This window comes from Amphiura filiformis, chromosome 1 (assembly GCF_039555335.1).
Source record: "Amphiura filiformis chromosome 1, Afil_fr2py, whole genome shotgun sequence".
In the NCBI taxonomy this organism is placed as follows: Eukaryota; Metazoa; Echinodermata; class Ophiuroidea; order Amphilepidida; family Amphiuridae; genus Amphiura; species Amphiura filiformis.
In genome coordinates, this window is record NC_092628.1 from 22,458,099 (window position 1) to 22,600,790 (window position 142,692).

Consider the following 142,692-nt stretch of genomic DNA (forward strand, 5'->3'; position numbering starts at 1 on the left):
GCTCTGGTGCTTCACGGTGATAGAAATTTTGATTGTCCTGAGCTTAGTATGACTGGCATCGAAAATGCTCTTAATCATGTGTAAGTTTTTGTTGTTGTTTTCAACAGAAATGTACGATCATTTCTATATGCATTGAATGAATTCAGAAGTCGCACCCTCGTTTCCATGCACTAAGCATGCTAAGTCTGCAAATTATATTCTGAGTTACAGTGTAAAATGTGCATGAAGGTCGTATTCGTAGGTACCGCAAGTTGGTGCTACATGTATCTCATTTTGCTGGTGCCAGTCAAATACCTTTTAAACCAATCAATAAATCTATTGTTGAAGAGGATAATAAGCTTCTACCTATGTCTATAGAATTCTTAAATAGCTCTATAGTCTTTGTTTGCTTTGGCTAAATCCTGTTCAAGTTGTGGGTTACAAAGCATTGTATTTTGTCTAGGTATGAAAAACCAACAAGTAACATTGAGAGGACATTCCTAAACATCGTTAACTTGGGGGTTATTTGAAATGGCCGCAAATTATGACTGCAATATGTTTGATATTTATTACCAGCAATGTGGAAAAAGAGACACGCGTAGAACCGAAATAAGGTACCATTTTGCTGAAGGAGCAAAGTTCAACAAACCATAATTCTGGATATCGTTTTAAGTCAAATGATATATCATTTTAAATACTTGTGATATATATTTTCTAAGCACGAAATAAAACAAAATTGACCGGGCTGGACGGCCGTTTTGTGGTGGACGGTCACATTTATGTATTGCCATTAACCGGAATACTTTAACCTGAGTTCAAACACAAACAAGACACAAAAAATGATTATGAACAACAAGTGCCAGTTCTTTACTCTTAAGGTAGCAAATGACTGCAACTATTTATACAGAGCCTTTTCAATTCGGGTGTTTGTTTTTATTTTCAACTAGCGCTTTACCATGTTACCCTGTTTACATCTATTCCGCTGCCATTTATATATCACACCAGAGAAGATATATTACCCTTCCCAGAATCTTTTGCAACATGACACGTCAACTCATATGACACTTCCATTACTTTGTACAGGCTCCCATTGTTTCAATTTGAGAATAGACTGGCTAAACATGGGTCGATAGTCCAGAAATAAACATAATTATGTTGCAAGATCTAGATGTGTTCTGTTCATCACTATCGACCACGTTGCACTTAGTAGCAAATCAGTGCAGAAAATTGATATTGAAGAAATGCATTGCGGGAAGTGTAAGATATCTTCTCTGATATCACACCATGTGGCTGCCAACAACAACAGCGCCGGTATGACTACCCCCACCCCCACTAACAGACCTACCCTCATTTAAACAATATAGAACTAATTATGAAACAACCGAGATAAAGTATCTGGGTTCGAACATAACCTTACGATAATGAATTGAACGCTCTTAGCACATACCTTTTTCATGTTTTAGTACTTATCCTTCAACTCTGTGTGTTTGGACTGATGCGGATGCCAAAGATTCGGATAAGCTACCTAAGGTTATAGCTCTTGCTATGCAAAATTCAGCAACGATTGAGTTTGTATTAACAGGCACGTGTGATGGTTTTCGCAGGAGGAAGAAGAGGGCAGTTTGTGAGTATATCCCCAAAATTTATAACCCCCACCAAAATGTTTTCTTGAAAATCAATTACTCCATACGTATGTGCTATGTGTACACTCAGAACGCTACTGACCATCCTCTATTGTTAAGTATAGTCGTGATAAAAGGCGATCGATACATGTTGAAATCCACAGAATTCAGAGATACACCTTTTTTTTTGAAATTGATTTTCTAGGTCAAATAGAAAAAATAATCTAATTTATTCAAGTAAAGAAATCCTGCTTTTAAAATTAGGCATGAAATGGGCATTTCTAGTTGAACTGTTACTCCAAAACATTGTTACTCATGATACTTCACAATTATCATCATCTTACATCATCTTAAGGTTGCCATAATATAATGACACTCATCATTGATTATGACGACTTAGCTGAGAGAAAACTGGGAGGGTGCGAAATCGTGCGGATACACTGGTCAATGGGAGATTATTCTATTCCATGTAGGTATAAGCACCCATTCCACATTCGATGATGGTGTGGTCCATTCAATCACCTCACATTAATAGTTATAGAAAGAGTTCCACAGTCCACAATCGAATAGATTAGGTATGTCTTAGTCGCGTTAGTGTTGGTAAGATCAAGAAGCTCACGTGACCATGGTGACTAGCATAACTTAAATTGTTTTTCAGCCTCCTCCTACACGAGTCTTGCGGAGGCAACAGGAGGCACAATTTACGAAACTGATGACGCAGAAGTTGGAATAGTCAGTGACATAATATTAGCCAACGCTAAATCAGAAGTGTCCGTTCTTCAGTGGAATAACTTGGACACCAGTACATCTATATTGGTTCCTGTGGACAACACTATGCAGGGGTTGTCTGTGACTGTAACGGGACCTGCATCTCCGAAGGATATAGTTTCTGTCCGTGACCCTTCAGGTAAAGTCCGGGGTAAAGTTTGCTACTATGCCCTAAGGATGTTTAACCTATCTGGAAGCCATACTAAAACCGGAGTAAAAACAACTCTATGGAAGATAGAGATAAAAAGACCAGTTCGCGTCTAAAATTCTGACAACTAGACAGAAAATGCCGGCAACCAATCATGGCGCGCCTTTGCCCTGACGTCAGACGCGAATTAGTCTTTTTTTATCTCTGTCTTTCACTATAATCATTTCACTATAACGGTGCTTTCGTTATTAATTTAAATGAAAAGCGATAACACTATGCAAATATAAATGATTGATATAATCAAGGTATGATAGAAAGAGTCGTCGGTTCCTTACCCGACATCGATAGCGCTACAGGACCAAATTAGACGTGCCTTTGGAATGTGCTTTCTATATCTAAATATCGTCATCAAACTCCGCATAAAGATCATAGTCTTTGGTTCACCTCAATTTTGGTACTGACGCCAATGCTTTTTTGTGGTTGCGCTGCACGCGTGCCGACAGACCGCCCTTGTTAGTGTGAGTGTACGCTCTGCGCGATTATCTTTACACGCGCGATTCGAAACTGCGTTTCCACTACCGAACCTGAGGCGAACCAATGTATGATATTCTCTACTTTACTTACAATTATCTTTACACGCGCGATTCGAAAAACTGCGTTTCCCTATGTCACTACCGAACCTGAGGCGAACCAATGTATAATATTCTCTACTTTACTTACACTTTAAGGTACAGAAATGACAATCTTCGATATCATTGTCGATGCAGCTAAAGTTTTCTCATTTTCACTTGACACCGCTGTTACTGGTTCTTGGACGTTAGAGTTAGATGTACCTGTCGGTCAACAATACAGGGTCGATGTGTCCACACGAAGTTTCATAGATTTCAGCTATCAGATACTACAAGAAAGATCTGGCGTATTTGTACCAGTCGAAGGCCTACCAACAGCAGGTAATATGATGGTGTTTTAAGTTGAGATTTCTCTTCTGTGAAAGGTCCACATGCTGAGCTTATCTTCTTAATCTCTCATGATAACCATGATTACCAAAGCGCTCTCTTTCATAAGCTTTGTAACAGTGAATGTCATAATCGAGCAATTCTCTTCGTTCACAACTGCTTGGGGATCTCACCGAATTGATGGCTACCCCCTCATTGAATAGATCCAGAATTAAGCAGTACTCAAATTCAACAATAATTAGTATACTCTCCGCATTCCAGTTTTTGGTCACGTGATCTTAGGCGAGTGTTGGTAATACTATTTTGAGTTAACTTATTTACCATGTTTACAGGCATGTCTTACGTATTATTTTTTCTCACCGTTAGCATTATATAATTAATCTAATCTCTCTTTGTTCTATCATTAATAATTTGGAACAAAGAACTAGATGTTATCTTTCGAATCGACGTCATCAGTTCCGAGATAGCAGGCTCAATGGACAAGCTTGTCTTATACAATTCTGATGGTAGTCAGGTCCTGACAGAAGTGGCTTTATCGTCCGTTGGAGGAAGAACCGTTGGGAGCTTCGTTGCTAATGTCTCTCTACCTTCAGAGGTATTTGATTCCCCCCCCCTCCGTTTTGCCCATTAAATAGCATGATGGCATTTCCATCAAGCAAAACTTCAATCGTATCATACAGAGATATCTGGAGAACCTTTTCGGGTATCAGTGTCTATTCACATATTACGAGGAGATCTTAAAAATATACATGTATATCAAAATGCACTGCGCATTCTGCACAAAAGTTTATTGTGTAAATGTTCTTTATATCTTTGAAATATTCTACTATACAAAGAAATATATAACTTATTTTATTATGCTTTTTTTACAGCCGTTCTCAGTGGGCATACTTGGTAAAGACACCGATGGCAATGATATTCAGAGAGCTAGTCCCGGACTCGTTCAGGTCTTAAACTTTAAGTTGGAAAGGGCCGGTACACTAGGTAAGGTTTTGATTAAAAAAACACCCGTCACGATGGCGGCGCAACATATGGCGTCGTGTTTTAACTTTTAGTTGAAATTCATATACTCTAAATCTGATTTTTTTTTCTATAAAAAAATTCTTACAGGTGATTTAGTTCTTGGAGGAAGCGAAACATTTAATATTACTCTCATCAATCTTGGGAGCAGTGATACTTTCGGTGTAGTCGTGTCGGTATTGCAAGATACTGCATCGATTTCTGTCGACACTTCGTCACTAAGCATCTCTTTATCATCACATGCATCCAAGCCTATTGTAGTGACGTTTACAACAGATGCAGATGCAACAGTTGGAGAAGTTGTGTAAGAGATATTTACTTTTTTTTACGAAATCTTCAGCAAAAGTGGTACCCTGCTCAATACAATGCTGTAGGAAACCGATTGGAATTAACAGTGTGGCAAAATAAATGGATTCTCAATGAGTCTTTCGCGCTGCCATACTTTCTAAATGTTGCGTTAAAACTTATGTGTTGGCCTTATCCTATTGTATTTGTTCATTTGTGTATGGAGAGCTTTTTTGATGGGCATTTTATACAAATATATACTGCCATGAGAGGTTCTGGTTAAAACTATGGGCCCGAGGTGAGATCAATAGTACTATTTTGGTAATAGTATAGTATTATTGATCTCAACGAGGGACCATAGTTTTAACCAGAACCTCGAATGAAGGCAGTATATATTTGTTTTATATCCTTCATTCATAGATTTTTTGTTCATCGATTGGTTAAAAGATTATATGAAAACTCCACCATGCTTCATGCCTAGGTAGGGCCTATGCACGGCAGTCCGGTTTGGGCGGTTCAAAAACTCGCACTGTCATGTTCATGTCTTAGTGGTTTTTAAGCTTACTCACTGTCAGTGTTTATTTTTTCAAGTTGTTACATGTAAAAAGATTTACATGTGTAAACTCGAAGGCCATCGTGCAATCGGGATAGGCCTCCATACGCACGGTACTAGGCCAGCTACCTTCACGCATGCATGGCCTAGGCGGTTCGAGACTGGTCTCGCACTGTCAGTGTTTGTTTTTAAGCTTACCGTGTCAGTGTCGCTCTGAATCTGACTGTATTGGTCTGTGGTATGAATTCAGTAAATATTCCTGCGCTGGAACTGGTAACAATTCAAATTAAACAGCTGAAATTGTGATCTTCTTCAGCAGTAGCAGCCCACTCCAGCTTGATTTATATTTCGCCATTTTTGTGTTGTCGTTTCTCGGCAGTGACAAAATACTCTTATAGTCAATGTCGACGTTCAATGTTATTGTTATGCTTTATGGACTGCGACGTGGGTATGCTGCTATCCGTAAATAGTAAATATCCAAAAGTACTATTTACGGCTTGAAGGTACTATTTACGGACGTAAATAGTACTTTTTGCACTTCCTCACAGAATAGTGTGTTTAATTTTGATCACGTGACACACTTTTAACCAATCAATGAACAAGAATCTATGAATGAAGGATATAAAATTTAATGACTCCGTCTGTTTCAGGACGTAGTTCATTGAACTCACCGGACTGCATTATTACATTATTGCCAAATGGATCGAGGCGATGGCATTGACAAATCTAATAAATAATCCATGCCAGGGATTCGTATAGGTTTGCATTGTAAAAGAAACCCGAGAATAAAAGTGCCATACCCTTGGCTGAGCTTTATTCTTGTTCTGACGGGCGTTGTGTGCGTGTACATGGGGTGTATCGGGTGGGGAGTGCATGTGTATGGTAGTGTGCCGTGGTGTCTGCTGCCGCCAAACAGTTTTTTCTCAACATTATATCAGCTGTAATATTTAAAATGGGGACATCCTCGGTTCTTTAGCGACAATGACGTATGAGGGTGTGGCTTTGTCCATTTGTCTATCCGCCTGTTCGTCTATCTGACCATTTATTCATATCGTGTAGGTCTACTACTACTGTTTTGAGTGTATTTGAAATGGTATAACCTATGATTAATTGATTTATATTTTTGACTAGAACTGTAACCATCACGATGACGAGCCAAACAACGGGGGAAACAAACTTCTTTACAACTAATATGATCATTACTCAGCCTTATGTTGATATGGTAAGTATACCCTACCGTGTCCTCTTCGTCATCATGTAGTAGACCAGCTCGAAAAGTACATTGCTGGAACAATTTTGGTCTCGATATTGGGCTTAGAAATGCGCGGTTGTTGAAAGCTGCGTTAGTTGCTAGTCAAAACGTGTCGGTTCCTTATTGTTGTTGTTTCCTCTCCCCGTTTTCCGTAAGTAGGCACGGAAGTTATCCCGGGGAAGTTATATGCAGCATGATTGCTAAATCTAACTCTAAACAACTAACAGTAGACACTGAACCATCATGAACACCGTATACGTATGAATCCGATATTACTATAAAATGTCCGAGTAAAGCCTGTTCACAGTTTCGGAAATTTCGGAACTGCGCATGTACAGAATCAACAACCGGGTCTTATTGAGAGATGAACAACACACAGTGTCATCGCCCCGATATCTCCATGGTAGAAATCGCCATGGTAGGTTGAATCCACAGCCACGAAAGGTCATTTTATTCCGACCTTATGAGACGCATATAATTAGCCAAATGACCTGACTAAGGCTACTGACAATAGCCGGGGTAATTGATTTCTCGCTGTGTGAGTAAGCTTGTATACGACATTGCGGTCAATGACCATACTGCCTCCACTGGAGTAGTGAGTGCTGTAGTCCATACAGGACCAACGCAATGATTAGAATTTTGGTCAGATTTTGAGTTCAAGACTCATGGCCTTTTCTCAAAGCGCAAACTAACGACTATCATATCTGTTCAACACGTATTTTCAAGTGTATGAGACCACATCTGGTTTCTTGAAACGAAATCATTTACGGGAGATATTCATCATTTTCTAACCCGGTATCCGAAGATTTTCGTCTGATATCAAAATCGTGCATATCAATTCACGTGTATCGATCCCGTGTATTCATTTTATATTGTCTCTGCTGCACCAAATAATTATTAGCCAGGCGATGTCGGTGTGCAACACAATCTCCATTGACGATAGGTGTGATGAACCGCCCCTGAAAGGGATTCCGAGAGCCCCAATGATTTCACTCTCCTGTTTACACACTAACAGTTTCAAGCTAGCTCATTAATACTTTCCTTGTGTCATGTAAGTCATCAAGATCCAGAAATATGCAAAACACACATAGGAAGTGTTTTTACAAAATACAAAGTTCACCCTCATTGAAATACTATGGCAAGTCCTTAATGTTTATCTACAAGCGTTACCCACAATGCCCTTTGATCTGTAATAATTTGTGAAAGGGCTTATTTTAGGCTATAACCTCTTGATTGCTGCCCTTTATAGTCAAAATAATACAAAGTGGGCGGACGGTTTATGGTTATATACTATTCGGCAGTATGTGGAAATAACGAACGGGAGACAAAGGACCATCGCGACAACCGCATACGTATGAATCCGATATTACTATAAACTGTCCCTGTAAATCAGTATTCTAGACTATAACTTCTTGAGTACTGCCTTCTATAGTAAGAATAATACAAAGAAATTTATGTAGATAATTTAATTTTAAAAATTAGTATAACAGGATTTCTTTCGACTAGGAGACAATTTTCCTTGACAACTCTATGACTGGTTGAAAAATCAGTGATTGTTCATGGATTTTACAACCAATCACAGATTTTTGTCTCCTAGTGTTTGGCCCCGTCCGCTCCCTAAAAGTCCTTGTTTCGTCACTATTCATATCAGTGCAGACTTTTTGACCACCTCGTCAATTTTTTCCTTTTCACTGTAATTTGCAGCCGATGCCAGAAGATGCTAGAGAGCCTTCGTGTACCATTCAAAATGTCACCAACCAATGTTCACTCAACATGATTAACGATGACTGCAAATCTCATAGATGGTCAACTCAAGTGTTACTAGAAGATGATTTGGCAATAGCCGCGTATGACATTTCAGATCATAAGGAAGTCTCCGGCAGTGAATCAACTAGGAATATATTGAATCCAAATGCAGTCATTTTAACCTACGAGTAAGAAAGCCTACTTTTAATACTGATACTTTCTTTTGTGTTTATTTGATCTTATTTTATTGCTCAAAGACTAATGCATAATCATGTCGAATCCGCTTGAAGTATTTTTTTCAGAGGTACAGTATCATCAAGTATAGGAAAGGGCGTCTATCATATGTGAGTGGACACTACGAATGAGCCGTAAACTCGGCAACTTGCATTCTGAGTTACAGTGTAAAATGTACGTGAAGGTCTTATTCATAGTATCTCAATAAGGTGAGACATCAAACACTGTTTAAACCAATCAATAATCCGATTGCTGAAGAGGATAATAGGCTTCTACCTATTTCTATAGACTAGTTCTTGTCTTTGTTTGCTTTGGCTAAATCTTGTTCAAGTGGTGGATAACAAAGCATTGTATGTATAACCAACAATTAACAATGAGAGGACATTCCTGAACCTCATTGACTTGGGGATGATTTGAAATAACCGCCAATTATGACTGTTTGATATTTATTACCAGAAATGTGGAAAAAGAGACACAATGTAGAACCGAACAAAGCTACAATTTTGTTGAAGGAACAGAGTTCAAAAAACCATAACCCCGCTTCTGGATATCGTTATACTATTTTAATGCTTATGATATATATTTTCTAAACACGAAATAAAACAAAATTGTCCGGGGTCGACTTAACGGCTGATTCGTGGTGTCCAGTCACATATACGTCTTTTTCGGAGACACGATGTCTTATTTCAATCAAGGTCAAGCTACTTGTATATATCATTGGCAAGGGCAGTGCACTACGATACGCTATATATCATCATCATCATCCTTCGGCTGCGGAGCAGGCGACTACAAGTTTCCTCCAGCTACATCGGTCTTGAGCCATTGCTGATAGAAGACCTTGACTCAGCATGCTGTCCATATCCCCCAAAAGACACTGGATGTATTTCCAGAACAAGGTCATGAAAGGCGCATTCTAACTGCTTTCACCTTAAAAGGTGTATTCAGATGAAGTTAGAGCTATTAAATCCTATCCAAAGTTTCATACTAGTCTGACAGTGAACCCGTTGAACTCCCATATATTTAGCATTCTTTGAAGGGAAACGCAAGGGAATTGATCACCCACCATTATTTTTGTTTCTTTGTTCCAGGTCCAACTGCTGTTGTCCACGAGTAAATTTCACCATCGTCGACTTGGTAGGAAATGTGCAATCATGTGGGATTGATTTCTTTACTCCAGTTGAAAACGAAGTCCTGGATGTCATGCAATGCTATATTCCAAAAGTTGGAAACATTGCAAATAGATTCAGTCCTGGTGATTTGGGATATATGGTAGCTTATTTACTGTTAATAACTCTCTATCAATTAATAAAATAAAATGCATACAACTTTGACTGGATATTAATTGCGATAGCAACACATAATACTTCGCGCCAACTGTGATACTGCCGAATAAGAAATGCAAATTTGGACTTAGTCTAAGCAAAGGAATAATAATAAAAAAAAGTTGAGTGCCAGAGAGCAGCATATCAATTGACCATTTCTGAAAATCCCTAAATAAAACCTTAGCGATTTAACCGTACAAATGTCACACCGGGGCGCACATCGTAAGTGCGCAGTTACAAAACCGCAAAAGTTACGCAAAGATACTGTGGAAATAGTCTATTAAAGGAGTATTTCGTGATCCTAGCATCCTCTATTTATGTCATTTTTCATTAGATATCCACGAAAAAAACCCTATTCCCAAAATTTCAGTTGATACCGATTTTGCGTTCGCGAGTTATGAATGATTATGTGTATTACACTGCTCCATAGACAATGCGTTGTAATTTCGTTCTGGTGCACCAGAACGAAATTCAAATTTCACGATATCTTTGCTAAACGAATTAATCTGCAAGAAATATTTATGTAGCCAGAGGTTTCCAGTGATATAAAAATCTCAACTTTTTTTGAGAAAAGTGGGGGGATGAGGCTGTGGATCACGAAGTGCCCCTTTAATTTACATTGAAATTTTTTTTCAGCGTTAGTGATAGATGACGGCATAAAGTGTTGTTTGACTGTGCCGTTATTCTTAGTTTTTCTTTGCCAACAATTATAACATCATAATTATTAGTTACAACTCATGAACTGTCAAGGAGGTTTTTTGACCATTTCAAGCCCTAATAAGGCTAAATGAAACAAAAATACTAAGCCGCTTATTGACTGTGGAGCTCTATGGCTGGGAAATAAAAATGGTGACCCCTGTTTTAATCAAAAACACTGACATTTAACTGTAATCATTACAGCACTTCAGGCAAAGTCTTTCACATGGTATTTAGCACACTTTGAAGTAATAATCACGCAAAATCCTCACAAATCATTATTGTATCCTATATACATGTCCTATGATTGTCGAGAGAAAACTGCATTTGTGTTTTCAATATAACCGCTAATATGTCTACGTGTAGTTTGAGCTTAGAACTATTTTGTACCGTCGAAAGCAGTGTGAATTGTTTACCCCAATTTTCTCCCAGTTCGCTCAAGAATCTAAGGTGGGGTGGGGGAGGGGATCCGGATAAACAAATTCCAACAAGATTTTCAACGCACACTGTTAACTTAAGTGCAATTTTAACTAGCAGATTATAGTAGGGACAACGTGTACTTTAGCTATTATTAGTTAAAATTATTGTCTATTGTTGATCCAATTTTGTTTTCGCCGAACCCCCCCCCCCCCAGCCGAGCTCATTCTGGATCGGCCTTCGGCCTCGTTGTTCGCCCTCCCCGAGGCCCCCCCTAGTCGAGCTCATTCTTGAAGGACTACCTGTGGACGACATCATTGAGGTATTATATTAAATGAATGTAATAGCGGATGTTGACATCGACAGACATTGCTGATTCAATCTCATTCAATGTGGACTTTTTTCATCAATATTATGCACTGCAAGGCTGGAAGATTATTAAATTCACCTTATATATATATTATTTGAAATAAAAGGTATGTATTGTAAGTTGTACATTTATTATTACCGTGTTCTGGGAGAAATGTACGCGGAAGTTCATTGCAACTCTGTATTGTATTCGGCGTATTGACATAAATGTATTCATTGGTTTGTTAAACAAAAGTTTGCAGCTGTAAATACCAAGGGCCATTGCATGTCAGAAAACTAACAGAAGAACAGGTTGAATTTTATGGCTGGTTTATTTCTTTGATATATTTCCGTGTCAAATTTACCGCTCAGCAATTATTTTTATGTGTTTCTTGTCTTACTGATCGTAAGTTGTAACAACCCAAAGCCAAAAAAAAACCACATTTTACCATAAATTCACTTCAGAATGCACAACTAAACACTCTGTTTATGTAAGTTAACAAAATCTGATTCTTTAATGAAAAGTATGGTATGATTGGACAATACTCTTGCATATACAAAACATGAATAAATCACAATTATCATTTTAATACTGTTTTCTTATACCGGCAGTATTCTTCTTGTTGTTGATTACAAAGTTCCGCTGCACTCAATGTTCTGGATGACTGATGAATATTCTGAATCAAACTTGTCCAGCAAAATCACTGTTGACTTGAATTTTATATTCTGTGCGTAAAAATCCTTGCACAGATGACAATTTCCCCCCAAATGATGCGCTTTCACCAGTCGCTCCGTTTCTTCAGGATACAGGCTTTGTTCCACCTGCTCCACTTACATTGACAAATGTATTGTTTCACAAACCAGACTTAGCAAGTCTGCCCCGAAAATCTCTTGCTTCTCTTATCTAAAACTTGAAGGTCACACTTCTAATAAAAGCCCTTTCTCTTACATTATATAGCAACAGAGATTTTCCATAATATGATGCAATACAATAATAACATTAAGTCATGTGGGAATTCCGAAGATACTAATAGATTTGGTTGAATTATTATTGAATCAACTCGATTACATGAGAGGGGTTCCCATCTCTAATAAAATATTTTTAAAATGTAAACAAACATAAATGATAAAATTCAATTACTCGGGGCACGTTACACTTGTAAATATTTCTAAATATTATAAAATCATTAAGCTTCTATTGCAGTTATAAGACGATAAAGACAGGTCTGAACAGTGTGTTTTTAATTTTTCTATCACGATATCAACCATTTTACTTTCCATAATATATAAAGAAGAAAATTAAACCAAAGATTAAAAAAACGAATGACAACAAGGTTACATAATGCTGCAAGCATTCACAAACAACAAAACATTTATTTTTGGCCAAATTTACATGATCATGCTGATACCTATGTGTAGTTAAAGTTGGCATCTTACTTTGACGTAACGTAGGGTAAGGTAGGCTATCTCTCTCTGGTGAGCAGACGTTACATTCTCCTTGCTATTGGTAAGAAACCATATTGTTTGTAATTACTTTGAAAGTGTAAGGCATGTAATATGTGAGCAAAGCACTCTACCATGTTCAGATGCTCGTCGATTTCGAGCTCTTGCAGAAAATGCACACACAAAATACTCAAAAATTAAGAAACTAGTTCGCGTCTGACGAATCAAACTTGGTTAATATCACGTAACTAGGGAAGGTTAGTGATTACAGGTTTGATTGACAGAATCGTTAGAGGTGAAATAGTTTATATATATTTCCGACTTTGCCCTCCATGAGCGACTTACCAACATGGCTGATTTACCATATCATAACACGGGGCAATTTTGAGTCAGTACTTTTTGGGTTCTCCTTGAACATGTTGAGTTCATTAGAACACGCTAAGTTAGCACTGGTTCCAGATAGACCTACTCATGATCATCTTATTGAAGGGAACTTTCTGACATTGAGATTTTGATCAACTTTGTTTAGGTCCTATGTGAGAAAAACTAAGTCGGCTGTTGTTGTAGGGTTGTTGTTGTTTGTTTTGTTGTTGCTGTTGTTGTTGTTTTTTGTCTTGTTTGTTGTTTGTTGTTTTGTTTTTTCATCGCCATCGTTATTGTTGTTTTAGCCCGGAATAGTACACATTGGTCCGCATATACATGTAAGTTAAGCATTTTTTTTAAAGTAAGAAGAATGTAGCCTATAACATCATTCAGGTTTGCACAATTACGTTTGCGGCCATAAAATGAACCGGGAAGTATTCCTGACAACCAGCGCAGTTTATACTTATCATGCTTATGAAACAATAAAATTGTTGTTCTCTTTTGTGCAAAACTTTGGGAAACAAGCCAAGGAATATACAGTGCGTATCAAAAAAAATAAAAACGAACAGCTTGAAAAATGTCACTAGATTAAAAGGTACGAGGTATTTGGTCAAAACAACTGTAAAATCATCGTGACTCAACGGCTATTTTCGTGAGACGAGTAAAATTGCAGTTGCGCTAAGTCAATTAAAATCAAAACAGCATGGAAATTACATGTCCTTATTCTTATTAATGAATGGTCGCAGTACTTTTACAGTTGTGGGAGGACAAGATGTTGATTCCGCTATTAACTAAAGCATTTTTATTGAGTTTACACAACTGCATTTTTACTCGGTTCACACAAATAACCATCGAGCCCTTATTAATGGTCATACTGCGCCAGTACAGTTGTGGGTGGACTAGATGTTGATTCAGCTATCAAATAGAGCATTTTGACTAAGTACTTCATACTTTTCGCCAGCCCATTCGGGGCTGGTACCTGTTTCAGGTTTGGGGTCAGTTTACTCAAGAGATTATATTTTAGTGGTATTGGAATGATTTTTTTTTTACTTTTGTGGTTAAATTTTTTTAAAAATATTTTAATTCGATTTGTTAGGAAAAGTAAGTATGTTTTGCCGTTTCAACGAACGAAAACGAGTGAGTATTACCAAAGTTATGTTTGAACTAATTAATTATGACTTTAAAAGTTTAAAGGCCTAAATGTAACAATAATAGTTAATATATATAGCATCATATGGTCAGCAGAAGAAAATCTGACATCACCTATGATGTCATATCAGTGTCCTTGACCGGGGTCCTTACTCCTTGACCACTGAACAGCGTGATATCATGTTGATAACAGATCTATAGAATCAAAATCTTCATCATATCCCCGGATCATATCACAGATTCTCAACAATCTGTGATCATATGGACCATATTGATGTGAAAGTAGTTATCTATCATATCCTGTGTCGTTTTATGGATAAAAATGACTCAAAATGTTATTGATGAAATGGTTGCTATCATAAACATCAGTTTTGTCTTTTCAACGGAAAAATCCGATGCAAAATAAAGTTTTTAGGGCCTAGCTATAATATGGGCATAATTTATGCATATAGTATTGAACAATGTACCCCATTTGACATGCACTTATAGATAAATAAATTGTCTTACTTTATTAATTTCTTTATTATAAATAAAATGACACATAACTATTTGATTCATAAAATTACATTCAACAAAATGATTGAAGAGAAAACACACAAGGCACTAGGCAGACTGTTATAGAATGGAGTATGTAAGATGCCATGTCCATAGCTTCGCAGGAGTTTCCGACTAGCAATCAACATGATCAGCACATTCAGAATAAAAACCCTTTAAAAAGGGATGTACCGGGACAGGAATGATTTCATGTGAAGATTTTATAACAAAAAGTAGATTACATTGAGTAACAACCATTTTCTTTTTTAAAATATAAATATACAGTAAAAATAATTTTTAAGTGTAAAGATTGTGGTTGTTTGAACATTTTGAGCCAAGTTCCATTTGTTGCTATTCTTTCAACATCAGTCTTTACGTTGTTACATAAATTTGAAAAAAGATGGAATAGATTCCAAACATTTGGTACCAAATGTGATCCCTTCTACATCCTCAAGAATTTCGGAAGCTAATTCATTGGCGATTTTTTTGATTTTTCTGTATATCATCATAATATTATAGACAAAAATATATGAAGTTAATCAACTTATCCAAAAGAAGGTAATTGTTTATCATGTGTGCAAATAGCTTTTGATACCAGACTTTTGATTAAGGGCATAACATACACCCTCTTCTATCCTAACATATTATTATTATCATGTGAAACTCCTAAATGTAGAACCAATTGTCCTGCCAATTATTCTATATCTCCCACCAACTGCCAATTAATTTTCATGTGTAAGTTTTCTGGAATAGATGTGTAATGACATCAAAACATTTTCATTAACCTATAGCAAGATCGCTGCTAGATAACCTTGACCCTGCTTGAAAAGCACTATGACATGATGACCACACACTGACACATTTACTGAGTATTTTATTGTCCCCTGCACTTTATACTCTAATAAGGTCAATGTGCATGGTAAGAGGACCAGAGAATTTGCCCAATTTTCAATTTAGAAAGAAAGTTCCTAAAATATATACTGATTTTACCTTAATCATGCAAAATCAACACAAAACTTCTGCTTTCTTCACACACCAATTTTGGTATTTCTATTTGCTATGACAACTTGATCATTTTTTGACAATATTTTCTGTTTTATTCATAAACTATCAAATAGAAAGTTAGAAACAACAACAAACTTGAACCAATTAATAAGTACCGTGGCCAGCAAAAACACAGTTTAAGAGTGAAGATTGTAGTGAGTAACCAGTCCTTTATAAATGTGCTGGCCCGTGGCTATCTATTATAATATAGTAGGCTTAAACTATACATTGCGAATTAATTAAGTTATTTTAAAATAAAATGTACATGTAAGTTAACTCAAACCGGCAGTGTATATATCGAAAGCAGTGAAATCGGACATTCCTAAGCGAAGATATTGAGTTCGTAAGTTCTGGTATTACAAAATTGGAAATTGAGATATCGTTGGTAAAAAGCTGAAAAGACAAAAAAAAACAACGACAACAACAACAACAACAACAACAACAAAACAAACAGACCAGAACAATTTGGAGTACATGTAATGAATTAAAAGAGTTGACATGAGATTAGGAATTAATGTTTTCTGCTGTTTCAGTGTGCATGTTCTCATCGTTGATGGTTTGGTGGACTGTCATGTAGATGTAAGCGTGATCCTAAAAATGCCTTTCACATTGACCAAAACTAATTACAAGACCTCTTCTACATTGAGGCTGGCTTTCCCTTTTAAAGGGAATTTTTATTAATCTAGAGCCTGGATTTAGTGGCATTCGTTAAACTGTGTATACTTTATTTTGATACGCACTGCATTGAGAATTAGTCTTGTTCAAGACTCTCTCTTATACTACAGCCAGCCGATCACCAACAGTGATTATTGCATAGTATGTGATTATTGTATAATTCAGGGAGGTAAATAATAGAAAACTGGGTGGGCATAGAACTAGTTCTAGTTCCTCGAGGGTGGGTGCGTGCGAAGCGAACATGGCCGCAAAGCGGCCAACAAGGCGCGCAGCGCCGATGACTGGTGCATTTTGTAATGTCAGAGAGGGGTTGTGGTCCCATATATAGAACTCCCATATAGGCACTGAACAATTGCTAGGTGGGCATTTATTTCCATTACTCCCAAGCCATGTGGCTTTCCCGGTGGCTTCGCGTGGATTCGGGCTTGAATCAAGACTATACTGAGAATAAGAATTCGTAAGTGGCAATGCAATACATGATCTACTCTTTATTGTATTTTGCGTGTAAATCATAACGAATGAGGATGTCATCATTAAACGGAAACGTGACGGTGTGGTTAGTAATTTGGAGCCTAGCTCCCTGTGTTTTGTGTCATTAAAATTTTGAATACCTCACCTTTCAATTGTACCAAAAAGGTGATAAATTGCCGTTTCACTGCCTATTATATTGTTGCGTATTTTGTCAATAGCATGCATGAGTCATAAAAAGTATACATGTACAAATATCGCGGAAACTGGAAACGAAATGGGCTATATTAAGGTTTGTGTAATATTTGTTATCAAGAAGCATTATTGTTGCATATAGTTTTCATTATTAAGCATGGTTAGGGACCGTTCACAAACCCTTGTTAGGGGGCCTGATTCAAAAAAGGGTCCCTTAAAAGTTTCGACCCTCCTAAGGGGGAAGGCGGCCTGAAAAAAAAATGAGCACAAATTTCCCTGGAACAATTGAGTTTAAATGCTTTTCTATGTGGTTGACCCATAATTTTCATGTAAAAAAGGGGAGCCCTGAATTTTTTGAGATCTGAAAAGGGGGGCCCCGAAATATTTTTGCCATTTTTTTTGCATCAGGCCCCCCTAACAAGTGTTTGTGAACGGTCCCCTACTTTTCTGATTTACTTGCAAAATTAAACAACTGAAACAAAACAAAGAAAGGCACAATGAAACGGCGCGCCGTCTTTACTTCTTTTACAGTACGTTGCCTTTTGTTTTTCATATTTTTCTTTTCCACTGACATGAACCTATTACGTCGGTTTGTAGTGATACCACCTCTGTTGTATTACTTTTACATATGGAAAGGTTTCGATACAAAAACGATTCTCTTATAAACCATCATGCGCACACCTCGATACACCTTGAGCACACATTTTCGTCCAAGAGCTCTCAAGCAAGCAGTGATTGTCTCCGCACAGTCTTTGATTGCACTACATGGTTGAGTGCATAGCAATGTAAGAGCTGTGGAGCTTCTAGCTGAAAAAGAGGCCTCTTTGATTGGTTTCTGTCGAAACCTCAAGTGTTCCCTTCATCCAATCAGAATTTTTTATATCAAACGAAAGCTAATACTTCCCTCTAAAAAATACTTTCGTCACTAGGTCAACAGATAACGCAATTCAAAGTTATAGCAAAAGCCAATGTGGAAAATCTGTTGAAAACTACCTATCCAAGCACATTTTTTGACCAAAATGTAAAACCTCAAGTGTTCCTTACAATATTTTTCAAATTTTATGTCATTAAATGAAAAAGCACACTTATATTGTCCATAAACTAGCGTCACTATAATGAGCAATTGCCAATTCTCTTTAAATTGCAAATCTTGTGCAAAAGGTTACTACTTTCGCTTGTTTTGTCATACGGTTGTAAATTCAATGAACTATGACTTTGCTAAAGAGCGCTTACAAATTCAGTGGCGTACCGTGGCCGCCCCAACCCCGGGGGGCTGAAGAAGAAACAATTGTGCCGCCCCTTCTTTAACAGCCCGAAAAGGTTGACCCAATTTTTTCACGGTCGTTTGAAAAGTGAAGAGCAAAAAAAAAAAAGGATTTTAAGCGCTAGCGCCCTAAAAGCAACCTTTTTTCAAATTTTTTTTGCTTTTTCAATTTTTTGCGCCCTTTTTTATTTGCTAATTCGTTTTGCCGCCCCATTCATTTTTGCTGCCCCATTTTTGCCGCCCCTACTATGACCCCGGGGGCTGGCGCCCCCAAAGCCCCCCCCCAAAAAAAAAAAAAAATACGCGCATGAAATTGATATAGATCCTTCACGGACATACTTTTTTGTTTTGTTTTTTACCCTCAGAAGGCCTATATCGATCAAACAAAACCGAAATAATGAAGATTGCCTTGGCAGTCTTGTGTGCAGTTATCGCACTGATAGTATCACCTGCATCGTGTTTCCTTAACAACCGAATATCCTATCCTAATCTGCCTGCTAAAGATTATACATTAGAAGACCTTACCAGGGAGACCATTCTTCAGGCAGTAGCGAAGTACTTGGAGGATACCAATCCGTCCACACATAGCCCCGGTGACTTAACAGGACTTGATCCATTGACTCCGAGTTTGCTCTTGAAAGCACATTACACTGCACTGGGAATTCCAGGTAAAATTTTCTTCTAGATATACTGCATATTAAGTAGGCATAAGATATTTTCTGGAAAATAGTCACGCAAGATTAAAAATAACACTTAGTGAGTTTAAGTATTCAGGTGTATCAAGAAGATTGGTACCCATCAATATCCAGTGAGTAGGGACAAGAATACCACCTGAAATTTACAAAAAATTTACAAATCTACAAAAAAAGGTGGATGTTATGTTTCAAAAAAGGATCTAATGTTGAACATGTTGAATGAGAAAGAAGCAGGCGTTTCATTAGACAACCAAGCTGATGGTTACCAATCATTTTGATACACCCTGTAGGGAAAAGTAATGCTCTTTTTAGGGGATTGTGACTGAGGACTGGGACGGAATTGTCTTTGTAGCTGTAATTGTCTTATTTAGCAGGAGTGGAAAGGATTGAGTGGGATTAATTAAATTGTGTCCACTAGTCGATTACCCACAGACGGATACTTTCACATATTTGAAGGCGTTTACCATGTTTACTGGGATGTTCAGAGCTTCCCATGGGGAGTCGAAATGATTTCCATGGATTTCACGGATGTACATGTAATGGGACGAAGATTACCCTCTAGTACTTTCTAGGAATCAATCTTGGTGCCAAGACGGTCTGGTATCATTACTATACCCAAGAATCTAGTAACTGGCAAACATTCTCAGCGACGACATGGGGAATACGGGAGGAGTGACTCACGGGAGTGGAATATGTTGGGATCGGGAGCATGGGGAGTCGAAGCTAAACTGGAGTGATTTGTGAAATTTCACGGATGTAAACTGCATGTAAATGGGACGAGGACAAACCTTAACACTCTACTCTAAGTCCACAACCCCATGTGTCTCATTTACTTTGACACGTTTGACATTAGGAACAATGAGTTGTACCATCAACAAGCATTTATTTACCATAACAATGCTGCATAACAATATGCACACTGTTGTTCTCATTTGTGAAACAAAGGCCTCACACAGTATTGTTTCTGTGCATCCATCCACTGTTTGCTTTGTAATGGTGCATCCAACTGAAATTATAATACCCATAGCATCATAACCCATTGCAATATCGCACAGGTAAATCACAAACATGGGTTTGTGGACTAAACACGGTTTGGAAATAAGCACTTCATAACAAGAAACTGAAACGTGGTTACCTTGAAGTATTTGAAAACATGTCTGTGATGAAATATCAATACAGTCAGTGGTGTAACACGGTGTACCTATCTGTGGAGGAAGCCTATGCTGCATGCTGTCCTTCGATCAGTGGCATAGCGTTACAAAGACACGGGGATCATCACGATCATCATTTTCATTCTCATTAATATCCCCTGATGGTACCATTGATATTCGTGTTGCCTTCCAAGAGAACTGGAACAAAAGTGCACATCCTAAATTAGTTCATCAGTCAATCACATGGAATTCATGGACGAAAGCTGTTGTAATAAATATACAAGCTTCCAAGAAAACCACCGTAATTTGAATTGGATTTGGCAAAGCTGCTCATTCTTCCATTCAAATGTGTGGTGATCACTTATGGGTACTATAAAGTCGTGCTTTCCTTCAACAAGCTGTATGGCACAATATGGCAGGCTTCATGTTAAGCTCGAATTGAGTTATTCGTATTGACAACATTCACAAAAGTATCCAATCACTTGATTATGTTTATCTTATACCAGATTGTGCCAGCTCAAGCAATTTCGAGGCAGCTATTAATGAGATTGTAGCAGCCAACATTAACTTGGCGGATAACAAGGCCGCAGAAAGCGAATACCACTTCAACGCTGAAAAGATACCCGAAGGTAAGTTCTTCTTGATAAAAGGATGTCTCCGGCAATCACAACATTATGCCTCGTATGTTAGAAAATTAATTATGAAGCACGAATCACGTTTTATTTTAAACACACTCATATTGACCATGAAAACGAATAAAAACAGCCGTCTCTTAACACGCCATATTCAAAATTCCCGGGCGCTGAGCTTGTCGAGTGCAATGACGTCCCAGTGACAACAATTGAGTACAAATAACCACGACGTCATTGCACTGGACAATTTCGGCGCAGGAATTTTGAATATCGTGTGTTGAGAGCCTTTTCTAACATATTTAGGCGTAAATTACGATGTTGTGATTGCCGGAGTCATCCTTTATCCTGCAATCAATTAAACATAGTTGGCACACTAACACTAACATTTTTTCTCTTAGATTAGCATCGGTTCATCACTTCACATTATTTTTTTTATCTATATACAGGCAATGCCAGGATGATCAACCTTCGAACCAGCATTCTCACTGCGTTGGCATCTGACAGCTTCTCTGTAGGGAGGACGAGACTGGGTATCGGCAAGTTTTTGCATCTCCTTCAAAGCTTCTATTCTAACACGAACTGGATTGAAAGTATTAGTATGACCGAGCCATATACAGAATTAGGTAGGTCAGCTAACGTCTGAGAAAGTACTTAAGGGTTAAATTCGTTGGTATCTAGTTGGACAGTGATATGAGTTGAAAGTGTTGCGATCATATTTGCGATTGTATTTAAGTTTATTTCTTGATTAGGATTTTTTCGGAATTTCGTCAAAATTTCACGAGTATGTTGAAGTCCTACCAGTATGATATTTTGCATTTGAGGTGCATTTTTAAATGGTCTGGTATATCAAAATATTTACATGAATTTACTCTTTTTAAATATTTTTACTTTTCTAGGTTACAGTGACACTCTGAGCTACCCCACCAATACTCCTGAAGGATGGGCTTGTCGAAATTGTCTTTCTCAATTCACTAAGTATGGAATTAGAATGTTAATTTGACAAAGTTATGAAGTAGACGCTTCATCTGCCATTTCCATGTGTTACTCGAATCCGGGACCGGAATTTCCGGCCATGCTTGAGTATTGCATTTTAGCTCTATAATAGGGTTTACGGTATAATACCAGTTTGTTCAATAAGGCGAACTGTTGGTGGCCGAATCCCCGAAATCATTCGTTCACTCCTGTTCAGATGGCACACCACCTTTCCAGGCACCTTTCATCAGTTCTGTTACCTGCAGAAGAGAGCATGTTTTAGGCGAGTTACAATATGGGCGAGTTAGGTAAAGACGAGTTAAAAAGGCGAGTTACCCCCACAGAGTCAGGCTATTTTTAGATATTCCCATGGGTAACACTATGAAATCCCAGTGGCGAGTTACAGTAACACTATGAAGTCCCGGTGGTGAGTTACAGTAGTAACGCTATGAAGTCCCGGTGGCGAGTTACAGTAACACTATGAAGTCCCAGTGGCGAGTTACAGTAACACTATGAAGTCCCGGTGGCGAGTTACAGCAACACTATGAAGTCCCAGTGGCGAGTTACAGTAACACTATGAAGTCCTGGTGGCGAGTTACAGTAACACTATGATGAAGTCCCAACAGTGAGTTAAAAATGTCACAGTGTATTTTTAAATACTGTTTTTTTTTAAAGCTGCTAGTCCAAAATCAGCAAAATCAGTTTCCAATTTGCTTGAGTCCTCATTTATCATATATTTCTCTCGGCTTGCAATGATCTTGGGAATTAATATATAGAGACAGTGCTACTGTCGCCTGTGCATAGGCTGCCCTCTTCTTTTAGTATAAATAAAATCCAAAAAATTATACAAATAAAAGTCATAAAACTTTTTAAACACTTTTTTAAAACCTTTTAAATTACATATAATCAGTCAATTGATTGATTACTCAACTATTTTATGTACCATGAAAAATATAAACAAAATGTGATAAACAAGCAACCACTAATATAAAAGAAACCTAATCATATCTCACTACTCTTGAAATAAAAAATCATACAAATACATTTTCATCAACATCAGTGGCGGCCACTGTGCATTCTACTATCAATACTGAAATCCTTTTGTTATCACCATCAAAAACTAGTTAGGACATACTGCACACACAGAAAAAAAAATCAAATTGTATGTGCCAAAGTCAAAACACATAATGCCTAGGCAAATGTGTACAGTATTAATGGTATTTGTAATAACTATTGATTGCAATATTTAAAATCAAGGCTGATATCTAGTTATATGGTAAAGTATAATTATGGAACAGACATGAGTCAAAGAATACATTAATGGTATCAATTTTTTTAAATAATCAGTTTTTGAATTTTGACCAAAACTGCATTTTTGGTTCAAAATCTTGGACTTTCCAGAAATTCACAACTCGCCACATGGACTTTCCGGAAATTCACAACTCGCCGCGTGGACTTTCCGGAAATTCACAACTCGCCACATGGACTTTCCGGAAATTCACAACTCGCCGTGTGGACTTTCCGGAAATTCACAACTCGCCGCATGGACTTTCCGAAAATTCACACCTCGCCGCATGGACTTTCCGGAAAACACTGCAGGGGGTTACTCGCCATTTTAACTCGCCTTTTTCTAACTCGCCTATTTTCTAACTCGCCAATAACCTGTTCTCCCTGCAGAAGGTCATTTAGGAGTTTTGAATTGGTTTAGCCTTGTTTTGGACTGGTTTAGCCTTGGGGTAACAATATTTGGATAGGTGACTGTTCACGTGGGATTTTTTCTAGGATGAATGGATCCCTGATTTTGGTCGACATTTGACAAATGGGGTATCAAAATGCGCGTATTAAAATAAATCGTCCTTTGAAATATTGCGAAAACAATTATTAGTTCTGAAGCTATAGGAGTATTTATAACAGCTGCGTTACTTTTTGTGCAGACTTTATTGACATTTATTCCTATTTTGCTGCAGTCCAACACCTTCACAATTAAGCTGCAGCAACAACTTAAAGACCACAACATTGTTGACAAGTGGGTATCGCAGTGATCAAGACGTAGATAAACCGACAACAATTACAGGTATGTCATATAAATACACCGTATTGAGATAAAAAATAACTGGTCCTTTTTTTCACTTTAGTATATACAGCGTTAAATTATATTAGGATATTTTGGGACATCCTCGGTTCTAGATTTTTTAAGTACATAACTCTAACCCTAATACTGTAAAAACTCGATAGTTAGCATAATTATGGGCTTACTATCGAGTGATTTTGAAAACATGAAATTGTACCAAAGTCCGGTGCTTTACCAGCTTTACCAATAATCATGTTTTAAAAGTGCTCGATAGTAAGCACATTATGCTTTAAGCTATCGAGTTTTACTACGGTAGTGACTCGTGATGATGTTGATGATGATGATGTTGATGATGATGATGATGATGATGATGATGATGATGATGATGATGATGTTTTACACTTTTTCTCAAAATAGGAGGTGAAGGTAAATGCTCTCACGGTGGTAAATTCGAGTCATCATGGAGAAATGTTCCTATAGGAGGGATCAACAAGGATTCGTCAGATCCTGACATATCGCCTCATTATATGTTTCACCAAGATGCCGCAAAGGTGGCCATCAAAGCTGGTGTGGCATTCTTTAATGATCCAAGTAGGTATAAATCAGGTATCCGCTGGACTAGACGTTCATCGGAACACCATTATCTGCATACTGCATACGTAATCCAGCACCTTTTTCCCGGTGGGTTCAGTCTTCACTGACAATGTGTACGCATGATGGTTCCAATTAGGGGTACTTTTCAAGAAATGTCCGCGGAAATTTCGAGGACAAAATTGTTCGTGATTGTCCAAATTAGGGGTGTTTTGGAACAAAATTGTCCTTGAAATGAAAAATAGGGTGTATTTCTAGGACTTTCGTCCGTCATTTCCCCATGAAATCGGGGGAAAATTCAAAAGCGGCCGTGAAATGGTAAAAATAGGGGCATTTATTTCAGAAAAATGTCCTCGATTCCTCATGATAAGGGGGTGAAATGAAAATGCGTCCTCAAAATGATAAAAATAGGGGAGGTATTTGGGGGTAAATTTTCCTTGATTTCGCGCAAAATAGGGGGTAAAATTGCTGCAAATGTCCTCGATTCCCCGTGAAATAGGGGTCATTTTCAAATCCTGGAACGGTCATACGTCCTACCTTTAAATACAAACTGAACCCACCGGGACCTTTTTGTGACAGAATATGTATAGGCCAATTGGTTGTGTTATAAATGCGCGCGAAGCACGTGAAAAATTGTCACGTTGAAGCTAAAATGGTGAAATATGGTGCAAATGAAGCTAAATGATTCGCACGAATTTAGTAACTGTTTACACAAGACCTTGGTATTGTGAATAATTATTAAATTTCACATGACCCTCCCATCAGCAAAAATAAAATTACACAACTCGTTCGTGAAAATCACATAACTCCCCCACACATACCCCAACCCCCCAACCCCCACCCCCACCCCCACACACATATTTCTTTCGACCCTCCGGCATTAATAATGAACGGTCCCTTAAATTCGTATGCCTTGTCATAAAGTGAGAATTTGACAAATAAAATTCTTTGCACATTTCTTTCTTTTTTTTCCAATTCTTTCTAGTCCGTGGACTCCATAGCGAAATAGGAAATGACAAATTTGAAAGATTATTTAATCTTAACAGTGAATCAAATGCACTAGTGTTGGTTATAGACGATACCGGCAGTATGTCTGAGGAAATTGACGCTGTCATACAAAGCACTATCCAACTAGTAAATGATTTGTCCAATACGTGCTCTGCTCCAAGTCAATACATCATATCGCCATTCAATGATCCAGGTATGGTAACCACATTTTGTTCGTTCGTTTGTTTCTTTGTCTGCTTGTTTGTTTGCTTGTTTGTTTGTGTTTATTGTGTGCCCGTAAGGCTGCAATCATATAGATGTATACGGTATTCGCTATTCGCTATACGAAATACGCTCATTCGATCAGGCTGAGTTCTCTCCTATGTGAACTCAGCCTGATCGAATGAGCGTATTTCGTATAGCGAATAGCGAATACCGTATACTTCTATGTGATCGCAGCCTAAGTGACGCGGGTCTTCTTGTTATCACGGGTAGCATTAAACATTCAATGATGTCAAGGAGATAACACTTTGTCAGGTTTTTTTGTTGTTGCTACTGGTTATGTTCAGGTGCAGGACCGGTGACTGATACTGCGGACCCAGCCGTAGCAATGGCTGCATTAAATGCTCTGGTTGCTCACAGTGGAGGAGATTGTCCCGAGCTGTGTTTAACTGGCATCGAAAATGCTCTCAATCGTGTGTAGGTTGTTTTTTGTGTTGGGTTTTCTTTCTTTTTTACATTTTAGGACACATGTCATCATAAAAAGTAAATTGTGTGCCAGTTTCAAATTAATGGCGATCTTGAAATCGAATGCTCGTCCAACTGATAAATGAATTGGTGCATACCTTCATTCCACATTCCATGATAGTGAAGTAAAGGTTTTACTTCAACATACTAAACTTGTTTCATGTTTTAGCAACTATCCTTCAACTGTATACGTTTGGACTGATGCGGATGACAAAGATTCGGATAAGGGATCTGCTGTTACATCTCTAGCTATGGAAAAATCAGCAACAATTGAGTTTGTTTTAACGGGCGCATGTGGAGGATTGCGTAGGAGAAAGAAACGGGCAGTGTGTGAGTATCTCGGACAGGCATTCCAAAAACGTTATTTTATCAAAATCCGAATTTTCAAAGCTGCAACATGTAATTGAGTGCGTGTGGGTGGTGCCTTTGTGTAATCATCTGAATGTATTATAGTTGTATACAACAGATGATTATATAATCAGATGATTATAATACTAATACTATAATACATTCAGATGATTATACAATGGCACCACCCACACGCACTCAAGTACATGTTGCAGCTTTGAAAATTTGGATTTTGATAAAATAACGTTATTTTGAATTGTTTTTGGATTAAATAAACTCAAGGACATAAGGTATTTTTACCAGTGGACACAATGTTTATAAATCACGTCAGCGGCGTAGCTGGGATTTTTTCCGGGGGGGCAAGCCTGTATGGGGCGGGGGCCCAAACTAGGGGGGCGGGGCCCAAATAGACAATTTTGCCAGGCTTATGTGCGGTGGGTTGTGAGGTGCGTGTGAAATGTTCACTAATTCTGATCTTAGTCTACCAAATGGGGCTCAAGGTCTTCAGACAAGTTTTAGAGCATCCAATGTTAAGAGGTATAGGTATAAATTAGAAATTAAAACCTTCAGAGTAGAAAGGATTCGTCAGTCGCAACACATAGTGGTGTACGTGAAGGACAAAAAAGTTTCCAAGAAAAAGGCGTTTCAAGGATATTTTTACTAATAACGGAGTCGATACATCTCCACTGTTATTTCTCAGTGGTCTAATTACATTTGAAATTAAAGTTTAAGGTTCAAACTGTATCTTTGATAGTTTAAAAAAGAATAAATATTATAGAATATAGCTATCCCTAAACCTTTACGTCACTATGTGAAACGGATAATTTTGAAAAATCACTCTAAGCCACTATGTGTTGGGACGACGGATTATGTCACTATGTCCTTAGAAAATAGGGTAACGTACCTCTAATTGAATGGTATTTTAACTGCATTTTCAGCCTCCTCCTACACGAGTCTTGCTGAGGCAACAGGGGGCACAATTTACGAAACCAATGACGCAGAGGTTGGAACAGTCAGTGACATAATATTGGCCGACGCGCAATCAGGAGTGTCCGTCCTTCAGTGGAATAACTTGGACACCAGTACATCTATATCGGTTCCTGTGGATAATACTATGCAGGGATTGTCTGTGACTATAACGGGACCTTCAACTCCAAAGAATAGAATTACTGTCTGTGACCCTTCAGGTAAAGTTTTGATCCTTTTTTTTTAAATCGACATCAAAGTCGGCATGAAAACTATTTATATGCTTACTCAAATTCTCTACTTTCCATACACTTTGCAGGTACAGACATTGTAATCGCAGATGTGATTGTCGACGCAGCCCAAGTTTTTTCGTTTTTACTTGACACTGGTATTACTGGTTCTTGGACGTTGAAGTTAGATGTGCTTGCAGGTCAGCAATACAGTGTCGATGTGTCCACGCGAAGTTTTGTAGACTTCAGTTTTGAGATACTGCAAGAAAGATCCGGGGTGTTTGTTCCTGTCGAGGGCCTACCAACAGCAGGTAACTTGGTGGTGTTTCCCTTTTTAAAACTCGCTGACCGTATCTTCTTAATCTCCCATGATTCCCAAACGCTCCCCTTCATCAGCTTTAAGTAAATAAATCTTGAGAATATCCAACATGATTACTGATAAACATGGCTTGATATCATGTGTAGGCTAAACGTTAAACGTTTGACCAAAACAAAAACAGTAACAGATTTATAAAACTTTTGTGTCGTTTGAAATACATTTTAGTATTTGGTGGGTAGTATCCCCTCAGAAGACACGTTGTATTCATTTGCCAGCTCCTAATCCTTATTCTAGTCTTACCCTTAATAGCCTGTGAAATGTAGATTCAGAATTAAATCAATCTCAAGTTCAGCAACTAGTATTATACTCCACTATTTCCTGTTTTCGAACAAGTGAGTGTTGGTGAAAAAAATGAGTCCACTTATTTTTAGGCTTGTCACACCTATTGTTTTCTCACTCATGCAATCAATCTCTCTGTCTCTTCTTGTCATTAATAATTTGGATCAAAGAATCGGATGCTGTCTTTCGAATCGACGTCATCAGTGCCGAGATCGTAGGCTCCATAGACAGGCTTGTCTTACACAATTATGATGGTAGTCAGGTTCTGACTGAAGTCACTTTATCGGCTGTTGGAGGAAGAACCGTTGGGAGCTTCGTGGCTAATGTCACTCTGCCTTCAGAGGTATTTCAACCCCGTCCCAGTTTCACCCACTAAATAGCAAGATGATATTCCAGATAAATGTATTCGTTTTCAAAGCCGCTGAACGGAGTGAGCAATAATTGAATCAAGCATTGAATTAGGAATATACGGATAGATCTGCAGAACTTTTTCGGCTTTCATTGTCCATTTAGCTACATATTGTGGGAAGATCTTCAAAAGTATGATATAAATGTACTGCGCATTAGAGTATATAAATGCAAGTTGTTTTATTCTGGTATTTTTACAGCCGTTCTCAGTCAGCATACTTGGTACAGACACCGATGGCAATGCTATTCAGAGATTCAGGCCTGGAATTGTTCAGGTGTTCAATTTTAAGTTGGAGAGAAACGAAACGTTAGGTAAGGAGAACTAAAACAACATTTGATAGCATACGACATACCTATCACAATGCCGCAAAATATGACACCGTTTAAAAACATTTTTAGTCGAAATACGTCTAAATCTGATTGAATTTTGTCTATAAAATTTCTTATAGGTGATTTAGTTCCCGGAGGAAACGAAACCCTTGATATTATTCTCATCAATCTTGGGAGCAGTGATACTTTCGCTGTAGGAGTATCAGTATTACCAGAGGAGGCATCGATTTCTGTCGACGTTTCGTCATCAATCATCTCTTTAGAGTCACTCCAAGCCACACCCATTATAGTGACGTTTACAGCAGATGCGAGTGCAAGTATTGGAGAATTTGTGTAAGAGAAATTTACTTCTTTTTTGCAATCTATTGGAACGGTGTGAAAAAAGTATACGTGCAAAACAAACAGATTCTAATCGAGTCTATCTTGCTGCTTTGTGACAAGTCTAAAGACGTGAGATTTCTGTATAAGGCCGAATAATACTACTGTAGCTAATGTAGATGGTGATGGTGATTTGATCTGCCGACAGGCTATTTATAAAATCGTAACATTGTTTTGGACAAAAGCCTTCGGCCATTGAATTGGTGACAGAATATCAAAGCTTTACCTGGCAGGTGACTGTCAATAAGTGATGAATAAAAAGTCATGTGAGAAAGTGGTACCTTTGTTCTCACGTATCCCAAAGGTGTGGTTTTGTGGGTCTCAAGCCTATAAAGCATACTTAAAATGTACACTTCTTTGTCGGCCACCTGAGAAAGAAATTAAGCGAAAGAGATTAAGAGACGGAAAAAGAAAAATGATTGGAAGGAGAGTAAGAGGGGACGAGACTGGGAGAGAGAACGACAAAGAAAGGAGAAGATCAGAAAGGAAACAGAAAAACGAAAAGAAAGGCGCTTGGCACAATGACCCTCCTCCCTACGTCAACAATAAAAAGCTAGCCCAACTGTTCCTAAAATGAAAATTTTTCGATCAATCAATACAAAGGAACAAGAATATCACTAGCCCTACATGATATAACAAGGATAATCTCTCCTGTCACTCGTGTTGGTTTTTACTTATGCGTTTACATTATGTACAGTTGCGTACAACAAAATGAGGCACTTGTCAGCTCCTATGTGTCTCTTTTTACATACAAATCATCTCCAAGTCACGTCTTGCAGGCTGTGACAAACAGCTATAGTTCGTATACCTTCCTCGACGGTCAGTAAATAAAATCAAATTTTGAGATTTTCTCAAAACTGTTATTTTTTGCATGAATCTGTTATGCTAGTTGGATTTCTGGCATCATTTCCTTTTTGAAAATGTATACTTTTATATACTTTTCGTCATTACATTATAATGAAAAACAATATCAGACTATAGCCAACAACCATACTGAATTCTAAAGGTTATTGTCCCTTCAACAATAGGAGTTTTGGTTAAGGGGTAAGCGTCGAGAGCACGACTGCAATGATATCGATGAAGCCGCGACAGGGACGCCAAATGACCACATAACTCCACATGGAGCGTCTTAAACGATATAGTCGATTTGAGGTTCTATTGAAATTATGTCTAGAATCAGGTGATATCTAGTGATCGAGACCTTTTTCCACTATACCCCAATCGACTGAGGTTTTAAGAGTGTACCACGCTGTTTTTTGTGTGTGGTACCCAGTAGTTTGACTCCCTATACCTTAGGACCCCTGCAAATCTTTCTTTTCTTTTTTTGTTGATATTTGGGCCGTATGTCGAAAAGTTTTAAGTTGTGTCACTGGGGCCAAGATATCGTTTACCATGTAAATATATATTTATATTTTAGCTTTTGATTTTGATTATTAAAATTCTTTGCATCCTGTGGCTCAAATGTCCTACTGCTCGTACAACAAAGCAACACAATGGCAATCATTATTTCGTTTTCAGTCAAAATCAAAATAAGAAATGAAGGAGCCCGAAAGCCGAGATAGCAAGTGGCTTTGTCAGCAACTGTTGACATGCTGACAGTTTAAATGGCATATGAGGGTATGTGTTTTTCTGTCTGTCTGTCTGTCTGTCTGTCTGTCTGACTATTTGAATAACCTATTATTCTTTGATCTTTTGATTAGGACTGTAACCATCACGATGACGAGCCAAACAACGGGAAAAAGAAACTTCCTTACAACTAGCGTGATAATATCTCAACCTTACACTGTTGATATAGTAAGGCACCATCAGTATTTTATTAGACCAACTAAAAAAATAAATTACTGGAACACTTTTTTGCAGATAAGTCAAGCCAAATGATGAATCCATTTAAGTGTGGAACGCAGTTCATTGAAGATCGACACGTAAAGGTCCAGATGTTCTTTAGTCAAAATAAGTCGGATCCTTGTTGTTGTTGTGTCACATTTCAATTCCTTTGAATATTGATTTATTTGGTATCCCCGCCCTCGCATCTCCCTGTTCTCCATAAGTAGACACGGACGTAATTTGCAGTGTGTTGGTATTTCTTGTCATTTTGTTTGAAGTAAAATTTATTTGGCTAAATCTAAATCTAAACAATTAACAGTAGACATAGATCCATCGTCAATACTGCATACGGATGAATCCGCGATTATTACAAAACCGTCCCGGTATACCAGTATTATGCTATAAAGTATCGCCCTCTGTAGTCAGAATAATACAAAGTGATGCGGACGGTTAATGATTATCTGCTATTCGTCAGTATGTACGATAAAATTTGTATTTTGAGGTCTTTTAATAATTTAAAAATTTACAATCTTAGCTATCGAATGCTTTTTATTTCATTTGAATCCGATTTGGGGTTTGGAAATGCTGCTTGATTAAAATTAAATACACGCAGACGAAATTGTCGTTTTCCTATCCTTTTGCATGCGTTGAATTTCTTATGTATTTTATTGTTTTTAGGAATTGATTTTGAACACTTGTCTAGAATTTAGCTCATTTAAGGTACATTTGACCTGATTTGTTCACAGTTTTAATGATTAACAATAACAGGGTGTCCCATAAAAAAGAGGCCCCTTATTGCGCCCTCTGTTTCTCCTATTTCAGACAAGTTGATCAAGTATATGTTGGTATGTAAAGAAGCCTTTATCCGTTAGCTTTAATAAACCGAAACAATTATTTCAATCGGCTCATAACTTTTGAAGATATGCCCTTTTAAAGAAATGTATCCGTTTTTCACTCTGTCCACGGAGGAGGTTTGGCTACTTCAAAGATTAAAAAGTGCATATACCATGCATGAATATAAAACATTCCTCGATTATAACTTTATAAAATAACAACTTTATTTTAGGGAATGGGCTCTACCGGTGGGTTTATGGGTTATGGATTTTGTTAAGTGGCATTAATTTGGGTGAAATTGATTTTGGATGGGACTTCTTTTGCTATACTTGCAATTAGTTATGTGTTTTCGGTTATTTTATGGCTTTTTTTTAATTATGTTTCTTACTTTCTTACTTTCTTGTTTATTGCTTTCTTTTTATTGACAACATAAGTCATTTCTCTTTTTGGAATAAAAGGTAGCCCTGAAAAAGGCTGTTTAGTTTGTCTTTGGTTCTTTTGAAGTGAGTTTACTGTGCTGCTCTGCCCTCTACCTGGTTGCCTCCTTGACGAATACAGGTTTCAGCCCTAGTCCTCATTGAATATAGCAGTAATACGTTTGCAAAGATTTCGGATTTTGCAACAAATGAAGAAATCAAGTAGTGTGAGGTCTGGTGATCTTGCAGGCCACTCAACAGCATGACCCATCCCAACCACTTTGTTTGCTATTCGTGGACAGAGTGAAAAACATGTACTTGTCTTTAAATGGGCATATCGTCAAAAGTTGTTAGCCGATTGAAATTATTGTTTTGGTTTATTAAAGCTAACTTTTCAGAAATAGGCGAAAAACAGGGCGCAATGAGGGTCCTCTTTTTTTTTTTTTCTCTGTATTTAAAAATTTTTGACAATTTGAAATTGATAAGTTAAATAATTTAACCCAATTTTCAAAATTCAGTGTTTCTAGACTTTAAACGTCATTTTCAGCCATTTTGTCTTTTCGCGTTATTTTCACCCTGCGCGCAGCTTTTTGTCAACTTCTGTATATCACAGCTCAATGAAATTTGGCATGTATGTAGAGATTACATACTTTCAAACTCAAATGGAGAGTTTTAAAATAATGTTGCTCAACTTTTGACAAAAAAAGTGATTTTTTCCAAAGTTTAGGCGGGAAAAAGCGTAATTTAGATTTTAACGACCTCGTTTCCCTAATTAATTTTTCAAGAAAAGCTTTCCATTTGAGTTTAAAGGTATACATACCCTGTAACTATACCAAATGTCATTAATTTCTGATAATTGAAAGTAAAGAAAAAACTGCACGCAATCTGATATCCTTAAAATCCAAGATGGCCGCAACCGTATGCGCAGAATATGTCTTTCACCCATTTTTCACCTGAGTATCTTTTCACCTAGTAATTAAGAGTATAACAGACTTTTGAGAAGTTTCCAAAATTATGGCCCGTCCACACCAGACAAAATCCTAGCTTTGCCACTGTTGACATCTAGAGCAGACATTTTGACCACCTCATCTCATTTTACCCCTCTTCACTGTAACCTACAGCCGATGCCAGTAGATAACAGTGAGCCTTTGTGTACCATTAAAAACGTCACCAACCCATGCTCACTCAATATGATTAACGATGACTGCGGATCTCACAGATGGTCAACTCAGGTACTTCTAGAAGATGATTTGGTGATAGCTGAGTATAACATTTCAGATTATAACGAAGCGTCCAGCAGTGAATCAACTACGTCTATATTGAATCCAAATACAGCCATTTTGAACTACGAGTAAGAAAACCTACCTTCATATACATCTTTTAAAAAAATCGTTGTTTCTTGTTCAAAGACTGTAATGCATAATCATGTCGTATTCGCTCGAATCTTCAGTACTATCAGTTGAGAAAGGCAGTTGTAGACGACTCGTTCCAGAGCTACCATTCATAATTTAAATAATGGTCAATCAACTTGTATATTGTTGGGCAAGAGGTAGCTCACTGTGATACGCTGTATAAAAAGGGTATTCCACATGCAGAACTGCTAAAGGTTTATCCTGAAGAAGTTAGAACTAATCCTTACGAAATCTTTCATATTTAAAAACTCACAATCTTGAATTCAATTTTAGTATTTTAGTCATCTAGAATAATGGAATTTTCTTCACCGTTCACTCTTGCCTTCCTGCTTAAATGTCCCTTTCTTACAGTGGCGTAGATTCATTTTGAAATTTAGGATGGAGATCGGTAAGGATCCCAGCAAACACAAAAACGTTTTAAAAACGTTTTAAATAAGTTATATTTTGGCTTTTGGTTTAGGTAAAAACGTTTTAATAACATTAAAATGTCGGGTTATATAACGGTCATGATAAGGTTTTAAAAAGTTTTGTATGAAAACACACTACAACAATATTTTAAATGTTTTCAAAAAATGTTATTGTAAACTATTTTTGCAAACATTTTTGCAAAATATTGTGTCAATACTTAAATAACATTATGTTAAAATGTTTGAACCCAGCAAACACAGAAATGTTTTTAAAATGTTTTTTTCAAAACCTTTTAATAACATTTAAATGTCGGATTATATAAAGGTCATGAAAACGTTTTTAAAACGTTATTGAAAATATTTTGGGCAAACATTTTTCGCAAAATATTTTTCAACTAAAATAACATTCTGTTTAGAATGTTTTGTATCAAGTTTTCAAGAACGTTTTTGGAATGTTATTAAAACGTTTTTATACCCTTTATATAACCCGACATTTAAACGTTTTCTGTAAAACATTTTGTTTGCTGATCAGTAGATTATCAATAAATGTTTTTAAGCTTATGAAAACGTTTTATACTCTTAATATACCCTTTATATAACCCGACATTTAAACGTTTTCTGACAACCTTTTATAACCTTTTGCGAATGATGTCGAAAACGCGTTTTGTGTTTGCTGGGATGGGACAATCCGTGAAGCGGAGTGAGCATAGTGTCTTAGCAACTGAAATTTTAACTATGCTATATCTATCCGTTGGGTAGAACATTTTTGTTTGCTGATCAGTAGATTATCAATAAATGTTTTTTAAGCTTATGAAAACGTTTTATACTCTTAATATACCCTTTATATAACCCGTCATTTAAACGTTTTCTGACAACCTTTTATAACCTTTTGCGAATGATGTCGAAAACGTTTTGTGTTTGCTGGGATGGGACAATCCGTGAAGCGGAGTGAGCATAGTGTCTTAGCAACTGAAATTTTAACTATGCTATATCTATCCGCTGGGTAGATGAATTTACTGAAAACTTGTTAGCATTTCTTCATCATTATACCATGTGCGAAACAAGGTGGGGATGATTACACGGGCCACCAATTCGACAAATATTTGTGGATACATCCACACGCGTGAATATATGCCTATGTCTGCTTGCTGAATTGAAAGCAGCAAAGTTTATACATTTTGAGAGCTTATTATTTCATCTGAATGAAGACATAGGGGAATTTACAACCCACCATTATTTTTGTTACTTTTATCTAGGGCCAACTGCTGTTGTCCACAAGTCGACTTCACCATCGTCGACTTAGTTGGAAATGTGCAAACATGTGGGCTTGATTTCATTACTCCTGTTGAAGACGAGATCTTGGACGTGATGCAATGCAGTGGTAAGAATCCCTATGCATGCTGGCGTAGTAGAAGCAGTGCCGCCGACAAGGGGGAAGGGAGTTAAGGGGGTGCGTGACCCCCGAGCCCGGGATCCTAGGGGGTCCGTAAAATTAAAGGAAACATACATTAATGGGCCCCTAAAAGCAAAGAAAAGACACCTCAGGGGGCCGTAAAAAGTGGGGCCCGTGCGTTCATTTTACGCCCGGTCCCGTAATGGCTCTCGGCGGCACTGAGTGGAAGGAGGCAGAGAGAAAGACTGCCCCATCTATTCAAAAACACTCAACTGTATCGAAGCAAGGTCGCGTATTTAGCCAGTTTTGAAGATTTTGCACGTTCAAAATGAATGTGAAGACTACTTTGAAAATGCACAAAATGTGTTCCTTTAACAATAATCAAAGAGTGTCAAGGATAATGAACGTACGAAGGAAAGATTAAACTATTAATATGACACTTTTTGTATGTAAGAAATCATTATAATAAAGCAACATTGAGGTGTGAAAATTTGACGCGCGGTTCACACGCACAGATTGTCCATTGAAATGCTTGTGAGATTTACCGTATAAAAATTAGATTGTGATTTACTTTTTGAATACAAACACCCGTTGCGGTATATACGCACGGTCCACGTTAAAATTGACATTTTACGGCGTTACGACGGTTCATGCAACCCGCCTAATTTTCACCCCGATGGTCATGATGGATGAAGTGATCCTTAATCTACCAAAATATTTGTTTTTGGCAACCATAATATAATATTTGGAAAGTACTGTAATACAATTACAATGAGAGGAGCGTGGCCTAGTGGTTAAGGCGTCAGACTGTGAATCCAAGGGTCGAGGGTTCGAATCCCAGGTCCGCCTAAGCTCGGCTGGCTCTTTGTGTCATTGAGCAAGGCACTTCACTCTATTTGCTTAGTGCTTCGGAGGGCACTTTAAGCTGCCGGTTCCGTGTACATGCATATTTTCTCACATTAATGTAGTGTGCACGTTAAAGAACGTCACATGCTGTTCGAAAATACATCATGCAGTTATTGTTAACTACATGTATGCACACAACACAGGGGCACTCACATAGGTAATTGACCCGTACTAGTAGCGCTGTGCTGTGGGTATAGGAGATGAACTAGTTAGCGTCATATATCAAAAAGTATAAAAGCTCTGATTTTAGTACTTGCTCTATGTTTCAATTACTTATTCTTTTCAAAATATCTGAATTTTTCATCCGATAGAAGCTTTAATAACGGGGGAGCATGCATTTGTATGAGAAAGGAAATCTACCATCTTATCCAAACTCCCGTGTTAATCCAATGCACATTTTGCTTCACCGGGCCGCCCTGACTTGGTCGCGTTTGGAAGAGGAGTGCCACCAAACCGTAATAGGTACAAATTTAGTACTTTCTGTCAATCAAGTATGGTTTATTTTCTACATGTCAATCTTTAAATTATTAGCATAGTCCTTGTAATAATGGTGGAGCGCCTTGATGAGTAAATGATAGCAAACCAGTGAAAAATCCCCAAAACTCAGTCAGTGGAGCTCCACCCGTACATGTCAATAGCGTCATTATCGACTGGATTAGTCGACCGTATCGGACAATTCGATCGCTCATTGGATTAATATTATCACGTGGTAAGAAATGTGCATTGGACAATCGATTACTATAATGGTTTAGTACTGCATATTTCGTTTTAATCTTCACTAAGCGGGTTTATGGCTGAAAAGGTCACGGTGAATTTGCCGTGGACAAAACTGCACTATGAGCAGGGATCATCCCGGTACTGTTGACTGTACTTCAAAAATACACTCATCTACTCTAGGTTCCAGAGTAAAAATAAGTACAGCTTGTCTGTACGCAGTGCGATAATCAGTGTTGGAGGACTCGGACTCGGACTCGGACTCGAGTCGGACTCGAGTCCTTTTTCAAGGACTCGGACTCGGACTTGGACTCGGAAGCTAAGGACTTGGACTCGGACTCGGACTCGGACCCCAAGGACTCGGGGACTCGGCTCCGAGTCCTCCTCGAGTCCGGCAAAATAGGGCATTTTTAGGTCATTTATTTTCGTTCATTGTAAACTTCTTCTTATGCTTGATCAATAATCAAATCACATGATTAATTTAAGTAATTTTGCATGCAAATAAATTCAGTTTGTAAATAAAAGTACCAAAAAAAATTGTTTCAGTTATATCTTTAATTGGTTAAATGGATTTTAATCATAATCGTTTGTTTTGACTGCTTGGTTAGATGGTAGAATGTACATGAATAATAATAGCTAATAATACCCTGCCTGGGGCACTCAAGTTAAATTTTGGTAGGGGTGTGCGGCGCCGAACTTTGGGAACTAAGAACTGATTTGGGGGCAAAATATGGACATTTTTGTGGAGGTCTGTGAACTAAAATTGGGCCATATTATAGGCTTTAAAGCTAACAAATTCAAAATGTTTCCAAATTTGAGCTAAAGAGCTACAATTTTCAGAGTGTTAGGCTCAATGAACTGGAGCATGATGCAAATGTGGGTCTCAAGGAACTGCCAGAGAGCATGAAAAAGGGACCCTTGACCGCCGCACATAGCCTACCTGTACCATCTTTACATGTGAGTGACACTCTCGGAATAATACTTCATAGGCCTACAGCCAGATCCAACACCGTTTCGTTTGGCACCTGAAGTTTGGTAGTGACGTCATATTTTGATTGTCATTGCAACTTTTGCCTCTTTAAAACACAAGCCTAATAAGTTTGGGTGGGGAGTCTGTGATTATACTCTGTTTGCAAGGTAGGCCCTTTGCTACCTAAGGGACTTAGCAAAAATTATGAGCATTGGGGGAAGGTAAAATTGTGGGCAAGAACTTTTTTGGCCGATCGAAAGGGGGAAGCAATTTTTCGCAAGCCGAGAGGGGGGAACAAGCAATTTTGGCACATATGGGTCACCTTTCAAATAAAACGCTCTCAAAATGCTTAGAAAACAGTACGGAAACGCTTACATATTATGCAAATTTGCCTGCTCGCTGCGTTCGCAACATTATATCTAAACCATTTAAGGTTTGTAAATTGGGATCCCAAAAAAATGGCATGTGCAAGGGGGTGCAAATATTTTGGGCAGGCCGGGAGGGGGTCACGCGATTTTTGGCAGGCCGAAAGGGGATAAGCATATCTCTTACAGTTTCACACCTCCCCGAGGGCTTCGCATAATTATTGCACAGCCCCAGAACAATACTAGGCATGCAAGGTGGGACTAGCAAATTGTGTATTACAAGAAAACAATATAGAACTAAAATTCTGGTTAAGCATGTTAAGTATAGGCCTACATTGATAAAGTATTGGTCAAAACCCCGGGGCTTGAATTTGATACATAAGGACTCGGACTCGGACTCGGACTCGAACATTGAGGACTCGGACTCGGACTCGGACTCGGACATCAGAAATTGGCAAGGACTCGGACTCGGACTTGGACTCGGACACCAAGGACTCGGACTCGTACTCGGACTCGGATGACGAGGACTCGACTACAACACTGGCGATAATACTCATACATATGAGGGAGGCACTAATAAGGAAGAAGAAGAAGAATTAATTTTAAGCAGCATGTTAACCTTAGTTTTGGGTCAAAATCAAAGGTAAGCTGTATTGAAGTAGACATGAGATCCGTGGACCACTAAATTTCAAGCGCTTCGCCCTCTTGTGACCTGATCAGATGCTAGTCTTTATTACAGCCGCCTTGTTCTCCTTTGTAAGGAAGGAGCACATCCAGGTTGGAACCGAGGATAGCAATATGTACGCACGTTTTGAACGCCGTATAAACGCACGGTCCACGCATCGCGTATGGAACATAGCAATCTCTCTATTATTGCGATTTTGGATGATCATGTCCGTCTTTTCGGAATCAAATTCTGACGGTTCCTCTCATGAACGCAGAGGCTGGTTACACTCCTGCTCAAGATAGCATGTACACAGCAGTATGAACATTAGTAATAATAATTTACTGGTTTTCTTCTCTTTTGCTTTCAAAATTTGAAATAATTCTGATATATCTGTATAATTTTACATATTTTGTTTCGCTATTATTTGATTTTTGTTTTTAGATATTTGTGCATACAAAATCGGCATGGTTAACAAAACGGCCAATCAGATCTCATTTAGTTGGAGTCCAAGGCCTTCGTGTTCATCTGATTTGTCTGACGAGGTCCAGATATACTATAAACTTCTTGTGGACGACCAGTGTCGCGAGATCACAGAAGATCTAGAGGACACAAGCTTACCATGGACAACTATGACTTCTACCACCCTGTCTGGTCTGAAGCCGTTTTCCACATACTTGATAATGGTAACAACTAAACAAAGGGATCTTGGAGAACATCTTCCTGCATCTCTTACGCACACTACTTCACAAGCAGGTAGGTTGAAAACCATTTGTTCACGTTGTGATTTTTTTTTTTAATTCAGCAAAATTTAATACCGTAGTTCCACTTATCTTACTGGAGATGGAAACTTACCTTCGCGGTAATTGTATCATGTACATTGTACACTGCACAACATATGACGTTTTCTGGAGTTTAGCCTCTCCAAAAGTATGTAAGATCTTTGCGTGGGCACTAAATTTTCCCTGATTCGGTTTGTCGTGCATACTGAGATTCTGGCACCAAAACTATTTCCTTTAGTGAGATATTACCTAAAATGAGAAGAGATTATTTTAAAAAAGCGGCTTTGAGTGATAGGAAACAACAGAAAAAGCTCACTGTGTGAGAATGATATAGAGGTTTTCCTTATGACGTATTATACCGTAAATATGGCTTACTACTGAAGTTCTTTCAACATTAGTGGATGCATGGTATCAAAAAAATCCACATTTCAGTTACTACTTCACATTGTACACACAGTAGTCAGACTGGATTGTCAGATTGGATTTCATCACTGTATAGCACGCCAGTTCGATTTCTTTGTTGCTAGTCAATCGATAAATGAAGGAAGAACCTTTAAAAACAGGCATTCTGATATATTTTCAGTAGGGTCATGACCCTCAGATGATCACATCATATTATCCTTAAGGTAAAGCATACGTCTTGCGAGCTACAAACGTAAATTTCCTCAACGTCTTCCGCTGTGGCAATTTTTTCGCAGCGTCATCAGCTGCAACAAACACAGAGAAGGAAAACAGAGGCCCTGAACAAAGTTAATCACTTGAGCGACAAATCACGGCAGAGAACGACCGCGAACTGGAAAGCGGTGTCTCTCGTAGCGGATAATGGACCCAAAGACGTCGGACTATAACAAATTAATCACAAATTAACCACGTTTTTTTTTTTTTGCAGCACCTGTTGGAGTACCTGCCAACATCGTAGTGACTGAGAGAAATGATAATACTATATTACTTTCCTGGGATAACATACCGTGTGGTTCCCGCGGAGGAGTGATTCAACACTACATGTATCAACTGGAATCATCTAAGGAAGATCATTGTAACGTTGCTGGAAATACGACCGAGAGATCTTACAATGGAGCCGCACTTACCTGTAAGGGATCCTTGAAGTTCAGAGTTGCAGGAGTTAATAAAGGTGGTGCGGGACCGTATAGTGACTTTGTCAATATTCCAAAGGTTGGAAACATTGCAAATAGATTCAGTCCTGGACATTTGGGGAATATGGTAGCTTATTTAGTTATGATAACTCTCTATCAATTAATCAAATAAAATGCATACAAAATTGATTTGACATAAATGCGATATTAATACTAGTATCAGTAACTGATCAAGCTAGAACGCCAAAATGGCCCAAGTCAATTCATTTACTCAGCGTTATAAATGGCCCATAGAGGGCTGCATACAGGGTTGATTGAGGGTCTAATCCCTGTTCTCTAATTCATGTGTAACATGATTTTCACAAACAGACGAATAACTTAAGTCGTCACTATGCAAAGTACACGACCATAAATCATGATAAAGGGATAACACTCCAGGATAAAACTTTAAAAATAAGGAAAATAAGGACAAGATTACATTACGCAGAGTGTTAAGGGTATTACCTAATATAAATGGCATTTCTTCTATAGAGTGAGAAACCGACTTGAATTTGTATATATTCAGTAATTATATGTATATTTTGTGTTATGGGGAATGAATATCAATATATTGAAGCCGGTAATGGAAACTGCATGCACTTTTCAGCGGTCAATGTAAATTTACAGATGTATTATACATGATATATAGCTTTTAAAGGTGGGTGACCTGATTGACAGCCTCGTCCCCAACTTTACCCTATCAAAATGCAGATTTTGGTATCAGGTGAAAGCTCATATTTTTCTCATTAACATATTGAAATTAGGCATTTCAAATCTGTATATTTCAGAAGAAATCATCAAAAAACTGTCGAAAGTCTCAAATATGGTATACCATATTTTTGACTAATTCAGCAGTTTTTTGATAATATCTTCGGAAATGCACCGACTTGGAACTCCTAATTTCAGTATGTTAAGGGGGTACTACACCCTGCGCAGATTTGTGCTTATTTTTGCATTTTTCTTTCAAATTATAGCGCATTGGGGACAAGTAAGATATGTATATTTCAGCACAGACAACAGATATGGAGTTACAGTCAAAAATGAGGGAAAACCAATATTTGATCAATAAATCAATAACTACTTGCTTTGAGTTGCTGAATTTTCAGTACAGTAGTTGTAGTCCTTGCCCCTATAATATACATATCTTACTTGTCACCAATGCGCTATAAATTTTGAGAAAAATGCAAAAATAGGCAAAAATTTGGCCAGGGGTGTAGTACCCCCTTAATGAGAAAAATAGGATCTTTCATTTGATATCAATTTTTTACATGATCATGATGGTTATCATTAATAAAAACACTGTAGACTACCAGCTTTATGCTGTATTAAATGTCAGTAATTCCATGAAGAATTAGTCGCATTTACAATGAAACTTTACATGATATTTTTGCATGTGCATGAATGCTTGAAAGGGACAACAGTTTATGTTATTCATAAGTTTTAAAGAATTCGATTTTCCAAATATATCAGGTCACCTTCCTTTAAGGGAAAGTGCACTTTTAATCAGTGGCGTAACTAGAGGGAGCAGCCAGAAGAAAATCTACCACCACTCGGGAGCCAAATTGAGATCAAAATTCGACTAGTTCCCCCAGTCCTTCTTAATACTTGGGAACCCTTGGATTGTGCTTGCAATCGCCTTGATTATCCGCTACGTTTGTATAGTTGCGCGAGAGGGACTATGGCTAGTTCGAAATACCAATCTTCCAGCGAGGGGTGGCAATGGTTCCAAGCCCCTCCTCTCTCCCACTGGTTACGCCACTGACTTTAAAAACAACTTTAATTTGTAAATGCATTATACACAGCAAATCTTATATATATATGGAAAATGTGATTTAGTAATCAACTTGAGTTGATATATTAGAGAGTATCTCTATCTATAAATCAACTTATATTTGTTTTGTATATTCATTATACAGTAGTTCTAATAATAGAGAAATTACCTTTATTTATCACATTGAAGTTGTAAATAATTATTCCTTACACATTGCGTATCTGACAAGGGAAAAGAATTCGTGAACAATTAGCTTGAATTTATAGATTACTTTACATGGCGTAAATGTTAGGGAACAAACCAAAAGATCGATGACGTCCTATAACGAAACTAGTGAACACTTAGTTTTTACCTACAGAGGAAAGGAGTACGAGTAATGCAAGATTATGCAACGTATCATTACAATTCCATTTGACGAATTTTAAGGTCAAAACAGGGCATTATTTATAGAGTGATGAAGATGGTGTCAATGAATGGAGATGCTGCTGTATCATCTCCGGCACGTGACGGAAATGATACTCTCATGCTAAGGTGAATATATGTTAACTTAAAACTGTTAATAATGCGAACATTTCAGTGATCAGAAGCGTTCGGAGATGACGATTAATAAAGGTACCCATCTGTATGAGTGAAGACATAATTAGTTTTGATGAATTTGTTGCACCAACACCGTTTTTGTCCAAATATTTAGACTGCAGATTGGCTCGTTCTCTCCTTGTCAAATATATGACTTAACAAAATTGGTTTTCTTATCAGAGCGCTTTTAAATTTTGTGACGGTAGATGACGCAAATTTCGGAACAGGAACTTTTAGACATAAAGGGTGAAAGTATTTTTACTCCTTGCTATGAAATATGTGTTACAACAACTTTTTTTCCACAACAGACAACAAATAATTTGTAATTCCCGGTGTTTTTTACGCTGCTGAAATTATCCACTAAAATATATCAGCATCAAAAGTTTTGATGACCCCAATCGGGACATGGGATTTTGGGGGTTGAGACACCCTGTACAACCAATTTTCCCCAAAAGAAGAACTTCTTCTAATATTTTGATGATTTAAGATAAAAATTAATGTCAATATTCAACAACTGCGATTTTTTTTCGACATCTCGATACGTATTACGTAGTGGCGGGACTGCAAATAGGCACCTTACCGAAGATTGACCCATGACTGCTGTCCCCAAAAGATTCTGTACTAGCGGCCCTTGGCATTGACAGTGATTCTCAGTAGTGGCGTAGCGTGGATCATCATATTGGGGGGAGGGGGCACCGACCATGATCAGGGGGCACCGGATCTGATTGGGGCACAAGCCGTTTTTTCGGCAATTTTCCTAAGGGATTTTCTAAATTTTGAAATCGATTGGGGGTACCTGCCCCCACCCGTGTCTATATGACGCTACGCCACTGATTCTCGGGGAGCACCCAGCTCTTTACTGAAACATCAAAGGGATGTGCTATACTATGGTTGTATCATGGTGGAACCGGTATATTTTTGTAGATTGCACTAGGGTAATCTAGAAAATGTTATATGGTTTTGTATAGGAGATGGTTGTTGAATATTTAAGAAATATTCAAGATGTACATTGTAATATAAATGCAAATAAAATAAATCCTTGATTCATAAACATGATAAATGTTCAATTGTAATTGATATAAATGCAAATGTTTGGACCCAAGAAAAACAACTATTGAAGCCATTCAAGACCAAAGATATTATAAGCAAACAGGAACACGTCGCTTTTCCCGTTATTCCCTAACATCCTTTCTTTCTCAAAATATTTTTCACCACTTTTGAAGTAAAATAAAAACGTAAAAGGTTAGCAAAGTATAGAAGCAATCGAAAACAAGTTCCGGATCGACGAGCAGGGAAAAAACAGCAAATAAGGATACAAAACCAAGATAGAATAATAGAGGAAGAAAAGAACTACCAGAAACAAGCATGTAACATGAGTAAGAAAGATAATATATTTCGAAAGAAGCAAAGAACACAGAATAAAGAAAACCGAAAGTGAAAAAGAAAAGACATATGAGGAAGTGAAAGAAGGCAGAGTAATTTCCAATGAAAGACAAGGAATGGAAAAATGAAAGATGTATGAGGAAAGGAAAAGAAATGAAATGAAGCGAAAGTTGCTTTGTGGAAAATGGTATCGTATGATATTTTGTACATTCAGAGGAAGATGTACAGCAAGGCTGTCTACTTTCTGCACTATTGTTTATATTATCTATTGAAGTTTTAGCCTGTAAAATAAGATAAGAAATGGTTTCGGGAATTCTCTAGCAAAAACAGTGTTGTTGTTTTTCCTATTACTTATTTTGTTATTTACTTATTAGGTGTTTTTGACAAAGTAATATAACATTATATCATCAGGAATTCAAATATACAATTTCAAAATATACGTTGGCAACGGCGGCCCTCTTGGATTATTATAACAAAACACGAGAACCCTCGCCGTTCGGTAATGGAATGGTATATATTCAAATAAAAAGTCCCCAATTGTTTTTGCAGGCTGGGGGAAGCAATTTTGGTCAGGCCGAGAGGAGGGGGAGCAAAATTTGGCACACATGTTACCTTTCAAATAAAACGCTCTAAAAATGCTATTACAATAATGGGATTTTCCCTTTTTTTGTATATAAGAAAATGTAAACATAATTCTTCACAGGTTATAGTGTTGTTCTGGGCTAGCTAATGTGCTTAGAGTCCATTTCCTTCAAAGAAAGGAAATTGCAAACCAGAAATATTTTATGTAGTCAATGTACTACTACCTGCTAGTGATTTCGAAGAAGATCATCCAATTTACGTCAAAATGTGTATCTCTTCCACGAAAGGAAATTATATGCGTCTGTCGACTTGCTAAAGTCTGGTTTATGAAACACATCTGTCAAAAATAAGTGCAAAATGGGGGACAGCTGCAATGCAATGCAGACCTGTTTCCTGAAGAAATTGTGTGAAAGGTGAAAAAAGCATCATTTTGGAGATACTGTGCGAAGATTTTATGCAAAAGGATATAAAAGGCTTCAGTGGACTTCGCTTGAACAGTGATCTTCGCAGGACAAGTGCATCAAGAACATAGAGAAATAGAACTTTACACTCATTAACTAGAAGAAGGCTGCAGGCTAAGTAGAAATATTAAACAGTGTATTTGATTGTATTATGTATTTGTGTTTACTCACAGTATAATTGTCAAATCATACTTTGCTTTGAATTAAAGACTTAGATATTGTTAACTTAATTAATCAGTGTGTTTTGTTGTGCATTCTGAAGTGAATTTGGGAAAAGGTGTTTTGGCCTTTTCGCCTCGTAACACGACGTTTTAATAACATTAAATGTCGGGTTATATAAAAGGCATACTACAAAAACATTTTTTAATGTTTTTAAAATGTTATTGTAATATATTTTTGCAAACATTTTTGCCAAATATTTTGTTAACATTTAAAAAACATTATGTTAGAATATTAGCAGTAGGTTATCAACAAATGTTTTTGAATGTTATGAAAACGTTTTATACCCTTTATGTAACCCAACATTTAAACGTTTTCTGACAACCTTTTCTAACCTTTTCCGAATGATGTCGAAAACGTTTTGTGTTTGGTGAGAAGACACATTTAATGATGATGGAAAGGGGAAGTGTAAAGATGGAAGATGAAGGCCAACTTTTAATAGAAAGGGGAACTGATATGATCAAATCCGTCTTAATGATTCTGATCACTTTAAAATAAAGAAAACAAGTCTCATCTAATAAGATCAAGGCCAACTTCTATTAGAAAAGGGAACTGATATGATCAAATCCGTCTTAATGATTCTGATCACTTTAAAATAAAGAAAACAAGTCTCATCTAATAAGATCAAGGCCAACTTCTATTAGAAAAGGGAACTGATAATTATGATAAAATCCGTCTTAATGATTCCGATCACTTAAAATAAAGAAAACATGTCTCACTCTGTCAAGATCAAGGCCAACTTCTTAGGGAACTGAAATGATAAAATGGATTCTCGAATTCTTCTTGTATTTGCATCACACTCTTTACCAAGGAATTTAGCATTATCCCAGTTGATGACATGGGTTTCTTGTACCGCATGGTCCAATGGCTGACTTATAGACTGCTCGCTCGCCGATTGTTTGCGGGATTGCCGAGTGTAGTTTTGGTCTTGGTCACCCGGGCCGTTTCTTTTTAGTGTTCGCTAAGCCTGGTTTCAAATTTGCGGCCTGTTTCACCAACATAGGAGTGTTTACAGTTCGCGCATGGGATCTCATAGACACAGTCAGTGGTACTGAGCGGATCAACTTTGTCTTTAGGGTGTACTAACATTTTACGGAGAGTAGTGTTTGGTATTTAGATCAGAAGACGAGCACCCAATGTCATGAACAGAGACGAGGGGGCCCACTTCCTTGGTCGTGTGTATGATCCTCGCCTGGCTGATAATACACCCTCGTCAGTTGGGATACGTCCAACCGGAAGTAAGGATCAACAACCATCATTCTGATGATGCCTACCGACCATGATAGGCGAAACCGTCAAAAGTGAGTCATATTTTTGGTTTTGTTCAAATGAAATCATTTATAATAAGTCTCACTCTGCTAGGAATAACGATCTTATGGCAAGCCAAGATATTATAGAAAGAGGAAATGAAATATGAAATAATTATATATTATACTAAATAGATTTCATTTTTATAAAGCACATATAAAGGCTATACAAACGTATCTTTGGTAATTACTTCTAATAATCTGTTAAAACCTTTGATCAGTACCCATAAAAACTGTCTGGTTTGGAAGGGAACTTCGCAGCATTACAGGGTGTCCCCGAAAAAGCAAAATAGTCGTGCTTATCTTCACAGTAATAAACAGAACAAAATAAATTAAGGAAAATATTACTTTGAAAAATTGAGTCGCTTCGTAAAGTAGGTAGAGTCACTTGAATAGAGCCCATTTTGTACACAAAATATAGGGAAATTTATTACTATTGTGCTATCTTTAATAGAGAACTACTTCATGCACGTGACGCGGTTTTAACCAATAAAACGACAAGAATCTATGTATGAGTGTCAACCTCACCAAAGGTCTGGAAACTTCAGTTGCCAACGCGACATGCAGTGACTTTCACTCCTAAAATAGCCACTGAGAGGAGTTCGGGGAGGAGTTGGTGACGTGCAGTTATTGGCTACATATCCGTGCCATATAGGGAAGTAATCAGTAAACAACCAATGGTGGGTATAGCCTAATAGGCCTACTAGTTATAAACCTTTTGATCACATGACACATTACATGACATCATGTACTATAGTGGGACGTGTAGTGGAACGTTAGCTATATAATGAAACAATTGTGGAGATAGCATTTGCTATATAAACCGTCGGAGGAGGAACATCATTTTGCATTAGGATTCCGCTAACGGCTTTTCGAGATCGTAGCAAAAGAACATATTATCAAAAAGCTGAAAGCTTTGTTGATAGCAAACTTCTGGATGTATGGCAGGGATTAGAAGTGTTCTTCTTTTCGTACTGCTAACTGGAGAATACTGAAATTGGTAAGTTTGAATCAGTAACCACTCAAGGGACCACTTTATATTCCTTTCAAAAATACTTTTAGATCTTGATGTCAAACTTGATGTCAATCAAATATGAAACACATGACTAGACCATTCCTATAATTGGCACTTTCCTGCCGTAATAGGGGGAACATAGGTATCACGCCTTTGTTGACCTCGCCTTCGTCCCAGCAAACACAAAACGTTTTCGACATCATTCACAAAAGGTTAGAAAAGGTTGCACGAAAACGTTTAAATGCCGGGTTACATAAAGGGTGTAAAACGTTTCCATAACATAAAAAAACATTTGCTGATAACCTACTGCATATATTCTAACATAATGTTATTTAAGTGTTGACAAAATATTTGGCAAACAATGTTTGCAAACAATATATTACAAAACGTTTTAAAACGTTTCCATGACCTTTCTATAACCCGACATGTAATGTTATTAAAACGGTTTTACTAAACCAAAACCCAAAGTATAACATGTTTAAAACATTTTAAAACACAATTTTGTGTTTGCTGAGGTTGTGTTATTATAATACGTGATATCGATGTGAGGGGCGGTCAATTATTGTAAAGCAATACTTTTCTCAATCTAAATCCGTTGGAGTTGGAGAGCCAACTTCACTCTAAAGATCTGAATTTCACCCTTCTTCGCACACGACTATACTATATTTTATATTAAATATAATTAAAATTTCAATGCCAGGTAGTGAAAGTCTATCGATTGCTGCCATGCACTTTTATACTTTCATAAGATTCCTATACTTGCATTAAATTGAGCTTAAAATAAAAACGTCATTATAGATTTTCAACATTCTCAACATTACTAAAATAATATTCATTTCTTGTTCGCTATTAACCCTAACCCAACCCGTGGTGTTTGCTATCGAAAAAACCTGAGAGAAAGTGAACAAAGAAGTAACTTGGCAAACGAACCTTAGACCCCTCACGTACCAAGCTCGAGATAACCGACCGGCAGCCAGTGGGGTTTCGCTTGCCCGGCTATAGACCCTCCCTCGGGTCCGTGGAGAACGACTGGTAATGTAGATTACATAGCATTAAAAATCAACCCAATACACGGACCCTCCCAGTCTGTAGGCAATTTGACTTCCAGCTCCCACAAACTGCTGGAAGTTCACTTTTACGGATTTGGAGTCACGCAATCTTTCTATATACCACGTCCATATTTTCACTACATTAACGTTTGTGTAAGCGACTAAACAACGATATTGTATCCGACCAATCAACGCAGCTTGGCAGCGCGGGGATATTTGAAAAGGCTTCTCTAGCTAAATAATGTGCAAACATTTGCAAACCGCACGCGATAATGTACGCAATATGGACAATAGGCCTAAGTCCGAGTCGAGTGGTTGCCTTTTATTATTGCGCGTACCATGGGTCTATCAGACGCGTGCCACTTGAGCTCAATACCTCTCAGTTGTTGACAAGTGTCCCATCCGATCTTGCGTCACATCCCGCGGCATAGCTTTGTGCTACCATATTTGAATTGAAACTGGGGCGGGGCTTTCGTAATTGACATCGGAATCACCGTGCTTCGTTGAACGAATATTTGGAAGTGAGATCTCTAACAGATTGGACCAGTCTCGGAATCAGCGCTCAATGGACTTTCGCGTTCACTTATAATAGTTTAATACGAGTATATTTCTATATTGCTGCATGGTTGACTGTGGTGGGTGTAATTAGTGGCGTCGATTTGTGGATGAAGAGGAATGGGTTTTGGCATTGAAGAAAATAAGGGGGGAGTTGGCATTTTTTTTTCATAGGGCATTACGTAATTATTTATTGTTACATTATCCAGAGATGGAACCGAACCGAGACTGGAGGGCCAGTCTAGCCCGGCTAGCGATTCCGTGCGTAATATGTATTGCTCAAGGTGATTTACGCTATGGCATCAGGTGGGCTGTATGCATGCGCATTGATTTTCCTAGTGCGCTTTTGTGAGATTAGTGACTGCACATGTAGTGATGACAAAAATCCCAAAAAGGAGGCTTTTATGCCTACTTTCTTCTTCTTCAGATTAATGTGTATGCCCAGTTCTCTAATTGACCTTTTCGGTAAATCCCATAAGCCTTTGCGAGTACACCTAAGAACTCGTCATTCTGCGTCACGCCGCTCTGCGCCGATGCGCACGTCGTTTATCGAACATCGTTACTGCGCATTGCAAATCGGCGTGACGTAAAATGACGAGTTCTCAGGTGTACTCGCAAAGGGTTATGGGATTAACCGAAAAGGTCAATTGTAAGCCTTACTTTAAATCTACTTGTAGTAAAAACAGGCCCCATGTCACATGGGGGAATGGGAAATCACAACAAAACAGCAAACTATTTTAACATGTCGGAACATTCATTTTTGACAAAATTAGTAAAATTTTGAAAAGTATTGGTAAAAAGTCTTACAAATTATAAAATTCAGTAAAATCACTCAATATCGCATAAAATATAGCCAAAAAAAACTAAAATCACAAGAAATAATATAAAATCACATGAAAATATATAAAATCACATGAAAAAAATATAAAATCACACGAACAAATATGAAATCACATGAAAAATTATAAAATCACAAGAAAAAATATGTAGTCGCAGGAAATGATGTGATTTAACAGTAAAAATCATTATATTATGAAAATTTTTTGTAAATTATTGTAAAAAATCTCAAAATCACTGAAAATAAAAATCGCATTAAATAATGTAAAATCGCATTGAATAATGTAAAATCGCTAGAGAAACTCAACATTGACTGGTGGGGAAGGGGGAGGGCTGCAGTAGTAAGAAATGATTCAGACTTAATACACCAACGAAAGCTTGATGTCAAGTTTAATGGGCGATTCCAGAAATTAATGGCACCCCTTATAGAAGGCATGTGATTTTTTTTGGGAATTCCCAGACCAAAAATATTGAGAATTCCCAGACCAAGATTGTATTCACAAAAATTGTGAATTCCCAATTTAAAAAATGCTTAAAAGATTGGGAATTCCCATTGTCAGTAAAGAAGACAGGCAAATTTTCGCCCAAATTTTTGGGAATTCCCAATAAAAAAGGGACGTTTTCTTGGAAATGCCTTTTTCTTCTTTCTTCTTCGTTGAGTTACGGCTCAACACTCCAGGTGGAGAAAGGCGAATCGGAAATTGCCATTTGTATCTTCTTTTGTAGACCGTTAAACACCTTAATTTGGTGCGAAAATAGTGTAATGTTGCAAATTACCACAACATTATCACCTTTGTTTTGGGCTAAAATAGTGTGAAATGTGCGCAATTGTCCCAGTAAAACAGGCCAAAAATTATGACCACAGGAACATTTTTATCGCTGCTCACCCCTAAGCCAATAGGGACAACTTTAAATAAAAATTCCAAGAGAAATGAAAGAATGAGTAACCCTTCACAATTAAAAACAGGGACAATATTACACAACATCGATTTCCATCGATAACACAAAACGTACACACAAAGTTAAAAGAGTTTCGTTTATGTTATTCCCCCATTGGATCATGTTGTGTCATATTTTCCCTGATTTTAATCTTATCCATTGCTAGTGTGAGTGTGACACTGTTACATCCGTTTGGATCCATCATTTGGTTCCCTGCTGGTCAGCTGGAACAGATTTTCCCTGATTTTATATTAACCCTTCACATCATAAAGTTTTATATTAACATTTTATGTAAAACATTGTTATAATTTTTGTAGATAATAGTTATTTAAAACATTTTCGTTATCATACCTAGAGGGTTTTTTATCATCAGATGAGAAGAATTCTGCTCATCTACTCTGGTGAGACAACAGGTCTGGGCTATCTTTCCCAAGTATCTTTCCATGTCAAAGTTTCAAAATCTGTCATATCTGTTTCCTCAATATATTGTTTTGATACAACTTATGAGGGGAAAAGTTTCATTATGATTAACATAACTGTATTTCAAAGCGTCAAACTATATCATTATTTTGTCCCAACAAATATAATCCAGGGAATAAAATATTCAATTATTCATTCAAAGGTTTATTTTATTCAACCTGGGCCATTTCTACTGGTGCTACATAGATGCAGGACAGGGCTGCACATGCATTCTAATAATTTGTCTATAATACATTATACAAGCATCAGCAAGCATAATTTGTCACAAGATATGATAAAAATTCCTTTAAAAAAGGAATGGGCGCCCAACTGCTTGGATACTTTTTTTTTCTCTTTAAAACAATAATGTAATATTAGCATAGAAAGAAGTCCATTAATTTTGTATTTTAAACAAAGAATATACGCACAACATTTTATCCCGAACATATCAGAAAACAATAATAAAATCAAATCCAAGCAAATTGTGGTTTTATTTCTAAGCTGGGCATACTTTGAAGCAAAACAGTTGCGAAGTAAATCTAGCAAGACCGAAATTAGACGCTCTTTGCAAAGTCAAGCCAAACAAGAGAAATGTGTCTGATTGGGGAAGGTGTTCTGACAATCCAAATATAAACTTAGTCCACCTCAAATGACCTGTAACAATTTGTGATTGACATTACTTAATTCACCTCGGATGACTTTGATCTGACATTCAACTTTTTCGTTCTTACACCAATCATATCCATAACAATTTAACTCTTACAACTTCCTGTCAACTCTCTAATTTAAAACTCTAAATTTCTGTCTGTTTGCCTTTTCTGTCTACAGTTTGTTACAATTATTATGATAAGCAAACATTGCTGGGTAGATAACAGGATTTAGTTATTTACTTAATCCAATCATGGAGGTAGTATAGCTACAACCTTGGCGAAAAATGTTGCCACACCTGAGCGTTAATTGGCCAACATCCTTCCCCGCTCCCCTATTGCAATGTTGATTTGGACAAAATCGTCATCATTTCTACATTACAGTCTCCCAACATTGGAAAGGGGGGGGGGAAGGGGCAAGTGTAATCTGAATGTGCATTTGCAACTATTATACAAAATAGTACGGAACTATCCCATATTTAGCTTCGATTGCGTGCTTTAACACCAGAACGTGCTGGTGTGGCCCTGGTGTGGCAACGAATTTCCGCCAGAGTTGTAGTAGGCTTACTACCTCCATGATCCAATCATGGCAATAACGTCAATTTTGGTCTTCAGTGTTTTAAAATACAACAATGTAGAACATGTATAATTAATATGCCGTGTTGTTTGCATACAGTTTTCCGCCCAATTGTGCCACCATATTGCAACTTTGGCAATAACCGCTATATAGATTCTATGGTAATTAGCAAACAAAAGCCATCAGTAGAGTCCTCGTTAATTGATCTTATCACTATGGACCACAATAGTCTCATCTCAATGGCATAGTCCAATAACCTCAATTACATAATCATAGTGCAAAATTTGACCTCAAGTTGCAGAGTATGAGTTTGTGTACCCAAATTTTCAAAGGATGAAAGTAGGCCTACAAATGTATTAGGGCTTAAGAACTGTTCCCATGATAGATGAGCATGTTGTGGATCCTAGTGTATGGTAAAATGTCACCGTCTATCGGGTTTCTAAGGCACACGGTAAACTGGTTGAACCCATACAAAGGTCAGGATTTATTTGGTGTTTTTATAAATCCTAATTTTGTATTTTAAACAAAGAATATACGCTCACCATTTTATCCTGTGCATATCAGAAAACAATAATAAAATAAAATCCAAGCAAATTGTGGTTTTATTTCTGAGCTGGGCATAATTTTAGCAAAACAATTGCGAAGTCAATCTAGCAAGAGTGAAATTAGAAGCTTTTCACAAAGAATCACAAAGTCATGCCTATATTTTGGCGCCTCCGTAGAGGGCGCCAAAAAGTAAATAGCCTATGTACACACTGAACACAATGCACATACAATCTATTAAGTACATAGCGAAGCTGTCAGTATAAAATTATGACCTTTACGATGCTATTAATTTAGCCCAAAGATTAGGAAAACTAGCAAAACTGGAGAACTGGTACTGTTCAAATAAAGACATCTGCAAATCTTGCTGCAATTTCCAAATAGTATTTCTATTCCTTAAATAATTATTTTTGTTATTTCTTTTAATACAAACACATTACTGCCTATGATGACTTTATCGTATTACTTAAATATCAAAATCAAGTAATAATTACAAAAACTCGCCGTAAACTATCACCACTGTGGGTTTCTGGGTATATAGACACCACGAATATTTTCTGCAACACTGCATGTGAAAAAGTAGGTCAATAGTCAGACAAATATAGGGCGGGTGCGGCTAGGCCGCACCTCGCCCAAAAAGCAAGGGCGCAGCCTGTAATGGCATGCAGACCTGGTAATGTTTTTGATTAGAATATTTACTTGCTAAAATGAACTTTCGAGTTTTAACTTAGAATTTGAATTAATATAAAATTATACACACTCAACTGTTTATCCACATAAAATCCGTTATCACGGTTGAAAACAAAATCTTTAAATAACTGAAAAGGAATCTTTAAAATAACTGAAATGTATTCTTTCGATTATGTTTCATTATTGTCATAACAGCAAGCTTCCCCTGAAATAAGGAAATTTGTGTTAAATCTCAACTTTGGTTACATGGGTAAAATGAAAAATGAAACAAGAACAAAAAGCACACGATTTTACCAGTTTCCTTGTTTGCTCACTGACCATCTCTCTTCCTTGTTGTTCTTGACACAGATATCAAACTATTTGAAAAAAATGAACCAAAAACCACTTGATTTTACAAGTTTCCTTCTCTGCTCCCTTAAAGCATTATACATTTTTCGGATTTCTGGAATGGGATCGCCCTATATATACCAATGTATTCAGTCTAATTAGGCCTAGGCCTATGCCTATATATTTTGTTATCTTGATTATTATTTTATTTATCTTTCTTTTCGCTAATTATTTAATTCTGTGTTCTTTCTTTCTTTCTTTCTTTCTTTTATTCTTGAACTATTTCTTCCTTTATTTCTTTAATTGTTTCTTTCTTTCTTTTACAAAAATCATTATACGGGGCAAATGGCGATGAAAAAGTTACTGAATTTTATAATTTGTTAGACTTTTTACCAATACTTTTCAAAATTTTACCAATTTGTCAAAATGTTCCGACATGTTAAAATAGTTTGCTGTTTTGATGTGATTTCCCATTTTCCCCCATGTGACATGGGGCCTAAAAACACACGACAGTGGGATCTTGCAATTTGTACAATATAATCATGATAAATGTGACACGATCTGTGTCATAGGGCCAAAGAAGACAATTTTGAAACTTGAGTTGCCAATTATTACCTTATACATGTTATACAAACATCAGGCTGACAATTTTTGTTTCGTTTTTACCCTCAGTGAATCGATCAAACCAAAACCGAAATTATGAAGAACGCTATGGCAGTGTTGTGCATGTGCACACTTATCACACTGATAATATCACCTGCAGCATGCTTTCTCACCAACCGAATATCATATCCCGATCTGCCTGCTGAAGATTATACATTAGAAGACCTTACCAGAGAGACCATTCTTCAGGCTGTAGGGAAGTACTTGGAGGATACCAATCCGTCCACGCATAGCCCCGGTGACTTAACAGGACTTGATCCCTTGTCTCCGAGTATACTCTTGAAAGCACATTACACTGCACTTGGAATTCCAGGTATGTTGTTATTCAGACACGATGAGACAGCATTTATTTATTTTATTTATTTATTTTATTCATTTATTACACTTTATCACTGGCACAGAATTACAAAGAATATATAATATTGCACATAAGTTACATCAAAAATTACGCAATATTATGAAAGAACCAATGCCAGGCACCTCTATGACCGCCCACCAAAACCAAAAAAGTAGGGAAGTGAAATGGTGGAAAATGCAGGTTAATTACATTTGCCTGCAATTTGGACAATTACAAAAGGAGATCCAAGTGCAAACAGAAGTTGCATCAAAGGTGCGAGCAAATTTGGACTTTTAAAACTCCAAAACTTGTTGCTTAAATGAAGCAACATAATTTGTAGATCTGATAATACTAGGGAGCTGGTTCCAAATGGGCACCAAACGCTGAAAAAAGCCCATCTTGTGGCACTTAGTTTTAGAAAGCTGATTTACCAGCAACAAAGGATCAGAGGAAAATCTGGTGGTGGGACGGTCTTTGTTAATACCATTGAAAACTACATAATCATCTAGATTGATGTCATATAATCCCAGATTGCACTTGAAAAATACAAGTTGTGATATAACAAAGCCGATAATGCCTGTAATCCCTCTGCCCCCTACCCTGTAACGAGTGGGTCAAAATAACATCGACGTATTCCCCGGATGTACTCGTAATCATCATTTTCCTGACGAAACTAGTTTTGAATCTTGTTTTTTGAGCGATTTTAGTCATGAATAGTGGTTTTCTGTGATTTTTTGTTCCAACCGGGGAAAAAAAGTGTGGGGATTTCTCACCTGGCCCCATCATCAAAGAATTTGCTTTATTACAAACATCATAATATATATTTCTGATATGAAAAATAAAAATAAAAAAAAAAATAAAAAAAAAAAAAAAATAAAAATAAAAATAAAAAAATAAAAATAAAAATAAAAGTCATACTGCAGTTACTGTCCGTTTTCCTATACACAATACACAGTGCTCTTCCTATTGACGCGTGACCTCCACAAATAGCGTACGTTAGAAGTATGGGGATTTGCCTAGTTAACGTCGCTGTGTGAAAAATAACCGGCCGATATTAAAAGTACTCTTCTAAAATTCTAGAAAATATAGTTTTGTAACATGTCCTAATTTTTAGAAAAATGTTTGGAAATATGCGTACTTTGGTGTTTTAGGAAGGATATGTAAACGACAGATAACACCAAAAAATATGAAGAAATTATTTCCAAACCGTGTTAAGTCAACAATCATTATGTTGCTCATTTTCAAGAATGCTGGTTAACAAAAAGTAGGCCATTGTCTCATTTCGTGAACAAAGGTCCACATACCATTGTTTCCTCTCGTTTCCTTTATAATCGGTTTCCCAGCTGAAGCTATAAATACCAGCTCATTGCGATACCGCACATATAAAACAGACACATGTGCACAACCAGAGAAGATCTGATTTAATCAGTTGAGCTGTTTTCAATGAGTGTTATCTTGGTTTAATAGCTTGTAATGGGGTTTAAGTCCTGCAAAGGTCGCGGTGAATTCTACTGTAGACATTACTGCATCATGTAATGGAAGTACAAGACGCTCTAGATGTACGTCAATGCACCAAGTGATTCGCTCCAACACAAAGGACCGCGAATTCCACAGATAGTTATGTATGATGGCGTTATTAAGGTAAAGGCACGTGCCATAGCGAGATTTCGGCGACCAACCACAAGCCATATCCATTTAAAGATGCATTACATAAATCATGGCAAATTTTAATAGGCCAGAAATCCGACAATCTCACCCATAGACAACCGTGTTGAGTATGTTAACCGCAATCCAAAGTAAGTAGTCCACTTGGGAAGCTAATATACAGAGGGTGACGGTGACTCAAAATATTAGATGTGAAAATCTATCAATTGTACAGAAATTAATAATACAAATCAGAGTTTTATGCTTAAGGGGTACTACACCCATGCCCAATTTTGTGCCTATTTTTGCATTTTTCTCAAAAATTATAGAGCATTGATGACAAGTAAGATATGTATATTATAGGGGCAAGGACAACTACTGCACTGGAAATTTTATTTCAGCACAGACAACAGTTGTGGAGTTACAGTCAAAAATGAGGAAAACCAATATTTGATCAATAAATCAATAACTACTTGCCTTGAGTTCCTGAATTTTCAGTGCAGTAAGTTGTAGTATACATATCTTACTTGTCACCAATGCGCTATCATTTTTGAGGCAGAAAATAGGCACAAAATTGGGCAGGGTGTAGTACAATGGGCTACGTGGACTACTGAGAAGTCTAAGATGCAAGTGACGGTAATGAACTTCCAGTCGACATTCATGCCTCATTGCCACTCCCATCACCGATTAAATGAACTGACGGTTTAAACTTGTGCAGAAATCCAGTTGTACTTGGAAAAAAATTTCCTCCCTGCAGACCCTCGATCAAGTCACGATCTCATTAATCTAAGTAGAGAACTACACCAATCGTCCGAGTGAGTAAGGGAGTACATCCAAAATGGTTTGCTGAGCTCAGCCAAGCTTTGATGCCTTCACTGACGGTTCAGCTTCGCTAGAGCCTTCGATACTAACAAGCGAACAGTATACAAAGTCAGCAAAACAGCAGGATTATAAGCACAGGTCGATGGCACAATCATAATCAATTTCCTCTGTGTTCAGTAAGTACATAATAACCCACTCATCAAATCAAGTTGTCATCAATTCTTAGTCAGTGGGAGTGGTCTAGTTCGTAGACACATTTCTGATTGGACAATCGCATGATTTCGGGTGCCGTCTATCAGGCCGTAGACGACCCCACGTCATCATGCGTCTGGATAATGCGTAACACGCGTGTAGAGATGCGCGTATGTATCGCGCTGGATGCGTAGACTAGTGCGGAATAACCAAACGCGCTAGCAGTACGCGCAACAGAATACGTGAAGTTGTAAACAAGTTTCGTTCATTTTATAATGAGGGGAGTTTTAATGACGGTAACTTAGTTTTTACTTTATTAAAATTGTTTACAGTTATTAAAATAATATTTAACTGACTAAGAATGAGAATAAACGATAGGAATTTTTATTTTGCCTATCCTCTACCTATGATAGACGACAGGCAGGTCCAATATTTTTATCGTAGTGGATACCGGCTGTGCCGGCATCCACTACTCAAAATATTGGACCTGCCTGTCGTCTATCACACGAGAGGATAGGCAAAATAAAATTCCTATCGTTTATTCTCTAAGTGGTCATCAAACAATTATGTCTGGGTCGTTGTCTGCGGTCAATAGAAAGTAAATTAGGTGTCAAGAGGGTGTCAATTCAAGCAGGTCGTAAAATCGATTTTTGGTCAATGGTGGTATCGGAGAGGTGTGCGTAAATTCATCGAAGCCTGTCAGTTTTCTACAGGCTTTTATGTGTTTGTGCTTTGCTGAAAGCCGGGTAACCCTTCGCTAGAATGCGTTACTGAAGACAGCGAAGCTTGGCTGAACTCAGTGAACCATTTTGGCTGTCCTCCCTAAATTACTTGTTCATTATGTTTTCCTTGTCAGATTGTGCCAGCTCAAGTAATTTTGAAGCAGCTATTAATGATATTGTAGCAGGGAACATTAACTTGGCCAATGATAAGGCGTCAGAAAGCGTATATCATTTCAACGCTGAACAGATCGCTCAAGGTTAGTTCTGCCCATGATGTGATGATATTGTTTTCTTTTTCAGTGTTCACTCCATATACGGATAACTGATTGAGTAATAATTGACCTAGAGTCCGTATGTACCTTCCTCGAGTCAGTAAAGTAAAATTAAATTTTGAGATTTTATCGTTTTATTTTGTTCGTTTTTGCAGGAATATCTTATGCTAGTTGGGTTCCTTGCATCATTTCCTTTCTGAAAATTTATATTTTATGTACTTCTCATCATTACATTTAGAGATACAATAAAAATATTATCTAAATTACTGACTCGAGAAAGGTATACAGACTATAGTATAGTAGAGTATAGTACATACTCATGCAACTAAGGTTTTTAAAGAAATAATAGCATCGGTGTAGTAATAACTTCATGCCTAGTCTTTACTTGCAAACAAGCTGTCGAACCTATAAAGGAATTTAAAGCAGTAAAATATTATGATATTAGGGTATGTTAAAAACAAACATTTATGTCCAAGTTAATATAGGCCATATAGCGTCATCGGCCCGACATCTTCATGGCAGAAGTCGCCACGATGGTAGCCTGAATCCACTAATCCACTTCAATGCGCACGCTTATGACTATCATGTTCTTTCAACACATATATTCAAGTGCAAGCGTTATTGGTTTCTTTAGAAACCAAAAATGACGGGAGATATTCATCATTTTCTACCCGGTATCCAATGATCTGTCGTCTGAATATCAAATAGCAGATACCCCAATCTACGCTAGTGCACAACTCACCTACCCAATTCCCCTAGCCCACCTGAAAAGGATAAGAGCGCGAACAGTTACTTCAATTATCTCATTGCCACCATGTGGTTTAATCGTTCAAGAATTCTATAGAGACGGTTAGACACTGCTTATTTTATTGTCCCCTCAACAATGTAAGATTTTTATTCTGTTTGGTCGTTACTAACAATTCGCCAGCGAAGTGGTTACATAACTCCTTTGGAACTGGATCACGCACCTTTTGGAATTGGTAGTTCATGCCATAGACTTTGTGTTGCGATCATTTCGATCGTGGTGCAGAACTCAAAAGCGTGATCCAGTTGACATAGTGATAATCGGATTACATAACACTTCGCTGGAGAATAGGGTAGTTACCATTGATTAGGAGCGAATAGAAATGTCAACTCTATTTGTATTATTGTTATCGGCGGCGCGATAATAGATACACGTGTATTGATTTAGTTTCCCTGCCTGTATAATATAAATTTTTACCTTTCGCTGTGGGCCATGGATGTGGATGCGGGTGACGTCGCAGTCTATTTGCATGAGTTGTTCGTTATCGATCCGATCGACTGTGGTTCTAAAATGACTTTCGAACTGACGCATGCAAGTACCTTTTCAGAGCCACCGAATCTTTAGTAAGAAAAGAGCCCCTAATGTAAACGACTCGGTAAAGCGAGCCATCAACCTTTGAGCGGACAAGGATAGTCAGCTTTAACTGCCCCGGTTAACTGCTCTTTTCAGAACCACCGAAATACACCAGGCACAAAAGAAACTCGACAGTTATATTCATCCTTGCTGTACAATAACTTGATAATTTTGGATTATTCTGAAATATACATTTTGTTAATTGGACTTTGATTTCTCATTTAACACCCTGTTCGTGAAAAACGAACAAGAATTGACCAAGATAAGCGCCCCCAAAGCCTCAAACCCCAAAATAAAAAGTTGCATTTTCAACGATTTTCAATGGGAACGCATCGTTGTATTGCACACAAGCACCACGGGCCAATCAATAAAGCACACAATTGAATCGTTAAAATTGCAACTTTTCATTTTGGGGTTTGAGAGTTTGAAGGCGCATATCTTGGTCAATTCTAGCTCATTGTGCACGAACAGGGTGTCAAATGAGAAAAAAAAGTCCAATGAACAAAATGTATATTTCAGAATAATCCATAATTATCAAGTTATTGAAACAGCAAGGATGAATATAACTGACGAGTTTCTTTTTGTGCCTGGTGTATATCACAATTTATCACTTTACACTTTATTTATCACTTTACACTTTCTTACACAGGCAATGCCAGGATGATAAGCATTCGCACCAGCCTTCTCGCTGCGTTGGCTTCTGACATGCCCATGTTCTCTTCAGCGAGGACGAGTATCGGCCAGTTTTTGCATATGCTTCAAAGCTTCTATTCTAACACGAACTGGATTGAAAGTATTAGTATGACCGAGCCATATACAGAATTAGGTAGGTCGTTGATAGCCTTCAATGTATTCCACCGTCATCTTTTTCAGCATTGAAACCAATTCCCGTCATACATGTTAAACGACTGATGGCCGCGAGTCGACGGAGCTACGAGACGAGAACCATGTTGAAATTGAAAACTGTTTCTCCCATAATTTTGCGAAGGGCATTCTTCCATGTAGCAAATATTAATATTCAACACTTTGAAATAACGAGGCAAGCATTGCGAATTCGCATTTACACATCTTGCGAAATTTGGCAGCCATATTTACATGGAGCTTTGGCAAAAATTGCATTGATCATTTCATAGCGAGCGTTTAGAAGAATTCAAATATCACAGATATACCTTTGTAGGTCCTGTGGTTCTTGAGTTATGTTGTAAAGAAGGCTACAACAACAAGACTTTCCATAACTCATTAACAACAATAAATCAAGCAAGTTTTCAAAGTATATGATTTGTAAAATTAAATTTTGCAAAACATTAAAGTGTTATTTTTCAATATTATATGATTGAAATAACGAAAATCGATTTTTGGCTGCTTCGACCAAGAATACCACATCTACCCTTAAGGGGGTACTACACCCCTGTGGTAAATTCTTGACTATTTTTGCATTTTTCTCAAAAAATAATAACACACTGGTAACAAAAGTTATGTATATTATTGGGGCAAGGAATCCAATTACTACACTGAAATTTCAGTGACTCACGACAAGCGGTTCAGTATATATGATAGGAAATGAGGTACATTCTAGCGGTACCTCTTTTCTTATCATAAATAACAAACCGCATGTCTTGAGTCACGGAAATTCCAGTGTAGTAATTGGATTCCTTGCCCCTAAAATATACGTAACTTTTGTTACCACTGTGTTATTAGTTTTTGAGAAAAATGAAAAAATTGACACAAATTTATCGAGGGGTGTAGTACCCCTTAAAGCCATACAATCACGTGTAGCCTATCCAATAAGAACGCGTGTTTCAGTTAAGGTTGAAAATTCGCATAAATTAGTACAGTGACGGATAAAAAATAGTTTCAGTTTTATTAATAAAAGTATCCGTATCTTACTTGTTCTTATTTTTCTAGGTTATAATGAAATTCTGAGCTACCCCGTCAATCCTCCTGACGAATGGGCTTGCCGGAATTGTCTTTCTCGAGCTCCTAGGCCTAGGTATGTGCAGCGGTAGGCAATATTGCTTACGCGGGCCAGAAATAACCAGTGGAAAATTACTTTTTAGGACATACTGTAACACCGTTTTCGAGCCCGTTCTAGAGCCCGGAAATTTGTTGAATTTGTGAAGCGTGCTGAAGCCATTTCCAGTTATTTTTGGCACCTTTTTTCGCTCCTTTTGCGTACTAAGGTCTAATATAATACATGGTCCATATGTTTGACAGAATCATTGAAACCCGTGCACGTAGCGTAATAAATATTTGGACGTCTCAACAATCCCCCAAACAACTTTAATTAGTAGGAAGCCGTCAGAGACGAACTATTTTGTATATTTTAGCAACAATTCTGCTGAAGCTACTGTGAGCATGGTTTCCGACATGGTATCACCTAAAAAGACATATTACTAAATGAATTATTGAGTGTAGGCTAGCGGTCGGTGAATTTTAATGCCAATGTGACAGAAAAAAGTTTTAAATTACCGGGTACTTTTAAACGTTCCTATTTCCTCCTAGGATCTCGCGGGACGCAGAAGATTCACCGGCGAGCCGCTTGCATCCAGCGGGCGGTAGGTTGCCCTTGCCCGGTTTAAGGTAAAGTTACAAATAGAAAAAGACGAGTTTCCCAGTGCGTTACCACGGTTACGCATTCGGGCCATTTATAGCAATGATTAGCGTCAATACGTCTTGAAATGTGGGAGGACAATCGGCCTGAATTGATTAAAAGTGGCTAAAAAGAACATAAAATGGGTCATTTTTCCGCAAGCTGAGGGGATACATCTCCTCTGTCCACTCAGGATTGACGCCCATGATTCGGACTAGGTTGTTATTGAAGTGGCTACTGTTACAGTATTAATCACTTTCTATATATAATTTCGTTGATTCGTCATAACTAACCGATCAAATGTAAGAATTTGGCGCCCAAATACGAATAGGCCTACCAAAACTCCTAGCTGTATTTTTTTCAACACTAAATAATTAAAGGGGTTTTTACATTCTCAGGTCACGCAATACAGGAAATAAACACGGGGCCCATAATTGCTTCAAAGGTCTAAATGGTCCATTTTCAAAATCAAATAATGATGTAGACATTTGACCGACACCTGTTGAAAATATCATAAACCAAAATGATGTAACCTTTGTTACCTTTTTTATAGTCCGGTAGTTTCAAATGACCAAGGCCTAATCTGCAGTGACAACCTAAGAACTACAACATTGCTGACAAGTGGGTATCGCAGTGATCAAGACGTAAATAAACCGACAACAATTACAGGTATGCCAAATCACAGATAATAGAGAGATTGCGATGTTCCAAAGGCAGCACGTTTTTGACCGTACGTTTTTACGGTTAAATATTGCTAGTCTCGGTTCCAAACTGGATTGTGCTCATTCGTCACGAAGGAGAACAAGTCGGCTGGAATAAAGACTATAATATTTGATCTAATCTAATCTAGGTCGATAGAGGGCATAGTGATTGAAAATTAATAGTAGGCGCAGGCTGAGTCTCTGCCTAATTCAAACAGTCCGCTTTTGATTTTGACTAAAATTTTGACTTAACATGATGCTTAAACTTAATTGTATTTTTGTGTTCCCCAAATATTATAGTTGCCCAAAAACATATATCTTGGTAAATTAAAGATCACTACATCCATATATCATGACTTTACTTTCAAAATGAGACTTTTTCTTCCTGAAAATTGGGCGCGTTGCATGAACTTTGACATGAGGTAAAATCAGCATATTTCAACGTAGCATCTGCGTTTTATACTACGTTGGAATCCATGTGTTCCAATATCTGTGGTCAAAAGCTGTCAAATAATATTTACATATCGATAATGGTCACTAAAAACTTTTTTATTAACATGATCAGGTCCATAGTTATCAGTCAGAAGTTTTCTACGGCCTTAATGTTCGGCAACATTCGGAGGGGTTGAATGACATGGGGCTTGGATGATGATGATGATGATGATGATGATGATGATGATGATGATGATGATGATGATGATGATGCAGTCAAGTTAGCTCAATCGATAAGGCGTTCGACTATGGTGCGAGAGGTTGCGAGTTCGAACCCTGGTAGTGCCTAGTATGCTCTCGTGGAAAATTTGAGTTAGCTTGAAATTCCCTTGGACAAGGAACACACTGCTAATAATTTGTCTCGTTGTAACCCGTACGAAACTCGGGGAGCTGATCCTGGTTGCGATGGTTATTTGTGGTATGTCTAGGGTGTGCGCTCTTGAAGCAGCAAAGTCCCTGAATTGTTGTTTAATGGTTTATGGAATGATGTGGGGCCATAGTGGTCAGCGACAACCTGTAAAGTGTGCTGAGGCTTGTGGATCAACGTCTAGGCGTTGTGCCTGTGCGTAGCGCACTATAAATCACTGCGCTTTTTTTTTTTTTTGATGATAATGATGATGATGATGATGATGATGATGATGATGAGGGTGATGATGATGATGATGATGATGATGATGGTGATGATTATGATGACGCTTAACTTTATTTTCTTTTTCTTCATAGCCAGCCGTGAAGGAAAATGCTCACACGGTGGTAAATTCGATTCATCATCATGGACACACGCTCCTGTAGGAGGCATCAACAAGGATTCGTCCGATCCAAACATATCGCCTCATCATACGTTTCACCAAGACGCCGCAAACGTAGCTATCACAGCTGGTGTAGCATTCCTAAACGATCAAGGTAAACAAGAAGTAGGCATCCACTTCGATTTGAAGTTTGGGTTGGCATTTGGTATTTTTGATATGATACCTAGTGGTGGAAGGAAAAAATGCGACACCCCTTTCCACCAAGGAAAACGTTGAGAATAAACACGAAGCTGAACATCTAATTATAAAACTGCATCTAAACGATCTGTCCTGGACTCCAGTTGTTAAAAAAAATGCCACCAATGGCTGCAAATGCTGCGACGATTAGGACTCCTTCGAGGGACAGCCCATACATTGATACACTTTAAGATGGAATTATGTCAGCACTACGTGGTTCGATGCCACACATAGCTCCCTGGCTAGCTTGATTCCATCCAAAATATACTTAAAGCCATATTATAACATTTCTGTAAAAATAGATTAGTATTTATTTTCCATAAAATGTTAGCTTATAAAAATACTGTCAGATATGTCCCCATTTAATTTTGAGTCGAACAAGTGAGATAACGCATAGAAAATTGGAATTTACTACTAGTATAGCGCCCATGCATGTTACTCCCGCGGTGGTAATACGGTGCGATCCTCGGGTTGTGTGTGTATGTGTATCCCGCACGCCGTGTACGTACTGTGCATACGTCTTCGACTAATATTTCCATCGTAATAATAAAACGCCGGTTCCATCGTTTTATTCAAAATCTCGGATTTTGAGAAAACTAAAGTCTTGATTTTTGCAGAGTATCTTTATTGACTAGAGTACATTACAATCGTGTAAAAACCAAAATTTAAAATTTTTTGAGGGCGTTCTCCTCAGCAAATGTTATAATATGGCTTTAAATAGAACGCTCGTAAGATGACGCAAGTCCAGTGATCTCTTAAGTCTTATGACTATGGGGGTGATCGCTGAAGGCCTTTGAAAGCCTCTTCCTATAGCGCAAGTCCTCTGATAATAACTTTATTGAGGACTCTTTTCAGCTCATAATAAAACTAAGCGCATAGTATTTTAGCATTAGACTACACTAAGCCAAAAAACAAACTTATAATTATCCACAAGGTCATATCTGAAAACCCTGTCCAATCAAAATAAACCAAAATTACACACAGGATTACTTCAATACTCTACTTTAAACACATGTCAGTAACCAAACAGTTGTCCAACTGACACAACAGTAAAATGCACTGACATGAAACAGCTTCCTGGACCACATTCACAGTCCAACCTGTCAGTAATATTGGCAAGATGTTATAGTTTCGTGTTGTTTCATGCCTTGATATGCATTGTCATAGAAAAGAGAATAATAACAACATTATTTGCACGTTTCTTTCTTTTTTTCCAATTCTTTTTAGTCCGTGGACTCCATAGCGTAATAGGAAATGACAAGTTTGAAAGATTATTTAATCTTGGCAGTGAATCAAATGCGCTGGTGTTGGTTATAGACGATACCGGCAGTATGTCTCAGGAAATTAACGCTGTTATACAAAGCACTATCCAACTAGTAAATGATTTGTCGAATACGTGCTCTGCTCCAAGTCAGTACATCATATCACCATTCAATGATCCAGGTATGGTAACCATGGATTTTGTGTTTGCTTGTATATGTGTGGGGGTGTGTATGTTTGTTTTAATGTGTGCACTTGACTCAGTTCCATCCTCATTCAATGACGTCAAGGACATCACAACTTTTGTATGTTTTCGTTGTCTTTTTATTTTTAAAACCTTGAAGGATTCGCGGGAGGATTCGTTACTGATTTTCTGCAAGATGAACCAGGAAGAGAATTAGACGAACTGTCAGTATCAGCTGCGGAGAGTATTCTGAGATGTATTCTGACAATCCATGTGGGACACACGCCGGGTCATTCACTATTAATTTCAAAATATTTGTAACTTTCTTTTTTGTATTTATGAAACCATGGCCAACAATTTCAGCGCTAATCGGTCATCAAACTAACTGAATCTTAATTCTTTGCATTTGATGAATTCAAATAAACATTAATGCATTTTTCTACTGGTATGTTCAGGTGTAGGACCGGTGACTGATACTGCGGACCCAGCCGTAGCAATAGCTGCATTAAATGCTCTGAGGGCCCACGATGGAGGAGATTGTCCGGAGCTGACTATGACTGGCATCGAAAATGCTCTCAATCGTGTGTAAGTTGTTATTGTTGTGTTTTGTTGTTTTCAAAATAAATGCATGGTTTTGATTTTTTCAGTGTTTATTGCTGTATAAGAGAACACATGTTCATGTCATGACGACACTGAAAGAAGATTAATCAGTTCATCTATTTATTTGTATTTCTTTCTTTCGATCTTTTTTCTTTCTACCTTTCTTTTTGTTCTATATTTCTTTCTTTATTTATTTTTCTTCCTTTCTTTCTTTATTTAATCTTTTGGCAATTACATCAAAATATATGAACAAAAATGAATGAGAAATGCTGAGCTGACAGGGGAAAACCACTACCCCACTATTTGAAACAAAAGAACTGGTGTTTTAGGAACTGTCAAAATTCCCGAATTCTGACAGTCAAAAAGTAGGAATATTTTATAACATCGATTTAATGCTATTTTCGACATTGAAGTTTAAAGGGGTGTTCTGGGTGTATTTCTTTATTTATTCATGGACTGTTTGACAGTGAGAACATTGCTACAATTCTGGAATTTTAAAATTTCCAATTTTGTCAGTGCGAATATTGTCTCAATTCTAAATATTTGACAGTGAAAGAAAATATTGCCACAATTCAAAAATTCCTAATTAAGTGTGTCACTATTGCCATAAGTTTGTGAAAATATCGTCACAATTCTGGATTTGTTTTAAAAATTCCTGATAATTGACAGTGAGTATCACGACAGTAGACACCGGTATTGTGAAAATTCCTACGTTTAGACAATTCCGAAATTGTAAACAGTTCTATATAGTTTTTGACGCAGCCTGTCAAGGAATTGTCACAATTCAGGAATTGTTACAGTTCCTAAATATTTGTCGCATCACGAAGCAGTATCCTACGGTATACATAAAACACGTTCTAAAATATTGTTATATTTTCGAGTAAATGGCTTCCAAATAAGATTTTTTAGTATTTTTAGCACATACCTTTTTCATGTTTTAGTAACTATCCTTCAACTGTGTATGTTTGGACTGATGCCGGTGACAAAGATTCGGATAAGGGACCTGCTGTTACAGCTCTGGCCATGGCAAAATCAGCAACTATTGAATTCATATTAACAGGCGCATGTGACGGTTTTCGCAGGAGAAAGAAAAGAGCAGTGTGTGAGTTTGTTTTGTTTTTTGTTTTTTGGAATTCAAACTTTTGTGTTATGAGTAGGGGTATATTTGGGCCCAAAACACGGTACCATAAAGGCAAATGTACAGGGCAATTGAGTGGCCCAGTATAAAAACGTCCCATGACACATTTTTCGTCATTGGGAGAAATCGGCACTGTAAATGTACGAATGTTCAATAAAATACATAAGAAATTTGATGCTTAAAAGATTAAATTGACAACATTCCCGAGTTACATTCATGATGTGTTATGTTTGTATGGATGACCTTTGGTGACCTTTGACATTTTTCAACAGCGCCCTCTATTTTTCAAAAATGTGCCATGGGCCGTTTTTATACTGGGCCACTCAATTATTCCCCTTTGCAAATATTTAGGGGATGTGTACGAGCTTGTTTGAGATGCTTTTGTACGAAGTGTATAAGAAATCCGCTGTTAATATAAAATATCATTGGAAACAGTAGAGCCTGAACATGCTGAATATAAATATAAAAAAATCCATGCACGGATAGAAGAAACCACCGACTAGATAACAATAGATATTCTTGTATGGAAAATGTCATGTACCTCTAGCTCTAACGGAATTCTAACTGTATTTGTCAGCCTCTTCCTATACGAGCCTTGCGGAGGCGACAGGAGGCACAATTTACAAGACCAATAATGCAGAAGTTGGAGCAGTCAGTGACATCATATTGGCCAACGCTAAATCAGGAGTGTCCGTTCTGCAGAGGAATAACCTGAACGCCAATACATTCATATCGGTTCCGGTGGACAACACCATGCAGGGCTTGTCTGTGACTGTCACGGGACCTTCAACTCCAAAGAATAGAATTACTGTCTTCGATCCTTCAGGTAAATGTTGCGATACTATGCCCCGTACTTTGCCCCGTGTTATGCCAGAAAGATGTTAACTTATTTTTGTATTCAAGTTAAATCAGGCTCAGAGTCAGATGACATGTGTTACGCCTCTGTTGTTTAACATAATTGGCATGCTACCAAGCGACCATGATAATTCACAGATGGCGGTTCATTAAAAATGTGCAGATTTTTTGAGGGGTATAGATGGTTTTGCCAGTTTGTTTCTATGCTGCTTATTCGGATATTTGAGTGATAAAATACCGGTAATAAGAATTAATGGTGTAAAATTGTCACCCTTGGGCGATCCGAGATATTCAAGGTTTACACGGTGGTAAAATTTAACATCCATGACAACATTATTCCTGTGGCTCAGAAAATATATTTTTCGACCTATCTACGGCTTAAGGGTCAAAACAGAAAAGACGCTCCGATTGATGAAAATGGTCTCAGATTGTTTTACTTGTTGTAACAATGCAAAGATAATAAAGAATAGTTTGCACTTCCTAAATATTATTGTGCTGTTGCCTACATCAGCATCGATAGGACCAATTATTAGACAACAAATTGAATTTGAATTGTAAACACATGATAAACAATTTGGGACCATTTCATTAAAATCAGAGCATTTGTTCAGTTTTGAACTATGGAGATCCCAAAATTGAATGATACAAATATTTGTACATTATCATGTTCTGAATCTGTGTAACCAGAGGAATATTTTGGATAAAATTTTACCAGTGTTGAATTTTATACTTATGTAAACTTCTTTTGTACTACTCAAAGAGCAATAAGCAGCAACAAAATACACTATAACTGGCAAAGCCATATTCATGTATTAAAAAATCGTCAATAAGACCAATTAGTAGGCTTGTCAAAATTCTCTACTTTATTTACACTTTGCAGGTATAGAAGTTACGATCGCAAGGATCGTTGTCGATGCAGACGAAACGTTCTCATTTTTACTTGACACTGGTATTACTGGTTCTTGGACGTTGAAGATAGATGTGCCTGCAGGTCAGGAATACAGCGTTGATGTGTCCACGCGAAGTTTCATAGAGTTCAGCTATCAGATACTTGAACAAAGATCTGGTGTGTATATACCTCTCGGAGGCCTACCAACAGCAGGTAATTAATTTGGTGGTGGTTGAAGATGATTATTTCTCCTTCTACTCTCTACTTTTTAGCTTGTCTACATAACGACATTGTTAAGTCGAATCAAGTTTACTATATACCGTTTCCGTATTTGGGTCATTCTTCGGTAAGGTGCACAATTACAGTCCCTCCACTTTCGGGAGTCATAACTAAAATACGAAATATGATTTCGAATTTTATTTTTTGCAGTTGTTTAGTATTGACGTTCCTTTTATATCTCAAAACATCAAAATATTAAAAGAAGTTCTTATTTTCGAGAACATTGCTTATACAGGGTGTCACAACCCCCAAAACCCCATGTCCCGATTGGGGTCATCAAAATTTTTGATGCTGATATCTTTTAGTGGACTAACTTCAGGCAACATCGTAAAAAACACCGGGAATGACAAGTTATTTATTGTATAATGTAGAAAAAGTTATTGTAACACATCTTTCATAGCCAGGAGTAGCTTTGCTCCAAAGCCAACCTATTTTCCATCCAATTGAAAGAAAAAATGAAAAACCATGCCATATGCCCTCTGACACTATAGTAAAGACCGGCTGTAGGTCGAAGCCCACTGTAGACCGGCTGTAGGTCGCTGGCGCGTCGGTCAGTGGACTTTCGCGGTTGGTGTGTGGGGTAGACCAATATCTCAGGTAGACAGTGATCTTTTAGCACAGTGGTCCTACTTTATGTTGGTGACTTGCCTATAGTGAAGCTTGCCTTCGGCAAGCTCTGTACAAATACATGTACTGCTGGGTGATGCATGGGAGTGGTATTAATTTTTTACAGAATGGATTGGCCTCAATACTAACTAGTCACTCGCTTGGGTTTATTTTACTTGGGGATCTCTGGATCTTCTAAGGTACTGCGAGGGCTCTGATCAAGAGCTAAGCCAGGAGTAAAAATAATTTCACCCTATATGTCATCTACCGTCACGAAAATTTAGAAGCGCCTGGAGAAAAATACTAATTTTGTAAGGTCATTTATTTAACATAGAGAGCACAAGTCAATATGCAGTAAATTCATTTAGACATTTTTTCCTCATGTTGGCGCAATAAATTATTCAAAACTATAACCATTTCTTCACTCATACGGGTGGATACCTTTATTAATCATCATCTCTGAACGCTTCTGATACCTAAAATGTTCGCATTATTTATTTTACTTTTTTTCAAAATTACAACAGTTGTACGTTTATTTCTATTCACCTCCTTTATTGACCATGTCTATGTTATAGTTGTACCACTAGGGTCGTACGTTTGTTAATTTCGTAATATACCATCGGTTCCCCGAGCAATTATTATTGAACAATATTGTATTATATAGCTAAATGTATACGGGATCGATCCCATCCGAGGTTCGAAACACTCATCTCTATTGATTCATGGTACACTCTTTAGTTAATTAAATCTCAGGTTTTCGGACCAGCGATATATCTGAGCGTCGGGAACATTTTAAGAATCCACTTATTTACAGGCCTGTCCTACCTATTTGATTTAAAGTCACATTCTCAGTACAAGTTCTAGTATATACCGCCTCGTCTTGTTATTATTATTTTGAATCAAAGAATCTGATGTTGTCTTTCGAATCAACGTCATTATTTCCGAGATAGTAGGCTCCATGGACAAGCTTGTCTTATACAATTACGATGGTAGTCGGGTCCTGACAGAAGTCGATTTATCGGCCGTTGGAGGAAGGACAGTTGAGAGCTTCGTTGCTAATGTTACTCTACCTTCAGAGGTAGGCCAATTTCATCAATTAAATAGCAATATATCATTTCAAATAAGTATCATGTCAACAGGAAACACTTTTGGGCAGGATCGTTAAAGGAGAAATAGTCAAAGATAGCTAAAGATCTGCCCGAGTGCCCGAGGTGATTTTTTCACAATTTGGGTTTGTAGTGCGAATTTGTGATGTTATTTTAAATGTTTCAAATATTGTCTGACCGGAATATAACTAGCATCTTGTATTTTTTTGAGAATTTTTCAAGGCAATTCCAACTCTCAACATTGTCAATAATATTTTTTAAGCCCGATATCTCAATTTCCAATTTTATAAAACCATAATTTACGAGCTCAATATCTTCGCTTAGGAATATCCGATTTCATTGGAGAAAACGGCGTTGTGGAGCAAGATATCTTTATATTTAAGATACAATGTATGTAAAAACCTCAAAATTGATAACCTGCCCAAAAATGTCTACTTTTGACACAGAAGTCGCTGGTCATTAATGATCATTAATATGAACAAATGTATTCGGATTAACATAGATTTCTGAGAAACTCTATCTGTCTATTTAACTACATATGGAGGGAGATTTTCAAAAGCAGATTAAAAATACAGCGTATTCTGTACAAAAGTTTACTTTTCAGTGAAATATAATACAAACTAATGATTTCATACGGTATTTTTCAGCCTTTCTCGGTGTCCATTCGTGGTACTGATACAGATGGCAATGCTATTCAGAGATTGAGGCCTGGAATTGTTGCGGTGTTCAATTTTAAGTTGGAAAGAAACGAAACGTTAGGTAAGGAGAATTAAAACGCTACTAGGTAAAGTAGGAATTTTAACATCAAATGACATCAAATATAGATGAGTTGACCTCAATGTTTATCAAAAAAGGCAAGGGACTGATATATCGATATGCTTGAGTGAACCCCATGCCACCACTACACTGTTCAATAGCCTTATTGAAGTTATTGTGATGTGGTGGGCGTTTTAAAAACACGAGCCCTGAACAAAATATGATGCGCGCGCATACTGCCAGGCAAAAAACAATGGAAATTGTGATGATGCGTGCGCATACAGGTATTGACGTCAGAAGTCACCTCATCAATATTAATGCCGTTTCATATTTTAGTTGAAATGAGTAAACTGTAATCTGAGTTTGTCTACAACAATTCTTATAGGTGAGTTACTGCAGGGAGGAAGCGAAACTCTTGATGTTACTCTCGTCAATCTTGGGAACAGTGATACTTTCATTGTTGGAGTTTCAGTATTACCGGAGAATGCGTCGATTTCTGTCCACATTTCGTCATCAATCATCTCTTTAGCATCACTTGAAGCCACGCCCATTGTAGTGACGTTTACAGCAGATGCGAGTGCAACTATTGGAGAAGTTGTGTAAGAGATATTTACTTTTTTTGCGAAATCTTCAGCAAACAGTACTCTACTCAATTGGAAGTTGTAAAAAAGGATACGTGCAAACAAATGTATGGATTCTCATCGAGTCTACCTTCCCAGCAAACACAAAAACTTTTTTAAAACATTTTAAATAGGTTATATTTTGGGTGTTGGTTTAGGTAAAAACGTTTTAATAACATTAAAATGTCGGGTTATATAAAGGTCATGAAATCGTTTAAAACGTTTTATATGAAAACACACTACAAGAATATTTTTAAAATGTTTTCGAAAGGTCATTGTAAACTACTTTTGCAAACATTTTGGCCAAATATTTTGTCAACACTTAAATAACATTATGTTAAAATATTTGCACCCAGCAAACACAGAAATGTTCTTAAAATGTTTTTTACAAAACGTTTTAATAACGTTTAAATGTCGGGTTATATAAATTAAAACGTTATTGTAAATATTTTGGGCACACATTTTTTGCAAAATATTTTTTCAACCCCAAAATAACATTCTGTTTAGAATTATTTGTACCAAGTTTTCAAAAATGTTTTTGGAATGTTATTAAAACGTTTTTATACCCTTTATATAACCCGACATTTAAATGTTTTCTGTAAAACATTTGTGTTTGCTGTGCAACAAATGTTATTTGATGTTATGAAAACGTTTTATACCATTAATGTACCCTTTATATATCCCGACATTTGAACGTTTTCTGACAACCTTATAACCTTTCGCGAATGATGTCGAAAACGTTTTGTGTTTGCTGCTTTGTGGCAAGTCAAAGTGTGATTAGTGTATAGTGACGAATTATATATTACTATAAACAGTCCTGCTTTAAGCGATTCGCGATTCGAAGCTGAGCGCGAGTAGCGCCTGAGGTAAACACAACAATCGCTGAGCGCGCGAGTAGCGCCCGAGGTAAACACAGCTTTGCTCTAGATCGGGAGATCGACTCTGCAGTCAGAATCATAAAAATAAAAGTGATGCGTACTCGAACAGGTTATAGTAGGCTGATATTTGTCATATGGCGGAGATCACAATGAATATAAACTAGCTATTATTAAGAACATCAACTTCGATATACATGATATATCATACCTTCTCAATTTTGCACGGTGGAGCAGCGGTACGGGCTCTACCTATCAGTATCATTCGGAGAATTGCGAGTTCGAGCCCCGTGATACCGTCGTATTGTGCCATTGGGCAAGGCGCTTTACCTCACTTGACTATCTCTAGGCATACCCAGGGTGAAGTGGGGAGCTGTTATGAAATTTGTCCATTGAGCGCCGCCCGTAGGTATGATCATGCGTTGGGCATTGCATATCAGCTGACATTATACTAATGACAGCGGAATAAAGGTAAAGCACTTGTTGGGCAGGTGACATCCCGCTATCTCTAAGGTCCGCTATCTCTAAGGTTCGCTATCTCTAAGGTTCGCTATCACTAACGTGTAAAGTCTATGGAGATCAGAATCCCGCTATCTCTAATAGAGAAAAGGGTTCGCTATACCTAAAAAAGGGTCCGCTACTTCTAAGGTTCGATATCACTAATTTAGAATAAGGTTCGCTAGTTCTAAGGTTCGATATCACTAATTATAAATAAGGTTCGCTATCACTAATTTAAAATAAGGTTCGCTATCACTAATTTTGAATAAGGTCCGCTATCACTAATTTATTGAAGGTTCGCTATCTCTAAGGTTCGTTATCACTAATTCCAATAAAGGTCCGCTATACCTAAGGTTCGCTATCACTAATTTTGTTTCAGGTTCGCTATCCCTAATTAATTAAGGTTCGCTATCTCTAAGGTTCGTTATCACTAATTTCGATTAAGGTTCGCTATACCTAAGGTTCGTTATCACTAATCTTACTATAAATAGGGGAATGTTGTATGTGTGTATGTATCTATGTGGTTTATGTAAAAGGCTCCGTCAGTTTCGATCCAAATGTCGCCAAATTCATACGGGAGATCTAGAAATATACGGGAAATTGCCTGGACTTTATTTGGTTGAAATCGGTCAAGAATTGGCTGCAAAAACAGTGAAAATATGGATAAAAACGGGGTTTTTGTTATGAAAATCAGTTGCCAGCCTGCGCGTCACTGCAGCTGGCAGGCAGCGAGTCGGCGCGCAGGCGTAATGCGCACTACGCCAATGCGCGCGTAAACGGCGCAGAGCCACGCGACTTGCGAGCCAGAGACCAGTGGACATGATAATACAGAATGAAGGAAAAATAAATAAAAATTAAAGGACAAAAAGGTACATGGACGGGTCACGGGATTATGATAAAGATGAACACGTCCGCATACACGCTATGAGAGGACGTTATACGGGAAAAATATGTTTGTTGTATAAACAAAATGAAGCAGTAGACCTACTATAAAGAAAAATGAAATTAAAATGGCAAAAGAGGTACGAGTAATTAGGCCAACGGGTTAAATTAACTAAATGAAACGGGAACGAAACAAAGAAGGAAAGCTAATCAGGAAAGGTAAGAAAAAAATGAAGCTATAATGATGATAACAGAATTAAATAAAAAACATGGAAACCGGAAATCACAAGCAGCAAATAAAAAATGAAGCTAAAAGGGAAATGTAACAAATAACAGATTTAGAAAAAAAATGGGAACGGGTTTAAATAAATAAATAACATGGAAACGGAAAATCAAAATGTATCTTTTCGATGATTCTACCTGTTCAGTAATTCTTCCTGTTATAGTGAACGCTCCCATTTACTCATCTAGCGGGGACCCGCGCGAAGCGCGGGTATCCCGCTAGTCTTAAATAAGGTCCACTATCTCTAATTTTAAATAAGGTCCGCTATCTCTAATTTCAAATAAGGTCCGCTATCTCTAATTTTAAATAAGGACCGCTATAGCGAACCTTATTTGAAATTAGAGATAGCGAACCTTATTTAAAATTAGAGATAGCGAACCTTATTTAAAATTAGAGATAGCGAACCTTATTTGAAATTAGTGATAGCGAACCTTAGAGATAGCGAACCTTAGAGATAGCGAACCTTATAGATAGCGGACCTTATTTAAAATTAGAGATATCGAACCTTAGGGATACCGGGATTGTTAAAATTAGAGATAGCGGACCTTATTTTAAATTAGTGATAGCGAACCTTAGAGATAGCGAACCTTCAATAAATTAGTGATAGCGGACCTTATTTAAAATTAGAGATAGCGAACCTTATTTAAAATTAGTGATATCGAACCTTAGAAATACCGAACCTTTTTCAAAATTAGTGATATCGAACCTTAGGTATAGCGAACCTTTTTCGTAATTAGTGATAACGAACCTTAGAGATAGCGAACCTTAGAGATAGCGAACCGTAACCGTTGGGCATGCAATGGCTTATCAAAACTTTGTATTTTTTGATCCTGTCTATACAATCTTAATCCGAAAATATGCTCTTGACGTGGTAATTGCTAGTGCCCCTTACATTTAGGTTTTTGTATAGACACAAAGACTACCTGTAAGACAGTTGAAATCCATACAACCCCTATGGAAGATTTTGGAAATATCTTCCACAGGGGGAGTATGTTTTTCAAATGTAATTGGTCAGGGTTATTCATTTTGAAACCCGTACTCCCCCTGTATTATGGTTTTATCTATATCTTCTACAACTAGAGTGAGTATTTCATATGAAAGTTACCCATTTGTCTATTCTATTTGAAAACTATATTCCTTCTGTGGAAGACTCAAGCTCAATCTTCCACAGGGGTAGTGTGGATTTTCAATGGAATAGCCTGGTGGTTTTTTGAGGGAATGCCTGTCAGTCTGACCCTATTATATTTTGTTTTCAATTGTTTGAAATTAATATATTTGAATAAGCTATTATTCTTTGATCTTTTGATTAGGACTGTAACCATCACGATGACGAGCCAAACAACGGGGGGAAGAAACTCCTTTACAACTAGTCTGACAATATCTCAACCTTATACCGTTGATATAGTAAGGCACCATTAGTAATTTATTTGAACATATTAAAAATAAATTGCTGCAACAAGCCAAAAGATGAATCCATGTTGTGGAATTAGTGACACGTAGCTTTGCGTAGTCCATTGAAGATCGCAACTTACATGTAAGGTCCAGGTGCTCTGTAATTAAACTCTGCCTGCTCCTTGTGGTTGTTTCAATTTCATATTAGATTTTCTTTCAATGTTTATTTATCCCCACCGCGTATCTCCCTATAAGTAGATACCGAAGTAATGTGTAGCATGGTGTTAGTATGTCTTGCCATTTTGTTTGAGGTAAATTTATTATGTGGTTAAATCTAAATCTAAACAATTAACAGTAGACATAGAAACATCGTCAATACTGAATAAGGATAAGCATAATAATTAAACTCTGCCTGTTCCTTGTGGTTGTTTTAATTTCATATTAGATTTTCTTTCAATGTTTATTTATTGGGTATCCCCACCGCGTATCTCCCTGTTCCCCATAAGTATACCGAAGTAATGTGCAGCATGGTGTTAGTATTTCTTGCCATTTTGTTTGAGGTAAATTTATTATGTGGTTAAATCTAAATCTAAACAATTAACAGTAGACATAGAAACATCGTCAATACTGCATAATGATGAATCCGAGACTACTACAAACCGTCTCGGTATATCAATATAGATGCAATATAGGGATGTGGATGTAATTGAAGACCGAATTAAAAAGATTAGTTTGCGTATGACGTCCTGTCAACAAGACCAAAAATGCTGTACTGCGCAGGTCAGCAACCAATCAGGTCGCGCCATTGCCCTGACGTCAGAAGCAAACTTGTCTTTTTAATTCGGTCTTCAATTATAGGTTATATAATATTATAGTTATCTGCTGTCGTCAGTATGCGGTAATCACGAGAAAATTTATTTTGACAAATTTTAAAGGATTAAGAGCATAACATGGTTTCTGATAGAATTCTTTAACTTTTGGCCCGTCCGTTCCCGACAATATCGTAGCCTCACTACTGTTTACTGATTAAGCTTTTTTGACCACCTCATTTTCCCTATTTACTGCAACCTACAGCCGATTCCAGTAGATACTGGTGAGCCGTCGTGTACCATTCAAAACGTCACCAACCAATGCTCACTCAATATGATTAACTATGACTGCGGATCTCACAGATGGTCAACTCAGGTACTTCTAGAAGATGATTTGGCGATAGCTGAGTATAGCATTGCAGATCATAGAAAAGCTTCTGGCAGTGATTCAACTACGGCTATATTGAATCCAAATACAGCTATTTTGAACTACGAGTAAGAAAACCTACTTTTTATGCTGTTTTTGTTTAATTATACCGGCTCCGCTTGAGGTGCTTCTACTCCTTCCAGATCCGCCATTCCAAATTTAAATAAGGGTCAATCTACTTGTATGTCGTTGGTTAAGGGGTACTACACCCTGCTCAATTTTATGCCTATTTTTGCATTTTTCTCAGAGATTACAGCGCATTGGTGACAAGTAAGATATGTATATTATAGGGGCAAGGACTACAACTACTGCACTGGAAATTTTATTTCAGCACAGATAACAGTTGTGGAGTTACAGTCGAAAATGAGGAAAACCAATATTTGATCAATAAATCAATAACTACTTGCTTTGAGTTGCTGAATTTTCAGTACAGTAGTTGTAGTCCTTGCCCTATAATATACATATCTTACTTGTCACCAATGTGCTATAATTTTGAGAAAATGCAAAAATATGCACAAATTGGCGAGGGGTGTAGTACCCCCTTAAGAGGCAGCCTACTATGATACACTGTATAAAAAGGGGACATTCTACACTCTAAACTGTTACGATTCGTTCTTAACTGAAACTATACCGATCTGTAGGATGCGTGAGGAGATCGGAAAGGGCTGTGATAATTGGCAAAACACATTTGAAGCATCTTCGCTGTCTAATGTTCAACGCTCACACCTTGCCTCCCTGTTAAAATGTCCCTTCTGTGCCATAGATTTCTTTATGGCATTGGAAGATGGAGATCGGTTAACAATTCGTAAAGCGGAGTGAGCAAAGCGTCTTACTGTATTTGGCCGGAACCGCTTAAGGGCAACTAAAATTTTAACTATACCATATTTATCCGCTGGATAGACAATTCTAGATAAATGTTTGAGTGCATGGTTACAAACAATGAAAACGTGTTAGCATTTCTTTAAACATAGGGGATGGTAAGACAGGCCACAACTTCGTTAATTATTAGGGGATATATCCGCATACCTGCATTTATGCCTTGCTAAATTGAAAGCAGCAAATTTTACACATTATGAGATCTTATTAGTTCATCAGAAGACCTAGGGGAATTTACCACACACCATTATTTTTGTTCCAGAGCCAACTGCTGTTGTCCACAAGTCAACTTCACCATCGTCGACTTAGTTGGAAATGTGCAAACATGTGGGCTTGATTTCATTACTCCTGTTAAAGACGAAGTTCTGGACGCCATGCAATGCAGTGGTAAGAATTCCTTTTTTGGATGTTCTTTCTCCTCTAACCATCGTTCCAAATTATTGTAGTATCCCCTCTAAACGCAGAGGCTGGTTACGGTTTAAGTTATGAACATTAGTAATAATATTCGACAGTTTTTTTCCCTTTTATATGTTTTTCAATAATTTTTTTCCGCGATATCTGACTTTTGTTCGTATATAGATATTTGTGGTTATAAATTCGGCATCGTTAAGGAAACGGCCAATCAGATCTCATTTAGTTGGAGTCCAAGGTCTTCGTGTCCATCCGACTTGTCTGACGAGTTCCAGATACACTATAAACTTCTTGTTGAAGACCAATGTCGCCAGATCACAGAAAATCTAGAATACACAAGCTTACCATGGACAACTATGACTTCTACCACTCTGTCTGGTCTGAAGCCGTTTTCCACGTACTTGATAATGGTAACAACTAAACAAGTGGAGCTTGGAGAACATATTCTCGCAACAATTACACACAATACTTCCCAAACGGGTAGGTTGAAAACCATTTCAATTTTGTTCACGTTACCATTTGGTTTTGAAGCAGTAGCGTAGCCAGTGGGGTGGATTATAGAAAATTATAGAAAAAGTGCCCTCTGACCAAAAATGAAAGAGAAAATCTGGAGGGCAAAGGAAAAGACAAGGCGCAAGAAGCGCCTTTTTCTACCAAAATTCACCCCGATCATGGTCAAAATAGTGTAAAACAGTGTTGTAGTCAAGACCTCTATGTCCGAGACCGAGACCAAGACCTGCCCGTCCGAGACCGAGACCAAGACCACCCCTTCCGAGACCGAGACCTCTAAGTTCCGAGACCAAGACCGAGACCGAGACCTTGGTTGAATCCTGGGGGATACTCAAGTTTGGTTTGGGTAGGGGTGTGCCGCTAAGAATTTGAAAGGGAACCCATCATTGTACCAACTTTTCAAGAAATTTGGACCCGCAGTTTAACACTATTTGCCTTAATTTTTTACAACTTTTCCTCCAAATTTTGGGAAAATTTCAAAAATGTTGGCTATAGTGGAGGCAAAATTAGGCTATTGTGTGAAGGGCCAGTGCGTGAACAATTTTACCATATTTGGGCCCAAAACACAGTGTTTTTCGTGCTGAAAAGGAGATGCACACTGCACAGGGCATCTATTATGCTTTTGTGGAGAATGTTCCCATTGCAAAAGTTTAGTGGGATCCTCACTTCCGCCACCTGCCCACCTATCTTTAATCATGAACTGAAATTGGAAGCTCACATATCCGAACATGCTCACTTATGATTCATTTATAACTTTTTATAACTTTATAAAATGATTTCTGTATCTTTATTCTTAACAATTTCTTCAACATTCAGTGACATTTAGGGTAAGGAATAAATAATGAACAACAACAGAAAAGCATATCTTTTTCTTCAGGTCTCGACAGGTCTTGAACAAAAATCCTTCGAGACCAAGACTTTTGAGGTCCGAGACCGAGACTTTTGAGTTCCGAGACCGAGACCTTGACATCCGAGACCGAGACACTGCAAAACCAGGTCTCGAGATGGTCTCGAGACCGAGACCTACAACACTGGTGTAAAATATTAAATTTTTGAGCGCTGCGCGCGTACATTGATACAATAAAGCCATTTTAATCCCAATTATGGGCGAAAATAGTGCAAAATACAAAAATTTTGAGCGCTCCGCGCACATCGTCCCATTAATAAAGACTTTATAAACATGATAAAAACGAAACCGGTATATTATTTTTCGTCTGTGCCCCCGAAATTTTATTTTGCCTCTCCTGACCAAGAAAGCTGCCTACGCCCCTGTTTTGAAGTTCGACAAAATCTAATGCTATAGTTCAAAACATACATTCATTATTTTATTGCATAAATAACCACAGTAATCAACACAGAAATACAAGCAAGCGGAGCTTAATAATGCAATAATTACGCAACAATGAAGAAGAAATACATAATTAGGGAAAACCGGTAACGTTTGCTGGCGTAGTACATGTATAGTAATTACAAACCTTTCTCACTGTTGATTTACATTTTTTTCTTTTGCACAGCACCTGTCGGAGTGCCTGCCAACATCATAGTGACTGAGAGGAATGATACTACTATATTACTTTCCTGGGATAACATACCGTGTGGTTCTCGTGGAGGAGAGATTCAATACTACATGTATCAACTGGAATCATCTAAGGAAGATCATTGCAACGTTGCTGGGAATACGACCGAGAAGTTCTACAATGGAACTGTCCTTACCTGCAAGGGGACCTTGAAGTTCAGGGTTGCAGGAGTTAATGAAGGTGGTGCGGGACCGTATAGCGACTTTATCAATATTCCAAAGGTTGGAAACGTTGTAAATACAATCAGTCCTAGTGAAGCAACGGTTGGAAACAGTCCTAGTGAAGCAAAGGTTGGAAACCTTGCAAATAGATTCAGGCCTGGTGATTTGGGGAATATGATGGTAGCTTATTTAGTTCTGATAACTCTTTTCAATTAATTAAATAAAATGCATACCGAATTGATTTGACATATTTATGCGATAGCAATACTACTACAGTTAATTGTTCTAAAAGAATGAGCGCCAAAATGCCCCATTTCAATTAATTCGCTGCACCCCGTTGTCACACTTTTTATCACTTATAAGGGAGTGTTCAGAATACTTTGATGGGGGGCTGGTAAAACGGGAGGGGGCCAAAAAAGTTTTGAACCTTAAAAGAGGGGGGACCAAAAAGTTTTAGGTGGTAGGAAAGGGCGGTCAAAAAAGTTTTCCGCTTTAAAACCAAAAATTTTCACCCGCTTCGCGCGCATTGACACCCTCTATATCACTTTTAACATGGGCAAGTTTGGGTTTTCAGTGCTCTTGTTTGAAAAAAATTATGGCACTTACTCAGTGTACACATATTAATGTAACATTAAAGATGATCAGCAACATCTGGGATGGTCTAAGAAATACTGGCACTTTTTATCATAGAATCTCTTCAAAGTACGCTACAAACATGACTCTGTACCAATCTGATCAAAATACAACTAATTCAAGAGAATATTGCAAATAAATTGGATTTCTTTGCACGTAGGGCCTAAACTGCACACTTCAGTTTACTATTTCTCATTGCAAAATTATTTTGTACACAGGCCCATGGGTAGATTTACCATAGGGCAGAGTGAGCACGGGCCCAGGTGCCACGGTCTTTGGGGGCCAAAACTGATACCTGCAAGTGTACGTGTACATTTGTGCCCATTTGCGTGACCAAATTAATCTCATATTTGACCATTTTAGCTTTTTGCATAAATTAGTTCCAATTTAAACATTATTTGATCATCAAGCTCCAATATGGCCAATTTTTTGCGCGCATTTGTAGGCCTACTATCATGATAGCCACAGATCCAAATTATACTGATGTGCCTATGAACCTCCAAATAAATCCTCTATTTCATTTATCCCTGTTAAAGCAGATAAACACCCTGATTTGGGACAAATCTAAATTAAGTATAAAATAAAAATTTCCTTGTGCTTGTATTTCATGCGCAATTGTCCCAAACATTTGCCTCCCTCAATGACATGTGACCCAGATACCACACCACTGGAAACAACACTTAAGTTAAAGGGGCATTTCGTGATCCACAGCCTCATCCCCCCACTTTTCCCAAAAAAATTTGAGATTTTTACACCACTGGATACCTCTGGCTACATAATGTTTATGTACCAAATATTTCTTGCAGATTAATTCGTTTAGCAAAAATATCACCAAATTTGAATTTCGTTCTGGTGCACCAGAACGAAATTACAACACATTGTCTATGGAGCAGTGTAATACACATAATCATGCATAACTCGCAAACGCAAAATCAGAATCAACTGAAATTTTGGAAATAAGCTTTTTTCGTGGATATCTACTGAAAATGTCATAAAAAGAGGATGCTAGGATCACGAAATCCTCCTTTAAGTATAATGTTTGTTATACGATAATGGGGGGGGGGCAAAAAAGTTTTGTCTGTCAAAAGAGGGGGTCAAAAAGTTTAGCGGTCCATCGAGGGGGGTCAAAAAAGTTTTTCGGGCGAAAAAGGTGAGGAAGACCAGCCCCCCTACCAAAGTATTAATGAACACTCCCTAAGCACTATAAAATGCACTGGCTGAGCCGCTTGCAAGCGTTTAACATGTGCCTGTTTTGCCCAGGGTACCTGTTTTGCCTGGCGAAGAGCATTAGGATTAGGGTAAGGGTAATTCATTGGTAATATATATACTAGTAATAGTAATATATAGTTTACCGTGCGCGCGCGCTTTATTCTGTAAACAATAAGTATAATAATGATAATTAGACGGCTTTCTAGCACAACTACTTGTAGCATAGTGTGTAGTGCCTCGACTATGGATCGATAGGTTGCTGGTTCGAACTCCGGTGCATCCTTGGTAGAATTTTAAATCTAACTTGTTTCGTTTCTTTTTAAGTAAGAGCAACGCAACGCAACGCTACTAGTACGGTACTAGTAGTACGCATTTCGTAAGGTGTGAAGAGGCACGCTTCGTAGCGCTTGCTAGGTTCCCGTCGGATATCGTGAAAGTGTGACAAGAGGCTGTTTACAGCGAAATATATTTACTCAGCGTTATAAGTGACCTATAGACGAATCCAAATCCACGCACCCCTACACCTGACTAGCAGCCTTTAGTTGGGTAGCCGTCGGCTACAATGCACCCAAAATGTGAAATGATTCGGCCTTGGCGGAAATTTTAAACTGCATTCCATCACCCGTTTTACACCTTCCGCAAAAACACAGGTAGACAAAAGAATGATTAAAGTTTACAACACAATAGGCCCTATATAGTTCCTTCGGCAAAACACACAGCTTCTACATGGTCTATTCGCTGTTGAAGTGACATAATAATCGGATTAACTACACCATATCAAACGCTACAAATGGATGTAGGCCTACTTGCGAACAAAAGGACTATGCATGAATAGATGCGACGGGATTACCTTAATCCTTATATCAATATATACAATAGAGATAATTCCGCAGGTAATCCCGTAATTATTCTATTAACCCTCCTCGTCCTTGCATCTTCTCTAGGTGTTAGGCGGCTTTTATTTGCACAATGGGGCGCTCAAAACACCAGTTTGGTGCTAGCGGCTACCCAAAGATGGCCGACCAAATCCTGACCATGACTTGGCTCGTTGGATTCGTCTATAGAGGGCTGCATACAGGGATGGGTGACGGTGCCGTGACTGCCGTCTATTCCCTGTTCTCTAATTCATGTGTAACATGATCCTCACAAACAGACGAATAACTTTAAGTCGTCACTATGCAAAGTTCACAACCATTATGATAAAAGGATAACATTCAAGAATAAAAGAAGGCAGGGTGATATAAAGTTTTCCTGGAAAGGAAAAATAATTAATTTGAAGTAGATATTACTCATAAATGACATTATCTTCTATACAGTTAGAAACTGCTTTCAATGTGTATATAGGGCCTATAGTAATAACATGTATATTGTGTGTTATGGGGGATGAATATCTATATTTACAAAGAATTAAATGTGCAAATATTTCTAAAGCCGGTAATGGTATTTGACTAATAAATACACTGACCAACATAAGGGACCGTTCACAAACATTTGTTTGGGGAGCTGATGCAAAATCGGGAGCCCTTAAAAGTTTTGACTCTCGTAAGGGGGAAGCCTGAAAAAATTGACCACAAATTTTCCGGGAAAATTGAGTTTATATGCTAATCTATGGGGTTGACCCAAAATTATCATGTCAAAAAGGGGGGGCCTGAAATGTTTGAGATCTGAAAAGGGGAGGGGGCAACAAGCGTTTGTGAACGGTCCCTAAAGCTGACATTTTTTGTCATGTACAGGTTGTATCAAAATGTTTTCATGTTTATTGGCAAGCCTGATGCCTCAAAATGCAACATTGAATCATATTGAAATTGCAACAATTTAGATTTTAAATCATTACACAGCATTTTTAGCTGCATATTAAGTGAATCTTTATGTTGCCTTCTGATGTCGCAGACTGGTTCAAACTAATGGGTACCAATCATTTTGATACAACCTGTACAACCTTGGATTATATTACATGGCACAGCAGCGTCATGTTTACTATGATTTACTTCCAGGATGATGAAATACTAGTATTTGTGTCCGCGTGGTCGGAGAGGCAACCCCCCCAAGGATTAAGTGGGTTGATCTGTAACTTGAGTTGATTGTTCGTTTGAAGTACCAATTAGCTTATTTCAATAAAGGTGGATCCCTGCGTCAAGAAATGCTGGATAAGACAAGATTGTGGAACACCGTTGTTCTTAGTGGTTTAGCGCCCTCTATGTTTTTGATGTTGTTAAACTGGTTCACATTAATGTGACACAATGCCAATCTGAATGAAAAGGTCCACTTTTTTGAGTAAGAACATTTGAAAATAAGCCCTTAAATCACAAAAGGTCCGCTTATGAGCCGGTCGCACCCAATAAATCCTGGCTAAGGTCCAAAAGTCGTAATTCTTTGGTGTTGCTTTATGGTGTATCAATCATTCCCCATTTCATCTCTACATAATCATATGACCGATTTTTGTGCGATTGCACGAACAGGTATATGCCTACATACATGCCTTAAGCCACCCAAAACTTCCTGGTAACACTGCACTGATTAGTACATATTTCGATGCTGACTATTTTTGTGAGCAACTCACGCCTAGGCATAAGTGCAAGTAATGAAGCTGTGCAATTTCTCGAAAATTTTAGAGCGTAAAATTTAGATATTTCTTTTTTCTAAATGAGCACGTATCCACTTACCTGGAGTTTTGAAGTCAAAAATTTACATAACTTACGAAAACGAATATTCACTTATATTAAGATATTAGTAAGTGACCCGGGGTAAGTGATAAAAGTCTAGAATAAAAGATTGGCCACGCCTAGGAGGCTAAACACTTCAGAATAACAATGACATACGAAAACGGAAACGAATTAACGATAAAATAACACCTCAGATCAGGTATTTATTACAAAATGAGCATGGCTAGTATTAATGAAAGATGAAATTCCAACTACTCGTTTTGCATTGAAATGTTTGTAAGGAGCTGCGTCTTTGTAAAAGAACATTTCATTACAAAATTGCTAACTATGAAATGACCAAGTATTTGATTTTATGATTCGTGCCATTCAAAAAATATCTTTTGTAAGAAATTTGCCCTATAGACCATTTGACATGTGACGTCATTGCCCGGCAGTAATTATAGCCATTTCCATTGTTCTTTACCCTGCAGTATGTGCGTAGTACTGCGTAAGCATCGCAGTTTGCTCGGTTCTTTCAAGCATATCGATAGACCAGTCCCTCACCTTTGTTGATAAACGATGTTAAGTGGTCTATCAATAGCTTTGATCTCTTTCCTGTATCTGGATTCAAAACTTTTTTTATGTCAAACTTGATTTTTCTGATCAGTAAATGGTATATGTTTGAATTATTTGTAATATCAAAATATTATTTTTTTTAAACTATGTTTGTAATTTTCTCATATAGGTGAATACATTGTTTTATTGTTCTTAGACACATCTGGACTCTTGGAACACAAATACTTTGTATTAACTAATAAAGGTAGATTAGATTGGAAAATATATGCCCAAGCCTTTATTTTCTGGAGCACAAAATGTTGGTTGGTCAGAAGACCATGGGTGAAACCACCCAAGTTCACGTAACAATGTATATAAAGTTTTAATATACAACACACGTTATACTTATTTTCAGAAAAACAGGTTAGAAGTTAATAATTTGTTCAGTAGCAATGCATTAACAGGTTATAAAAAATTCTTAAAAGCAATCAAATTGTAAGTTCATGGCAACTTTCTCTCTGAGATGCCCAGTTGTATATTAGATTCAAAGTCCTCTGAGACCTAGTAACTTGTGGCTAGATTGGACATATTGCATTAATATATTCATTGCACCAATGATATAAGATTAAAGATGGTATAAACGCATGTGACCATCAAGTCATAGTTCGGAAAATCAGAACAGTAATGCTCTGTTTAATCTCTGTTATTTGAACCAGTAGAATTGTACTAAGAAAATGTTCTCAGATCTAAATGCAGTTCAGAATGAGGATTAATGAATTAAAAAAACAAATGATGCGAAAGCATGTGTCAAAATGTATTGTATTCTGTGTGGGGGGAGGTATCCCTTTATAATGTGAGTGTACAGAGCAGGAAGTCTTGTTTTGTTCAAACACTGTATAAATCATTCTGGGACACCCTGAATGACCCAAGTTTGGTTGGATAATGAGTAAAACTGTGCATATGAGACCAGATTGACCAAATTTGATCCCCCCCCCCTTCGGATGACCCAAAATGTGTTTCAATCCCAGCAGAAAAATGCAACATTTAATTCTATCTGAAAAAACTAATAGCATCAACAGCCAAACTGCAAACTCTATACAATCTTATAAACATTGGGCACTAAACAAAGTCCAACAAAAGCAATTCATTCAAGTGAAAAATTGCCACTAGCAGATGAAGGACATGCATTTCACACACCCCATCATTGTTTAGATCTTCCCAGCAAATAACAAAAATTAATAATCATATTGAAAGTATAGGATACCTAGGGTTCTTAGTGGAGAGCTGGGTACCGGTAAGGTAGATTTAGAGGTGGCTCTCATATTCATTGTAAAAATAACTAGGCAAGGGGTGTTTTTTCAAGCCACAAAAAAGGTTTGTAAATACAAAGAACATGCAAATAAGGTTGTTAATATGCATAAAGATGTACATAACATTGACACAAACCTATATGGCACAATAGGACATACCTCTATAACCCTACCAAGTTAGAAGTTCCAACGGTTATCGCATTAAAGTTGCAGCCAGTAGATTAACATGCTTTGCAACATAATCTTGGTCAATTAGACAAACATAACAAATATTGCTATAATATAAATTCAATACAATGTTGGAAAGGTTATAACAAAATTCAATTCAATAACACATCACAACTGCCTAATTCCTCAACTTTTACCATGACACGCTTCATTTTCTACATTGGATAATTTGCACCACAATTTTACTTCAATGTGGCAATGTGAGCTTCCTAACATCAGATATCATCAACCGCTATCAGAGTCTGCATTTGTATCTCAATCTGAATTGGAGGCAACAGAGTCAACTTCAGCATTAGATTGCAAAACTGCATTCCTTATCGTGGTACATGTAGGTTTATGATAAAACTGGCTTCTTCTTCCAAAACATGTTTGACAATAACAATCTTCCTCAGCCTTCCTTGCCATTCTTAGCTTACGTCTGTTGAAAGATAAGAGTGGTGTTCGTGGTCGTTTCTGATTAACCTGGTACCAACCAACTGTTGCCTCCACATCTGCTTTTGCTTGGATGGCAAAAGATGGTATGTCATTGTCAAAGTCACATATAACCTTGTGAAGTTGCCAGACAACGTCTTCACCATGATACCTGAAATAATATATCTCCTCCCCATCATCAACTTCACGATGGCCCATAAAACGCATGAAATAATATATCCCCTCATCATCAACTTTAAACTCCAAATCTGGGTTATCAAACAAACAACGTTTGCTGTTGTTGCGCACTGGATATATTGCATTAGCTGTGGGACTATACAGCAGGTATGCAACTCTATTGCCAGGGTAGTCATTGTCATAGCATTTAAACAAAATATGTCTGTCGACTACAGCATGATCCATAACATCTACTGACCTCCCCGGGACCACCACTGGAACACATTCATCCCATTCGTTACTGACCAGACTGTAACGTTGTACGAAACAGTCATCCACCAATTCACAGTCCTCATCCTCCCCAATTGCATATATGTAATCACCCAATCTATACAAGCAGAGAGTACAACTTGCCACAATTCTCTTCATTGGTTTTTGCACAGTCCATTCATTACTCTCCAGATTAAACTTGAAGAAATTCTTCTCTTGCAACCATCTTCTATGCATCACCTGTACATCTGCAGGTGCATTCTCCTGAAATGCACCATCATCGCCATCCATGGTTCCACAAGCAACATATATCTCCTTGTTGTCATAAACCATCGCACCGTTGACAAACTTATATTCTGCCTGTAAATATGGATAGCTGTAGGGGAAATCGTTGAGATGATGCAGCAGGTAGCAACCAGATTTTGTTCGGCATACCAAGCTGCGACCATAAGTGGTTAATTGTCCCTGAAAATTGTAAAATAGAAAAAAGGCAGTCTTAATTTTGACTACATGTATATACAAATACAACTGTACATTGAATCGCAAAAAAACATATAAAACCTGGGATCACATTACATTGCACATCAGGGTCATGTTCATAATAATATACTAGTATTTCCAGGAAATACATGATGAAATATCTGTGTTGGACTCTGAGATATATCCAGTCACCTAAAATTAAGCAACCACAATTTTGGGACCAACATTTTGTGACTGGTATACCCTACCTCTACTCATTAGTCTCAGACATCAACAATGACAAAAGTGGCAAATCTGTGGCTACTAAAAACAATTCACAGCTGCACACTGGGCACACTGGGCACACAGCAAACATGTCAAAGCAATATATAAAATATTATTATGCATCATTCAAGTATACTTCCACCCCTCCCCCCATCTGACTGTGGACGTACTCAATCTGCAGTGAACCATGGACTTTTCATATAGCCATCTATAGGGTACTATAGCATCAAATGCATTTTTAGAGTATCAGCTATAAAAACATACTTAGGCACTTTAAAATTAAAATGGTCTTTTCTGTGATTATGACCATTTTGTAAAAAAGTAAAAAAGACAAATTCCCAAAATGTGAAAACAGGATTTACATGTAGATTGCAATTGTTTTGACCTTTTATTCTAGGCTCAGAACATGACTACAAATGATTGATTACAAATGAATGTGGGCTAGGATTAAGGGGGTACTACACTCCTATGGTCAATTTGTGACTATTTTTGCATTTTTCTCAAAAAATAATTACACCCTGGTAACTGCATTATTAGTTTTTGGGAAAAATGAAAAAATAGACACAAATTTATCGAGGGGTGTAGTACCCCCTTAATGAAAGATGGAATTCCAAATACTTGTTTTAATTCATTTATATTAAAAATGTTTGAAAGGAACTGCATCTTTGTAAGAGAACATTTCATTACAAATTAGGTAACTATAAAATGACCCAAGTTGTTTTAATTACTTCGATGAGCTTTGTGCCATTCAAAAATACTATCTCTTAATAGAAATTTGCCCTTATATAGACAGATTTGATCTCTTTCATGTTTCTCGATTCAAACACTTTGTGTTAAATTTGATTTCTCTGATCAGTAAATTATGATGGTATAATAAAATGTTTCAATCATATGTAATATCTATATTTAACAAACAATGTGTTAGTATTTTTCTCATAAGTAAAGTAGGTAATGGTGAGCTGGTAGCCTAATAGATAAGGTGACCGTCTAGAGATTGGAAGGTTATGGGTTCGATTCCCATGCCGGCACATTCCCTTGCTTTTTTCCAAGTTGAGCTGTGCTGTCGGTCGGGATTTGTATATATTAGTTGTCATGTTTAATTGTAACACTTTGGGTTGGTAAACTGTTCATTCTTTCTAATTTTCTCATAGGTAAATACCTTGTTTTATTCTTCTCACACATATCTGGACTCGTGGTAAGTATGTTGTATTGAATATAAGTATCCAATAAGACTATTGGCGAATTCATCATACAGTTCACATAAAATTTTATATGCAGTTACAAACAACTGCTATATTTTCTCAAAAACAACTTTATTTAATAATTTATTCATATTTAATAATTTATTCAGTATCAATACATTTCCAAGATATTATAACAAAGCAGTCAAATTATAATTAGTAGATAATTTAATCTGGTCAACCAGAAAAACTTACTTTTTGGTCAGATGGATCACCGACGTTTCGGCCAAAACCTTTGGCCTTCAGCTGGGTTGATGATTAGGGTCATCCAAGGTCAATCGATGAGGAAGTTGCTTGATGACCCGATCCCAACCATGTGACAGATTAACTCTAACGCCCCGCTCCTGTTGAAGGCCAAAAGTTTTGGCCGAAATGTTGGTGATTCCATCTGACCAAAAAGTGAGTTTTTCTGGTTGACCAGATTTAATTATCTACTATGTGATCAAATCCCAGATGACTGAAAGTATACACAGTGCCAGTCAAATTATAGTTCATGACAACTTTCTTTACTTAGAGATATCCAGTTGCAGACTAGTTCCAAAGTTCTCTGAAACCGAGCAATTTGTAGCCAGATTGCACATATTCTAGAATAGTCATTGTAGTAATGTTGCAAGATTAAAGATGGTAACACACTATTATAACCACTGACTTCTAGTGCGAAGAAAACAAAGCAGTAATATTCTGTTTAATCTGTGTTATATGTAGAATTGGTTTGTGTATGACAAAAAAAATTATGTTGGATTTGAATGAAGTTGTAAAATGAGGACTAATTTTAACACTAATGGATAAAAACGAATTTCCTGTGAATTACGGGCTTTTTCAATAAAGTTCCACAGAAGACTTCTTACAGCCCCTTTGCCCCCTCCCCCCGACTATGCCAATGATGAGGTTGTGGATCACAAAGTGCCCTTTAATTCTAGAATGAAAAACTACCCCGATAATATAACATCAATAGCAAAGAAATGGCAATTCTATACCATCTTATAAAACATTAGACATTAATGACAAATTACATTCTACGAAAAGCAATTTATTGATGTGACAAATTGCCACTAGCAGATAAAGGGCAGGCATTTCAAACACCCATCAAATTAAGATCTTCCTCACCAAAAAACAAGAGTTATTTATATGAAATTCTATTTCTATGATTTTTCCACACCTGTCACATCAGCGTCCAATACTTGATTTGTGCCCTGCTTGCGCATGAAACACAGTAAAGTGTGGATATTCTAAGCAGAACACTATGCGAGGTTTTTATGTGATACACATAACTGTCACTTGTGCTGTGAATATTCACTTGTTGGAATGGTCCTGGAAAGGTTGTAGTGTAGCCCCCACCCCCATTTTTTGTTTTATTGAGAGAAGATTCCTCCTACCGGAGGTGATTTTTTTTTTTATTAGTCAACATTTGCATCACATAATACATTTACATGATATACTTTAGTATATGAGACTGAATTGCGCTGTGTTCAGTTTTATACGATGGATTTTATTGCAATATTTATTACAATTACTACCAGGGTTCGAACCCACAACCTTTGGATTAACAGTCAAGAGCCTACACCACTACACTACGGCACACCGACACCGCCTGGCTAATAATTATTTGGTGGAGCAGAGACACTAAAATGAATACAAGGGATCGACACACATGAATTGCTATGCACGATTTTGATATCAGACGAAAATCTTCGAATACTGGGTTAGAAATTGATGAATATTTCCCGCAAATGAATTTTTCTCAAGAAACCAGATGTGGTCTCATACACTTGAAAATACGTGTTGAACAGATATGATAGTCGCTAGAATGCGCTTTGAAAATTGGCCGTGCGCTTTGAACTCAAAATCTGACCATTTTATATTGCGTTGGTCCTGTAATACCCTGTGTGGACTACAGCGTGTAGTACAGCTGCACTCACTGTAGGCAGTATAGAAGTCGATGACCCTTGACCTCAATGGGGTATACAAGCTTATTCATGCACAACCAAGATCAATTACCTGGCTATTGTGAGTAGCCTTAGTTATGTCCCTCGACTAATTATTAGTTCTAAAGAGCTTTAGGTTTGAACCAAATGGCTCATCGTGGCTGTGGATTCAACCTACCATGGCGATTCCTGCCATGAAGATATTGGGTCGATGACACTGTGTACGGATCATTCTGCCAGAAATGCTTTTGTTCATAATAATGTATGTAATCTCCGATCAATAATGAACCTTGCCTCTGACTATGCCGTTCCTATGCAAATGTTGACCAGTAAAAATAATATCATGAATATCATGTCTCGGACATGAATGGCCTTCTTGACCACTTTCAAACCACTTACGTTTTCAGTTGAGCAATAACACACTTTATCCTCAAACATGTTTTGCAAATTTTAGGTGCAAATGAGATGAGAAAATGACATAGCTATCAAGAATAGTAAGATCAGACGAACTGATTTATAATTCATTTATGTTTTATATCTCACAAACATATTGATCTAAACAATTATAACAAATAAGTGATATTTTATATTTAAATCTTATTGCTATTTTTAGCAGGGAGGTAAATAAGGATAATTTACTGGGTGGGCAATTTAATTTATTTTTGCCCTCAAATAATGGAAAATAATTTACTGGGTGGGCATCGATAATTAATGGCATCCAGGCGTTTGGATATTCGGAAATGTAGACCTGTTTATGCGTACAATTTGGCTTTGATGTAAAAAGTGGACATTACACTCCCCCTAAATGCATCTTCTGCAATTATTTAGCATATTCATGTAGCAACTTAAAAATAAATAATTGTATACCATATTATATTTCACTTTGGGTATTTCGAAATCATATACTAATTAACACTCAGCATTACTCCTACGTAGGAAAAAAAAAGCAGTAAAATTAGATGGTAATTATTATATGGTGCCCAGTTTTTAGTGGGCAAAATAATTTACTGGGTGGGCACTTTTGGGCAATGGGCAAGTTGAATTTACTGGGTGGGCAAAATAATTTACTGGGTGGGCAAATGCCCACCCAGTTAACATGTTATTTACCTCCCTGATTTTTAGTAAATGTTGCTGCCTTATTTACAGTCAATTTACAAAATCAACTGTATATGTCGATGGGAAAGGTCTGCCCCCCCCCCAAAAAATCCTGGCTACGGGCCTGCTTCTAACACATTATTTGGGTGTTGAGGATATGGCATTACCCTTTATTTCTTACGTAACTAGGACACCCAATGGTTCTTAGTGGAAATTTGGGTATGGCAGATATAGGGATCAGGATATAAAAAACTGGTTTAGAGAAATGATACTTTTTTTAATGAAGGCAGACCCCACTGCAAAGGTTTGTAAAATGCAAAGAATATACAAATGCATAAAAATATACAGCACAAGCAGTCATCACACTCTATTACCCTACCAAGCTATAACTTTAATGGTTATTGCATGCAAGCTGTAGATTACATCATTCAGCGAATTACTTCAGCTGTGTTCTTCTGCTCGGTCTGATTATCACATAAAAAGAACTAGGTCACGCATCGCTACATAGCGTGACCAGCGAATAAGATGCAGATGTGATGCAGATGTGATTCAATTAGACAATCTGAACCACACTTCCGTATATATGCCATAAACTGCGCCAAATTGGCAGACCACTGAAGTTCTCTGCTGAAAACTATAATAAGAGATAAACAGTAACAATGTTATAATATGAACTCAATACAATGTTGGAAAAGGTTATAACCAAACTCAATTCAATCATGCAACTCAACTCCGTAAATGCATTTTGTTTTACATACTTTGTTTTACCACCTCGTATAATTTGCACCAACATGTTACTTCAATTTGACAATGTGGGTTTCCTAACTTCAGATATCACCAATCGCTACCTGAGTCTGATTCAGAAGCTGAACTGGATGCAACAGAGTCAGCTTCAGCATTAGCTTGCAAAATTGCATTCAAGGTGGGTTCAAGATCATACTTGCTTGTTCCTCTTGTATGACACACACAATGTTCATAAGCCTTCCTTGCCATTCGTAGCTTACGTCTGTTGAAAGACAAGAGTGGTGTGCATGTTTCTTTCTCATATTTTACATGTACCTGGTACCAACCAATAGATGCCTCCACATCTGCGTTTGCTTGGATAGTAATAGATGGTATGTCATTATTAAAGTCACATATAACCCTGTGAAGTTGCCAGAACCAGACATCACGATGTTCCATATGACGCCTTAAGAAACAAATCCCTGCATCATCAACTTCCAACTCCAAATCTGAGTAATCAAACAAACAATTGTTGCTGTTGTTGCGCACTGGCAATATTGCATTAGTCGTGGGACTATAGAGCAGGTACGTAACTTTATAGCCTTGTAAGTCCATGTCATACTCATCTCCTTTAAACAAAACATGCCCTTCGACTACAGTATGAAGAGTAACATTTACAAATCTCTCTGGAACAGACACTGGAACACATTCGTCCCATTCGTTACTGACCAGACTGTAGCGTTGTACAAAATAGTTGTCACCATCCTCATCCTCCCCAACTGCATATATGTAATCGCTCAATCTATGTAAGTAGAGAGATTCACTTCTCATCACTCTCTTCATTGGTTTTTGTACAGTCCATTCATTACTCTCCAAATCAAACTTGAAGAAATTCTTCTCTTCCAGCCAATCGCCATACTGTGCATCTAGATCTGCAGGTTCATCCTCCAGAAATGCATCATAATCACTACCCTCCATTCCACAAGCAAGATATATCTCCTTTTTGTCATACACCATTGCACGGCAGCGAAACCTAAATTCTGCACGTACATATGGATAGGTGTATGGGAAATCGTTGAGATGATGCAGCAGGTAGCAAGCAGATTTTGTTTTGCATACAAAGTCTGGACCAGAAGATCCGCTTCTAGAAATAGTCAAATGTCCCTGAAAATTGAAAACAGAAAAAGAAATGTGCCTTAATTTTGTCAAAACCTTGGCTTATATTACATGGCAGAGCAGCATCATGCTTACTATGATTTACTACCATGTTTTACATGATGAAATATCTGTGTTAAAGAGGCAAAACCTGAGCAATAATAAACATAACTGGCTATCAAAATGATATAATAATAATGATAACAACAACAACAACAACAACAACAACAACAACAACAACAACAACAACAACAACAACAACAACAACAATAACAACAACAACAACCACAACCACAACCACCACCACCACCACCACCACCACCACCAACACCACCACCACCACCACCACCAACGACAACAACAACAACAACAACAACAACAACAACAACAACAACAACAACAACAACAACAACAACAACAATAATAATAATAATTAAGTGGAAAATTGGCTTTAAATTTGTTTAATACATACAATGACTCACACAAAGCTGACATTATTGTCATATAAAACCTTTAGCATCTGTGTTGAAGAGGCAAAACATGGGCAATAATAAACAACTGGCTTATCAAAAAAATATAATAATATAATAACTTAGCTAGAGGGCCCTCTATTTGCACACAAAAAAGCACACAACTTGGATGATCCTTACTTTTCAACATATGGAGCTCAAGTATATCAAAATATTTGTTAGATCAATGGGACTGGTGTAGAGTTATAATACTCAAGGGCTATCAGTGATACATCATTGTGACCTCATAGTCTCGAAGCTGCATTTTTGCTGAGAAATGGGTGGCCATTCCCAAGAAAAGACATTATTTCACAAATAGTAATTTTACCAAAAACACTTAAGCATGAATACCATTAGAGAAAACACTATAAATACAAATTACAGCCCGCAACGTCAAGCAGAATGACACATTAGCACTGTAAGCGCACAACGCACACAAAGTGAGTAACATGAGGTGCACCACCCGGGTTGCTGACTAAAACTTCAGAAGATGAAGAAATGACAATCAAAAGCATGTTCAATTTAAAGTGATATGCAGGTTCAATCATAAGCAAATCAGGCAAAAGCAGAAGATATTTTCACATACCCGTTATCATTTTGGATGGAGCCCTGTTAGTAAATAATATTATTTAAAACATTTTGACTGTCTCAGACACATGGCTGTCAAAGATGTAACAGCCACCTTTTCCAGTCTTTTACCGCAAAAACAGCTAGTGCAATTTAAAAAGAAAATATCACTTTTTAGACCAAATATTTGAAGTTGTTTACATCAAGGTAAAGCACGTATATCCACAGCACAGGTGCCAGTGTCCATCACAGATAATGTGTACACACGCATCGTGTATTGCTGCATAGAATGTGCATGCTTTATTTCATTCCATCAGGGACCTTGTATGGAGGGACTGGAAACGGCTTCCACCCATTGTACCATGGAAGTTGCTGGTTTACAAATTATCCTCAGTTGAGCAAGCATGAATAATATGTGATGCAGCATGTAGCCACTGGAAAAAGTGGCTTCTGGTCCTGTGATTATATATTCTTAATCAATAGGAGTGGTCTATTTCATAGACACATAAGCTGATTGGACAATCGCATGATTTTGGGTGTCGTCTATCAGGCTATAGACGATCCCACGTCATCATGAGTGTTGATAATGCGTAACACGCTCGTAGAGGTGCAAGTATGTATTGCGTAGTATGCGTAGACGCAGTGTGGAATACTCGCACGCGCTAGCAGTACGTGCAACAAAAGACTATTGTTGTACAAGTGCAACTTTCAAATCTGGACCTCACTACTTTAAATTGACCTCACTACTTTAAATTTTGGGTTGGCTGTTCTTTCTTTCTTATTGACCGGTTTTCTGGGCTATCGTATCAACTGAGGTGTCAAAATGCGCAGAAATATATTCTGCTTCCAACACATTTTACAGATTTGAAATACAATAGCCCGTTTTTGAAAAATGGTCATTATTTAAGGGGAAGGGGTAATTACTTTTTTTGAGATGTTTATCTTCTATCAATGGGAGAGTCAGTAAACCACTACACTGCTGTAAATTCAATACAATGATGGAAAAAATTATAACCAATATCAATTAAATCATGCAACTGAACTCTGTAAATGGCTTGTTTTACACACTTCATTGATCAGCTCATATAATTTGCATAAAATTTTACTGCCATGTGCAATGTGAGCTTCCTAACATCAGACATTATCAATTGTTACTAAAGTTTGTATCTGAAGCCAAATTGGATGCAACAGAGTCGACTTCAGCATTAGCTTGCAAAATTATGTTCCGTATCACAGCAGGTTTAAGATCAAACTGGCTTCCTCTTCCTGTATGCCACCAATGATGTTCCTCAGCCTTCCTCGCCATTCTTAGCTTATGTCGTTTGAAAGTTATGAGTGGTGCACATGGTTCTGTCTCATCTACCTGGTATCTAGCAACTGTTGCCTCCACATCTGGTTTCGCTTGGATGGTAATAGATGGTATGTCATTATCAAAGTCACAAATAACCCTGTGAAGTTGCCAGAACCTAATATCACGATGGACCATGTGACGCCGTAAGTAACATATCCCTGCATCATCAACTTCAAGCTCCATATCTGGGCTATCAAACAAACAATTTGTGCTTTTGTTGTGGACTAGAAATACTGCATTAGCTGTGACATTATACAGCAGGTATGCAACTTCATCGTTTGGGTAATGGCCTTTACACAAAATATGTCCTTGGACTACAATATGATCTAAAACACTTATGGACCTCTCCGGTACCGCCACTGAAACATATTCGCCCCATTCATTACTGACTAAACTGTAACGTTGTACAATATAGTCCAAGATATCATCCTCCGCAACTGCATATATGTAATCACCCAATCTATGCAAGCAGAGAGAGTCGTTTGTCATCAGTGTCTTCATTGGTTTTTGTACAGTCCATTCATTACTCTCCAAATCAAACTTGAAAAAATTCTTCTCACATAACCATCTTTCATGCATCAGCTTTACATCTCTAGGGGCATCATTCCGAAATGTGCCATAATGCCCGGTTCCACAAGCAACATATATCTCCTTCTTGTCATAAACCATTGCATTGCAGCCAAACTTATATAATGCACGTAAATATGGACAGCTGTAGGGGAAATCGTTGAGATGATGCAGCTGGTAGCAACCAGATTTTGTTTTGCACATGAAGTTACCACCAAACGGTGGGATGATTAATTGTCCCTGAAAATTGTAAAACAGAAAAGGGCAACTTTAATTTTGACTAAAAAATACACTGACTCACATAAAGCTGACACATGATACATCAGCATCATGTTTACCATGATTGACTTCCAGGATTTTTGTGTTGTGGGGCAAAACCTGAGCATTAAGCAATAACATTAACAAACAGAACTAGTTTATCAAAATAATTTAAGTAGGTATAGGGGCTACGCATCCTGCACACATGAAAATAATGGGATGGTTGCAAGCTACAAGAGGAAACTTGTAGAGGTTTTCTGGGCTATCGTATCAACGGAGGTGTCAAAATAAAATCTGCTTTCAACACATTTTACAGATTTGAAATACAATAGCCCGTTTTTGAAAAATGGTCATTATTTAAGGGAAAGGGGTAATTACTTTTGTTGAGATATTTATCTTCTATCAATGAGAGAGTCAGTAAACCACTACTGCTGTAAATTCAATACAATGTTGGAAAAAATTCTAACCAAAATCAATTAAATCATGCAACTGAACTCTGTAAATGGCTTGTTTTACACACTTCATTGATCAGCTCATATAATTTGCATACAATTTTACTGCCATGTGCCAATGTGAGCTTCCTACGTAACATCAGACATCAATTGTTACCAAAGTGTGTATCTGAAGCGAAATTGGATGCGACAGAGTCGACTTCAGCATTAGCTTGCAAAATTATGTTCCGTATCACGGCAGGTTTAAGATAAAACTGGCTTCCTCTTCCTGTATGCCACCAATGATGTTCCTCAGCCTTCCTCGCCATTCTTAGCTTACGTCTGTTGAAAGTTATGAGTGGTGCACATGGTTCTGTTTCATCTACCTGGTATCTAGCAACTGTTGCCTCCACGTCTGGTTTCGCTTGGATGGTAATAGATGGTATGTCATTATCAAAGTCACAAATAACCCTGTGAAGTTGCCAGAACCTAATATCACGATGGACCATGTGACGCCGTAAGTAACATATCCCTGCATCATCAACTTCAAGCTCCATATCTGGGCTATCAAACAAACAATTTGTGCTTTTGTTGTGGACTAGAAATACTGCATTAGCTGTGACATTATACAGCAGGTAAGCAACTTCATCGTTTGGGTAATAGCCTTTACACAAAATATGTCCTTGGACTACAATATGATCTAAAACACTTGCGGACCTCTCCGGTACCGCCACTGGAACATATATATTCGCCCCATTCATTACTGACCAAACTGTAACGTTGTACTAAATAGTCCAAGATCTCATTCTCCGCAACTGCATATATGTAATCACCCAATCTATGCAAGCAGAGAGAGTCGCTTGTCATCAGTGTCTTCATTGGTTTTTGTACAGTCCATTCATTACTCTCCAAATCAAACTTGAAGAAATTCTTCTCCTCTAACCATCTTTCATGCCTCAGCTTTACATCTCTAGGTGCATCATTCCAAAATATGCCATGCCCGGTTCCACAAGCAACATATATCTCTTTCTTGTCATAAACTATTGCATTGCAGCCAAACGTATATCCTGCGCGTAAATATGGATAGCTGTAGGGGAAATCGTTGAGATGATGCAGCTGGTAGTAACCAGATTTTGTTTTGCACATGAAGTTATCACCAAAAGGTGGGATGATTAATTGTGCCTGAAAATTGTAAAACAGAAAAGGGCATCCTTAATTTTGACTAAAACATACACTGACTCACATAAAGCTGACATTGTTGTCATGTCTATGATACACCTGCATCATGTTTACCGCAATTGACTTACAGGATTTTGGAGTTATGGGGCAAAACCTGAGCAAAAACAAACAGAACTAGCTTATAAATCAAAATATCAAGGTATAGGGGCTACACATCCTGCACATGAACATATAAAATAAAATAAATGGGGAATGATTGCAAGCTATAAGAGGAAACTGAATATATAATTAAACAAGAAAGAAAGAACAGCCAACCCAAAATGTTATGATTAAACAAGACAAATAAACACACATTTTGACCACCATACAACCCAACAAAAAAGCAATGGAATATGCTGGCACGGAATTCAAACCCACAACCTTCCAATCACTAGACGGATGCCCTCACCTCACCATTAGGCAACATCAGCTCCCACTGATAAACATTGGTTGAAACTGGGTATTAATGGAGGCAGTCGAGGTATACAACACACACACAGATATTATGCAAGAATACAAGTACAGGAGATCATTACTGATGCTCCCAGCATTATACAAGTTAAGACGGTAATGCGGTAACATATCCTGCACATTATAAGAAACATAATGGGGAACGATTGCTTGCTATAAGAGGGAATGGGGTCTTTTTTCTACACGGAAAGTTCTTTATAGGTGATGCAGTTTGTAACCACTGGAAAAAGTGGCTTCTGACAGTGGCGTAGCTGCCAGGGGGGGCAATTGCCCCCCCTGGCAAAAATTGCCTATTTGGGCCCCGCCCCCTCAGACCCTGCGCCCCTAGCGCTATTTGGGCCCCCGCCCCTAGCGAAGGAAAAAAAAAGGAAAAAGAGAGGGAGAGAAAGGGAAAAGAGAGGGGGAGAAAGGGAGTGGAGGGGAAAGAGGTGGGGAATCCATTCGATATGCAATACCATACGATTATTGTCAATAAGCCTGGCAAATATTGTCTATTTGGGCCCCCGCCCCCTAGTGCGGGGAAAAAAAGAGAAAGGATGGAGATAGAGTAAAAAGATGGGGAAGAGAAGGGAAAGAGAAAGAGGGAATACATAGGCCTACGATATGTAGGGCCATACGATTATTATCAATATACTCGACAATATACTTGTAATGACTTCTTGAAGACAAAGAAATATAAATCTTTTGAAATGCTAATTGCACAAAAGCACCTATAGGAAAAGTATATTGACTAAAACAATAAAATGGTCAACCCAAAAAGAAAAGTCGAAAAAGGTGTTCAAGAAGGCTGTGTCCGACATGTTTCTTGTAGCATGCCCCAAACGAAAATTTCCAGTATCGACACAAAATTTGCCGATTTTAAAAGTCATTTACCATTGAGCTATTTCAAACTTGGGGCCGGACTTACGATTAGACCAGATGGGTACCGGGTCCAGGCCCCTAAAATAGCCTAAGGTATGTTCCCAAAAACACCATGTCTTACAGCAGTACTTGTTTGTATATGTTTGTATCGGTAATTAATTTGCTCAAACTCTATAATATTATAATTTAGTTCATGGATGGCGTGTGAATGAATTTAGCTTTCATCAAAAGCACTCTATATGCTTATAGACAAGGTTTTACGGTATTCTTAGTCAATAGGAGTGGTCTATTTCATAGACACATAAGCTGATTGGACAATCGCATCAGGCTGTAGACGATCCCACGTCATCATGAGTGTTGATAATGCGTAACACGCTCGTAGAGGTGCAAGTATGTATTGCGTAGTATGCGTAGACGCAGTGTGGAATACTCACACGCGCTAGCAGTACGTGCAACAAAAGACTATTGTTGTACAAGTGCAACTTTCAAATCTGACCTCACTACTTTAAATTGACCTCACTACTTTAAATTTTGGGCTGGCTGTTCTTTCTTATTGACCGGTTTTCTGGGCTATCGTATCAACTGAGGTGTCAAAATAAAATCTGCTTCCAACACATTTTACAGATTTGAAATACAATAGCCCGTTTTTGAAAAATGGTCATTATTTAAGGGAAAGGGTAATTACTTTTATTGAGATATTTATCTTCTATCAATGAGAGAGTCGGTAAACCACTACTGCTGTAAATTCAATACAATGTTGGAAAAAATTCTAACCAAAATCAATTAAATCATGCAACTGAATTACTCTGTAAATGGCTTGTTTTACACACTTCATTGATCAGCTCATATAATTTGCATAAAATTTTACTGCCATGTGGCAATGTGAGCTTCCTAACATCAGACATCATCAATTGTTACCAAAGTGTGTATCTGAAGCCAAATTGGATGCAACAGAGTCGACTTCAGCATTAGCTTGCAAAATTATGTTCCGTATCACAGCAGGTTTAAGATCAAACTGGCTTCCTCTTCCTGTATAACACCAACGAGGTTCCTCAGCCTTCCTTGCCATTCTTAGTTTACGTCTGTTGAAAGTTATGAGTGGTGCACATGGTTCTGTCTCATCTACCTGGTATCTAGCAACTGATGCCTCCACATCTGGTTTCGCTTGGATGGTTATAGATGGTATGTCATTATCAAAGTCACAAATAACCCTGTGAAGTTGCCAGAACCTGACTTCACGATGGACCATGTGACGCCTTAAGTAACATATCCCTGCATCATCAACTTCAAGCAACATATCTGGTTCATCAAACAAACAATGTTTGCTGTTGTTGTGGACTAGAAATACTGCATTAGCTGTGACATTATACAGCAGGTATGTAACTTCATGGTTTGGGCCATAGCCTTTAAACAAAATATGTCCTTGGACTACAATATGATCTAAAACACTTGCGGACCTCTCCGGTACCGCCACTGGAACATATTCGTCCCATTCGTTACTGACCAAACTGTAACGTTGTACAAAATAGTCCAAGATCTCATCCTCCGCAACTGCATATATGTAATCACCCAATCTATGCAAGCAGAGAGAGTCGCTTGTCATCAGTGTCTTCATTGGTTTTTGTACAGTCCATTCATTACTCTCCAAATCAAACTTGAAGAAATTCTTCTCACATAACCATCTTTCATGCATCAGCTTTACATCTCTAGGGGCATCCTTCCGAAATGTGCCATAATGCCTGGTTCCACAAGCAACATATATCTCTTTCTTGTCATAAACTATTGCATTGCAGCCAAACGTATATCCTGCACGTAAATATGGAAAGCTGTAGGGGAAATCGTTGAGATGATGCAGCTGGTAGTAACCAGATTTTGTTTTGCACATGAAGTTATCACCAAAAGGTGGGATGATTAATTGTACCTGAAAATTGTAAAACAGAAAAGGGCAGCTTAAATTTTGACTAAAAACTACACTGACTCACATAAAACTGACACATGATACATCAGCTTCATGTTTACCATAATTGACTTCCAGGATTTTTGTGTTGTGGGGCAAAACCTGAGCAATTTTTAACAAACAGAACTAGCTTATCAAAATAATATGAGTAGGTATAGGGGCTATGCATTCTGCACATGAACATATAAAATAAAATAAATGGGGAATGATTGCAAGCTATAAGAGGAAACTGAATATATAATTAAACAAGAAAGAAAAAGAACAGCTAACCTAAAATGTTATGATTAAACAAGACAAATAAATAAGGGAATATGCTGGCGCAGGATTTCAAACCCACAACCTTCCAATCACTAGACAGATGCCCTCACCATTAGGCAACAGCTCCCACTGATAAACGTTGGTTGAAACTGGATATTTAACATGGAGGCAGTCAAGGTATACAACACACACATATATTATGCAAGAATACAAGTACATGAGATCATTACTGATGCTCCCAGCATTATACAAGTTAAGAGGGTAATGCGGTAACATATCCTGCACATTATAAGAAACATAATGGGGAACGATTGCTCGCTATAAGAGGGAATGGGGTCATTTCTACAGGGAAAGTTCTTTAGGTGATGCAGCATGTAGCCACTGGAAAAAGTGGCTTCTGATTCTGTGATTATCTAGTGAACCAGAAGCCATCTTAAAGAGGTATCAGCACATCTGGATTTATTCATAAAATGTTACACAACCTTAGCATTTTATAGCAAAACATAATGCATGATAATAAAATTGTCCAACTCGCCAAGGTCCTGACCATCTAAAAGAACAGTGATATGTAAGGACAAGGTTACTTGCCCAAATCCTAGTATAAACATTTAGTAATTGTTGGTATTTAGTTCCTGCATACACCTGCCAATTGACCAGGCCAACGATAGTGGACCTTTAAAGAGCTAGGAGCCATTTTTCAGAATTTATCAAAATGCTTATTTTCATTATTTCTACAGCTTTCCATTCACCTGCGACATTTAGATCTATGCAATGCATGTTATTTAACTTATAATTAGTGAAAAATTGAATATGAGAAGTTTTGTTTGGCATTTATGTATTTCATGTTACCAATTCAGTAATGTAACAAGTAGGTGTAACATCATTGAACATTTAAAATGATGTGTGTCACATATCAAACATTCATCAAGGTTTATAGTGAATTTGTGTGCTGAAAGTCAGTATAAGGCCAAAAAAAAGATGTTTGCTTGCCCTCAACCGACCGACCCTAATATTGGAAATCAGAAAAAAGTTGTTTTTAATAGTTGAGTAATAATTGTTAACATGAACTGGTAAAGTCATTTATATTTTGTAACCTGTTCTTTAAAACCAGGAAAAGGTGTCATGTTATTTTCGGACCCTTGAAATAAGTGAGGACCCCCAGAGTTTCAGAGGCAGGGGTCCAAAGGACCCTTTGATTTTTTTCTTATCAAGGCCTGACCTTGTCAAATGTTGCATTTCATAGTTATTCATGTTGACAAAATGTCATAAAATTCAATAATATTTACTTATTTGACCTTAGATGACATCTTGAAATGATTGTTTCTGTTGAAATTTTTTCTTATCAAAGCCTGACCTTGTCAAATGTTGCATTTCATAGTTATTCATGTTGACAAGATGTCATAAAATTCAATAATTATTTGACCTTAGATGACATCTTGAAATGATTGTTTCCATTGAAATTTCCATTTTGCAAGTTTTGTGGAAATCCAACTACGGTATCTTTACCTATTTGAGCTCAGATGACCTAGTAAAATGTGGTCTTTCACTGCTACATCATATGACCCGGATGACCTTGTAAATTTTGGTACCGGTATTTAAACACTTCATTTTGCAGGTTTCATGCAAATCCCACAATCCTTACTTATTTGACCCCAGATGACCTTGAAATTACCATGTAAAATGTTGGTCTTTGAACACTTTCCATTTTGACCAAGTTTCATGGAAATCCAATCTCTTATTATACCTCAGATGACCTTAAACTGATCCTTAAATTCAAACTTATATCCTTAAACTCAAACCAGTACACCAATACATTTGTACTTACCCATACACCCCAACCTGTATCCTTAAATCCCCATCATATACCCTTAACTTTATCCATCCTTGAACCCTAACCCTTGCTTTTTAGCAAGGGGGAAGGTGAGAAGGAAGGAAGAAGGAAGGAAGAAGGAAAGAAGGGGTGCGGTTCTGAACCACCTACCCTTAGTGTGCCAGCGATGTGCACGGGCCTACCTTTTTTCTCCTGTCCAAAATGACCTCCAACCTTTGACCTACTCATAGTTCACAATAAAACCTGTCAGTCATCAAAATAATAGGACTGGGCACTTTGTCTAGGAGCAACAAAAGGTTTGTATCAGAAGACAATGCATAATGCTTTTAAAATTTCCGCAAAAATAAGTTCATCAGGATTGTCAATGAAATATAATAGCAAAATTCTTCTTAGCAAATCCAGAATTAGATGTTAAGTGTTAGCACGAAACTGTCATTGATCGAGGTGTGTGACATCTAATTCTGGATATGCTTTTTTTTCACATTTTGGCCACAAAGTGGCAAAAAAGTGGCCCAAAAATGCAATAATAATAATAAAAATCAAAGAAAGCATTTGCACATTTCACATAGCCATTTTCAACATTTCATCCATTTTCGTCTGAGATAAACCTAATTGGTTTTTCTTATTAAATTCAGAGGTTGCGTTTCCTTACACCTTTGTCCTTACACCTGTGACTCATCAAGCTATTCGCAATCACCTTTCAGACCAGGAGCGTGATTTTAACAGATCGGCAAACAAAGGCCTACAAAATTGCAACCTCGCAAATATGTCAATATGATGATACGTACTGTTACTGTATTTCTTGAAGCAAATAACTCTGGATGGCTTTCAATCAGTGGGACATCTGCTTCGTCTTTGGTAGCATTCAGCCTGATAACCTCCTCTACCATGTCCTTACACTCTGGCACATCTAGGACCTCTTCACCAAGGATCTGCTTCAGATTCTCAACTTGCACCAACCCAAGACGGGCCTTCTTCAGAAGGTGTGCTACACTAACTTTGCGTTGTTCCCAATCATACTTCAGCCAGGCTATCACTACTTGTAGAATCTATATAAAATATAATTGGAATAAATAATAATACACAACATATTAGGCTGGACAAAAATATTGATGTGTTTCCAGTCAACGTACTGACCCATTCTCAACCATGCCAACCCAACAACCTGGATCCGTCCTATATATACCTACATGTACATCAAACGAAAAGCGCAGTGATTTATAGTGTGCTACGCACAGGCACAATGCCTAGACGTTGATCCACAAGCCTCAGCACACTTTACAGGTTGTCGCTGACCATTACGGCCCCACATCATTCCATAAATAAAAACAACAAATCAGGGACTTTCCTGTTACAAGAGCGTACACCCCAGATATTCCATGAATAACATGAATTCGCAACTAGGATCAGCTCCCCGAGTTTAGTATGGGTTACAACAATTAGCAGTAAGTTCCTTGTCCAGGGGAATTTCAAGCTAACTCAATTTGTCCACAAGAGCGTACTAGACACCGCCAGGGTTCCAACCATAACCTCTCGCACCACAGTCAAATGCCTTATCGATTGAGCTAACTTGACTGCTGTATACCATGTATTGTAACAATTTGCCGAATGGCAGTGGTGTAGCTATCGGGTAGTACATGTTTATCTACAGGAGAAATATTAATAATTGTTAACTAACCTGTTCTTCAGTACATGTGTCGGTCTCAATATCGTCATTATCCATCATTTCCATCAGAATATCTGCAGATGCATTCTCCAAGAATACTTCAGATCTACCACACTCAGGAAAGTTCTGAACAAGGTGCTCCTGATACAACTTGGCAACATCTGACAGACTGTCATGATTGCATGAAATCGACCACACCTCAAAACAGTCATCAATGGACAGGTTCTCTTTAACATCACAAAGATACTCGGCACACAATTTCATTGCATCTGTTAACATCATGTAATTAGCCATTCTTAGAATCCCAGGAGCTGTTTGGATAGAGAGAGTGAAATATCCAGTGTAAGCAAACTCCAGTACCTGTGCGAAACAATCCTCAGTTCCGGGAACAGTCACCTCCCTCATTGCACTCTCTTGAAACCCAGATGAAAACATCCCTTCAAAGTAGTCGCTGGCACAACTTAGAACAGCTTTGTGGGCAGGAAATCGTTGATCTCCTACGATGATGGTGACATCGCAGAAAGCAGACTGTTGTCTAAGTTGGTTGAGCCCAGATGAGAGAAGAGGTGGGTATGAAGGATTGCCTAGTTTCTTCAAATGACAATTGTTGTCCAATCTTGCCGCCATCTTGTACATGCATCAATTCAAATATCTCCTGTGCAAAAGTGAAATAATGAAAAGACATCAATATAAATTATCTATATTTTATCTTCTCTCACACACAGGGAATATATTTTTTTGCACAACTCCCATAATCAGAATATCGCCTTTTATGGGAAAAGTTGGGGACTAACAAAGTATACCATGTATAATACATTGGACCTATATGTACTTTAAAGGGGCATTTCGTGATCCACAGCCTCATCCCCCACTTTTCCCAAAAAAGTTGAGATATTTACACCACTGGATACCTCTGGCTACATAATGTTTATGTACCAAATATTTCTTGCAGATTAATTTTCGTTTAGCAAAAATATCGCCAAATTTGAATTTCGTTCTGGTGCACCAGAACGAAAGTACAACACATTGTCTATGGAGCAGTGAATACACCTAATCATGCATAACTCGCAAACGCAAAATCAGAATCCACTGAAATTTTGGGAATAAGCTTTTTTTGTGGATATCTACCGAAAAAGTCATAAAAAGAGGATGCTAGGATCACGAAATACTCCTTTAAGGGGGTACTACACCCCTGCCTAATTTTGTAAAATTATAGCACATTGGGGACAAGTAAGATATGTAGGGGCATGAAACTACTGCACTGGAAATTTTATTTCAGCACAGACAACAGTTGTGGAGTTACAGTCAAAAATGAGGGAAAACCAATATTTGATCAATTAATCAATATCTACTTGCTTTGAGTTGCTGAATTTTCAGTACAGTAGTTGTAGTCCTTGCCCCTATAATATACCTATCTTACTTGTCACCAATGTGCTATAATTTTTTAGAAAAATGCAAAAATAGGCACAAAATTGGCCAGGGGTGTAGTACCCCTTAAGGTAATACACTATTTTAAAGTCTAGCGATTTGGTAGTTCACAACATCTTGCGTATAGCAGTAAAAAAAAAAAAAAATTGCATTGCTCATTTCCTTATGAGCGTGTAGAAGAATTCAAATATCACAGAAATGCTTTTATAGGTCCTGTGGTTCTTGAGTTATGTTGTAAAGAGGGCTGAAACAACAACACTTTTGTAAAATGTACATAACTCATTAACAACAATAAATTAAGCAAGTTTTCAAAGTATATGATTTGTAGAATGAACTTTTGCAAAACATCAAAGTGTTATTTTTCAATAATATATTGATTCGACCAACAATACCGCATCTACCCTTAAGGGCCCCAGGTATTCAAGTCAAAGGCGAAGGGGTACTTATTAGTAAGGCTCTCACATAACATGTAATTACATACAGGGATATCCGATTGAATTTTTGTGTGGGAATCCAGGATGGTGGTTCATGTGCCCCCCAAAAATGCTCTAAACAAGTTGAAATTCAACAACTCTTCCTATATCTTTGTACAGGAGTCAACCATTGTTAATCCCTGATGAATCCACACTTGTACAGCAGTGTTTGCGCGAATATGCGTAAATTCGTCATGCCTGGAACCTGTGTGCGCATACACTTTCAATTTGAATTCCGTATTTTTGGAGGTAGCGGCTAAACATTATAACTTCATTCTGTAATTTTATTGCTGAAATCCACAATCTTTTTGAAAGGCTGAGTGGCAATGATAAACTGACATTCCTCATAAAATAATCCTTTGAATTATACGCCTTTAGCTTGTTTTCGTTGTTGAAAGGTATTCAATCATGTTTCACGATGTTCATCACTGTTTAACAACTTCAAGTCCGGGCGCGCCTGCATGGTTTAAACCATGCAGACGATGCGCGACGATCGTTGTTAAACGGTGATGAACAATGGTGAAACATGATTGAATACCTAAATTTTAATCCTATACGAAAATTGCACAAAATGCCTTGTCCCCCCCTCAATCAGGCCCAGTGTCCCCCAATCAAGGTTGGTGCCCCCCCAATAGGATGACTCACACTTGACTTCACCACTGCTTCTCTGTTACATTATGAGGTATGCTCAGATTTGTAAATAGAGGCATGCATATATTGATCACCATGCCACTGGAACCTAAACAAATCTTTAGGGGGCCACCTGGCATTGCCAGTCCACTCGTACCTGTTACCAGCTCAACGGCTCACTCGGTGAACCAACGCAAGATCCTTTACACAGCATCAAACCCGCACTGATATTTATAAGTACTCTTAGTCCAGACTTGTCGTATTGGGACCCGTCATGAGTACGGTGCACGGGTCCCAAGCCATGGGTAATGCAGTACGGGTCCCAGACCATGGGTACTAGTCCCAGGCCATGGAGTACGGGTAAGGTCCCAAGCCATGAGTATGGGTACATGGGTACAGGTCCGAACCCAAAATAGGGTGCGAGTACGGGTACGGAACCACGAGTACGGGTACGGGTATGGAAATTGGGACTCGAGTACGGGTACGGGTCCCAGTATGGGTACGGGCCATGGGTACGGGTACTTGTATGGGTCCTATTATGGGTATTGGTATAAACAAAGCTATTGTTATTGGTGTAAACATTAATTTATTAGCCATACCTTGCTGTAAATACACTCTTTGATGTCATTTATGCCACAACAAATGAATAAAACTACATTCCGCACCAAAAAAATTATAGAAATTTATTACGTCATAATTAATCATACAACATACATCATTTAAGTTGCTATGTGTGCCTTGAGTTGCTGAGACATTTTTATTTGCTAAGAAGTACTCTCATTTACAGAAAGTTGCAGAACTGGTTTTTAGGAATTAATCAAGTACAAAAAGAGATGTAATATTGATGGTCTTAGTGAATATAGCTTAAAGGTGGCATATTTTGGGATGCAAAATTCATGCAAATGAAAAAACCATGTCTTTGTATGGAAACACATGCTGCGCAATACTAATTTCAAGATACATTTAGCAGTGATATAGCATTCAAGTTATTATTTATCTCAAAACATCAATTGGATCTCAAATTTGATCCAAAATTAGTAGACTTTTAATTAATTGTCAATTTTCCAAAGCTTTTCATGCACATCCACACATCCCTGGCACACACCAGATTATCCAATTAGCTTTTAATATAATTATTATCATTAATCATGTACATAAGGATAATTATCCGGGATAATTATATACAAGATTTATTAATACATGTACTTTGCCTACAAGCTCCTATAAATCATAAATTTCTCAGTGTTTACAGGTAAAGGAGCTCTCTATTCATGTGACTCAGATGCACTATTCCAACACAGAATCTGTGATCCCAAGTACATGGCGGAAAGTGTTCACTGCTCACACCAGTCACATTATCATGTAGTTTTTCATGTGTGCACTTGTGCATGTAGGGTAGTGTAATTCAGATGAGGAATATTAAAATGATGAGTAAAATCAACACAATAACTTGAAATTCACCACAAAAACAATTTCTTGAAATGTTTTTCCAGTTTGATGCTTTTTTTTCTGTATCAGTCAGAGTGTGAATGCAACATGTAACTTTTATGTATGGGTGGCATAAAGTGTGCACATCAGGCTGGAGGCTGTCAAAATGTAGGTATCTACACTGTATGTTGCATACACATTTTGTGTAGCCAGGGCCATATTTACCTTTTTCACGGCCCTGGGCCAGGCTAAAATTTAGGGCACTGACTATCTGGCTTAATGTGTTACTCCCCACCCAACCCCATCCCATGTATTACCTAGATTTGTTTTGATTATGATCATACGTGTAGGACTCACAGTGCAGTAGGATTCATGATTGGGAAGTGAGAGTAGATCTGACTCTCACTTTCCTGCATGCATTTAGCCATGTACTGTACGGGTACGGGTCCCAGGCCATGAGTACGGGTACGGGTCCCAGTCCATGAGTACGGGTACGGGTACGGGTCCGAAGCCAATAGAAGGTGTGAGTACGGGTACAGGTACGGAGCAATGGGTACGGGTACGGGTACGGAGCAATGGGTATGGGTACGGAAATTGGGACTCGAGTATGGGTACGGGTACGAGTACGGGTACAAGTCTGCCTCTTACTTGTAAGAACAGTGAGAGATTGGAACAACCTTCCTCATAACATATTCTGACATTACTAGCTCTGAACAGTTAACAGTTCAGAGCACTTCAAAGCCAAGGAAACCAACATTTAGAGACTAAGAAAAACATGCGCAAATTCCTGCTTGCCTTATTCCACTTGGGATGTTAAGCAGTATCCAGGGGGCAGATAGTCCTGCCAAATACTCTACACCAGGTAAAAAATGGCTTGTGTCCCCTAGGCTAAATCAAAGGAAGAGGAAGGAAGGAAGGAAGGAAGGAAATGAAGGATAGATGAAATGAGCCATGTATGTGTACAAATTTTGCAAAATTAGGGGTATTTTTGGATAATGAAACGCGATTCGCGAAACACATAATAAGAGATAATTTTTCATACCACTTGTTTGCAAAATTGAAAAAATGGGTGCTCTTCATTTACGAATCCCATGCACAAATCATCTTGGTTTCATTATTCGGCGCACATTCAATTATACGATGCATACAATCGCGGTTACCATGATCTACGCGTTTCCGTCAGAAAGGGTATATCAGAAATATTGTTCGCGTTTTAGCGAAAAAACTGAGGGGCATTGTTGAATTAGGGATTCAATCATGTTTCACCATTGTTCATCACCGATTAACAACGATGCGGCCGCGTTGTCTGCGTGGTCTACTTCGCGAGGGCAGCTGCCCGAGCGAAGTAAACCACACAGACGCGCCGGACGCTTAATTTCTTTCTGCAACCATAATGGGCCGCAATATATCACTAACCGCATAGTCCGAGGCAAGGTTCATTATTGTCAGGGTTAGGGTCTTAGGGTTAGGGTCTTATGGTTAGGGTTAGGGTAAGGGTTAGGGGTTAGGGTTAGGGTTAGGGGTTATGGTTATGGTTAAGGATTTTCGTATTTATTAGTACTAATTGTGTGTATGCACTTTATTCCGTAATCAATAAGTATCATAAACAAACACCTTTCTGGCACAACGAATCATAGCACAGTCGTGTAGGCATTAGAATATGGATACATAGATTGTGCGTTCGAACCCCAGGTAAACTGTTGTAGAATTTTAATTCTATCGATTTCTTTTATTTTATTAAGTAAGAGGAAATAATAATGGTAATAAACTCGTGTTATATCTAGCCTCATAGGCCTATAATTACATGTATGTACTATGTGTTATCGCATTATGCCCATTATCGTTGCAGAAAAAGAAATTATGCTACCGGACGGTATAGGAAGAGTTGTTGAAGGGCAAATAATTTGTGAAATCGCAATGATAGGGGTGTTTTTATCTTAAAAACTCCACGAAATGAGATGCAAAAGGTTGTTTTCAATGTTCGCTGACAAGCATGAGTACCCGCTGATACACGGAGTACCGTAACTCAGCATGCATCAAAGTGGTTACGTAATTCTTGTTTACCGGATCACACTATTTTGGTATGCCTTCAAGTTGCCATTTACTTAGTGTGGTGATGTTTCGATTATGGTTCAATCATTACTCAAACGCGTGATCCCGTTGACATAGTTACATTATTTACGTATCTTCCTCAACAGCCCGAAAAGGTTAACCAAATTTTTTTCTCCGTCGTTTGAAAAAGTGAAGAGCAAAAAAAAAAAAAAAAAAAAAAAAGAGAGGAGGGTTTCAGGCGCTAGTGCTCTAAAAGCAGCACATTTTGATGTATAGTACCATTTTTTCAAAATTTTTCATGCTTAATCTAATTTTTCCGCCCTTTTTTATTTACTAATTCTTTTGACGCCTTTCGCTTTTGCCGCCCTGTTTTTGCCACCCTTCTTCTTCCGCCGCCCCTTCATTTTGCGCCCCCCCTTTTACCCCGGGGGGCTGCCGCCCCCCAAACCCCCCCCCCCCCCAAAAAAACACGCATGCTTAAACAATACCCTAACCAGGTAACACGCGTATGTACGCGCCTTTTTTCATACCCTAAACAGGGATTTTATTACTTGCATCAAATTTCATACCCTAAATTTTATTTCCGCGTATTAGCAATTGCAATTTAATGAATTTTACAGCAAGATAATGTAAGATAGTAAAATGTAAACCTGTTAGGCACACATGCACATGCATAGTCAGACAGGGTCTAATTCTGCATAAAACCAGGCAACGTTTTTCTATAGATCTGCTGCGCATTCAAATTGCATTGTATTGCATCGTAATTTCATTTGTGTCTATGCTAATTATGTTTACACAACATGAACTCGCATGTTTTCAAGCAAATTCGCCAATAATAGGTGATCAAAAGCGATCGGAATGTTACAAAAGTACAGATCGCATTCAGCTTACTTCATATGAGATGATCTTTGGAAAAATACGGCATAATTTGTCTTGGTGTTTGCGGAATGCCATGCAGTAAAATATTAATACGTTATGCAATTCATGATTGACAACTAACAATCGGCGTGTCCTTCGTATCCTCCACTGTCAATTTCTTATCCACTCACTAATCCTCACAAAAGTTTTGTGTTGATTACGTAATGTGTGGAGGCAAATTGCAATAAGTACAATGAAATAATGAGTAGGGCGGGCTCCGAGGCGGGTTTCTTCTTCATCTTACGTAACAGTATTGTTCTCAAAAAAAAACCGGAAGCTTGTCGTTTGGAGCTCTAGCTGAAATACAGCAAGATAATGTAAGATAGTAAATGTAAACCTGTATTTTAGAGTATCTCGAGCTATGCATAGTCATAGACAGTTGTCATGGTTGTTGAATTTTGCAACTTTTTCATTTACTGTTTTGGCAATCGCGAAAATATCAAAGTTTTACAAGTCACATACTCTTCAACTTCTAACTTACATATGTTTGTCATCAAATCTACAAATCCCGGCTTGGAATACCTGGCAAATGTTTAATTCTGATCTCCCTAAAGTTCAAGTGAAATCACGGCGTGAAAGATAATTTTTCCCGGACAATTATGAAACGACAGCTCGTAGCCCTTGTGGCGCTAATTGGCATAAGGGCGCACATCACATAATCTTGCACGGTATGTCAGGGAACCTATTATCAGTCTTGAGTCTTGAGTTTGGTACTGTCCATAGACTCCAGAATGGAGACAAACGGCCAGGATGTGTGATCTGCGCTGTGGTTTTTGAAATTCTTGCTTAGTCTTGGTTGCTTAGATACTTTGTTACTGCTGTTTTGAAGGTTTCCGGTTTTGTGATGCTGATTAGGTGAGGTGGAAGAGAGTTCCAATCACGTATTGTCTTTGGTATAAATGAGTTTTTGTATTCCAGTCTTTGTTGGCTGATATGGTTGAATAGGATTCTGGATGATGATGCCGCGACTGGCGCTGGACGGGCTGTAGAAGGTTTCCGATGGGCAGGGACAGGTCGCCTAGTCTTGCTTGCTGGAATACGCAGAGTCTTCTAGCCTTCCTCCTGGTGCTGAGTGGTTCTAGTTCCAGATCTTTGACCATCTGGGTCGCACAACCGGGAGATTTAGTTTTATAATCATTGAGGATGAATCGTGCCGCTCTTTTCTGCACTCTCTCCAGCTGGTCTATGTTCTTTTTGTGTGCGGATCCCAGACGGATGAGGAATATTCAACTTGCGGCCGGACTAGTGAATGCCAGACAACCCGCCCCAAATACAACTCGCCCCAACGGACAACTCGCCCCAACGGACAACTCGCCCCACGTATACAAACTGGTCCCACGTTAACTCGCCCCAATGATAAGTGTACGCAGAGAATATCTTCTCTAGCATTCGTAACTTAGAAGGTTTTATCAAACTGCTACACAGGGATAGAACAACTATATATGAACATAATAATTGGCAATATTTTGTGATTATTGCTGAAAATTTCGGTCAAATTTGACAAATTCGCACATAAATCATGTCAATCGGCATTCAGAAACATCAGTAGAATACACACACTCGGTAGTAATTAATTGTTTCATAATACTAAGTAGTAAATAGAAAACAGCATACCAATTAATATTCTTGGGCATGTCAAGTCCAAAAGTTGCAAAATTAAGCAAAATTGCCGACAGGATTTCGATCACCCGGGCGATCACCGTACAGCGAAACCTGTCGAATTCCACTACCACGGACATTGGTCAAACTGCCGTGAATCGCGATGTTCTTTGCCCGTTTTTCCACTCTTATTTTTAATTATGTTAACTTTATACTTTTTATAATAGTGTTAAACATGTAATAATTTAAATATGATATGGCAAAACAAATCATTATTAAAATTTAAAAAAAAAACGCTTGCGAGTTTTGTGTATTTTTATTTTACCGACTCAAACTCACTTAAAATAATTTTAAAAAAACCTCAAAATAAGTTTGAGATGTTCAAAACTTTCAAAACCTGCAGTCTTATATTAAATCAGAGAAGATCTTCTTTGACATAGGCCTATGAAACTATTAAAAGGACTGAAAAATATTTTCATATTCATTTCATATATAATTTTTTCAAAGACAAATGCACACATCTAGCAAGTCAAACGCCAGTAGCAGCAGCTTCTGAGATATTTTGTGGGTTCCGTGCTGTGCACTGACTTTTACCCCCTTTTTACACCGCGTGTTAGCGGCGGATTATTTGCTGCCACTTACACGGAAACGCCGGGTGTGATATGTGTTCAATCAATGCTCCCAAGGCCAAGCACGCGAAGTGCCGGAACACACCGACGGCGTACCTTGCTTGACAAGTCCCCGGGCCCGTGGCCGCGTGCTTTACACACTGATGTACGATCGATTGCTTGACAAGTCCCCTGGTCAAGTAGTCTGCTCTCAATTTGATACCCCAAGAATTACGGGTCGTGATTTGTGTTTGTGACGGAGGCACGGGAGGCAGTGCCGCGAAGAAGAAAAAAATGCAATGATTTTGTTTGCAAAACTGGTTAAAGCCTAGTACGGTATTAATACGATTTTGTTCTAATTTTTAATTTGTTATTTTTGTCAAATATAATTATAGTAACAACTGCCAGGAAAGTTTTTTGGTCATTCTAAACTGTGGTGTCTAAAATAATCAAAGATATAAATCTAAATTAATTGAAAAACTATTATTTTAATTATATAATTTTTTATTTTTTATATATCAGATACATTTATGTGTACATACTTCTTTAATATAAATGTATATTTTACACTTTTGATAATTGTGATTGACAGTTATCATGATTCATTTTGTTTTTCTTAATTTCTTCAACTTGCCTGTCAATCACGGACTAATTATCAGGATTGATTAAAACACCACCATGGAGCTATGTGAGACCCCGGATATCTCACCATGACCATGGCACATCTTACGCTGTGTCCTAATCCTCTAAATATGCCAACAATTTTAAGACGGGATGTTTGAACTCGAAGATGTCAACACTAAATGTAGGCCTAATTAATTAATTAATTAATTAATTATCATACGCTAATACATATACTTCGTATAACTTCCAAATCTGGGTGTTTGATATAGGCCTACCTAGATTTGGAAGACGGGTACGCATGTATTAGGCCTACTGGTATCCAGTGTTTACTCAGAGGTCATATGTCTCAATTTTGGCCCAGTGAAAATTATTTTTGGCCCACACAAATTTGTAATACTGTATTACAATTAGTCAATTTGGGGAATTACTGAGCCAAAATTGGGCCAATTTGGGAAGAAAATGTTTCATTTGGCGCACCCAATTACCAGAGAGAGTAAACACTGCTGGTATCCCGGGACTGGTATTTAAATTTTATATGTTGTATGTAAAGGCCCCTCTGATAATAGTCATTATCAAATAGGCCTATACATTCTAAAGTTATTATATATAGGCAATGTAATGTTATGTTGCATTAATGAAAATGCTATTATTCAACAAAGAATATATTGTGGATTTTAAAAGCTCTTTGACTGCCTGCAATCAGGGATTTCCCTTTTAACAAAGGAGCACTGGCGCATTGCAGCGCACTGGCACTGCTGCGTGTAGCATAATCTACCGGCATGATCAAAACTGTCAATTATTTACAAATCAGAATAGTCAGATAGCACCAGGCTTTTTCATAAATAAGTATGATTAATATAATATAATAGGTTTGGTGTTTCACGGTGGTGTTTGTTAGAAATCCGAAAAGAAATATGATGTGCATGTATAACATGCAGAATGGTATAATCATAAACATGATAGCCTAAATGAAAGATAGAAACATAATAATAATTATAATAGAAACACGGAAGGAATTATTTTAGACAAGTGTTACTATGATTGTGTCTGACTAGCCTGATCATGTAAACGACATAAAGCCGAGCCACATAGTTTCCAAATCTGGGTGTTTGATAAACCCAGATCGGGAAGACCTAGACCTATTCGTAGACGCGGTGCGAGCGTGAACAGGAAAAATAACGAGTTATATGAAGTTTAAAATGAAATCATGCATAATGCCGAACAACCTGTATCTATATTCCAAATCTGGGTGTTTGATATAGGAAAGACCTATACTTGTGCACGTGAACAGGAAAAATAATTCTTCATATTATATCGAAGCCCCTATTATCAATAAACACATTATTACATAAAAAATTTGTTCCATTAATTGGATTTTTTTTTACCCATGGTAGCTCCAATATCTTAAAAACATAATGAATTTGGCCGACTCCAATGTAAGCTTGGACATTTTTAAACATTAAATAGGCTATCGCCACTTTTTTCACATTGTTTAAGTAAAAAAAATTGCAGAAGAAAAAGTTTGTTCTCAGAGAATAAATAAAAGCTAATAAATTGAATATCTTTCGTGTGAAATGGGAAGGTTTTGTATAAAAAACGTAAGAACAAAGTAAATAACATATAAATATAATTATTATTGTCTTTCTCGTGTACCCACGGATAAAACTTTTTAAACAGATTTAAGAATATTCACAATATATTGTATTTAGCCTATTATGTTGTATTAAATAGGAAAGAAATCATAAATTCGGATTTATGCGCGCAAAAGTAACATTTTCCAATTCCGCGCTCAAGTACGGATTTCGTGTGTCCAATACTGTTCATGAAGGTGTGCGTTATGTAAATTGGGGTGGGGTGGGGTGGGGTGGAGGGTGTATATAGTTGTTAAAGGTTTAGTGTGCCTAACGTCAAAAATCCCATTCTTGCATGAAAAGTATATAATTACCGGATACATTAACATGCATGATTTTCCAATTCCGCGCTCAAGTATGGATTTCGTGTGTTCAATACTGTTCATGAAGATGTGCGTTATGTAAATTGGGGGGTGGAGGGTGTATATAGTTAAAGTTTTATTGTGCCTACAACGTCAAAAATCCCATTTGCATGAAAAGTATATAATTACCGGATACACTATGATGATATAATAATGTCTATATGTTCAAACGCATGCACTGCAAGACACTAGGCCTACACAAATGTTTGAAACTCCATTCGTCCATATCAGAAGTTCAGCCTTTCCCTTTTGTCTTAAATTAAAATAAATATCTAGTTGCTTCTGTGGTTTTATATTTCAATAACATTTATATGCAGTGTGTCAAAGTACATTGTAACATTTTCCATTTCTGCTCCAAATTCTAAGTTTGAGTATCAACCGCTCATTGAAGCTCATTATTATCGTACGTACTTCATTTTGTATGGATTCCCTCTCTCTCTCTCTCTCACTCTTACCCTCCCAGTAGCGTAGCTAGGGGGGGCAAACATTATTTTTATCATAATAAGGCCATTTTCAACACGATCATGGACAAAAATAGTGTCAAATTCAAAATTTGTACACGCTACACGGCGCACATCGTCCCAATAAAGCCCTTTTGGGAAGCTCGAAGACATGTAGTCTTTCTAAAAACAAAATTGCATTTTGTAACTGCAATTTTTTTAGCTGTGCCCCTGAAATTTTATTTTGCGTCCCCCCCCCCTGACCAAGAAGCTGGCTACGCCCCTGCCCTCCTCTCCTTTCTCTCTTTCCTTTTTTTTCCTCCCTCTCCTCCTTCTCCCTCTTTTTCCTTGCACTAGGGGCGGGACCCAAATATGCCATTTTGCCAGAGGAGACAATTGCCCCTGCCCCCCGGCAGCTATACGCCACTGGCCAGCTTTTGTATTAATGTGTGATAATTAATTACTTATAGGCCTACATTATTGAAATCTTCGAGTTCAAACATCCCGTCTTAAAATTGTTGGCAATATTTAGAGGATTAGGGCACAGCGTAAGATGTGCCGTGGTGTTTAAATCAATCATGATCAAGTTGCAAAAACACTCATGATAGGCCACAATTATCAAAATCATAAAAATACATTTCATATAATATAAGTAGGCCTACATGTACTCGTATGTACATATATCTGATACATAGAAAATACAAAATTATATAATTAAAATAGTAGTATTTAGATTAAAGATATATAATTAATTTAGATTTATATCATTTATATCAATAATATTTGGCAAAGAATAACCAAATTAAAATTAGACCGAAATCGTATTAATACTAGGCTTTAACCAGTTTTGCAAACAAAATCATTGCATTTTTCTTCTTCACGGCACTTCCTCCCGATACGCCTCCGTCGCAAAATAAAAAAAACACGGCCCGTAATTCTCGGGGTCTTAATCAAATTGAAAGCATACTACTTGACCCGGTGACTTGTCAAGCAATCGATCGTACATCAGTGTGTAAAGCACGCGGCCGCGGGCCCGGGGACTTATCAAGCAAGGTACCGTTACGCCGTCGGTGTGTTCGGGCACTTGCGTGCGTAGTCACGGTACCATTGATTGAACACATACCGGCGTTTTTGTGTAAGTGGCAGCAATAATTCACCGCTAACACGCGGTGCAAAAAGAGGGTCGAAAGTGAGTGCACAGCACGGAACCGACAAAATATCTCAAAGCTGCTGCTGGCCTTTGTTTTGCTAGTTGTGCTCATTTGTCTTTGAAAAATTTGCCAAATATTTTCAGTCCTTTTAATAGTTTCGTTATGTCAAAGAAGTTCTCTGATTTAATGTTTATAGGACTACAAGTTTTGAACATCTCAAACTGAGTCGGTAAAATAAAAATACACAAAACTCGTAAGCGTTTTTGTTGTTGTTGTTGTTGTTGTTGTTGTTGTTTTATTATTTTTTTATATAATGTTTTGTTTTGCCATATTATATACTTTTTTACGATGGATTCTTTACGGTATATCTCAGCATGACATAATTCTTTTATCGTATTATAGTACCCTCCTGTCCCGGGCCTCCTGTACGTCCTCCACACAATAAAACGAAAATAATTACAACATGCAAAGAACGTCGCGATCGACGGCAGTTTAACCAGTGTCATGGTAGTGGAATTCGACAGGTTTCGCTGTACGGTGATCGCACGGGTGATCGAAATTCTGGCGTCAATTTTGCTTAGGGGCTGTGCAATAATTATCAGCCCCAGGGGGTAAAATTTCGAACGGCTCGCCAAAATCGCTTGCCCCCCCTCTCGGCCCGCCAAAAAATCGCTTGCCCCCCCCCTCTCGGCCTGCCAAAATTCTTTGCCCCCCCTTGAACATGCAAAATTTTGGGATCCCAAATTCAAACTTTAAATGGTCTAGATGTATGTTGCGAGCGCAGCGAGCAGGAAAATTTGCATATTTAAGCGTTTCCGTACCGTTTTCCTAAGCCTTTTTAAAGCATTTTAATAAAAAGGTGCCCCGTGAATGCGTGCCAAAAATCGCTTGGGGGAATTGCTTGCCCCACATTCGGCTCGCCAAAATTTCTTGCCCCCCAATTTTACCCTCCCCCAGGGCTCATAATTATTGCACAGCCCCTTAATTTTGCAACTTTTGGACTTGCCATACCCAAGAATATTAATTGGTATGTTGCTTTTCTATTGACTACTTATTAATTACTACTCGAGTTGATGAGTGTGTGTATTCTACTGATCATAGGGCCTGCACTTTGGCTCGTTTTTTGCAGGTTTACATGGTCCAATAATCACAAGATGACTGACATGTGGTAACAAAGGAAGCAGTCACTGCAATTTGATTATGTCCCATATGATTGGCCATTCAAGACACCCATGTGAATATACTATAGCGGCCTTTTCAAAATATAATACCTGTTTGCTTGATTGCATTGACAATACCCGGGAACAATAGGCCTACACACAGTATATGCATTGGACAAACTTTTTACAATAAGCATGATAAGTGATGATGTGACCTCCAGATTTATGCATCGTTCGTCTCGCACACTGAAAACATTTGATTGAATGGACTGTAGGCTACTGCGCCGTGATTACGGTGAAGGACACTTTTCAAATGCTTTGTTTGGAGCCAATCAATAAAAGCATGCAGGGCCTCTATACCCCCCGGCTATACCCATGTACAGTTTATCCCTTACATAACCTATGTCTTGAATACGCTGGCAAAGTTATGTAATAATCGGATTAATACTAGCCTATATATATAGCAGTAGGTAAAAACAAGTTTTGAATAATCCGCGCTACAAAGTCCCATTCAGTGATCCCAGCGAAAGTGAAAAAAAAAAAATCAAATTGTTACGTTAATAAATTTTTTTAAAGAAAAACAATGGAAAAAAAACAAAACAGGAAAACGACAGTATTGACGAAGTTGAAGCCCCATTCAAATACATGTAGCTAATTTATATACTGTCAGTACCGGTATATAAATTACAGACTCACGTAAATGCATTATTTTTTGCCTTAGACACACGGCTTTCGGCTGAACCACTGCACTAGCAAGCTTTGTTAGCACATCTATGCCAATGACGAAAGGTACAAAATCAGCCATATAAGGCCTTTAGATAGCAGAAGACACCAAATGACCAAATTGGTGTTTTATGACCTTTGACATTCTTTTGTGGCGAGTGACATGGTCTTTCAATTCATGCCGAGTGTCCTTGACAGGTTTGACTATGCTTCAGTGGTCATGAAAGAATTCAAAAGATAACCTCTGCCCCAATAATCCCAAGCAATTGTCTGAAACTGCTCCTCGGATCATAAGAACTCAGTCCTCAAATGATAGTCATAGTAATGTCCAAAATATAAAAATTACTGACTATCATTGAAGACCGAGTTCCGCAGTCTAGTATCCAAAATCTGAATTTTGATGATTTTTATGATCGTCGGGATGAAAAAAAAATAAAAAATCACTGAATATTCCTTTAGTTCCCTCCTCTCCTTACCCTGGCAATATAAATCAAAGAAAAATAAATAAAACAAGAAAAGAAAAAAAAAGACAAAGATAATTAACCAAATTAAAGACTTAATGTACGATTTCCTTCAAATTTTAAATTTGTCATTATATACTCAAAATGCTGAAATAATACTAGTAATAATTATCGGGAATGGTTTCTGTTAATTTTGAGCTGAAATAATAAGGTAAAGTGAAAGAAACACTGCTTGTTATTTTGGCCGTTTAACACGCAGTTCTATGGGAGGACATTATGACTTTATGTCGAACTTTGCTCTATTTACCTACAAACACAAGCAATTTGGCTGATTCCATTTAGGTGCAAGTTGTAAACATTACAAATATGCTAAAAAATCAGGTTTGAAAAAAATTAACCAAATTCATATTATAAGATCGTACATTATGACTTTAAGGGATCTGGAATGAGCGTTTTGAGCGTTTCGATAGTATTTTGTTGTGGTACATGAGAGCACATCAGACATATCGAATTGCATTCTGAATACGAAGAATGACTTTCTGATATCAAATAAATTTCATTGAAATTTATGATATAATACAAATTTTATGACAAATTATTAAAATTTGATATTTTTCACATTTTTGATATATAACAGTCCTCGAAGTAAATATCATAAATCTAATGATATATTAGTCCCTGGCATACCATACATGTATAGTCCTATGTATAGTAATTTTGCTTTATCTGTTTTGTGCTGTTTAAACAAATAGTTAAACATAATTTCCATAAAATGTAAGCTTTTACTGTCAGATATGTGTCCCCTTTTAATTTTGAGCAGAACAAGTGAGGTAAAGCAAAGAAAATTGGAATTTACTACTACTACTACTAGCGCCAAAGAATGTTAAACGATTGTAAAACGGTACGATCCTTTGGGTGTGTGTGTGTAGGTGTGCGTATTCTATGTGTGTCCTGCACGCGTATTTTTTTCTGTAACTATAATGGGACGCAATACGATACCGGTATGTTATAAGAATCAAACTTACAAGAAAAATGGCTCTTGTCAAATCCTACAATTCTGTCAGAGAAAATATGCATATTTGCATTAAATTTTTAATTAATTGACATAATTGATTAATTAATAAATATTTTATTTAATGATTTACCATAATTCCAAACATGTCAAACAATGTGTCAAATTAAAGCTAATGAAATGCTTTATAAATTGGTCAGATAGAGCACATTTTGCAGAATGCATTTAGTATTTTAGTTACATGACTCCAAACATTCTATTCCAATTTTTTGCTATACACGCATATGAGCTGTACTTTTAAAATCCGCGCCTAATCAATAATAATAGTCTTTCACTCCATTGTCAAACCTAGAGTGTGATGGTTTTGTAGCAGATGACAGTGCTCATTCAAGCCTGTCAAGGTCAGTTAGTAGCCACTTGCTGAATGGATGGCCATTATCAGCTATCAAAGAGATGCCTTGTGCAGCTGCCAATCACAGTAGAGGTTTGATAACATTTTGTTAAAAACCCAAATGTGATATAAGGACAAAGCTGTGCATGTTGGTACTTAATTGTTTGGATTCTTATGTTGAAATGCCCTTGTATTAGTATTTTTATGTGTAGTGTATATTGTTCATAAATTATATAGCTTTTAAATTATGGGCATTTTTGCTCTGTTGCACTGTACCATTAAATGGAATATGAGCAAATCAATTACCGACACAAGCAGGTATACAGTGCATTATTTTATTTTTATTTCGTATCTCAGGAGCACAGCTCACTTGGTAAGGCATCAGAATTTTGTTCACGAGCGCTTCGAACTTTAAATCGGAAGGTGGTGAGTTCGAGCTTCATCACCAAATATTGTTCGAACTTTTCATATTTGTTTTTCTTTTATTGTTTCTTTTCTTTGTCTTTTTTTTTCTTGTTTTATTTATTTTTTTCTTTATTTTTCTTTGATTCATATTCCCAAGGTAAGGAGAGGAGGGAACTAACGGCACATTCAGTGATTTTTTCATCCGGACGATCGTAAAAATCATCAAAATTCAGATTTTGTACTGCGGAACTCAGTCTTCAATGATATAGTAGTCAGTAATAATCTTTTGGTCATTATATGCCTATCATCATTTGACGACTGAGTTCTTATGATACATCATCCGAAAAGCAGTTTCAGACAATTCAGTATCGAAGTTACGTAATGTTACTATGTCAACGGGATCACGCGCTTGAGTTATGAACCACGATCGAAACAATCACCACACAAAGTATATGGCACTTGAAGGCATATCAAAATAGCGTGATCCGGTAACCAAGAGAATTACGTAACCACTTCGATGCTGAATAGCTTGGGATTGTTGGGGCAGAGGTTATCTTTTGAATTCTTTCATGACCACTGAAGCAGGGTCAAACCTGTCAAGGACACTCGGCGTGAATTGAACTGACCATGTCACTCGCCACAAAAGAATGTCAAAGGTCATGAAAACATCAATTTGGTGTCTTCTGCTAGTGGTTCAGCCAAAAGCCGTGTAGGCCTATTTAAGACAAAAATAATGCATTTACGTGAATCTGTAATTACAGACAGTATATAAATTAGCTACATGTATGCCTATTTGAATGGGGCTTCAACTTCGTCGATACTGCCGTTTTCTTGGGTTTTTTGCCAATTTTTTTCCTTAAAATTTTTTATAAAAGTAACAATTTGATTTTTTTTCACTTTCGCTGGGATCACTGAATAAGGCTTTGCAACGCGATAGGCCTATATTCAATACTTGTATTCACCTACTGTTATAGCATTAGTCCGATTATTACACAACTTCGCCAGCGTAGGCCTATTCAAGACATCCAATGCAAATAATCACCTAGATTATGACGTAGCATACCGTAAATATGGCGGAGTACTCAAATTCATTCAACAAAAGCATGATTACAAGCTATTGCAATCTACCGCGACAGCTCGTCTCACACACATAACAAATTTAATGCACTATACGATCAAATAAGTTGACGACAACGTTTGATTGAATGCAATGCATTGCGCCATGATTACGGTGAAGGACACCGGTTCAAATCCTTTGTATGGAGCCAATCAATAATTTCACGCACATCCTCTATTATTGCCAAATTATTGCCCGGGATGATTGCACACTGTAAAAGAGCTATTGTTATTATGTTTGATGAAATCGTGTTTAACTATTTGCTTAAGAACGGCACATACAGATAAAGCAGACAGATTTACTACATGTGGTACATGTATATAATAGGGAATGTGTGTGAGTCGAGTATTACCTAATTATAATAGGGGCGTATCCAAAAATGAATTCACGCCCCTTTCAAATGTCGAGCCAAAGTGCAGGCCCTATGGTTACTGAATGCCGATGTGTGAATTGCCGTTCGTGCCAAAGTATAAGTTGTTCAAATATTGACCGAAATTTCAAGCAATAATTATCACCAAATTTTGCCAATTAGGCCTAACGATGTTCATGTAGTTGTTGATATAGCCTACCATTGTTCTATCCCTAGCCCGAGTGATAAAACCTTCTTACGAGAAGATATTCTCTGCGTACACTTATCACTGGTGCGAGTTTGTATGTGGGGCCAGTGTGTTACTGCTGGGGCGAGTTGTCCGTTGGGGCGAGTTGTCTGCGGGGCCAGTTGTCCAGCGTTATGCTGTAAGTTTGGTGGATTGGTTACATGAATAAAGATTGCAGGGCTGTCAACTCTCACGCATTGGCCGTGAGTCTCACGCATTGGGTCACTTTCTCACGGTCTCACGTCAAGGTAGTATAATCTCACGCCTAGGTAGTAAATCTCACGCAAAATGAGTAAAATCTCACGCATCGTCATGAATAATTTGTTACTCCTACCCCGCTGAGTGTGTAAGAAAACTGCTTAGGAGCTCTAGCATGAGTTAAAGTCATAACAAAACATTTTTGGCAATTGAATTTCATTTCCCACTTTTTCCCCCATTCCCCAAGTGTATGCAAATCTTCCTGAAGAGTGCGAGCGTCAAACTCATTTGCTATTTCACGGTAGATGATGCAGTCGTCTGCAAAGAGACGGACGGATGAATGGATGTTGTCGGGAAGGTCATTGATGTAGACCAGGAACAGTAGCGGCCCCAGCACCGTACCCTGAGGGACGCCAGAAAGAACGTTAGACCAGGCCGATTTCTCGCCGCTGACGACAACTCTCTGAGTACGGTGCTTGAGGAAGCTACCCTTACCAAACATTCTGGTTAATTTAGCCTGAATCTAAACAGAAATTATTCTACGACCAATAAATTAACCAGAATATCAATTTCTGGTTTAAAAAGGCCCTTCACAATTAATTCTTAGTTTCCTGTTTCATGGTTGAAAACAAGGGATGAGGCGACTTTTAATTATTAATTATTAATTATCTTTTATTTTCTTTATTTTAAAATAAGTGGTTGCAACCTACATCAACCCGTTTCAACAAGGGACAAGCATTTAATTATTTTACAACTACCCCCGGTATGTTTGATTTTATACATAAGTAATGGTACAGTTATGTTCTTTGTTTATTCATCATTATTGTTGATATGATCAAAGTCAGAAAGTAGCAAATGGAGTCATTTAAAGTTATTTTAAAAGAGAAAATCCAAAATATAAATAAAATAATTAAATATTTTGCAATTCTCTACTTTGGACGCGGGCAGGAAACAGGAAACTAAGAATCAATTGTAAAGGGCCTAATGGGTTACCCCCCCCCCCTCAATATAGTGGGTATTTTTGCTAAATCATGTGGAAGCTTACATTTCACATGCTTAAAAAAAAGCTACACAGAAACAATGATTTTGTCAAAAAATGGGATAATTAACATTCAGCAAAATTGTTTCAAATTGTCTTTGGTCGGTGGGATGAGGGAGGGTTGTTTTGTTGTTGTTGGTTTAATGATAATATATGGGCTACATGTGGGTCCATTTCCTGGAGCAATTTTTAAATAATTATATTATAGGCCTAGTATTCAACAAGCTTTTGCTATCAGACAAAAAGGTTATTTGATGGCTTTTAACTGTAGGCAAGAAAATACCAACCCTTATTTTGGAAAATCCAAACAAAATGATGTTATCATATCCTGAAAATATTTTTAAAACAGTTTCTGCACATAAAACTGTTTTAAAACATGAATGATGCAAGTGCCATAGAAAGAAACCACAACTAAGCAGTCAATTATATTGAAAAACAACATCCTATCTGCCATCTGAAGTACCTCTCCACAGAGAGGGCCAGAACAAGCTATAAACATTTTGTATTGGCATAAATTAATGAGTTTTATGAAGTCATATATTTAAAAATTATAGTTGATGAGTTAGAGGTCACTTATCCTTTACTTTAAAAGCAATTTGTATAAAAATGACTTATCCTTCACTTAAGGTGGCTGTGTACTCTCAGACATGCATGTAGTAAAAGTGCAATAACTTTGTAATTATTCGCGCAAAACATATAAAAGTATACATTTTATGAAGGCAAGACATCAATAAATCTTAATATAAATACAGATTTGGGGTAAAAACAACAATTTTGAAGAAAATCACAAAAAGTGAGTTTTTGGCAATATTTGTTAGGTACATCATAACAAAAAAACACTCTTTCCAAAATATTTTATTTTGTTTTTAGCTCAATCTTGAGGCTCCATTCCAAAAACGGTTTTTTAAGTTTTTGATATTGGCCTTATTTTTTGAGATATTGACAATGGCTAGAGTACACAGCCGCGTTAAAAGCAATTTATATAGGCTACAAGTTTAATTTCTTATACAATTTTGCTGAGATCACTGAATGATGGGCCTGTACGTTTCACAGGAGCATGAGTGCTAGTTTGTGAAATGTCATACAATTGTGCCATACATGTGTATGTATTTTTATAGTGGTCTTTTTGGGGTGGGGAGCAAATAATGTTGTAGGCCTTTACAAATGTATACTCATTTGCCTCAGTAGTTTATCATAGAATCATTGTTTGTATCATTTAATTTATTGCATAGATTACATGTTATTAAGCAAATAACGAATGACAAAAGAAATGTCAATTAGAGTACAAATCCTACTTACCGATTTGTATTTAATACTGTGTCCTGTAATTCTGTGCAACAACCCGTTACTAGAGTTTAGATAGGTCCTTCATGGCACTTCCAACCAATCGTCAAAATCAATTCAATCAGAAATCACAATTATTAAAATCAACTTCAAAGATCTTTTTTTGAGGTTTAAAACCACAGCTTTTGCTGATGTGATCAGAGCTAAAAAAGATAAAACAGGCAAACCTCCACTCCACCAGCACTCCACAAGCATGGGTACATGTATATGTGGGATTGTTTTGTCTCATGCCTATCCCTAGTTTAAAACACACACTGATTAAAAAATAGATAAGGGTGCACCCCGGGGTGCACCACATCATTCCAAGGGAGGGAGTTTGTTTGAAATGAGAACAAAATCGCCCACTAGCAAGAGGAAAAAAAAATCGCCCTACTGATGTGTAAATTAAAACAAAAGTCCCCACCCAACTCTGCATAAAGGTATAGGCTTATACATTTATAAAATTGAAAAACAAACATTTTGAAGCCTTAAAATATTTTTGTCACCTTCAGTGGCCAAATGCCCCCTGAAATCAAATGGTGCATTCCTAAACCAGGCCAAAGTTGTATCATTATTGTATATGTACCACATAATAAAATAGCTATCTTACACTATGGACCACAAGCGCCTCATCGCAAAGGCATAGTCCAAAATACCCTCAATTACATAATCATAGGGGAAAATTTGACCTCAAGTTGCAGAGTATGATTTTTTTGTACCCAAATCTTCAAAGGTCATTCAATGAATGTACAAATGTATTGGAATTTAAGAACTTTTCCCCTGATTGATGAGCATGCTGTGGATCCTAGTGTTGATAATCTATGGTTAGATGGTATCCCATCATTCTGATAAGTGATCATGCATTTTATATACTTTTACACTTTCTGCACAAATGTAAATGAACACCACCTGTACCTGAAGGTTACCTAGAATCAATTTGCATTGTGGGTGCAATAAAATCCTGTGTAGCTGGTGTCACTATTAAATCTGTCCTCAAAAGAAATGCTACAGGGTTAAATCCCGGGGGTTAATCATGGACATAACATGTAATACATTTCCAGGTACTATACTGGTTCATGAAGGTCTACCTTCATGACTGAAATATACCAGTAGTTTCTGCAACCATCTGTGCTGCAACAGATTTACTATTAATTCTAATCATGCACACACAATATTTAAAAATACACATTTGTTTTAACTTTTGAACTTGTAATTGGTAGCCCATAAACTTACAGGGTGTCCCAAAAGTAAAAGTCCCTTTACAATTTCAAACGTTCATAACTCTAGTATTCAGTAACCAACAGCAAAAGGTATCTTTGCAAAGAGAAAACTCATGCATACAATAATTTAAACACCACATTATTTTCACATATTATAAGCCCTACAGGTAACTACATTTAGGCCCTTCACAATTGATTCTTTATAGTTTCCTGTTTCATGGTTGAAAACCAGGGATGAGGCGACTTTTAATTATTAATTATTAATTATATATTATTTTCTTTATTTTAAAACAAGTGGTCGCATCCTACATCAACCTCTTTTGATTTTGACGAGAAAATCCAAAATAAAAATAAAATAATTAAATATTTTGCAATTCTCTACTTTGGACGCGCGCGGGAAACAGGAAACTAAGAATTAATTGTAAAGGGCCTTAACAAATTAATCAAAATATCAATTCTGGTTATTTAATAAACAGAAATCATAACCTGAATCCAATTTCAGGCTAAAGTCTTAACTTGAAAAGTTTTCTGGCTAAGATATTTAGCCAGATTTTGTATTCTGGTTAAAACATTAACCAGAATAAAAAATATGGCTATATATTAGCCAGATTTGGTATTCTGGCTAATTATTTTTCAGGCTAATTATGGTCACATGATATTAGGTCATAGGTCACCAACTGTAAGGAAGCAAATATACTGAGGCTCCTCAGAAACTGCCACAAATTTTGAAAAATTAATAGTTTAAAGGGTATTTTAGGGTCTTTTATTTAACGGTGTCTAATTGATGGGGAGCATACCAACTATGTCTGTGGAAGGAAGATCAGCTGTTCGTAAGTTTCAAAGTCTGTATTTTGTCATTCTTTTCCCCAGGAAACATTGCCTATTATAAAGGTTGTTGAATTCAGCAGACATGCATGTATTATGCATGTATCATTTATTTGTGAATAATTATGTGGGTTGATGCTGGCTGACCCAGGTGAAATGTGTTACTGAATGTTGTTGGGGTGTTATGCTGATGTCTTGGGGAGGTTGTACTTTGTGGGGAGGGTTATTTAGAGAGTTCAAATATGGTGAGTTGTCATTGGGAGTTCAAATAAGGTTGTCACATCATAGTGGTACGTTTGTATTGGTTTTAAAGTTGGGATGATTTTCGGGCAATGTTGATGTATTGGGGATGTTTCTACTTTGAAGTGGGGGAGGGTCATTGTAGAGTTTAAATGTAGTGAGTTTTCACCATCACCAAATTTGAAGTGCTTTGGTAAACTTGGGTTGTGGTGCGTTCTGTTGATGCATAAATTGGGAGTGTTTGTATATACTTTGAAATGGGAGGAGGGTCATTTGGAGAGTTTTGTGCACCAGGATGAGCACTAAGTTATCACCTACATCCAGGAGTTATATTTTGTAAAGGTTGCAATGTGGTATATGTCATGTTTATGTCTTGGGGATGTTTGTACTTTAAAGTGGGGGAGGGTTATTTGGAGAGTTCAAATATGGTGAGTTGTCACCTTCTGCATATTGGGAGAGTTGTGTAGTACCGTTAGGATGTGGTTTGTAAACATAAACTCTTCCAATATGCTAAAGGTAGCTATACATATTTGAACTCTCTAAATTACCTTCCCACTTCAAAATAGAAACCTTCCCATTACATTGACATGGCACACCACATCCCAACTTTACAAACAAAACTTCCAATATGCTCAAGGTGACAAATCGCCACTTTGGAACTCTCCAAATGACAACTCACCATAGTTGAACTCTCCAATTGACAACTCGCCATATTGGAACTCTCCAAATGACAACTCACCATATTTGAACTCTCCAAATATCCCTTCCCCACTTCATAACACCCGAAGAACATCAGTAACACGTACTTTTCACCTGGGTGTATTCCAGTGGCGTAGCATGGGTCATCCGATTGGGGGGCACCGACCATGATTGGGGGCACCTGGTCTGATTAGGGGCACAAGCTGTTTTTGGCAATTTTCCTATGGGATTTTCTAAATTTTAATCGATTAGGGGCATGTGCCCCCACACCCCCCCCCTATGACGCTATGCCACTGGTGCATTCCAGTGGCGTAGATTTCTTCTTGACATTGGGGGGATGGGGTTGGAAAAAAATGTTGGAAGTATAATGAATCCAGCACCTTTTGGCGACAGAAGTCCATAGTGCAAAAAATGTTGCCATTTTGAAGCTAAACTGATGAAATATGGTGCAAAAGTGGAATAAATGCGCGCAAAGCGCGCCAACATTTGCACTTTTGGGTCTAAAATGGGCAAATATGAGGTTAATTTGGTCAGAACCCATATTCAGGCATCAACATGGGGGGGGGATGATTGTATGGAGCATCCCCCCTTGTAAAATATTGGGGGGGATTTATCTTCTGTACCAGAGACATACACATACTTAATTTAAATATTAATATTTCTGGTTAATATTCTGTTTAATAATTCTAGCTAAAATTCTGGCTAATTTTTTCTGTATAAATCGTTCTGGCTAAGATTTCAGCCGTAACATTTCTGGCTAATCTCACTTAAATATTTCGGCCCTTTTTCAGGTTAGAATCAGGCCTGATTTCATTTCTGGTTAATATTTCTGGCTAATACCCTTACCTAAAAAACTAGCATTCGCTAGCCACTCACTAGGCATTCCATTGAATGGTAAAGAACCGGTAATGAATGCCTAAATGGTGAATGCCTCCAATACTATAACATTGAGTTAATAGGCGGTTGTTAGCACTCAACCGCCTGTTTGCTAGCCCTCAACCGCTTATAGCGGTTCATAAGTGGTTCATAAGCCCTCCTCAGAGGCGAAATATGTAAATGAGCTAAGCACTCGAACCACTAAGGAGGCATTCGAACCACCAAGGAGGCATTCAAACCGCCTAGCATTTAAACCACCTAGGAAGCATTCGAACCGCTTGGGAAGCATTCCAACCGCCTAGGAAGCATTCCAACCGCTAGGAAGCATTCCAACCGCTAGGAAGCATACCAACTGCCTCAGAAGCATTCCAACCGCCTACAGGTTAGCACTCGAACCACTTATTTAGCCCTCAACCGCTACTAGTGGTTCGTAAGTGGTTCATAAGCCCTCCTCAGAGGCGAAATATGTAAATGAGCTAGGCCCTCGAACCACTTAGTGGCATTCCAACCGCCTATGAAGCACTCTAACCGCCAATGAAATTTCCAATCGCCTCAGAAGCATTCCAACCGCCTATAGGCATTCCAACCGCTTATAGGTATTCCAACCACTTACAGGTGAAGCACTTGAACCACTATATAATTATATAGCTATATGCTGGCTAAGCAATTATACGAGAGTGACGAATAGGAATATATATAATATAATGCACTGCAGAAAATTGCACATGGTAAGCCCAGAATGTACTCCATTTTTTATCCATTGTGACAGACGCAGAGGCATTTTAGTTCAGTACATCGTCTGTCTTTGTCGAGTCTATGATATTTTTAGTGTAGACACTAGCGGAGATCAGCTTGACATTCAGTATTGACATAAGTTGAGTGAACGCAAAGATGTAACATCTGGTGGCTAAATCACATCCGATGGATAAATCACTGCGTCTTTTGTCAATAGAAAAAAGTGAGTAAATTTGAGGCTTGGGCCTTCCAATCCCAGGCTTCCAATTCAAATGCAAACTATGCTTCAATGAATTCCCATCACATAAAGGTAGTTGCTTTAGCCCTCTAATCACACGGTTGTATTAGCCCTTGAACGAATATATCAGAATCAAAGGATCCAATTATTATTGTCTCAATTAACACGCAAACCATATGCAAACACCAGAAAGCTGGCCACTGCTATGGTTGTTATATAGTTTATCTTTTTTATTCTTTGATGTAATTATCCAAATTGACTCCTGGAAACAAATTTAATAATTCTTATCAACAACTGTGGAGGTCTAAACTATTCTCTTCATAATAAATGAAGTCAAAAGTGAAAAAAAAAAGACAATTTCCCCTAATTTTGTGCCATATGAGTGCTTTTTTAGTGGATTTTGCGTGGTATAAATGTACACAATTATTATTAATGTAATAATAATGCCCCAATATGCTAACTAGCTCCTCCTTCCTAACACTAGACCATTCCATATTTCAAGAAACTGCCTACATAAAAACCTATATTCAAAGTTACATATAGTCATATTTAAGCTTACCTATACTTACACCATCCATATTGTGGCATATTATTGCACACAGAGATAACTATACATGGATCCCATACATGTATGATGTTGTCCACATAATATGGCATTGTCATGTAACATCCCAAATGTAAAGAGTGAAAAATAAGGCCTATAATAAAGCTGGAAACATGAAAGGATTAAGATTCAATCCTCTCTGCATTCACACCAGTTCAAAATGGCAGTTAGAAATATATTCCCATCATGCACCTGTTTGACCCTTGGGTCAACCACTAAGGAATGCTAGTCAAGGCTATTAGCAGAATGCCTAATTGAATGGAATGCCTATTACTTAGAAATTTTTTAACCGAATGCCTAATACTTAGAAATTTTTCAGTGGAATGCCTATTACTTTAACAAATTTTAACCGAATGCCTAATACTTAGAAATTTTTCAGTGGAATGCCTATTACTTAAGAATTTTTTTAACCGAATGCCTATGACTTATCCGAATGCCACTGAGTGCCTATAGCAAACCGGCTAATCCTAGAACCACTTAGTTATGAATGCTTAGGAATGCCTAAGTTAATAGTTTTGAACTTTATTGAGGGCTTAATGAGTAAATAGGCATTCGGAAGCATTCTTGTGAGGCATTCGGAATGCCTGTGAACCAGCTCTATAGGCATTCATTAGCTGCTGAGTGCTAGTGACCACCTAGTACCGCTATCCTTGGCACTCGAGGGCTTGGCGAATACCTACAGAATGCCAAATAGGCATTCATGTTTGGTAAGGGTAATTCTGTTTAATAATTCTAGCTAAAATTGTGGCTTATTATTTCTGGTTAAATTTTTCTGGCTAAAATTTCAGGCCTGAAATTAACATTTCTGGCTTATCTCATTTAAATATTTCGGCCCTTTTTCAGGTTAGAATCAGGCCTGAATTCAGTCATTATTTCAGGCCTGATTTCTAGCTGAATTCAGGTTTAATTCAGGCCTGACACTTTGGTAAGGGTACTGATCCAGGTCAGTGTGGTGTTTTGTATGCCGTGTATCTGTGTAATTTAGTGATGAGTTTGTTGTGGGGGACTACGTCAAAAGCTTTGGAGAAATCCATAATGATCATGTCCACCTGGGACTTATTGTCGAGAGAACTTGCCAGGTCTTGTATTGTGAGGATGAGTAGAGTTTCGCAAGAGTGCTTTTGACGGAAACCATGTTGTTTGTCAGTGAGTATTGTAGGCCCTATGTTTGTTGAGATGATATCAGTGATGTATCGTTCGAGTCTGGACTCGGACTCGAAGACTCAAGTCCGGACTCGAGTCCACTTTTTGATGGACTCGGACTTGGCTCGGACTCGGACCGTACAGTCCAATTAAATCCATGTAAAATGTGAAATGATAAATCTAAAAATGTCAAATTAGATCTCAAATTTGTTGACTTTTTAACATTTTCCCAAACTAAATTGGGGGCTGTCAAATCTGTGATGTCATATATCCTATATATTCAACAAATTATTTAGATTTATCTGTCACTTAGCAGAATAATAATTATTATTGTTATCATTCATTTATTAATGAAATAATTGATAATTGATTAAATGCATAATTTAATTAAATATTTGCTATAAAAAATATCTAAGAGTTCTTTCATGGAACTTTCCAATCCATTAAATTTAAGAGAGAAACATGCACACTGGACCCTACATCTCAGCTCCCACTCAGTAAATTGGTCTACTCATCCATGACAGGGCTAGTTGTAGTTTGTGTGTGCTCACTACTCACAGCACATTTGTGTGGGACAATTTTGAAAAGATGTTTAGAATTAAAGGTGAATTTCTGTTAGTATGATTATTATTATTTTGATGATGATAAAGATGATGACGATGATGATGCAGAGAAGCCAACATTAACATCCAGAAAATAGGGAGGATTCAAACAAAAAATAGGGAGGTTTTCAAAATTACATGCAACTTCAAGGGCACAAAATTTGCCAGAAATGGGAGGTTGCCAAATGTGGGTGTCAAAATGGACAAATGTGTTTTAAAAAAAATAGGGAGCCTCCCTCTAAAATCAGTCCAAGAGAACGCCAAATATGGATCAGGAGTATTACATAATAATACCCTGCTATGACAATAGCTGCACTAGCTTAATCGTATAATCTCCTTATGTGGTTAGCATGGCTGGGCCAGGAAATCCACAAGGTCAGCCAATGTATGTACATGTATTCGGTACATGTTCCATATCTTTTACAATGGGTGATACATTTCTGGTTTGTTTTATTTCAAAACGCAACATTCGATATTCTAAAGCTTGGTCCAAATCCAAGAGAAGAACCAACTCTAGTAATTTATGTGGTTTCAAATTATATCGGCCGTTGCCTTTTTGATAGAAATGGTGTTTGTTAATGTGCACAGTTTCCCATTAGATCATAACATGCTGTTGTACATCCAAGGTCAAAGGTCTTTTAATCCATATTTGGCGTTGTTCTGGGACTGAAAATAGGGAAGGTTGGCATCTCTGATGATGATGATCATTTATTTTTCTGTAATGTATTTGAATAAATTGCAAATCATTTACACTATTTTTCACACAGCCTAGTACACTTTTCTAGTCCTGAGTTTACATGTAGTGTGCCACACACACCCTAATACCCCCCACATGACTGCTGTCTGATACAGGTGGTATCATCTGATACATGTAGTTTTTACCTTCAGGAGTTACATGTACCTGCTCATGAGTATGGGCCTCTCCTATTGTGTGTACCATGTGCACAGTTGGTTGGTTGACCTGGGTTGAGTCTTTGAAATGTCAACTGTGTGGGGTGGGGTGGGGTTTGGTAGGGTGGGTGTGTATAGGAGAGCGGTGTGTGGTGTGGTGAATGACCTTTGACCAATGAAATTTTATCATCAAAATGCCATAAAATTATGCGAAACTTTGAAATTGTCTTTTTTTTAGCAAATTTGTATTGTAAATTTTTAATTAGAAACAAAATATAAAATTTTGCTCCATTTTTTGGAAATAATGACCCATTTTTTCAAAATGTTATACCAAATGACCCCCTTCTTTCAAAATTTATCGTATATACCCAAATTTATAAAATATACCCAATTACCCTTTTTCATTTTTTTTTTTTACCCAATGACCCATTTTTATACAAATTCCTACTGAGCAATGCCAGTAGGCAGATACATGTCACATCAAGTTGAATGACCCCACCCCACTTCCGGGCATGGACTCTGACCGAGTCCGGACTCGAGTCCGGACTCGGGTCTTATTTTTGTTGGACTCGGACTTGGCTCGGACTCGGCACCCCTTGACTTGGACTCGAGTCCGGACTCGGACACAAAAGGACTCGGACTCGGATACAAATGGACTCAGCTCGGCTCGGACTCGGACAAGCTGGACTCGGGTACAAGTCTGATTATTATCGGGAATTGCCTGTCACACATGATCGCACACAAGGTCGTAGGCAATTGGTGGGACCTCATCTGCCCAGAACATATTGACCCAGGTCAGCATACCGCCATATCCTTCCAGACATGCTTAGTATTAGTAGCCAAGTCCGTAGAAGAGTGGATCCACACACTATGTACACAAATATACATTTGGCCACATTTTATTATACGATTAATACGAATTTATTAAACATGGTAACAAATATTCTCTAGCAAATCGGTTATAGCCCCGGGGTTATAGCCTACGGTGGAACTGGTAGGCATATTATAAATTCGGGATATTAAATATCTTCCTGACCAGCCAGATCTGCGCATGGTCAAAGACGAGGATAGACGAGTCTCAGACCGACGCAAACTGGCTTAGTCTCCACATCAGCCAGTTTGGTTCCACCTCCACAGGGAGCGTAACCTGTGTAGGAGACTCGGTCGGACCTGGTGGGACCTCATCTCTCCCCATCGATTGAAAAATTGTGATCTATAATCCCCGACATTGCTCTTATGAACTGACATCTACCTGGGTATGTTGACATGACGTAAAGCTAAAATAATTTAGTTTCTCGATCCTGAGAGCTCAATCCGGACATTATGCACTTACTGCCCGTTTTTCCTCTTCAGTGCACACACAGCGCTCCAATTGATGATTGACCTCTAGCTCACTCACTGTACTGTAGGTATAGGCTAGCACTGGTTACGTGCTCAATGACAATCCAACTCCTAAAGCACCGCTCACCCTCGCGCGTACTCGCCGCTGCTGCGCACCCGGTGCCACCCCCTCTAATTTGTGCAGAGCGGCGCCTGACTGTGTATTTTTGCAGAACGGCGCCTGACTTTTGCGGCGCCCCCGGTATTGAAAATTGCTGGATCCATTCCTGGAGTACATTATATCAAATATAATACTCATGTGATGAATTTTGTCAAATCACAGTACATGATTTTGATGAAAGGGGGAGGGTAATAGAATAGAATTAAAGGAGTATTTCGTGATCCTAGCATCCTCTTTTTATGACATTTTTCAGTACATGTCCACGAAAAAAGCATATTCCCAAAATTTCAGTTGATTCCGATATTGCATTTGCGAGTTATGCATGATTATGTGTATTACACTGCTCCATAGACAATACGTTGTAATTTCGTTCTGGTGCACCAGAACGAAATTCAAATTTCACGATATCTTTGCTAAACGAATTAATCTGCAAGAAATATTTTGTACATAATCATTATGTAGCCAGAGGTTTCCAGTGATATAAAAATCTCAACTTTTTTTGAGAAAGGTGGGGGGATGAGGCTGTGGATCACGAAGTGCCCCATTAATATACATTTAGGCCAAAAAAAGTTTGTATTAGAAGATACTGGAAAAGCCCCAAAGTTCCTTTTTGTTTTTCATAAAGGCTGCACCCTTTTTGTTTTTCATAAAGGCTGCACCCTTTTTGTTTTTGAGAAAGGCTATCTAAAATGCATGATTTTTTAAAAACTGTTCTGGGCCACTCTTTGCACAATATTCTTATAATTTACCTCATTTTGGGCCACAAAAAAGGAGAATACTGCACTCCAAAACTTGAAAAAAGAAAATGTGCACAATTGTGAAATAAGCTATTATAAAGACACCCTTTTCTGTTGTTTGGCTGAAAATATGTGGGTTAGTGAACACAACACAGAGTATATTATATTCACGTGAGACAACTTTGTTTTTCATTTTCAGCCTATGTTTATTTTACAATTTTACAAAAATCTTATAAAATGGTATTTTACAAGTTGACACATGGACACAGATGGCCTGACAATGACATAAAGCCTTTTCCTTCAGATGACCTGAGAATGAGTTTCTTACATATACTATTACTAATGGAACACTAGAGTCATAAATTAGATTACACTAGCGGTCACCCGTGCTTCGCGGTCACAATCTTTGGCGGTCACAGCCTTTCGGCGGTTGGTGAATTGTAGTGATATGTTGGGTGTGTAAATGTTTTTGATTGTGATTAGTTTCGTATGTGAGATTATCCTTTAGAAATCACAATAGCGAGGGGATTGTTTTTAAAGTAAATTATGAACACAGCCTTAATTATTCACATTTCTGACACAATTATCAATGATAGGGCCTATACATAAAGTTGCAGAGTTACGTACAATGCATATGTACAATATATCTTGATCACATAGAATTTCCATTTAGGCAGACAGGCCTAGGCCTAATTATTCATTCATGTACATGGAATTCATTATCTTAAAATGGCTGCATGCCATCATACCATCTTTAGAGACGCTGCCCAAGCATCTTTGCTGAGAAATAGCTCGAAAAGGTGCAATCAAAGTCTTCATAGGTGTATAGATGACACTTATCATGAGAAGATGAAATTACTCATGAAAAGTTGAGAAAAAAGCTCAAAATTTGCATTCAAACTCATGAAAGAACTTAAAGAAAAGTCCTCAAGAGCCCCTCAAGAATAAGTCAATATCATCCAGCTGAGACCAATATCATTACATGCATTATGCAAATGAGAGATACAAAGTCATTGGGTCACATACATGTACATGTTAAATGTGTGTATACATTGTATATGGCAGAACAATTAGGTTACATGTACATGTTCAAGGTGTGTGTATGGCAGATCAATATTTTTATAGCCATTGGTTGGTTTAGGTATTATGAGATG

At 37.6% G+C, this 142,692-nt stretch overlaps 4 protein-coding genes across 7 annotated transcripts in view; 3 read left to right on the forward strand and 1 right to left on the reverse strand.

The window, feature by feature from the left end:
* LOC140157156 (von Willebrand factor A domain-containing protein 7-like) overlaps positions 1-11,194 on the forward strand; it is a 26,692-nt gene extending 15,498 nt beyond the window's left edge. Inside the window, exons 9-18 of the mRNA XM_072180245.1 lie at positions 1-80; positions 1,443-1,603; positions 2,260-2,508; positions 3,246-3,467; positions 3,896-4,068; positions 4,346-4,457; positions 4,584-4,797; positions 6,463-6,553; positions 8,288-8,517; positions 9,652-11,194. The exon at positions 1-80 is cut by the window's left edge and continues 56 nt beyond it. Coding sequence (XP_072036346.1) covers positions 1-80; positions 1,443-1,603; positions 2,260-2,508; positions 3,246-3,467; positions 3,896-4,068; positions 4,346-4,457; positions 4,584-4,797; positions 6,463-6,553; positions 8,288-8,517; positions 9,652-9,877 — 1,758 coding nt within the window. The 3' untranslated portion in view covers positions 9,878-11,194. The remainder of the gene's footprint in view (positions 81-1,442; positions 1,604-2,259; positions 2,509-3,245; positions 3,468-3,895; positions 4,069-4,345; positions 4,458-4,583; positions 4,798-6,462; positions 6,554-8,287; positions 8,518-9,651) is intronic.
* A 1,594-nt stretch (positions 11,195-12,788) lies between these two features.
* Positions 12,789-83,552, forward strand: LOC140170442 (von Willebrand factor A domain-containing protein 7-like). 3 transcript variants are annotated; one of them, XM_072193840.1, is made up of 20 exons: positions 12,789-12,853; positions 18,847-19,149; positions 20,834-20,956; positions 21,406-21,582; positions 21,856-21,934; positions 23,899-24,005; positions 24,420-24,593; positions 25,579-25,794; positions 26,150-26,279; positions 26,497-26,657; positions 27,614-27,862; positions 27,961-28,182; positions 28,700-28,872; positions 29,138-29,249; positions 29,387-29,600; positions 31,346-31,439; positions 33,841-34,070; positions 35,795-35,919; positions 39,995-40,306; positions 82,972-83,552. In XM_072193840.1, the coding sequence occupies exons 2-20, from the start codon at positions 18,879-18,881 to the stop codon at positions 83,409-83,411; spliced, it is 3,609 nt and encodes a 1,202-aa protein (XP_072049941.1). In that variant the 5' UTR covers positions 12,789-12,853; positions 18,847-18,878; the 3' UTR covers positions 83,412-83,552. The 3 variants fall into 3 exon arrangements, with proteins under 3 accessions (XP_072049941.1, XP_072050012.1, XP_072049995.1); XM_072193911.1 differs by lacking the exon at positions 82,972-83,552 and adding an exon at positions 41,222-43,565; XM_072193894.1 differs by lacking the exon at positions 12,789-12,853 and adding an exon at positions 17,295-17,314.
* On the forward strand, positions 48,636-74,477 carry LOC140167998 (von Willebrand factor A domain-containing protein 7-like). The gene is made up of 16 exons (XM_072191310.1): positions 48,636-48,764; positions 56,075-56,378; positions 59,917-60,039; positions 62,082-62,258; positions 63,338-63,422; positions 63,935-64,012; positions 64,576-64,691; positions 65,939-66,118; positions 67,429-67,644; positions 68,101-68,230; positions 69,187-69,347; positions 69,961-70,209; positions 71,119-71,340; positions 72,918-73,090; positions 73,766-73,877; positions 74,260-74,477. The coding sequence occupies exons 2-16, from the start codon at positions 56,102-56,104 to the stop codon at positions 74,475-74,477; spliced, it is 2,517 nt and encodes an 838-aa protein (XP_072047411.1). The 5' UTR covers positions 48,636-48,764; positions 56,075-56,101.
* Positions 83,553-96,182: 12,630 nt separating the features above from the next.
* On the reverse strand, positions 96,183-116,982 carry LOC140170715 (uncharacterized). Of its 2 annotated transcripts, none has more exons than XM_072193975.1 (4): positions 116,869-116,982; positions 109,471-110,113; positions 108,581-108,841; positions 96,183-97,522 (listed from the first exon to the last, which is right to left on the reverse strand). In XM_072193975.1, exons 2-4 carry the CDS (start codon positions 110,092-110,094, stop codon positions 96,470-96,472), a joined length of 1,938 nt encoding a protein of 645 aa, XP_072050076.1. In that variant the 5' UTR covers positions 110,095-110,113; positions 116,869-116,982; the 3' UTR covers positions 96,183-96,469. The 2 variants fall into 2 exon arrangements, with proteins under 2 accessions (XP_072050076.1, XP_072050127.1); XM_072194026.1 differs by lacking the exon at positions 96,183-97,522 and adding an exon at positions 103,349-105,667.
* Between the last annotated feature and the right edge of the window lie 25,710 nt (positions 116,983-142,692).

Excerpts from the sequence above, each read along its gene's own strand:
- LOC140170442 (XM_072193840.1), top strand. The coding sequence starts at position 18,879 with ATGAAGATTGCCTTGGCAGTCTTGTGTGCAGTTATCGCACTGATAGTA. Across the intron at positions 24,006-24,419 it reads TAAACCGACAACAATTACAG|GAGGTGAAGGTAAATGCTCT; the intron begins GTATGTCATATA and ends TTCTCAAAATAG. Across the intron at positions 29,601-31,345 it reads GCAAGTATTGGAGAATTTGT|GACTGTAACCATCACGATGA; the intron begins GTAAGAGAAATT and ends TCTTTTGATTAG.
- LOC140167998 (XM_072191310.1), top strand. The coding sequence starts at position 56,102 with ATGAAGAACGCTATGGCAGTGTTGTGCATGTGCACACTTATCACACTG. Across the intron at positions 64,013-64,575 it reads TTGCCCTTGCCCGGTTTAAG|TCCGGTAGTTTCAAATGACC; the intron begins GTAAAGTTACAA and ends CCTTTTTTATAG. Across the intron at positions 67,645-68,100 it reads ATCACCATTCAATGATCCAG|GTGTAGGACCGGTGACTGAT; the intron begins GTATGGTAACCA and ends TGGTATGTTCAG.
- LOC140170715 (XM_072193975.1), bottom strand. The coding sequence starts at position 110,094 with ATGTACAAGATGGCGGCAAGATTGGACAACAATTGTCATTTGAAGAAA. Across the intron at positions 108,842-109,470 it reads ACACATGTACTGAAGAACAG|ATTCTACAAGTAGTGATAGC; the intron begins GTTAGTTAACAA and ends TATTTTATATAG. Across the intron at positions 97,523-108,580 it reads CTTCAAGAAATACAGTAACA|GGACATTTGACTATTTCTAG; the intron begins GTACGTATCATC and ends TTCAATTTTCAG.